This window comes from Botryllus schlosseri, chromosome 5 (assembly GCF_051294905.1).
Source record: "Botryllus schlosseri isolate E-star chromosome 5, Bs_hap1, whole genome shotgun sequence".
In the NCBI taxonomy this organism is placed as follows: Eukaryota; Metazoa; Chordata; class Ascidiacea; order Stolidobranchia; family Styelidae; genus Botryllus; species Botryllus schlosseri.
Window position 1 is genome coordinate 22,647,530 of NC_137240.1, and position 144,179 is coordinate 22,791,708.

Here is a 144,179-nt window from a genome sequence, read left to right on the forward strand (position 1 = left end):
GTCTTTGTAGCTTCATAATTTTTCTTGGATCGTTTTTATCCAATTGCTTCTTGTAACTTTTGAGTTCGAGCGGATCTTTTCCGAAATCAAGGGCATTTAGATCAGCATGGGCCTCTTTGATTTCCATTTTGAATATTAAGTTTGAAATATCGCTATAGCGGAGGCATATTTCTGTTAACTGACTAGTCAACTTTGGATCGTTGACTGAATTTTTCACGCTTAGCCTATCGGCATAATATTGAGCAGCATTCAATCAGCTACCCCAACGAGTAACTATGGGCTGTGGAGGTAGTACCTTTTATTTGAAGTATACCACGATGTATAACTTTATGAGTCAAAGATATTACTATATAACTTTAAAATCTTATTTATGACCTAACCAGCAAAATATGACTTTATATGACTTCATAAGTTTCTTAATATACCTCGTGGGATGCGGTTTTTGCGTTAAAATCGATTTCACTTACTGATGCATAGAACAAGTATGTCTTTAAAGACTTTAAATGGCCCCAGTTATCACACCATTCAGATCAATTCGTGGACTAATGCCGCGTGACGTCCATGGTGGCGGTGTTTCGCCGAGAGTACCACCAGTCATACCAGAGTCTCCATTGCTATACACAAAGGGACGATTTATATTGGTTAAGGAACCAGGCCTTCCAGGTGAGAAGACGTGTTATTATATCTGGAAACAGATTAATAATTTTAGTACCTTTATTTGGATTATATAGACCACTAATCTAATATTTCTGTTCAGATATCCCTGATCCCAATACTAACACTACGCACCATCTGTATTGGGTACTTATAGCAATTGGCTTGGCGATTCTTCTACTTGTTATGATAGGTGTATATCGACTTTTCCGACTAAGAAGAGTCAAAGCTGTTGACAATCATCTTGGAGATGACAATGTTTGTTTTGGGGTATTCATGGTGTTTTGTCGACGACTATGGTCATTTACACCAGGCCGATATTCTTCTTATTTTCCGTAGCTGCCGACTTATAGCACGGCCCACCTCTAGGCTTTTTTGTAAGACACCGCTGACGCGGATGAGGTGGCGAGGAGGAGCCTAGGTAAACCTCCAACACTTAGATATCGGAATTCGGAAGTCGACCTCGGTCGGTCGGTGGAGATGACAATGAACTGACTAATAGAGGTGCATATGTCAGAGATTAGGCTGATGGACATATACCAGGATGTGTTCTGCAATTCCAGTACTAAAAATATCTTTGGAATGGAAAACGTGAACAGTGAACATTGATGATAACCCGGCGCGGCTGATAAGCATTGATACCTATCAATGCTTAACTATTGTTGGTGTTGCAGATCTTGTGAATAGGCTTGTAATTGAATTGACATTTCGTCAGAAATAATCAATGTTATATTTGATTAAAAAAAAAGTTTCATCCATTTGACCTTACTCATTTGGTACAAATATATGATGGTCTGGGGCGCCACCGCTACGGGGACTGAGTGAGGAGGAAGAAGAATCTTTAAAAACATTCATAAACCCCGTTAGATAGTGATCCGGATAGAAGTGTTGGATTTCATGCACAAGAAATTAGAAGTTTTTTTTATCTTCAGGATGAAAAGCTCTCATATTCCAGATGCGTAAGGTTCTGCATCGTGCCAGGCATTATAAAAATGTTCTGCCTATTTAGAAAGGAAAATATTATGATCTACACCAGTGGTTCTCAACCTTTTTGTCTTCGCGGACCCCTTTTGGACCGTCACGGACCCCCTGACCTTTTAGTCCAAATTTAGCTCAATTATCGTGCAATCGTCATCTGTCTTGTGCAAATATCAACTGTAGGCTAGCGATAAACACAATCAAAATAATTTTTCTCGGTAATAACATCATACTATTTATGTAGGAATTGGGTACACTCCTACTATTTCAAAATGAATCCCGAAACGTGGTGGTGAAACACGTAACGCTTCCAACGATGCGACGACCAACAACAAATATGCCACCAAAATTGAGAAACTGATTTTTTAATGAACATTATATCGTCCAGCCTGGTCATTATTTTTATCTAGCAGCTCATCTTGAATTTATTATGGAATAGTGGTTATGTGTATCACAGGAGAAAATTGATTTCTGAAAACATTTAAAAGCCATCGTGATTGATCTTACTACTCCAACTTTTTATTTTGTCACAATGCCCAACAAAAAATCTCTAAACAGCAATATGTTTGTATCAGTATAGGCTAATGGAAATTTACCAATTAAAATGAGTTTGCACAGTAAGATATTGCATCTCAGGCGGCCAGTTCGTTGATGTGAGTCCTGTGGAGTTTTACCAGTATTGAAGCGAAACTGCATCGAGATTTTTCTAATTAAATAAATACAAATTCAGAGGTCTCGCGGACCCCCTGAAAATGCTTCGCGGACCCCCGGTTGAAAACCACTGATCTACACGGTCAAACGCTTTTTTTAGTTCAAGAAAAATACTACACCCCACATCTCGTGTCTCCATGATATCGTAGTACTGCTAGGCCACTGTTAGGATGGCATGCGAAGTTTGGTGTTTATTGCGGAATCCATATTGGTGAGGGGAAATTATAGACATTTTCGTGAGGTATGAGGATACGCGGGACAGGTGCAGCTTTTCGAAGAAAATCCCGATACACGGAGAACAGATATCGGTCTGCAGTTAGTTCTAACCCCAGCTTTGTGTATCGGGACCACTCTGGCTATAGTGATCAACAGTCGATTCCAACCGGTGTTCAATACTACTACACTAGACATTTTATTGCTTCAACGTAAATAATAACAATTTGGAATGGAGGTGACAATATGACCAATCGAAGTATTATTACTCGTCGATGAAAATTTCTGCAATACCAGATATATATCCGAATCTCACGGTTTTTTTCTACTTTTGATAATTATGACTATAATCCCAATTTTCGAAATACCTTCGGAAGAATATGTAATACAGGCGTTTGGTAGACTTGCAGGGAAACCCACTTCTCCAGTCGGTGGGTTTGATAGTGATAATAATTAGTAGGGCAGGATATTTCATTTCCGACGGCCATTCTGTTGATTTGAGCTCTGGAGTTTTACTAGTATTAAAGCGAAACTTCCTTGCGATTTTCCGAATTAAAAAAATACAAATTAGGTAATCAACTATTTTAAGGCTTCGCGGACCCCCTGAAAATGCTTCGCGGACCCCCGGTTGAGAACCGCTGTCGTAGTGGATAATGGTGTCGCATGAACAGCAGTTGAACATGGTTCAGTCGACGCCAGAGAACATGCGAACGCAGTTTTCGGTCGAGGCGCTGCTCGTTTACGTCCTGTTGGAGGCTTAACGGATATTTAGTTACGATTCCCGGATCTTGATGCACAGATTGCCCACTTAGGCGCGTAACGCGGCAACGAAACTGAGCTCGTAGGTGCAGGTGTCAGTCCTGAAGAGAGTTATCTGTTCCTGATAGGGAGCTGAAACCCTGTCCAGTGCTCTGAATGTGTAAGTCAGTGGTTCTCAACCTTTTTGCCTTCGCGGACCCCTTTTGAACCGTCACGGACCCCCGCCGACCCCCAAAGTTTCAGAGCAAATCCAGCTCAATTATCGTGAAACCGTCTTATCTGTTGTAGTGCGGAGCATGGACCGGCTCCGGATTGGATATCCGGCCGGATTTTCTGCAATTTTGGCCGGAGCCGGATCAGTACTTTTTCTGATACGACGGAGCCGGTAAACCGCCAAACCAGAGCGAAAATGAACTCGCCATATTTACGGAACCACCGTACCGTGTAGGGGGAGCATTAGACCGGAGCCGGATTGGATATACGACCGTACTTTTTCATTTCTACCCGAGCCGGACCAGAGAATTGAAAAACAGGGTTGGAGTCGGACCAGAAAATTTGTCGATCCACTCCGCACTACTGTCCTGTGCAAATAGTAACTGTAGGCTAGTGATAAACAGCAGCAAAATGTTTTTTCTTCAAAATAACATCATACTATTTATGTAGAAATTTGATAGACTTATATTTGAAAGCGATTTCTGTAGCAGTGTAGCTGCATTTCTTGAAATACCTAATTGTGTCTCGAAAATCCGCGTCTTCGATTTGATATGAACGAGTGGCGAAAATCCATTCCCGCCAATATATGTGCTGGTGAATATCATAATAACGCGCAACGCTTCCGACGAGACATTTGGGTATGATCGCAACATATATGTCACCAAAATAGAGAAACTTATTTATTAATGAACATACAACGTCCAGCCTAGTCGTTTCTATCAAGCAGCTCATCTTTATAAGTTATTCCGTAATATTGGTTATGTATATCACAGGTACAAATGGGTTATGCAAACATTTCGAAGTCACCCTGATTGACCTGCAAGACTGCGACTTTAATATTTTACCACAAACCCCAAAAAAACGTCCATTCTGTTGATATGAGTCCTGAAGTTTTAGTAGGGATGAAGTGAAACTGCCTTGTGATTTCCCCAATTTAAAGAAATACAAATTAGGTAATTACCCATTTTGGTAATTTAAAGGCGTCGCGGACCCCCTGAAAATGCTTCGCGGACCCCCGGTTGAGAACCGCTGGTCCAAATGGATGAAATCGACGGGACAAGGCGGGAGTAACTGGTAGCCCTTCGCAGTACCCATGAAGTAGGTCTTGGTTTCAAAAAGGTTGGTGAACCCTTGGCTATAAACATCGCTTCTGATTAGGCTAAGTATTGCAAGTAGACAAATGCGATTTGCGTATTCTTAGAAACTATAGAAATGGAATTGAATATACATTTTACTCTAGAGGCCACGACTGGCCAAGGTATTTCGCCAAGATGAAAATTCTGTCCGTCCCGAAAAGCAATTGAGCGTTATTAGAATCTCTGTAGATGTAACTCGGCATTCCGAAAAGTCCATTCTCAACCGCCTCGCTCGCTTGTTCCGTAACCACTGCATCCAAATCTTCGGCTTCTATACTTTCAAACAGCTCTGGGATGTCTTTGATTGGAAAATTCGAAGCTAAAACCGACTGGCGCAAGCTTTCAGAGGTCGCAATATCTTCATCATTAACCCAGACCCTCTTGAACAAGTCCCGGGAAACGGTTTCTACGAAATGAGGATGATACAGCTGGAGTGCGCACATCAACTTTAGAGCCAACATTGAGCCTTTTGTGTAAATCACGTGCCTGGCGTCTTGCGGCATTGCAAAAGGGATCCCGTAATATTCGCTCAATCTTGTTAAATCTTCATAGATGTATGTCCTCTTCGCGGGAACTAATCCGGGCGTAGAATTTCCGCTCATGGAAATCACGTCTCTGACTCTGGTCGGCTTTAGCCGCAAGTCCATGTTGTTCCAACGCTGCTTGCATCTCATGAGCAGTTCGAAGGCTATGTACGAATAAGGCGATACGAAGTCGTAGTAAAATTCGACGACAGATTTATCACCCATGATCTCCTGTATAAAACAATGGAACTGTCTGAGGTAGGCTATGGGAAACCGTAAACCTACACTAAAATATAGTTTTAGGATGCAGTGTTAAAACACTGATAAACTGGCTGCTGTCATAATACAACGTTTAAGCATAATCGGCTATCAGACTTTGACTGATATTCTGTTACTATAACCATTAACCAAACATCATTCGTCATTTATTGCGATTTGGTATAATTTGCGGTATAGGTCGGGAATGATAACCTGCGATACTGAATGTATAAACTCGAATTCCTGAAATATAGTGTTGTTCGGGAGCATTGTGTTTCTGCATTTTCGATTCAACAGTCTTATATGACTACTACATCACCTTTGGGGGTGAGTCAGATCCCCTTTCACGCAAAGCTTTTGCGAACTACTCTTGCAATAGCTACACTGTGGCGATGAGAAGCGGATGTGAGTCTCAGAAGCATGGATGCAAGACTGAATCGAACGCTTGTGTAATACACTGCCACCGCGATTTATAACTATACACGTATACAGCCTATATTTGTTACGCACGACTTGAGGAGTTAGAACTAGCTTAGAGTAGCTAGAACTAAATTTTGTGGAAGGCAGATTTTTCGTAATGAGACAAACGTCTCAGAAACACCGTACGCCATTGCCTAAAATATCGTTAAACTCTCCTAATACAAAAATTGAGGACGATTAAGCGTTTCTCTGGTGACACGCAACCCATTTGTTGTGGGGCTCTCATGTTTGTTTGTTTGTTTGTTTGTTTGTTTGTTTTTCTCGCCGAATGTAACGAGAATCAGTTTCGAATATTACTACGGTAATAGTGCGATAAGTTCTATCTCAACTATGCTACCGGCCACCTTACGATACAAGAATAATACACAAAGGAATCAAATATATCTATTCAATAATATCACTCATGTAGGCTAACACGGCCGTATGAGTAGGCTATATACCCCCTGCGCTTACACTAACGCTACTCTATACCAATCTAATAATCTTTATGCCAGAACATACATGGCATTAGGAAATCGGTCTCGAGCAGTCTACGTGGTCATAGTTCGTTATTGACAAGAGATAAGTAACAACGTTTTCATTTCCGATATCACATTTTACATGCTATTCGTGAACCACGATGCCTGCGGTAATAGCAAGATTATACATCCTCGACTGATTCGTGCGTCTTAATCTCATAAAGTCGAATCCTGAATAGAACGCCGGTTTCACATCCCGATAGTTCTGTCGAAAACAACGCAATTCAATAATTATGTTGACGGCATTGGTCAAGCAAATTATACCTAGCGTAATGTTGGCAGATCTTTACTTCGCATTATTCATCTAAGCATGTTTTTAATATCGGCTATATACTTACCTACATGAACATTGTATTATTGTATTTGAAGGATTTACCAACTACAACAATTCCCTAGAGCCGTGATTCCCAACCGCGGCTCTCAGAGCAGCATGCGGCTCCAAGCTAGACTTCTTACAGCCCTGATTGACCTCTGAATATGACACAAAATATAATAGGCAGTTGTTGTTTGTTTTACGAATAGTAATGATCAATTTCTGTGCACGAATGCTAAATTCAGGGATATTAGTTATGTCTAAAGCCGCCCAAGGCCGCTTCTGAAAACCGGGAGTGAGCATTCTTGCAGACTATAGCGTCAAACGCATGGATGAATAACCGTCAGATAGAATATATCTTGAGTTCTGCTGGTCGTATACTTTTGTACATCATCTCTGTGAAGAGTAACTTTAAGACTCAATTTTACTAACATCAAAGTAACGACTCAAGTATAAATTACATCAAAATAACGGTTCATAGTCAAGTATAAATTGAAATAAGTCCGATATTACTATTAGTCAGCGTATATTCTCCATCAAACTTGTGCATTAAGTGCAGGGATGTAGGAAGAGCTACTACATAACGGTGTATGTAGTATGCTGCAATAATGATATGCTTTTTCAGTCTATTTCAATGTATAGCACTCGCCAATCTGCGTCTATATCAATGCTAGGCTAACCGATATAGAATCTTAGAAGTCTATGCACATGTGCATTGTGCAATGTGCATGCAATGTCGTAGCCAGGGAGGGGCGAAAGGGGCGATCGCCCCCCCCCCCCCAAATTTTTGGAAAATTTTCGTAAAATCAATAAAAATTACAGTATTGTGGGGCAGATGAACGCAACCTAAAAATTTTCTTCGCGCTTCGCGCGATTTAGAGTCCATCGATGTCTTGATTTTATCGGCATACCGAAAAAAAATTCCGAAAATAATCATAATTCAGTTTATCTGCATTTTCAATTATGAGAATACAACAGTACCAGTAGATACACTTGAATAGCCCGAGGTCGTTTGGTTGATTGAGTCTAGGGGTTTCAGTTCAGTATGGGGGGACTATTAGTTCCGGCAATTTCCGTTCCGGGACAGACGAAGACATAAATACGACTGGCACAGGAAAATATCGCTACCTCCCGTTGTTAAAAAGTGCCAATTTGAAATCGCACGAGTTTGATCCAAGGATTTTTTTAAATTTGGTCTGATATGTATCAGCGATTCCAATCTTTAAAGTAGCGTCAATCTTTACCAGAGGTTACTAAACAACCCTGCTTCAACTAAGTAATTATTCAGAATGGACACCACTTGCTCATATACATGCACCGATATTATTGATCAAATTCATTCATTTATTCAAAACAATTTTGCGCTCCGCGCGACTAGGCTTGAAATTCACACTGATTTTTCATCACCTAATGTCAGCGATTTGGGCTCGTCCGTCAATCGGTCTCCTAATACAAGCTATAGCCTACTTGGAACTGGTAGCTTCCATAGGATGTGTCTGTGCGTCCAAGAATCGCATGTATAATGGGTAGTGATGAAATTGCCCATGGAAGGATGTACGATCCCATGAGGTGTCCCCCCTCCCCCACAAAAAAAATGTTTTTCTGGCTACGACCTTGAGTGTGGGCGATCTTTTGAGTGGTGACAGCTTTCTCCGCAAGTCATAAAGTAACTACAGCAATAAATGAAAACTGTCCCGCCCGGCACATACCTTCTAGCAACTCATAAATGGTCATGCCGTGTGCAGGACCGCAACTGCCGCACCCCCAATCCCCCAATTGGGGGGCGAGCTTGAGCCCAAGGGGAAAATTTTTTCGTAAATTAACATATATTATAGAGTATTTTTTGAAAATTTATACGACTTTTTCAAAAAATTTTCGCGCTATACGCGATTTCAAGTTGCCAAATATCTTGATTTTTGGGTACTTTTTCCCCTAAGAAAAAATACGCAACATTTATAGAAATGGGCATGTCGGCGTTGGCCATAACAGCGCCACGATTTAGCAAGACATATAAAGTTTTAGGCCATGTAACATGCGACTCCAAGAAGTGTACCAGAACGATCAGCAGCGAGAAAACCTTGGCCGAAAAGTACTGCCCTTATGCTGATCGAAGACTTCGTTATATATAGCCTACAAAATACATATAGGTTTAATTGTTCACAGGCGCCTAAATGACTGGCGCCGAATGTTCCTGTCTTGGCAATCTCAACCTCACAAGACAAATACCATCGCGCAGGGAAAAATTATATGCAGTGAAGAAATACCAATTTGAAATCGTGTGCGTCCTTTCGTTTAGAAGCCTACGTTTGGGCGATTCTATATTTTCTGATATAGCTGACAGGAGGTCACGAAATAACATCATGTTACGGAGTCATACCAATGGGCCCTACAGTTCCAAGACACCTCACTCAGTTCTACCTGTCAATCTGATTACGTGAGCAGAGAGAGGATAAAAATTGACAGCAATATATATGCAATTCCCGATCATATTGACCGATTCAATCAAGAATTATAGAAATTTTTCGCGCTTCGCGACTAGGCGAGATAAGCTGCCTCAGTGAACGGCCCCCAATCTAGATGACAAGTTTCGGTAAACAGCGGATAGCCTGAGGGGGGCGAAGCCCCCCAGAAGTTCGGCTTATCGTCATATGGGGGTCCAAGACCAACGTTGGGGGGTGGCTGACGAAGTGCTGACGGCCCTGTATGAGCATGAACAATTAACATGCAGTTCCAGTTGCATAATTGAGTGCCCCTGAATATTCAATGACACCATTTCTATCAGCCTTACCGGTAAATCTGATAATGAAAACGTATTTGCAATATTCAAGTAACAATATACTGAAACAATTTCATTCAGTAACCTTGAAAAATCTGCGCACTTCGCGCGAAAGTGTTGGCGCCCGAGTTTTCCATAATCATATTATTATAACATCACTTTATATCTGTGAGTGGAATATATGTGTAACGATCGCCCCGGATGTTGTGGCAATCATCCAATAATGGCCCAAGACCATCGTTTTTCCACCTATTTTTTTCTTATCTTCAAGGGGGGGGGGGGTCTTTTACGTTATCGAATTTTTCGCCCCCCCCCTCCCCCCCAAATATTTTTTCTGGCTACGCCCTTGTGTGCATGCTTCTGAATTAGCTGGTTGGGGGATTCAGAGGTAGGCTAGCTGCCTTTAAATTACTCGAATGTTTTCATACGGCTCCATACGTACTTTGAAGTTTAAAATGCGACTCTGACATCCGAAAAGGTCGAGAACCACTGCCCTAGAGGATTCTATCATTATAGCAGTTTTGACCCCTGCTGGGATACACGTTACTAAAAGCAACCCAAGCAATTGTATGAATTCAGGCTGTGTATTGCTTCGTTATATTCATCTGCAACGCGCAGAATACAGGAGCATTCAGTAGAAATTATTAGTAGCGTTATAACTATTAAATTACTTTATAAGTTTCCGCGTCTTTTCTGAACATTCTTTACCATTTGCATTGGTGACATATGACTACCACATAGATGACTCGCTTCCGCCGTAAGCTTGAATGTGATCCCTATACGAAAATATCTCATTGCAATGTTAAATTTCTCTACTGACACATGAACATAGAATGCATCCAATTATATATGAACGAGACATAACTGCAGAATATTCGCCACAGGCGCTTTACCAATCGATTCGCACGCACTAATTAGGGCCACAATGCTTGAATAACATGTTTGCTGCGCCTAAATAGATTTGGTTTCAAAACCTCTTCCGGATAAGGTTAAAATGAACATTCAATCCAAATGAAGCCATTCGCGTTAAACCTGTTTAGTAGTATTCAACTTTACAGCAAATTTCAACAAATGTTGTCGTAGCCTAAATGTTATAGAAAAATACGGCATACAATAATAATATCGACCGTTTGCATTATTTGGATTTTCAGCCCAAGTCCGGAACCGGATAAGGATTGGGAAATTTCAAATGCAATTACTATGTCTATGATATTAGTTGTCTGGGAAACTTGAGAATATTTTGCAACATGAAAACACTACCAATCTTTTATCTGATTCTGTAAATCACTGTAGGTAGAGAACGGAGGTCAGCATGACTATTCAAACTGACACAGTCGTGGCTTTTCCTGCGGAAATATAGGAAACTTGCCGAAATATATAGAAATATGCAAAATTAAATGATCTCGAGTCGTTCAAGCGATAATTCCAGCCACATGTATACACTAAATTCGTCAGTGCCGTCACCAATACTGTAGTGCGGCTAGATGCGAGAAAATTGCCAACATTCACATATTTCCAAAATGAGCTTCTCGGCCGCTGGAGATTAAATTCAAAGCTCTGGCGAGCTTAACGGCTGTCCTTAAATTCGAAGTTTCTTTAACAGATTGAATGCAGAGCAAAATTCAGGATAATTTTCTCGATTCCATTTCGCACGCTACACCCCTGTTTGTGTAATTGTCGCTCTTGTTGCGATTTTATGTTTATTAGGAATCCCATTTCGAGAAACGCGGCAGTCAATTAGCTTAATACTAATATCTACTCGCGGTTGAATCAGCGCAAACCACAGCCTACATCGTGTATATAGCCCATTACGCTTATCAAAAAGAGGCGGAAAACATACGGCCCTCGACGGGATTTTGAGCGGCCCTCAGACAGTTGCCGGTCTTACCTGATAATGTGGCCAGCGGGTCTACATACAGTGCGAGCAAATATTTTCGATCATGAACATTAACAAGACAAAGCTGCTTTCCAATCTAACTGATGTTCACGTGCAGTCTTTACCGAAAGTTTCTGCATCCGAGAAGCAGCCATATTTCAAAGAACCTGATAACAACTTGATCCGACAACAGATGTCTCATTGACTACGATAGCTGTTGAAGTAAATTACATTCATTAAATATTGCTTTGGTCTCTATGCTTTAAACTGAAAGTTTACATTCAATATAAGATTTATTCATTTTATAGGTAGATAAATACGGGATTTATGTATCGATTCAGGAATCAGACCCGCCGACTGGAGATGTTGCCCGCCCATGATTTACACCATAAAGGTGGTACACGCAATCGCAAAAAGAACCTATACTTCAGAACCCAGAATCCATTGATGTCGACCGAATGTGTCACCGGGCTTGTTGGTGACTGAACAACATTTTCTTGTTTGTATGTCCACATTTGTTGCATATTTGAACCAGCCACCATTTTAAATCATCGTTTATCTTTCTCTCTCTATATATATATACTATCGCTATAGTTTATTAGTTGTTTCGTTACTTCGTGGAAAAGGTGGCTGGGATTGATTTATGGATTGGATTTTTAAAGCGTTATTGTTATAAATCTTAAGTGCGTATGTGCAACATGCTTACCTACGAACGGACCTAGCTACGTTCCTCGGTACTCCATTTGTACTTATAGTTTAGTTTGTCAGGCATCATTCAGATTATAATGTTGTGTTGATGTATACCACGGCATCATTCTTAGTTACGTTCTGTTCTGTACCAGTGAAGGTTCGAACCCCGGCCTGCTTCACGACGGATATCCACAGTTTCCATGACAGGCACTCTGCAGTCTGCGCACTGGAACTGTGTGGTTTCTTTGCATCTCAGCTATCAAATCAGAATAATATTGACTGCGTTCCTTCCTTTAACCTCTCCAGTAACGTGCATTCTAAAATGCTTATTTAATTTTTTTCTACTTTAGTGAAATATTCAGTTATATACAACGTAAAACAAAGATCACTAAAATATTTTATTTAGGAGCCTGATTTTGGTTTTATATTCTCTATTGCCCGTTGTTCTTCTTACATCATTTTCACAAGATGGAATTGGGCGGTGGTCACGTATCAGCAAAACTAAATATGCCACACACTAACATCAAACTTGGTTTGAGACATCATTTAGACTGGAAAATCAGGGTTTGATTGATGATTGTTATTGGGGATGCAGATTTCCTTGGATTAAGATTCGCAAATATATATATATATATATATATCCTGCAAGGTTAGCTGATCCAGTTAGCGATCTGTTTCTTATCACATTAGCCATCTTCACACGCAGGCTATCTAGGCTACTATAGTCACCATCTGTCCCAAGCGATGTCTTACAGAAGCCTAGAAGTGGGCCGTGCTACAAGTCGGCAAATACAAATATCGAATCATAACAGAATATCGACCTGATGTAAATGACTATTGCAGTCGAGAACACTATAACAACCACAAACAACGACAACGCATGATATATAAGTATAGCTATCACACATCACAATATAAGGTTATAGGTACGGGTGGTAAATACATATAAGCTACATCATTAAGATAATTTATTTGCTCCGCATTACGTATTGGCCGTCGCTACAAGACTGATGGTTTCCGAGATCGATAATGCATTTCCCTGCACTGCGATTGTCCGATTGTTAGCGAATAGTCCATGAGGCGGATTCGTTTGTGCCTCACCTGGCTATTATTGTTTCTCTGCGATGGCATTTTCTGTAATAAAGCCACATGTCACATTCCTTGGCGATTTTGAGGGTGTTCTGGTGCTCTGACACTGTTAATAATAGGATTTCCAGAATCAGTGCGACGATATCATCCGATTGTTACCAGTTATTATGAATTCCGAGATGTTTATGATGAATTGCGTTGTCGCAGATGAGGTACGACACGCCCGTGCCTCACCTGTGCCTCACCTTTCATTTCGCGCTGTTTTGTTGAAGAATAACTATGCAAATTGATGATGTTGGGTGAAAAAAATGATCAAATTTAGTTATTTATGAATATCGATGGAAAATATCAATAATCACAATTTTCTCTTACTTATTCGGGCGTCAGGTGAGGCACTGCCTCACTTGCCTCATTTGACCGAGCGTCACTGAACCTCTCCAACCCACTACCATTTGATTCGCGAAGGCGAAGAGTGAAATAAAGTCATGCGAAGCACAATCGAAGGTACAGTGATTACGAACGAAGAAAAGAGAGCCATTCTCGACAATTTCAAGATTGTTTCGAACAAAGTTCGTCAATCGACCTATCGCGCCTAATCAAAAGATCTTGTATCGCTATTGGTCCGACCATTACCGGTTTGAATGAAATTCGTTGAGCTGATTCTCCTTCGGGCGGTTATTGTTTCGTGAAAAACATCATTATCATTTTTAATTGTCATGGTGGTGTTGCGCTCACCACAGATATGTGCTAAAACATTCCTCCTGCAGTGTAAATACTACGTTCAACACGTATAACAGCCTACCTCCATTGTAGCATTCGTGATTAGCTGTAAATTACTTCTTTGATAGCTAACTTGACACTTTCACCTGCATGACTTTTATAAGTGAGGAATTCACCAGCAATTTGCACGTGGTGCGCTGTGACCGCTACTATGTTATCACAAATAGTAATATAAATATCAATATTCACGTGATACATATTTAGGTTACTTTTTCGTTGTTTGTTTATTGTGCAATCGGCTGAGTTTTTAGAATTAGATCTTTCTTAATCCAGTATTTCGTTATCGATAGGCATTTAATTAGGCTTACCATATTTTGGAAATCTAAAAAGAGGACGCTTTTTCAGAAATTTGAGACTTGCAAAACCGAAGAAGAATTCTCAAAAATCGGTGAACTTTTCCCACTTTGTAGTCGGTTGACTAAAAAAAAAAGAAAAAAGATCAACTTTCCCGCTCAGAGCCCAAAATACCGTTTCTTCCTCCCCATTGCCGGGTGGTTGACTAAAAAAAAAGGTCGTCTTTTCGCTCAGGGCTCCAAATACCGTTTGAGCGTCACTGCTGTGCTAATTTACGGCATATCACTCGCATTTTGCTCTAAATATGACCTAAATTTTCAAAAAAGAGGACGAAATCTCAAAAAAGAGGACAAAAGGGCGTCCTCCGAGGACGCTTTCAAAAAAGTCAAAAAAGAGGACAAATCCTCTTAAAAGAGGACGTATGGTAACCCTATTTTAATCCTTCTCAGAAAATTAGAGTACAAATTCCAAAAAACTGAACATTTTGGCGTCCTCCGAGGACACTTTCAATTTATTGAAATAAGGGGACAAATCCTCTAAAAAGAGGATGTATAGAATAACCCTACGCAACCGTATTCTAGCAAACATTTTAAAATTAAGCGTAACGCAAACGTTCTGTAGTAGGACAGAGCAAAAAAACTCAGGATGCTAGTTTTGACTAAAGTTTTTATGTCACCTGTTTTTTTATATCCGCTTCCTTTACTTTTCATTCAATGTGCATTTCTCTTTTTTTACGTCGCCTTGGCCAGGTGAGTGTCTGGTAATGAAGATTATGCCAAGTCGTTTCGACACCTTCCTGTCTTTCATTGTATGCAGTCTTGTCGTGTATTGAAATGATGAACTCATCATTAAAACACTCACTGCACTCTAACGGTTGCACACATGTGACGGGCTGAAGAAAATCAGGGTATAAAAACGCATCTGTTTTCTGGAAATATAAAGGCAACGGGCATTCTCCAGTCTCCCTTGCATAGCGTTTCAACTTTGTTTATAATCATGCTCGTCTCGACCCCACTTGGGTGCAAATCCACTCAACGTTCCTGACTATTATATCAAGTCTTGTTATTCCAAGACGTATCTCGTTTTAACCACAAGACTGTGTGAAGCCGGAATTAGCGCAATGACTAGGCTAACCTATATTAAAATTGAAACATTGGAATTGATCGGAATTTGAACGCGACATGTGGTGGGCTTATGCAAAGTCACACCGCGTCTTTAAAAATTGTTAGCACAGGCAAGCAGACGCCACTATCGTATCAACAGTGCAATGAAACGTTGGAATAAATTGAAAATATCACGTTCCTGAAATCAAGTTTATGTGCGAATGAAACTTATATTGACACTTTTTTTTAAAGACTATCCTTTTGGGATACCTTTATGTATCAACATTTCCATGCAATTGTGCATGCTAACTCTTATTATTTAGCTACGGTTTTACGTGAAATATTTTCTCCGACGCATGTAAATGCTGATTTCATTTGCATGGGGTCGCATCCTGACCACTGTGTTAGAGTACTGCCGGTATAGTGAGGAGCACGCGATTCCGAGTGGATATTTCTATGTGGTGCGCAGCATTTCCTTTGCTGTTTGAATCTGCACTGAGGGGATCTGGTTGCAAATGGTGCAAATTATAATCGAAAAACGATGTCAAATTGAACAGCGCGCGGCGCGAAAAAATTTCAAGCTGAATTACAATCTTTCAAGAAATCGGTAGTCAATTCGTAAATTCAAATTGCATGTCGACGGCCGCCAACACATATTAATTGAACAACGTGTCCACGGCCGCGCAAATTTCCTTCGACTGCCGCAGGTTGGTCACCCCTGATATAGGGCATTGATTACATGGCGATATCGCCTACTATACGATTGCGACTGAAATCAATCAAGTCATATTGAACCAACTTATTAATGACACCTTTGACAGAGACGATATTAATCGTAACGTGTCTATAGCAGGGGTGACCAATTTTTTTGCTGTTCACGGCCGCATTACGTAGCCTATACGGCCGCATTCCAGGACGTAGCAGTAATGAACTGATTGGACGCCAAACACCCACGTTAAACTGTATATGTCTATTTCTGGTCAACTCCGGACTAAATCTACTTTTTCATATCGGCGCAGAAATCGCGAGTGATCACTGCGGGTAAACTCAAGGTATTGTCATGAACATTTAGTGGCTTACGTTATGGTCGCGCCAAGCGCCAAAATTCTTTCAGATTAACGAGTGAATTTCGTCATTATCACTCGTAGGCTCAAGTAATACTATCAAATATATATCCTTTCTAAGCCCATGTGACCGGATTCACCGGTAGAGTTGATGGAGACAATGTTTTCGAAAATTTAGGGCAAGTTATAAATGATGATGCATCTTCGGGTGAGCCAATTGTTATTTGTCACTCTGTTCCATGCTGATTATTTCTTGGCCTTCCATCAGGATTGTTTGAATTTCGATTTCATGGAAGTATATCTGAATTGCCCAAAAGTACCAGAAACAAATTTCTTTCATGAGAAGCACACAATTCCAAGTTGGTAGTTCTAAATGGGGCGCATCATTTTCCTCTGCTGTTCGCACCTGTGCTGTGGGGATCTGATTTCATAGGACGCTACTATATATTAAAATCGAATTTGAAGCTGGCCTGTTGCATTGAATCGTGCGTAGTGCGAAGAAAATTCCAAGATTATGATTGCAATATCTGAAAAATTCGGGAGTCAATCCGTAAATTCAATTTGCCTGTAGACACAGACTAATTAAATTACGAGTCAGGACCGCACAGATGCCCTTCTACAGCCGCAGGTTGCCCCCCCTCCAGGGTCAATAGCAGAGGTCTCAAACACGCGTTCCGTGATTGCACTTTGTGCGACCCGCGACGGCATTTGGGAATTTCAAGTATTCAACAATATATTCAAGTGCCATATATCTTTTTTAGATAAGAGAAATTAAAATTCACCATTAAACTACTATAAAATTCACTTAAATCTCAACGAACTTCACTATATCACATCACTTTTTAAAGAAACCATGTGGTAGAAGATTATAGCTATTACGTCATATTTCTAGTTCATGATGATAAAACATGACCCGTTGATGATTCATGACTGAAAATTGTGATTTGATTTGGTGCGACCTTCTCGCAAAATTACTCGATTTTGGATTTACTGTGTGATTAAATAATATAATGAGTTGAGTCGGGTCAAACGTTAAAATCAGAGACGGAATTGCGACTCGGAACGGTGACTTGGTAATGCTACGGAGGCAACAATCTATGAAAATGTCATGGGGAATAGTGATATATCGAAAGGTCGTAACTTGCGTTGCGTCTGGTCTGTAGCTATCTAATCAGGTCAGTATGGCAACCATCGGCATTATGTGACCCCCGTGAGGTATAGTTGGTTACATGCTGGGTGTTGTTTGTTCTCTTGATCCATGCTATTATCGTTGGCGAGTAGGCCTAATCCAGTAGTACGCTCTACAGCTGTAACACCAATGAATTCTTCGTAGATTGGACATTTCTATTCCAGTGGTTATTAGGGTCTGTAGGCTACACCCCGTCGCGGTGCGAAGCACCATATCAAGGTGTACGAGATGCTTTGTGGAATCGGGCCTATAATGTTGTGGAATAATTTCCTGGCCAATTTATTACACTAGAAAATAGTCTTCGAGCTACGTGCGATTTTATGTGAATGGGCTTACTCATTTTAATAGGTATACCATCATAAATTGTGTTGAAAATGGACAGGGGCTACGAGAAATCTTTTTCGAAATGGTTATGAAGCAATGCTATTACAATGACTCAATAATGAATTTATTCAAGTTGTTATTGATATGTTCCAATAATAAACGAAGGCAAAATCGAACGCTGATTTGATTTGACTTTGGCAATGACTGTAACAATAGCATATAGGCATTAGGCAATCACGACCATAGCAAAACCGGGATTAGGCTACACCGTTCAAATCATCATTGCTCATCAATGCTCTGATATCAGATCAATCTTCAGTAGGTTTAAAAATATTCTACATAAAACTGTAGCACGTCAAAGGTCCACGAGCTGCAATATTATAACCCGACAGATTTACGATGTCATGATGCATTCTCTCGCTTGATGTCTATGACTTATTAATTAAAAAAAATTATGCCTGGTACAAAAACAATTTTATTAGAATATGTGAAAATGTTATTTTTTCCGTGTTTAGCGTGAATAGTACGTACAATAGTAAATTGCATTTCCATGATGTTGTGGAATGTCTGTCTGCATTGAATATCCCTATTATTGATGCTTCGGCCCGCGGCGTCATCAAAAATTAGAAAATTGACCCGCGAGCACATTAGAGTTTGAGACCTCTGGTCTATATAGTGTCATTACATCGACCAGCGTCTACATGCACCGTCAAGCATTTTCTCTCATATTTCCTGCCGCAAACAAACATTTTGCCTCGAGCGTATAGCTTTACCTTTAATCCGCCTTATTGCTTCACGGACTTGACCTCAGCAATGTATTCGGATCATCGACGACTGCCAGCAGTGCCAGGTAAATAAGCCTACTATCAGAGCACACTGCTATGTAGCGTCATCGAGATCATCTATTCATCACTCATCAGATGATGTGCATGTTTAAAAGTAGGCTTTCTCAGACTAGTTGCCCTAAAAAGGTCGTATCGATCATGTGCTCTATTCCAGTGCTTTCCAACCTTTTTTGTGCACAATCCGAACTTTTTTTAAAAAAATGTTTCATTTGCACAAACCTACCAAAATTTCTTAATCAAAAAGAAAGTGAAGCCCCGCTTAAAAGTGTATCGACTATCCACATCCTACATTTATGACTTGGTTGAGTCTTGCGCTATAGGACTCACAAAAAAATCGGTTAGTGGACAACTAGACATATGAGCAATGAGCATGTGACTAAAATTTGGCGTTGGGGTCGGTTATGATTTAGATCAGGGGTAGATAACTCAAGGGGGCCGCGGGCCGCAAGAATGCAACACAGAGACAAAATGGGTCACAAAGTTTAGCAGCCACATTCTAAAAACTTAACGTCAGTTTCAGTACAACGCTGTGCTCTCCAACATGGGCTACGGGCATATTTACCACAACAGAAGTAATATCTCATTCAAGAACAACGATAAATACTGTCTAAAATATCTTGATCATTAATTTCAATTCATTTTGAATTATGAGTGGCGAACGATACCCGACAATGGACATTCAATCAGTAGGCGATTTGTGGCAATAGCGAGACACGCGCACTGTCGCACAGCACTAGCTGACAATGATCTCCTCGTGAAGCGTGATGTTGTGTGGAAGCCCTAACCCGTTTTCTAAGCGCCTCGGTCTTGGTAGTGTTTGGGCCGTTGAACGCCAAGGCAATATGCGCAATTGCAGTTGAAACTTTTACATTTACAAATATTGCCGGAGGGAAATCTCAGAATTATTATTGGAAAACTCAAACTTAACTTAGCTTCTACTGATCGGAATTGCGTCAAATTTGTTTTGCATCTTTTTGTGGACAACTCAACAATATCATGGAGTTGAAAGTAAAATTTAAATTGAAAAAAAAATTATAATAAATTCAAAAATTTCAAATGACTCTGCGGCGGCTTCTACTGGTTGGAATTGAGCCAAATTTTACGTGCATCGATCAGCAATCTGTGAATTCCCGGAATCCGGAAAAACGGCCCTAAATTGTTCATTGATATCAGCTGATTGCCCCTCGATGGAATGCTGCTGCCCCCGCCCAGCCGTTTCAGCTAGTGAGGAATGGTGGTGTTGGGCACAGTAAAATACTTTGGAACAACAAATTTTGACAACGAAATCAATTTTAGCATTTCAAAATGCTTCACTTAGCGTTCTTCCGAAACCTCAAATCAGTTTGTGGGCAGAAAAATATGACCTCGCGGGTCGCGTGTTAGTGACTCCTGGGTTAGATTGAGGATTTCGAGGTTGTGAAACCACAGGCCTAAGTGACGCATGATAAACTGTTGTTTTTAATTGTGTCGCGAACCAAGAAAATCACCACCCCAAAACCATTAGATCATACGCTGACCTGATCAACTAGATATGCAAATGCAAACACCTGCGTGTGCCAACTACTAACAACTGAAACAGCTAATTCACACCACATGCCCATTCCCTGTCATGCTGGCTGACCCTTCGTATAGTCCCACAATTACGTCACATTCTGTCAGAGACGCACATAGTTCTGCCGAATTCTGAGATTCTTGATTCAGCAATGCCACTGAAAATATCAGATTAATTTATTCTAACAATTTGTAGCAAGAAGATAGAAAACGAATACAGTATGATTACATAAACCGATATATAGGAATTAGGATCATATACATACTAGAAAACGAAAGAATTCCAAAGGAGGGACAAACAAGTTGAAACTCAATCGCGAATTGACGAAATGTTATCAAGACAATGTTCAAATATTAGAGTTCAAGTACTATCAGGCCTATCAACTAGTGCGACACGTTATTACAATCTTTAGCGGACAGCGGGAGGGGGGGGGTAATAATAATCAAGGAGTGATAATGCCGCATGAATGTTTATCCAAATTACACCCACGGTATAAGAGCAACAAACAGTGGAAGAATAATTATACTTCACCGTAACATAAACCATTGACATCTACAGATATGTTACTACAGCTTGACGAAACACATTTAAATCAATACTTCAACAACTGCAAAGCGATTCCTATGACATTTTCACAGTTCATATTCTTAGCACAACCCCAAAATGCAAAAAAAAAACGAGGGATGACACTTAGTGATGATGCAATACGACTTTCTAAATCTCATGTATTTTCGTAACACATTATCATGAAGCGGTAGGCTACTGTCTCTGGGGGCAGTGTGTGGTTTTCAACTTCCAAGCCAACGTGTAGACTTATTAGCTTATCATCGATGCAATCTACGTCGAGTTGGTTCTTTTAAACCTTAGTGAAGTATCGAGAGGTCACCGCAAGTTTAGGTAGCTTACAACATGTTGACGCGTCGCAGGTCGCAACGCAATATGCAGCAACACATTATTTTTCTTGACATATATTCAACGCTGTGCTTTTGAATTCATTTCAATTACTACAAACTCAAAACAAGAACGGAATAAAATTATATGCTAATACTAAGCAAGGATATGGTTAGATTTAAATTTACGCATCAACCAAGAGCTATACAATCACAAATAAATATGCATATGTTCATTGATTTGACACGATAACGCAGAGCGCGTTCAAGTGTTTTTCAACTATCGCGACATTAAAGTTGTAATGTGACATGCAATAAAGGTTAATCAACCCATCAGAGCAATGTTGGAAATCTTTCGAAGCACATCGATGACTTCCGACATAGCACTAGAACCCGATATGATACAAGCATCGCTAAAACGACTTAGACAGTGTCAGGCTCGACGCTTTGGCAAAGAATAGTTTTCAACCAAAAGCGAAAGATAACAGAATTGAAGATACTTGGAACATAAAAAGCATAGCAACAAAAGGTTAAGGGACGCTAATGATGTCGCGAGATACGAGAACTGCCCCGCAACACCGCAGAACTCATCCAGAAAACCCGTCATTGCTCCATAAAGTGTTAAGATAAACGGGAATTTGAATAGCGTTCGCGAAACCGGATTTGAACTTGACACGCAACAATATCCAAGTGAGAATGCCAAAAACGCCAAACAGACGGAAGATCATTTTCTAAACGAAGCAGCCCTCACCAATCTGCAGACAGGCAACGAGAGACCCACAGATGTAGGCCTACATCTATTCTACAGTCATTGGTCGCATACAAAAGGAGGAAACAGGAAATGTTTCTTCATCATCACGCTTTGATACTGAGCAATGCAGATAAATCCCAATACGACGCGGCAGACTCAAGAGGGTGGAAATATGTCGACCGTTATATTGGTGTAGGTGGAATGGAATTCTGTTGAAAGCACCTGAAAAATAATTAAAAATTGGTGTACGGAAACAAGTATATTCAACACGGAAACAAGATATTCTTATTGCTACATTTATTTCATTTTCAGCTCTTTGACTGACTCTCAATGGGAATGAACGTCGGTAAATGCAGATGCAGTTAACCATATTTTAAATATGGAAAGAACCTACACAGATTCACAGGGACAAATTAGACTGTAAAGTAACTGAATAACAACACAACAGCCACAACACTAAATGAAATATTATTCCCAGGGTAGGCCTATGGGGCCGGGGTCTATGGGGCCCGTGAGAACATTTTGTGCGGCTCTCGACGGCATTTCGGATATTCAAGTATTCGACGATATATTCAACTGTCACATATCTTTTTTTCGATTTAGGAACTTAGAGTTCACTCTGACATGCTCCAAAAACCTGAAAACTCATCAAACTTCACCATCACATGACTTTCAAAAACTACCATCCGGTGAAAGATCAGCTAGTACGTCACATTTATTGTTCATGATGATAAAACATGATCCGCTGACGATTCGTGACAGAAGATTGTGATTTTGACTTGGACAAAGACATGAACAATAGCCCACTTATCAGGACTATACCCAAAAACCTGGCGTAGGCTACACTGCTCAAATGCTTTGAAATCAGATCAGTCTGTTAAATTCAAAAATATTCTACCTATATAATTGTGGCACGTCAAATGCCCGCCAGCTGCAATATTAAAACGTGGCAGATATTACAATGTCACGATGCATTTCTCCTCTCGCATGGTGTCTGTAACTCATTATTATGACAAATTATGCCTAGCACAAAAAAAATAGCAAAATATTTGAAAATGTAATCTTTTTGTGCCAAGTGTGAATAGCAGGCTACAATAGCAAATTACATTGTCACGCTGTTAGTGGATTGTCAGTCTACAAGGACCCGTCATATAAGGCTTACTTCAAAATTATACATCGAATACCCCCATCGATGCCGAGGCCCGAAGCGTCATCAAAAACTAGTTGAGGAATCTACCAGCTAACAACGCTTGGTTCCTGTTGTAAACTGCAATGACGCCACAACAAATCAAGACAAGCTTGATGCTCATCTCTACACATACCTTATACTTGATGGAGTTGATGCCGTCCGTTTTGTAGTTGGCTCCCGTTTTACGAATCATCTCGAATCGTTTCGGATTCGCTTCATTGCCTTTCTCTTTCTTGTGACGTATCATTTTATACCTGAATGAGCAGATTGAAAAGGGACCTTTAATCATACTCTATCCTCTCTATAGTTCATGGCTAATTATACCCTTATTCAATAACGTGTGTTAGGGATGGTCTGCGTCGAGCATATCATCGCAACATATATTTTGACCATGCTTAGCTGTATTGCATTGTAACATAAAGGCAGGGTGAGTCAACCTTTGGGGTGGGTGAATCTAAAGCCTGAATGTTATGCTTTAATCAAATTCATTATCTGCACAGAAGAGGTACCTGTGTCATCTGTGTAGTTACCAAAAATGCCAGTTTTGTCACCAAGTAGCAATGAATACAGTCAAATGATACCGTTATGGGGTGTAGGCTATAGCCTACATGAATAACATACATAGTCATTAGGGTTGTCCAAAATTTGGAAAATCTCAAAATATATGCGTATCCATGTCTCATTCTGTAGATTATTGATAAAAAACGTCAATGAACCTGCAATATGCTTACAGGAAAGACGTTAATATTTGTCTAAATGCGTTTGAAAGTAGCTGACATAGAGTGGGCGGATCAGCGACCATAGAACGGCGAGAAGACTAGTAATCACGAAATCACGTCTCTTGATTGGTTAATCAGCTATGCTTCAATGATAACGACCACGGCGGCTTGCTGATTATGTGTTTCTACTAGTTCAAGAAGTACGCTAACGGCAATGATGATTCTGTAAGCGCATTGCACGTTGGTGATTAAATACTAAAATGAGACACTTGGTCATTGAATTTTTAGTGTTAAAACGAGATAACGATAGGTTCAGAACAACAATACCCTCTTGCAGGCATGACAGAGGTGAAAGAGCGAATGCTTATGAACTTATAGATCCCAGAAATACTATCTGATATGATTGAGATTACGAAGTGGTCCTGCTTTTCTGGATGCAGTGCAGGTAAAGTATATTAGTTATCGCCTAACTGGTGCAGCACACCATGCGAGATGGACTCTGGACACAATCCTGTATGCTCAGAAGATATGTGGGCCGACCAGGTAGCTTGCATTGGGACTCTAAAGAAATGTAACTACCGCACCGCTTCAATACATTCTTTTTTATGTCCATGTCTGGTTTGATTCAAGCATTAGTCGTGATGCAGCCGGTAATGATCTAAGATTCATTATGGACAGGACATGCTAAACAATGCAAGCGAACAGCCTTTTTACTGGTCCTACCAGCATACATAGTCTATGCTTGCCTTAGACCTTCTTCCGGGGCATCATTGAGGACTTCGACAGCACTCGCGGGTGTGATTCATTATGCTGCAAGAATGTGCCAAGTGCCAAGCACAAATGGCTGATTCATCCAGCCCGTACAGCTTTTAATACTTCAATTGTATAGGCTACCACGACAAGATAAGATCAGACACAGTAGTGTCAATGTCAAGTTTTATATTTGTATTCAATCATGGAACATCCCCTCTGAAACTAGAAGGTCGTTCGCCACTTGCATAAGCGCCTTTGCAATATTTCTTCTCGTGTTTTCGTGCTTTCCCTCAATGAAAACAAGGCATACAGGCTACAACGGTTGCCTTCACAATAAGCAGGCCGTGTTATTTTTGGCATATGCCAAAACTGCCAAAAATAACTTATTTTTATTTTTGGCAGTTTTGACATCGTCCTCTAAATAGCTAGTTTCAGCCTCGAATTAGTCACAAAAACGCTTTATTTGGGCTAGTTTGTTAAAGGACACCACATAATGAGCAGCATCCACGTATAATCAGTGCCAACAAACAATAAGAAAAAACCTAACGATTTCATAGGTTAATAATGTCAAACGAAACCACAAAATGTGCAGTATCCATCGGAATCGGTGCCAAGAAGCAAAAAAAAAGAAAGAAAAGCCTAACAAACACGCTCAACAGCTGATTGCTACAGCTGTTGAATAGACTTAAATCGTTTGCACTGTAACAGTGCTTCCAAACTCAGGTCAGCTAAGTTTCTCCTAAATTCATTTCTCGCCAAGCGAATCTGGGAAATATCGGCTTCAACAGTAGCCGTTGAGGGAAAGAATGTCCCGTCATCCACAAAAGGTTTTCAGAGCTTCAAAATCTTTGGAGGGCCGAATCGGCTTCCATGCATCATGAAAAGAGATCACTTCGCCAGTGCCATCGATCTCATCGCGGGATGAATTTTCTTCCCGATCCTTTTCCAGCAGTTTCCTATGTTGTCTCTCAACACATTCTATTTAGTAGCCCGACTATCATTTCTCCTTCAGTCTACCGATATATTTTCGGAGGACTTTTGTCACTTAGGTGGCTTTAATATTACCAACTCGCGTGGAAGAGTCCTGGGAAGGTTAGATTGTTTAAGAACATTGACGCAACTAGACTGTCTGGCAAAACGAGGCTATGCATCTCAGAAATAGCCAGACAGTTTGTTGCGTCACAATGTTCAACTCAATCACAATGCAAAAATCGTGGTTGATTTTGGGGGTTCCAGTTCCACGAGCAGAATATCATTTATATTTTAATAATCAGTACTGCGGCAGCTTCTCATTGATACCCGTTTTATCAAATTTAGCGCTCGACAAGCTGGTCAAAAATGGTCGTAAAATTGCCTTTGGACAAAAGGAAAGTATGACGTAAACCAAACGCAGTCAGCCGTTCAATCTCGCTGTGCCCACACCATTTAGGACACCATGCTTTCACCCCTAATGGGTGGGCTGGACCCAGATTAAGAAACCTGCCTTTCACAAACGCTCTTCTCGCTTGTAGAGCGGTCCTGTTAACACAACACCATGAACGAAATACACTATTTGTCAGGCCGCGTTATTTTTGGCATATGCCAAAAATTCCTTATTTTTGGCATTTTCAAAATGTTATTTTTGGCAGTTTTGGCATCTGGCTCCTGAAATGCCAAAAATAACACGGCCTGACAATAAGCCATCAAGTCATGCATTTGAAGTTTTTGTGTAGCAGCTGTTCTTTGTTCATCATGTATTTCGTCACTCAACATGTTTTAAATTATCTTGAATTATTATCTGCGGACCAACCTACAATGCGCTTACAGAATCACCGCCGTTAGCCGACTGCTTGACCAGCTGATCAGCAAGCCGCCACCGTCGTGATCATTGAAGCATAGCAGATTAGCCAATCAAGCGCCGTGATTTCGTGATTACTAGTCTGCTTGCCCTTCTATGGTCGCTGACACGCCCACTCTATGTCAGCTACTTTCAAACGCATTTAGACAAATGTTAACGACTTTCCTGTGAGCTTATTGCAGGTTCATTGACGTTTTTTATCTATAATCTATAAAATGAGATATGGATACGCATAAATTTTGAGATTTTCCAAATTATGGACAACCCTAATAGTCATACATATATAGGGCAGTAGTATACGTTCCTGGACAGGTCTGCCCTTATTCTAAGATGAGTGTGCAGAGCGTGAAGCTTTGACAAGCCCAGTAAATTAAGATAGCCCCTCCAACATTATTATCATAGTGCAGTGTCTTTGGAAAAAACTGTGACATGATCGATACTGCGCATGAGAAAATCTAAACAACAATAGAACTCATAGTGGTGCTCCTATCTATAGCACGGTCTATTGTGCTTTGACAAAACAAAGACTTGATAGGGTACTGTGAATGGGAAAACCTTTTCAATAGTAGAAATCATAGTGATGTTCCTATATCAGAGCGTATTGAGTTTTGATGCAATCGCTACAGTGACTTGGCAAGCCTCTACAACAGCAGAAATCATAGCGGCGCTTCTACTTAAGACTGTCTTACAAACAAAACAAACGCATTCATGCAAGCTTCCAAATCGAGTATCTCTATATATATTGAGCTCAACCTTTCTTTGGTGATAAACATTTCGAAAACCGACACAATATAATCAAAACAATTTCAAGATCTGGAAAAAAACACCCGTTTCGAAGGTCACTTCGTTTCTGAACATAGCTAGCTGGGTTACGAAGGCTGGGCGCGCACTGCTTTAACGAGGGATTTACAATATTTCCGTGTACCTTGCTATTTCCATCGGATATCTGACAATTTTATATTTCTCTAGTCGCAGACGATTGAAGACGTCGTCGTCTTCACCTCCCCAGCCCCAGAACTCGTTCGAAAAGCCATTGATTTTGTCCATTTGCTCCTTCGAAATTAGCGTTACGCCGCCTGTAAAGTTACCGATATATTGAGTAAAAATGGATGAACATTAAATAGTAAAAAGTCGTGTGATGCTCGAAATGTTAAGAAATCGATAGCCAATCTATTGTGAGTACGACTTGCCTAAGGGATATGTGATTTGCTGCCGGAACAGTGAAGCCAATGCCAAATATCATCTCTAGATTAACCCAGAGTTATACAGCATTGCAACCACAGATACGCTATCTTAATTATATTCTTCCTGTACTGGTGAATATTATATTCTTCATCAAACCTGATACAACGGTTTCGCATTGGCTTTTCACTTACCGTAGTGTGAAAAACTACTGAAAACTCTGAACTGAATGAGATGTGCTGCATAGTACAAGCATTTTTCAATCTACCCAGAATTGGTTCGTGGGCGGGATGAAATCGTCTGGCGATACGGATATGACCCGTACGTTAGACACCCCTGGTTTACAGAGTAGAAAATCGTCGAAGTCCCCATTGCACCGACCTTGAGCCACCTACCGAAAATAGAGGCATACGGCAAAACATAATTGAATTTATCCACCCCGGCAGACATGTGACGCGGCCGGTCAGAGCACCAATACAAGCTCCTGTCGTCTTCCAGAATCAAATCCACGTCGTGAAATGCAAAACAGTTGAACGGATAAATCTTTTGAGATTCTACGTAACCAACGTTCATGAGCTTGGCTCGGTTGAACTTTCCGGTGCCAGCCTGGAAATAGGAAAATCGGCGATAAACACACTGCTCAGGATTGTAGGGCAGCAGTTCCCAAAGTTTTTACACTCATCGCCCTGTTAGCGGCTCAGCATGTCTCTATCACACCTTATCAAGCTAGAGATCATTAGTAACAAAGTAAATCTACTTTTCAGGGCAAACCAAGCAGCTTTTATGTACTTGTGAGCATCAAGTAGATTTTGACTACACTTCAAACCTTTTATGATTGAATGATTCAGCAGACAGGCTAGGACACAAGCAAACAAGGCCAAGTTAGGCTTGAAAGCTTACAATATAAATCTCTTGCTGATGAAGCCAAAATTTGGCAATGTTAAAATGTGCTGGAGCATCAAAACTTTAGCATGAAAGTCTACCGATCACAAACTCAATTTCACAAGAAATTGAAAATAAAATACAACCCCCCGAATCACCATGTTCGCTTTTTTGCCCGGCCGTGTCTCTAGAAATCAGCCTCAAACGGGTGAAGTTGCCCCTTTGAGAATCACCGCTCTAGACTTTAAGATTTTCACAGTAGGCTACCGGTACTCATGTCCCAAGAGATATCCTTGTGTCCGGGCCCCCACCACCGCTTTTAACAGCATCGTTACTAAACAGATACCCGAGCCATATTCGAATCTTTGGAGCGCTAGAAACACCAGAGCCATACTAACTATGAAGAATACATTTCACATCTAAAGTCTGAACTTTTCCCTTAAGACCCGCCACTACCACACGCATACCTGGTTTATGATAAAGATCTGATAATCCACTTGCTGTCGCAACAGCACTGGGTGCATGTATTCCAAGAAATACATGAGATGTTCCATTCTATCGCGGTACGGGATGATAATAGCAACCTGTGGCAAAGAAACATGAAAATGTTATCTAAATTCACAGCTACTACGAGAACGAAAGCAAAACGACCCGGAGTTCAAACTAAGCGGGATCAACTGTACGAACTTGTTTCTTAAATGAAGATAGAGCATGACTTAGAGCAGCGATTCTCAACAGTTGGTCCGAAAAATTTATTACAATCGTATATCTTGATTGCATAATGCAATAAGTTGTACTCTTGAGTCTTGACCATTAATGGAAGAAATGAAGCATCAAATTTTCAACTGATTGCATCTTGTCGTAATATTGAGCTCATGGCCTGCTTTAGACTTGGCGTACCTCACAACACTGATGTTTTTCTAAACTATTTAAAAGTAACCTACATTTTAAACAAAATTCGTTCAATTTTGACAGCACAATTTAGCTGCAACTGCCAGTATAATAGAGACTAGCGAACAGCCAGGGCACATTTCTTCCAAAAGAATCCCAACAATCGGATTAATAATTCATTGTCATGATGCTCAATTGCAAATATTATGATAACTGATTGTCATAATCCTCAGTAGGCTACTATGATTCAGTGAGACTGCTTATCACCAGATTCTTAATTCGACAGGAGATCTCAGGCGATAAGTTTCTGAAATCTATGCACTTTAATCACAAAATGTTTCCAATAACAAGTCAATTTAGATTTAAATTGTCTCTAAAGGAGTCAAGAGAATACCTCGAATGTTCCAGGCAGCATTCCCAAAATAGATTACCAAAACTTGTAAACTGTCTTAGTGACACAACATCTCATTCCGCAAACCGGCCAGCGAAATGTGAATAAATTCTCATCAGAAGCTCATATTGTCTAGCGCTGATAAGAATAGCAGAAATACCACATGTATGATATGGATACATCCTCACTAAAAATGCAGCACACACATTCACCAAATATTGAAATTTTAAGGGCGGAGATAATAAAGTTAGCTGATCCGGGAGAATGCTAATCATGAAATTAAAAGTAACTTTATGAGCTGCGATCAACTGGTTTCCTTAATCCAGGGTTGATAAATCCTGACAAACATGATCATCGACTTTATTGCTAATCCAACTTTATTATCTCCGTCCTAAGTCTTCCCTTGGGATGGATGATGACATGGAGACAGATAATCAGGTTGTTGAACAGCAAATTATACATATTGTGGCTGGTAACGAACATGATTAAGGCAAGCAAGCAATACTACATTTGATTCAAAAGAAAGATAGCAGTGGCATTGAATGCAATGAGCCTTAGTGATTCCAGCAATATTATCAGTTACAAGGAAGTGGTTGTAGGCACAATGAGTCAAGCATCTCATCAATAATTGGAGTAGATAACGATATCTGCAAACAATTCTTCTCTGAGAAGCCTTACAGATCAAGTAGGCTGGCCAGTGGCCATCGATACCTACCACTTACCATTCCAAAACATATCGTGGATGCAATTCTTCAGTTATTGAAGTTTATTGTTATTAGGCATTGGGCTTACCTTATGTCGCGCTGTGCATTCGGCCGGCTTTCCATGACCGCCATTTGTGATACCCGGATTATCCGAGAGAGTCTTTTCGAAAGATTGCGCAGGATGATTGAAGGATATCGCAAGACGGCCCTGTTATAACAAAATGGATTGGAACCAATTCATCCGCACGAGTGATACGACCCATCAATTCTCGTATAGTAGGCTAACCAGTCATGGGCAGGTTCATGATATATTGGCATGAAAGATCATGCTATCAAGTCATGAGTGAGCATTCAAAATTGTGCCAGAAAAACTGTCATTTTTACAACTTACTTCGATTTCAAATGCGACAAATTGCTTGAAGACACAAAAAATCAAATGTTCATCATCGCTCTTATGGAAATAAGTATGTGAAAATACATTAAATGATCCAAGCTTGCCAAACTTTACAAAGCAGGATCTGCGATGTTACATGAAAAGACCAGTGCCACTGTAATAGCCACAATGCATCACAATATTCCTAAGATGGTGTGAGATTATTGAATATTGCAAAAGATTGTGTGAGATTATTAAATATTGCAAAACCAATTCCATCTAAAACAGTGGTACTGCAATTACTGTTAATTAGCAATGTTAGTTCACTAAATTCATCATCGATATGGTTTCTTCTCGGGTTGGGATCCTGGGAAATCCTGGTGCCAGGATCCAGGGATTTTTCGTTGCTTTTCTAATAATCTCGATCCCCAGATTATTAATATCAAATTCAAGCATTACTAGAAAGCCATCGAAAATAGATGATTTAGCGCCATATTGCTTATCAGATTTACAACATCAGCTGATTGTCTGGAACACAACGCATCAATGTAGCAATAATACCAAATGACATACAGTAACATTGAATTACTCAGGCTGGGGTATCTGGATTGATAGCTTCATTTGTTTTCACTCCATGAGTTTAATTGAACAGTATATTCATATTGAACTGAACCCGAATATTTTCAGCTGCCACTCGTCAGGGGTAATCATCAGCAACCAGTAGAGAATTCAAAAGAACATCCTATATCAACAATCGTAGAACAAAATATGACATCACCAGCATGAAATGTAGAATACGAGAGGTTCAATGTACTATTTTGGCTCTCGTATTCGACATTTCATGCTGGTGAGGTAATATTTTGTGCTATGATTGTTGATATATGATGTTGAATTCTCTAATAGTTTCTGACGATATTTGGGTTCATTACAATATGAATATACTATTCAATTGTATTGTAGTTCAGTACCTACAAAAAGCTGTCCATGAGTTTAGCGTTACAAAGCTATATGGTCTGCTTTGGACTATAAGTATGCATCTAAAAAGTAGCCTGTGTCAGTAAAGGCAAAAATAATTTCTTGACAGATAAAACCCTCATCAGCAATGTTCCCTCTAAGCTGCGCACGTGCGCAAATGCGCAGTGGTGACACGGTCTCTGCGCACAGAAAATCTAAGTTGCGCACAAAGAATCCGAAGTGACGACCTTTTTTTCAATCGTTACGCACTGTTGTCTAAGGGTCTGCACAGTGAGTTGGTGAGTGTGCGCAGACTCGTCAAAAATTAGAGGGAACATTGCTCATAAGTGCGGTGACTTCGTTGACTGCAGCGTTTCTTGATCATTTTGTTGCAGCAGCCTAAAGTCCTAAGAGTATAGGATAGGGTTAAGGTGGTCCAAAATCCAAAATTATGTTCAATCACAGATCACAGCTAGCTATACCAGTAGTAGGCTATTCCTGAACGCACAAACTCAGGACAACAACCTTAATCCACATTAAACAGAAAGACTGCGAAAATTTGCGAACATGATTATAATATATAACGCCAAATATTGTATGAATTAGTGTTCGTTTTGTGTCATTCAATTGTTGGACTCTTTGCTTACAGGAGAGTTAGAGCATGCCCATTAGGGCTCTTCAAAAATGACTTTTTTTCTCAAATCGTACTGGCTACTTGATAAAATTGTTAGGTTACCTAATTTAAGCCTACACACAAAATTTGGTTCAATTCCAGCCAGTAACCGCTTTGCTACAGGAGAAGAAAGTTTCTATTTATTATATAAAAATAAATAATAAAAAATTTGAAAATTTTCTGTTCACCCCATGAAAGTGTTAGGCCGTCTATAGAAACGATGCTCACCAAATTTGGTTCAATTCCAACCAGTGGAAGCGGAGTTATTGCCGTCGAAAAATTTGGATTTGAATAAAATATATAGTATTTACGGTGGGCACAACTACAATAAATAAACAAAGAATCGGTCACCGTAAATCAGTGGTTCCCAACCTTTTTCTGCCCACGTACCATTTCGAGGTTTACGCAGTGCTCGCGTACCACCTACATAAGTTACGCGCGCCGGAAGCGGTCAAAACATGTTTCCGCCGTGTTGAGCTGCCGAAGGCAGCAAAACAGAAGATAAACTGCCCCTTTTAAGGCGCACTATATGATTTCTGTAGTGGATCCATTTGGGATTCTTGTGGTCAAATATATTAAAACGGTGTTCGGTTAGGTAAGAATCGGAATGCTTTTACATCTAGATCTCTTCCTCGTAGGCCAGTGGCTCTTAAACTTTTTTAAACAAGCCCCCCTTTTTTATAGTGAAATATTTCACGCCCCCTTATCGTGATATCACAAAATAGTAAAGAGATAAATCATGCCATCCCAACGGATAGTTTGATGGCAATAAAGGTTAAAGCTATGGACGAGAGAATTCTCAAATATGAAATTCGAACAATATACAGAATAAAACTATGAGCCGTATCTAATTTGCGCGGAGCGCGAAAAATTTTTGGTTAACTGGGACTTCGCGAACCTATTCAGTAGCTTTCACCCCCCTCCCCCAGATTGAGAACCACTGCCGTAGGCCGTCGTTGGTGGGATAGACACTATACCAACGATGACGACCACCTTACCACGACGACGACGGCTTCAAAAAACTCAAAATCAACCCCACCTGAACTACTACCTCCCTTCGGTCGAAAAAAAAGAATCTACTCGCGTACCACCTGGAAGACCTTCGCGTACCACTAGCATAGGCGCTGAACTCAGGTATGCTAGGTATGCCGCGCATACCTAGGAATTTTTTTGGGTATGCGGCATACCCAGAATTCGGTTTGGTCTGTTACTGACTGGGTGGTGAATTGATCGATTAAGAAATAAGCGTTTCGTAGTGCTGCTGAACACGTAAGTAAACCGACAGCAATACGTTCAGGCGCTTAACGAAACTCCGTCCTTCAGTTACAATTCAGTTGTACGTATTTTATCAGTGTTGCGCGGGGCCACGGCCAATTAGCCGGAAGCGCGTTTCCAATTTGCGAGAATCGTTTGTGCACAATGTAACGCAACGCGATCTCGACGCTGAGATGATTGCGAAATTAGGTCATTGATTACCGCGCGCAATCGTCGCAGGCCTGATTTATCCCGTCTCCGTCAGGTCTAGTTGCGCTGGCTTGATGAATCGCATCGGCAATAGGCCCGGTGCGCACTATACCATCACTGGCCTGCGCACGATAACATCGTTGGCCTACACAATTGCGTCTGCGTGGTTCGAAATATATCATTGCCGGCCCAACTATCATGCTTTGGCTCCTATCTATCGGTTGTGATTAAAGATTGATATCACGAAACTTACTGACATCGAATGTCCGCAAAAATGTGTGACTTATATGCGTACTTGATTTCCGCTAATACTTGAAGATAACCAATAACCATCAGAAGATGCGAGTCAAGGCTTGAGTTATAAAAGTTGAGAAAGGTTTGAACCACCTGAAATCGATGCGGATTCAAATCAAAGTCACTAATGAATAGAGTCCAGAACAGACTTTCTATTTGGGAAAATATTTCCCGCAACCTTATTAGCCGTCGCCGAAGATGCGTATTCATTTGTTCTCGAGGCGGAGTGATAGAAATCTCCCGATTGTCGGCGCGTGTGTTGGCGAATATGTTGCGGAGATTGCGAGCTCGCTAATTGACTACACAGTCGCACGCGTTGGTAATCTTATGGTAACGTGATGTGCCGAGTATATTACACAAGGATGCCGATCCGATCGATGTATTATCGGCATTGGTGCATGTTCTTAACCATAATAAACTGATGCTACCTTGGTAAATTTGAAATGGATTCAATCAATTCAGCAAGCGGCCGGCTGGCTGCGCTGCCTGCCTAATCATATCGTAATTTTGTCACCATATACAAGTGCCAGGTGATATTGAACGCTTGCGAGTCGGCTAATTTGCCAATTCTGGCGCACTATGACGTCATCCCTTTGTGACGTCATCGATCTCGCATACCTAGGGAAAATCAGAGTTCAGCGCCTATGACCACTAGTGGTACGCGTACCACAGGTTGGGAACCACTGCCGTAAATACTATTTTATTCAAATCCAAATTTTTCGACGGCAATAACTTCGCTTCCACTGGTTGGGTAACCAAACAATTTTATCAAGTAGCCAGTACGATTTGAGAAAAAAAGTCATTTTTGAAGAGCCCTAATGCCCATATCAGCCTCGTCTACATGACGAGAGCCAATACCAACGAAACCCCACTGATGCTATCACATGAACACTGGGCCTACCTTTACAACGTATTTCAAACTAACTGTTAGGGAGGTATATATTCTCATAGTATTTACATGAATTTTAGTATCACAAGGATATTGTCAGCAATTTGAGGCTACAGGTACGTCTTGTCAATTGAATTTAAAAGACCAATCGCTTGATTTGCGTCAATTTCATTTGCGAATAGGAGTGTCAATAAAATTAAGCCCATAGCTTTGCTCTATAATATAGGCCTAGTATGTAAGCTTGAAGACAGCGTATAAGTATGCATATCGCTGATAAACCAAGGTAAATATTTGGTGTGGCCCGAGTACAATCACAAGCCATGAGCCCGGCATGAGACCTAAATTCAGTTAGTAGTTACTAGTTAGGCTATATATTAGTTACATAATCATAGATTCCATTCCAAGTACTATCCAAGATGTACAAAACTTACCACGAGTTTTGGTGGCTCTGCCGGACACTGAGGCAAACCGTCAATCATTTCGACAGTCGATGTCGTTGTAGTTGACTGCGTAGTTGTGCTGGTAGGTTTGAAAGTTGAAGAACCAACGTTTTTTGACGAGGTGTCGTCTGGTCTTACAGAATTGTCGGTCTTCTGATTAGGTAAATCTTTTGAATTTTTATCGTCATTCGACGGTGTCACGGCAATCGACTTTGTCGTTGCCACGTTTTTCGAGTTTAAATTACTCTCATCGTTTTTCGTTTTAGAATTGTTTTCAATAACGTTTCCCGGCTGGGCTTGGGTGGAGTTACTCAAAACCGCAGCCACAGTCGGGCTCACGTTGCTGTCCCGAAACTCCGCTATTAAACTGTTCAGCATGCCACGAGGATTAATCTGTGCCGGCAGTCCAAAGTCAAGATTGTACGACGCCCGATAATAATAGGCAAAAACTGGCACTTGAATGAGTAGAAGAATGATAACCGCGGTGACACGGATGCGGAATGTGCAACATCCTTTTTTAGCCAGTTTTTCACCCAAACTTGATCTGGTCGATTCTTCGGTAACATTGTCTGCGACTTGTTCTGATTCCTTTTGCACCAATGGCTCAGACTCAGGGTCTTTACCACCGCCGCTAGCCATCATAGGTATGATACAGGCCCTTTCACTAAAACATGGTTTGTCAAGTAGGCCTGAGTCTTTGAAATAATCAAATCTAAAAATAAGAAAAATACCTGGTTTGCAATAAAGGATGATGACACTTCACGAATTCAAGAATGGATTTGTATGGACTACGTTGGGCTTGATAACGGACATGTTTGGATAAATAGCAATGAATTTATAGCATGCTTCGAAGCATTACCACTTTTGAAATCATCAATTTAGGATAGGAAATTAGTCAACCATAATTTCCGAAATGCAGCATGGCATACCAAGGTATAAATTCTGTTCAGGTGTGAATATGGTGTAACCAACAGTCCATCACCTAACCCGCCCTTAGCCAGAGGAAACGTGACTGATAATGTTATGTCTAACAAGGAATGGCAATTGAAAAGGACACCCCTCTTATACTTGAGATACAAAACTACAATGGTCCAAGTCTGGTAAAGCCTAATCCAAGGAGATTCGAAACGAAAAGCAACATACAATAGCCAACAGAGTGTTTTTGTCTTGTAACAGCTGCATGAAAAATGAGAGTCTTTAGTGATCAAACTTATAAACAAGTACCATCCCAAACATATAGGCATGCTTCAAATCCAAGTTCACATCCGAGTTACCCATTCTTTTCACGTTTATAAGCAAAAAAACTGCCTTTCCTTCCAATTTATCATATCAGAGTATCCATGTGTCATCATTCAGCTAATGTCAATATTGGCAGCACAAACTCTGCCCCGCACCAGGACTGGGGTCTCAAAGAATACGGAGGAGTGACTTAGCCTTTTGCGGATTACAATCGAAATCGCGCTTTCGCTCCAGTCACCCCAATTCCTCCCTGGTTTTTCCCAGTTTTTTCGGCATTTTCTTTTTGCTCGAGTCTTCGATTTCTTTCGCTTGATAGTAATGTGGAGCCACTTCCAAAAGCCACTGACTGTCGATTTCGACGACTTGTCTCATAAATTCCTTACTAGTATAAACAAGTTCGAAATATAACACCCAACGCGGCTGCTCTTCGAACATGCTACTGTTTGGGTGAATGTGGACAGTCTGCTGATGCTTTGCTGTTTTGTAGCCACCCTTCGATAGCTTGGCGACATGATAGAAAAAACCTGCCGTGAAAGCTTTTCGGATTGCGATAATGTCGTTAGGATTTGAAGTCGGTTCAATTTCGACTCGTTCCATCAAACCCTCCAGTTGATCGCGAACGTCTCTGGCTCGCTTCATGGAACGGTGCTGAATGAAATTCTCATAACACCACTGCGTCGAATAGCCTGTAGAAGCCCACTGGTTGTACACATTTAAAAGCGCGATATGATCACCACCTGGTAGGAAGAAATTTTGTCTCGCGTTATCCGCATGGACGATTTTGTCTTTCGGACGGTAAAACACAGAGTTATTGACCGACAACATTGCTACGATCGTGACAACTTCTTCGGAGCATTTATATTTTTCAGACGCGAGGAGAGTCTTCGACAACATCGGATCGACAGGAAATTCAGCCATCCTACGGCCCATCTTAGTTAGCTCCCCCAAATGATTCAAAGCGCCGAGCGCGTATAGCTGTTCCAACGCCATTACAAGCGTTTCATGAGGCGGTGGGTCCATGAAGTCAAAATGTATCAAATCATTAATGCCGAGACTTTTTAACATTAACACAACGTTGCCTAGATTGGTGCGTTGTATTTCAGGTATGCTGGCGTCTTCCAGTTCGTGCTTGTAAGCCCACGCTGTGTACAGGCGGAAGCACTTGCCGGGGCCTACACGACCAGCCCTGCCAGCACGTTGATTAGCGGACTGTTTTGAACACGGAACCACAATAAGTGATTCCATACCCGTTCTTGCATTGAAGTTTTTCTGCTTACAAAATCCCGGATCGATAACATAAACGATACCATCAATCGTTAACGATGTTTCGGCAATGTTAGTCGCGATCACGACTTTTCGTGCCCCCGGAGGGGTAGGCTCGAAAATCTTAGCTTGCATGTCTGACGGGAGGTTCGCATAAATCGGCAGTATCAATAGTTCTTTGATGCGCGACCCTAGCTGCCGGGATCTCTCTTGAATTATCTCACAACACGCTTCTATCTCTTCCTGACCAGTCAAAAAGATGAGTATATCTCCAAGCGGCTGGGTGAGATGAATTTGGAACACTGAGACGACACAAGCGTCGAGGTAATCAGCTTCGGGAGCTTTCGTGTAGTATATATCCACAGGATAACGTCGGCCTGGTATTCTGAATATGGGAGCGTCGTCAAAAAACTTGGAGAATTTCTCAGCGTCCAATGTGGCGCTGCTGATTAACAGTTTGAGTTCAGGTCGGAACCGCGCGATATCTTTGACGAGCCCGAATAAAATATCAGTATGCAATGTCCGTTCGTGAGCTTCGTCGATCATAATCACGCTGTATCCTTTCAAGTCTGGTTCTGTCAAGAATTCTCGTAGCAGCATGCCGTCTGTCATGTATTTTAACCGGGTTCTTTCGCTAGTGCAGTCCTCGAATCTGATGGCGTATCCGACTTCTGCACCTAGCTTAACACCGACTTCAGTAGCAACACGAGCTGCTACAGACATGGCCGCGACACGTCTCGGCTGCGTGCATCCAACTTTCACTCCGTTTTTGCAGAATCCGCTTTCGTACAAATACTGCGGGATTTGAGTCGTTTTTCCGCTGCCTGTTTCACCTTCGATGATGAGAACTTGGTGCTCTTCGATAGCGTCTAAAAGATCTTCGCGAAAATTGTATATTGGTAAACTTTCACGGGTTTCTTTGATTGATAACTTTTTACGTTCGGCGGCCGTTAATTCCGGTAACTTATCTTCCACATTGCCTTTATGTGTGGCGGCTTGCACGAACTCAATAATGTCATCTTCGGTTAGCAATTCATATTTTTTCTCTTTTACTTGGTCTTTGGCATCTTTGGCACCATAGTGAGAGATAGCTGCGTTCATGCGCGCCTTTTCCCACCGGTCGTGTTCCGAAATCACCTGCCCTGTTTCCGTATCGTTGTTTATAGTTTCATCATATTCATCGGGTATGTCTTTTCGTTTCGACTCTCCTGGGATATAATATCTCCCGCTTTTTTGGTTGTCTCGGATGTTTTTATAGTTTTTCGCGATGTCACGGACTTGCTTCTTGAATTCTAAATCGATGCGTTCTTTTTCCGTTAAATCTTCGCCCGCGAAGAAATGTTCTTCATCGTAAATATCTCCGTCCAGCTCCTCTAACTTATCTTCCTCTCTCTTTTTCAAGTAGTCTCTACGCGATTTTTTTCTTAGCTCGGGCATCACTTGGGACATAGTCTCGTCTTCTATTTCGAGACGCTTTTTCGCTTCTTTGTACGCCTTGTCGTCATTTCTCTCCATGACATTTCTGGTCTTGTCTTTGTCTTTTTTGCGCATTCTCTCCGAGAATTTGTCTCTCTCTTGCAAGTCCTTTTTTCTCTCTTCCTCTTCTCTGTCCCATTCGTCTGAGGAGGAATCTGTAGATTCTGTCTTGATTTTAGAAGTGGACGGGTCATTGTCGCTATCAGATGAAGATGATTGTTGACGTTTCCTGATCGCGCGTTGTTTTATTGTGACACTTTTGGTGCTTCTAGTTTTTTTAGAGGGTAATGGTTCTGGCTCATCGTCAGAAGAAGACACAAGTTTATAGCTAGCGAATTTCTTTTGCTGCGACACGATCTGTTGCTCTCGAACACGGTTTGTGTTAACCACAACTTGAGGATGTGGCAGCTTCCCATAAAGCTCCTGCGCGAAACTTGTAAACTTATCTGTGAGGTCAAACACATGAGTTTTTTCAAGAGATTCGAAAAATCCGTCCAACGAGCTGCTTTTTTTGCATATATCCATCAGGAAGAGTGCAACATGCTTGTCGCTCATTCCTAGTATGTCGTGAAGCTTGTCTTCAACCCATTCCTTCACAGCCATTATTTATGCTAGTACTTATAGTGTCCAAAAATTGCTACAACATATAAGTAGGCAACTGTATACAACTGCTACCGTATATATCAAAAAAGACCTGTTAGTAGGCCATATATAATTTATTTCATGTGATTCTATGGGTCTTTTACATTGGTTTTGTGAGCATAATAACTTGAATGCCAGACTGGAAACAGACAAACAGTGGTAGTTTTTGTTTGGCAATAATTTACGCATGACAGAAGGGGTTCTTGTTCTTCCTTAGAATAATTACAGTAATAATATGGAATGTTGTGTACGATTTCGCCACTAATTCCACTCTGACTTCTTTGAGTAGTAATACAAGTCAAGTAACAAAACAAATGATAATACGCCATATACATATCGTAGATATTATGACAGAATGGCATTACGCAATAACAATGGTTTATTTGATTGTTGCCTACTGGGTTATATTGCGAAACGTGAATAGAAATATATAAAGTATATTTTAGCTTTGACAGTAAGTCAGAAATCATGCACCCGCTCCGCACCGCACAATATAGGCTACATGAAAAGCAAATTTAATAATAATGAAAGGTGAAAGGAAAGGACATTGTTTATTTTTGTCCTTGATGTGTAATGGTACTGTACCGTACGGTAATATTACGATATGACAAGCTAGCTTCCCAATCTAATTTAAATTAGACTGTGAAAGGGCTACGGTGCGACAGCAATGAAGCATTACTTGCATAATTCGCAGGCGAAAAGTCAAAATCGGAACTGGCATCATACAACGCCGACACAGCAACACTACGTATCGCCATCGCGGTTACGGAGTTCAGTTTCCAATCCAAATCCGAATCTGAAGTTTATTCACAATCGTTTCCAAAAGTAAGTTGAAATTCTGAAATGACTGAAATTTTTGCGCACAACTTAAGAATAATTAGGAATAATTTGTCAAATTCAAAATCCGGGTTGAAAATAATCGCAAGTAAATATAATAATATTCACATCCTATTTCTAAATCCAAATCCGCTGACAGCACCAACTAACAACTATAACGGGTTGCGGTTGAGGGTTGATAGCAGAGATGAGCAGATTTGGAATTTCCATGTCCTAATCCAATCCAAATCCGAAACCTCCAATCCTAATCCAAATAATAATGCAAAACTTTTGTATATTCAAATCCATATCCAATCCTAATCCGATTCTAACTTGGAAATTCAGTAAAATGCTAAGTTAGGCAAGGGAGAAATAGAGGAAGAGGAAGAGCCTTTAAATTTCGCACAGAGTTGGAACGCATAATCGGAATAATAGATACGAAATCTCGTCATCCTTTCCGCTATGCAAATACCTTCAAAATCTATAAAGCAACACAGGTTTTTGCATCATCATCATCATCATCATCATTGGTTTATTAGCAATTTTATCAGTTCAATACACCACAAAAATGCAATACAATGAAAATAAAGGAAGATGTCGAAGCGACTAGGAGTTGTCTGTTCCGCAGGTAGGCCTATAGGCTGGATGCAGGACCGTAACAGCACTTTGTCAGGCACCCCAAAACGCTGGTCTTGGGCCCCCCATAGGGTGATAAATAATGGCCGACGCCGAAATGCCCATCTGAAGTTGCGTGCATTTGTATATTGCATAGGTTTGCGCAAAATGCGCTATCGCATAGTAGATTTTACGCGAGTATATAGGTGCGCGCAGCCTAGCCAATAACGGATTTTTCGCAAAAGCCGGTGTCGGTCTGTATGTGGATTTTAATTGTGCTGCATACCCAAATGAGCGACTAGCTTTCGAAATGTATATATTGATGATGTCATCTAACACCGTAGCAAATTTGAAGATTACCACTAACTGATTAGGGTGGTAATTTCGTAAAGACGTGCTTCCTACACTTCAACAAAGTAATGTAGTGTACGAATATAGGTGCCATTGTGATTGTGGCTACGTGGGAAGAACGTCAAGACGTCTGCAGGACCGCATAAACCAACATGTCCCCAGATTTATCACAACACGTGCGTCACGCGATGTGAAAAGCTCACCCTTAACTCATCCACTTAAGATTGATGCTGATCGATCAAAGGCCATTAATTCTGCCATCGGCAAACATCTGTTGGATAATCCGATTTGTGCGAATAATTATCGAGACGACCGATTTCGAATCGTAGGTCGAGGTCGTTCACAATTCCATTTGTGTGCCTTGGAATCAACTTTTATCAAAATACACCAACCAAAACTCTGTCAACAAAAGGAGTTCGTGTATCACCTAAAAATAGTACATTGAACGTTCTCTCATTCGAAATTTCATGCTGGTGACGTCATATTTTGTGATACGATTGTTGATATACAATGTTCTTTCCAATTCTCTACTAGTTGCTGACGATTACCCCTGACGAGTGTCAGCCGAAAATATTCGGGTTCATTTCAATATGAATATACTATTTAATTGTATATTGAAGTTCTGTACCTCCAAGAAGCTCTTCAAATGTTTTGTATTGAGCTATTTTGTTATGGTCCGCTCGGTCCGCTGTTTAGTATCACATGTTCCGATGTTCTGTGGCCCGCCGTTTAGTATTGAGCTATTTTGTCATGGTCCGCTCGGTCCATACTCCACAGTTCCGCTTGGTCCGCTGCTTAGTATCGCAAGTTCACTGAAAAGGTATAGATGCAAAGATATTTGAGTTTTTCGTTGTTAAGTCTGGGATCAACGATCAAGTTACCCGCCATCAATGCCATTTTTCCAAATACAAAATTTCCAACTGCAATCAATATCTTCGCTTCTGCACCGACGACTGTACTATTTTTCACCTATCTTTCCATTTTATCGCAGTCTTTTATGTGTGGTGTTTTCAAATGATATATTCTTAAACAAAACTGATACTGATATAGCCCTATATACGCTAATACGCAGATACATCTCGATTTCTAACCTATGACACAACCTGTGTTGTTGCTATATTGAAATAAACTTATATACGTTTGTGACTTCAGTAGGCCTAAGCATATATTTTCCATACCGGTATTATGTTTAAGTTTGAAAAATTGTAGCAAAATTGAAAAAAAAAACTATTATCGCTCTGGTAAACCTATGAATTCATGATCAGCAACCTATGTTTTATCTCTTTTGAAGCTGCTGCGAACTGTGATTTAATGACAATTCCGACGTCTTAAAACTTGCTAAGTCCATCTCTTACTTTGGATCTCATGAACTGAGAATTAGCAACAGGAATCCGGCATGTCGGATTGTAACATCTTAAAGGATGCGCAACGACATCATAACAATGGAAATGAAGATTCTCGAGAGAATTATGAAATCGAATCTATTGCCACTGACGATAAGAGTATCGATGTATTTTCATGCAGAATATGTGACAAAACTTTTATTAGTGAGCAATACTTGTTGGACCATGTAAAAATCCATACTGATGTCAAAGATTATGAATGTGACATTTGCGGTATGACCTTTACTAGAGAGACCTATTTGACAAAGCATGCGGTAATTCACGATGATACCAAACGACATCCATGCGAAATATGCGGAAAGGAGTTCATTAATCAGGGCTATTTGAAAACCCATATGTTAATCCACAGTGACACCAAATATCAGTGTGAAATATGCGGGAAGTCTTCAGCACGCATTCACGATGTAAAGAACCACATGAAAATGCATGTCGGTATCAAAGAATACAAATGCGATGTATGCGGAAAAGATTTTCGTACGACAACTCACTTGAAGACGCATATGGCCACCCACATTGGCATCAGAGATCATTATCGATGCAATATATGCAACAAGGGATTTAATCTCAAAGGAAATTTGAAATTGCACAGACGAACTCATTTTGGTATAAAGGATTTTGTATGCGAAATATGCGGAAAAGCTTTCGCTGGCAATTGGCACGCGAACGAACACATGAAAATTCATCTCGGTCTCAGAGAATATAAATGCAATGTCTGTGGAAAAGACTTCACCTCGATGAAGCATTTGAAATCTCACATGGCCATCCATAATGCTGTCAAGGATTATCGATGTGACATATGCAACAAGCAATTTCGACACAAAGATTCCTTGAAAGTGCACGTGTTGTTTCATACCAGTGCAAAAAAAATTTCGTGTGAAATTTGTGCGAAAGCATTCTCACATATCAATAATGTGAGAAGACACATGGCAATGCATTTGAACATCAAAAAGTATAGATGCGATGTATGCGGGGAGGGGTTTGTTAGAAGTGAACCTTTGAAATCCCACATGTCTCTACATGGCGTTCTCGGACAATATAAATGCAACGTTTGCGACAAGGATTTCCATGATCTGCATCGTTTAAAAAAACATCTAACGATTCATTCGAAAATAGCAATGGTATGTGAGATTTGCGGAAAAGAATTAGCAGGAAGTGGCCTCCTGAGAAGACACATGAAAATTCACTCCATTGTGTGTGAGATTTGCGGTAGAGAATTTGCTACCGGCGGTTTGAAGAATCACATGGACATTCATACCGGCCTCAACACGTGTGCATGCGTAATATGTGGGAAGAAAATGGCAAGGAAGCGTTTGAAAGCGCACATGGAAATCCACAGCGACGTCAGAGAACATCGTTGCGAGATATGCGACATTGGATTCCGTCGCAAAAAAAATTTGAAAAGCCACATGCTAACTCATTTTTCTTCGAATCGATTTGTTTGTGAAATTTGCGGACTAGCGTTCAATGAGAATTGGAGGATGAGGAAACATATGACAATGCATACTTCCGTCAGAGGACACGAATGTTACATATGTGAACGGAAGTTTCGTGAAAAAGGATCCTTAACAATGCATCTGCGATATCACTCTGGGATCAAACCGTATCGATGTACCATCTGCGAGCACGAATTCAGTCAAAGCTCAAATTTAAATACTCACATACGGCGCTTTCACAGTGGTAACAAAAGTTTTGATTGTGCTATTTGCGGTAAAGAGTACAGCGCAAACGATTACTTGACACGACACATGGAAATGCATGCTGGCGTCAAAGTACACGAATGTGCCATATGTGGAAAGAAGTTTCGTGAAAAAGGCACCTTAAAAACGCATTTGAGATCGCACTCTGGGATCAAACCGTTCCAGTGTACTATCTGCAAGTACAAATTCACTCAAGTCGCAAATTTAAATAAGCACATGCAACGGCTCCACAATGGTAACGAATATAGGTAGGGTTGCAGTGTCTGCGGAAAAGTCTATCGGCAGGTAGATTACCTGAAACAACACATGAAAACTCATTTTAGCTCTGGAGAACAGTAAAGCTGATTATGCTGAAATGCGGTTTCTTTAGGGCTTGGAAAAATAATTCGAGTAGTGGGGTATGAATATTTCGACTACTGCTACTGAAAGTATACACTCATTGCTACTAAGAGTTAATTTGTCATTGAAAATTATAGTTTTAACTTGCCATAGTATTTCCCAGTTGCCCAAGTTTTATTTGTGAATTCGCACACTGCCGCATAATGATCATAGAATATTGTCCGAAAGTGAGCTGTTCGTATTCTGGGTTTGGCGCTATGATGCGGTATGTTCTTCGCTGAGGCTACTTGACCCTTAGGTGTCTGTGTCACAATCTAGGTTTTCGTAACTATTTTTTACATGTATGCCAACTATACCGTAATGTCCTTGCCATGTCTACTTTGTTGTAAAGATAGTTTTCTCTTGCCTTGTAATCGTGTACATATCCTTCAGTATTTTCTGCAAGTTAAGTATCATGACTAATAAATTACTTCATTCTGTTTCTTGATGCAATATTAGTTTGAACACTTGCACCCAGCTTGTGGAGAAGAAACAATTGTAACCATCACATCAAATTTTGTCTTTGTCAGTCCAGTTCAACAGACCATGACCTGACAAATCGATCTTGACTTCCGCCTCATTTTGTAGCTTGTCCTTGGTACCTTCTTTTACTTTTCATTGAGTGTGCATGCCTCCTTTTTTTACATTGCCTAGGTCAGGTGGATGTCTGATTTCTTTGACACCTTCCTTCCTATCCTCCATTGTATCGCAGTGTAGAGGTGTATTGAAATGATGAAATTGTTAGCAATAAATTGAATTGATTGTAAAATCGTTTTGCAAAGCGCTAAATCCAGGAACAGCAGCAGAGTGAAGTGACTAAGGAAGCTTTATTAAACTCAAAAGGATATAATCTTACTACAGCTACATTCTACCGAAGGTTTGGTATTAGAATAGATTAAGATTTCAAGCTTCAGGATCATCAGTCGATTGCTTTAGCAGTAGTCGTCGTCGGCTGTTGTTGATTGTTGGCAAATTGTATTGCATTCTGCCACACTGGATGTAATCTGGGCTTCTTAATTCTGTGTTAACCTATTTTTTCTATTGTAACATATGTCTTCAACGAATGCATAGTTAAATAGTCCATGTGTCATCCGAGTCAGTTGCACCTCGCCTTGTGGAGAACAATCAGTGGCAGACTTACGGTCCTTGTTCGTTTTCAAATTTTTGAGCCCGCTGGTTTGGCAATCTCTCCATGTTTATAATCCTACATACAAGTCAAGTTAAGTTTTTCATTAATTTGTTGTTGTTGGTATTCGCTAAGAGGTTTTGAGAACCACTCCTCTAGGGTAAGTAAGTGTTTGATTGAGAGTCCCTCCAACACCCGTCTATCTGTCCATTCGATCGCAAAGTTGTGTTTTGAATGGGTGAAAATACCTATGACTGACTACCCTTAGAACCACTGCTCTGGATTGGTTTGTTTGCAGCGACAGTAGAAATTGCCAAGGATATGAACTTAGTGTCAGGCTTACCTTTCTGAACGACATTGGCCCTCGTCACCAAGGACCCCAAACTAAAATCGTACTTCGTTCTAAATTCATTTGGCTGATACCAACACGTTTGCAGAGATTCCATACCTCCGCGGACAGTCTAAAATAATACCTAAACACTATATACTGCATTTTCAGTTTTTTATTTTAGAACACTGCGGCTGGACAAATGCTAGTAAGGGCTACAACAACTAAGAAGCAACGAATATCACTACAATGATCAGATCATACAAGAAGAAGAACATAAAATTCAAAGACAATATCGACAGCAAATTGAATCACTACCCAAACAGCACAAAGTCACCACATCACATATTCACATCATATATAAATATATATATGCAGAGTTATTATAGGAAATGCCACTATCAATGAAACAATTTGTAAGCAAATTGCAAAATTCACAGCTAGACCACTATTACATTCAAATCAAGAAAACTGGCCTAGCAACTGTACAATTGTAACAGCATAGCTTTCACCAGTGGAGAGTTGTGAAGCTATCTATGTCTTTGTACGTCGGTGTCAAAAATTGCTATTAACAGCACCATAATGACATGTCAGGTTACACGAAGGAATACCAACACCTCATCTAAACCATGTGCCCCTTTGAAAATTTGAAACAATATCAATGACCATTTACCATCATTTTTCAACCCATGGAACCCCGGTTTAAGTGCCACATGCGAAACTGTCTTCCATGGTCAAATGCCGTTCATCAGGTACGGCAATGGGCCAGTTGCTTCTTTTCTCTGAAAGCGTCCGCCACTCTAGCGGTCAGTACTGGTTCGCTGTCCAGATTTTCCGGTTTCCCGCTTCTGGGATAGTCTGCAAATGCGGAAGGTTATGCAACGCACAGACGTAAAATTACACGCAATTAAGACTGGACAAAACCAGGAACCTGACTGCTTCGACTCTGAAGCGGTTATTAGGCTTCCAGTCGAGTATCAATCAATATGACGTAACAACAGTATGAGTGATGTGGAAAGTTCCATTAGAATGTACCTTTTGTGTGACCATTTTATATCACATTAAAGATTATTTAGTATTTTTACGACCATACCTATTTAATTGCACTTAGTTACAATGCTGTGGGTTGATCACGACCCCACAGTTATGTAATTTCCACTAACCTATGTAGCTTTGCACTATATATTTCGTGTGCTACTAATGAAGGCTTACAGTAGGGCCGGGCAACATACGGTCCGCAAGGGATTTTGACCGACCCTGAAAGTGAAATTCTATTCTGAAAGTATAAACAAATTTTATGTGTCACAGAATGAATCAAAGTTTGCCAACCTGAGAAATATGGACATGAAACTACTTGCTTTGTTTAGGCATACATACATTTTCGACCACAAACACTAAACGAGACAAGGCTGCGTTTCAGTGCAACTGATGTTCACGTGCAGTCTTTACTCAGGGTTTCTGGATCCGACATGCAGCCAAATCCACACACTAGGGCTGTTCCAAATAACGTTTTTATAAATTGACAGAAAAATGAAAAAAAAAATCAAATTCAACTCGTGTGCGTTTACATCTACGATTTGGAACCGAGCCGAATTTGATGCGCGGCGTTTTCTTCGGCAGCACAACAATTAAATCAGTGAATCTCCGGAATCCGAAAAAAAATGTTACTTTTTACCAACCCCACTCATGTGGATATGCCTTTAGACTTGACTTCTACGTAACAGTTTTAAAAGCGTAACCACTTGCATTTGTGAACTTAAAATTCTGTTAAGCAGAAACTAGTTCCTGGATAGGCTTACATCGCTTTTAGTATTGGCATTTCTAGTTCAAGAGTAGTTTACCAAAACTAGCTTAACACCTGAGTATTTGGGCGAAGAAAACCGTCTGTCGCGACGTCTTCCTGAAACATTGTCGATATCACCTTCCGATTGCTCTCTGAAGCGGTTCCTTGGCCAGCTTTCGGCTAATGATTCTTTTTCCTGTTGGAAATTTGAATATAATTCACTAAACCATTATGCTGAACGACTTACTCTCGGAGGTTGTCAGTAGAGCTGCTCAAAAAAAGTTATTTTTGGACAACTATACTGTAGCGGACTGACAAAGTGACATCTGACAATTTTCAAAGTGGCCATTGGCGAAATTGCACCCTGCAGTTTTGAAATAAACGAAGTCCGATAAACTGTAAAAAGTATGCAAAGCCACAACCAAATCTACTTTTAATAATTATCTTGCTCATTGTTGAACTTCAAATAGGGATTTACAACATCCATCAACCTTGGTAAATCATTAATCCACTCGAGTATATTATACTTAAAAATGTAAATTAAAACGGGTTGAAAAAACGACATACTTTATGCTCCGAGAATTGATCCGACGTTCTCTGAGAACTTTGAGGTGTTTTGTGGGTTGCTGCAATGTCCGCTTTTGAGTTTCTTGCCAGCTTTTTGTACTCGGCTACCGCTTGCAATATTTCGGGCGATAATATCTGTAAATTTTTACATAGATCGCCATCAATTGATCGCATTTTCATATCCAGGAGTTATGAATGGAAAATTGACAATAGCAGAACACAGGAAAAGGTCAAGGTATCCATCCTTTGGTGCTAATAACGTGGGGATGTGGAATATTAGTTTCTAAAGCACATAAATGAGTAGGTATCTCATAATCTAAATGCGGGAGAGACCGCCTTAATTAAACATGGCTGTAACGGTGACTGGTTTTCCTTGACAATACTAGCAATAATAGTAGTAGTAGAAATGCAGTCTAGAGAAAGCTTTGACCTGAAAAACAATTTTACCATAATAATCAAGTCTACACACCACACAGTTATGTTTCAGCAGAAGCGGCCTCTCATATACTACAGGTGATGTTAATTGACCGATTGTTGAGTGAAGGCATTACCTATGAGACAGTCATTATGGGAAATACATCTGCGTAGGGATTTGACGCAGTGTTCATTTTGTCCAGGTTTACTAAATCAGGAGATAAAAATGTAACTTTAGCGTTTAACCGGGTCCTTAATCCTGGGTTGTGAAATCCTGATGAATGCGATAATCGACACTTTAATCAACCCAACATCAAGATCTCCGCCCTGATGTAGCTAAGGGTAAATAGACTTCGTTTTCGCAAGATTCATCTGAAAGTGTCTAAGACTGTTCCTGCATAATGTTCATTCCAGGTTTTCCACAAGCTACCTGCGAAAGCTCGTTTTCTTTTGCCTTCTCGATTCGACGGAATGCTTTAGTCTCTCCACTTTTGACCTTTGCGTTCTTCGACGGTGCGATGTTTCTGCCAATAAAAACAAAGTAGCGTGATGTATTTTTCTTTACAAATATTAAAAATAACTACCAATGCTTATAACCACCGCACTTATTAACATAGTGCATTAACATTCGCACACTTACCAAAACCCAAAGTACCATGCCCAAAGTTGTCCAAAACAGTAACTTGTGCTACAATTTTAGGTAGGAACTAATAGGCTTTGAAAGGTATTTAGCAGACAGAAGAAATAGTCCTGGTCAATAAGGTCGCAAACATTTGTAAGCTGACAAAAAGCAACAAAAAGCAGATTTTTAAAACAACATTATCGGTTGATTATGACGTAGGGGTCGAATCACAATTTGATTATAACAATATAGCCGATAAAAATAATGCGAACTATCCAGAAATCAACACAATTTTGAGAAGTAACGTTAAGTGTATTCATCTTCAGAACCTAATGACGTAGCAGTGAGAAGCAATCAGAAACTCCTATTACATTATATCAGGGGTCGCCAACTCAAAACGGGTCGCGGGCCACTTTTCAAATTTTGTAGCGGCTGCGTGCCGCATGAATTCTATATCGATATCAAGTAGTCAACCACGTTTTAAAACTCTACGTCAGTACCAAGCTGTGCTACCTAACATAGGCGATGGGTACAGTGTAAAAAGAAGTGATATTTCAAGGAATGAAAATACAACAAAGGATCACTGTGATCAATTTCATTTTATTTTGAACTCTGAGCTGTGAAAGATACCTGGAAACTCTTTCGGGGGCTAGCGAGATACGTTACTAGCTAAGAGACCATCTCCACGCAAAGCTTGATCGTGTGTGGAAGCCCTAAGCCAGTGGTTCTCAATCCTTTCTAGACATGCCCCCCTTTATGATACTGAAAAATTATGCGCCCCCCTTATTGTCATATCACAAAATACATCCATCATGCTTGCTAGTAATACCAACGGATAGTTTGATGGCATGGAAGGCTACGAATGTTGATGAGAGAATTCTACAATATGAATTGTGGATTATACACAGAGCAAAGAGCAATAACTATAACTATAAATACGAGATAAATCCCGCAAAGAGCGAAAAATTTTTCAGTTGACCGCAGCTTCGCGCCACTTTCAGCTGCTTTCAAGCCACCAGTTTCAGTACTACTGCCCTAAGCCGTTTTCTAAGCGTCTCGGTCTTGGCAGTGTTTGCACCATTGCACATCAATTTCAAAATGCTTTCTTAGCTTTCTTCCGAAACCTCAAATCAAGTCGCGGGCCGCGAGTTGGTGACCCCTGCATTATATCAAATGAGTAGAAATGCCTCTCAATTGGCCTGGGTTCGTTATTTTATATTATAATTCCCCAAAATCATACCCATTTTCACTAGTGAGTGGACTTCCGGTGTTGCTGGACCGGGTCAGTTGCTTGTGGTCATGGTTGGCATCGGAAGACGGCGTTTGTTGTCTGTGATTGTCCAAATCGTCCAGAAAAGGCAGAATCATGTCCAGCGTGTCGCCGAGATGAACTTTCAGCTGCGAGAACCCATTCTCCGATTTCGCCTCGTTATCTTCGGTCGCCTACAAACCAGTATACAAAGTGACGTTTTTATTATGTAAAGTGCAAAAATATCTTCAGACTTTGACAATTAATTTCAGTTTGCAAAAACACTGGCATTTCATGCATTTTTCACATAGTACAAGCTGATTTTGTCTGGACATACACAATATATTCGGTGGGTCAACAGGTGATTATCCAGATGATATTAAAAGAGGACTTTCGCTTTGGATATACTTCTTTAACCCTTTGTAACCGGCCGGCCTACTGACCAAAATTTTACTGTATCCACAAAAAATAACGATAAAATGTCATCCATATGGCTTAAATCGACGCCCAATATATTGCCGTAAACCTGAAGTAGCCGCCTAGCGGTCTGAGATACTCTCACGGCTCAGACGCTAGAGGGAATAACGTTATGCGAGAAAATGTTTGTGATTTTATTGAAAATAAAATATAATTTTGTTCTTCTATATCTCCTGACGTCATACCTAGGCCCTCTTTTGGTATATGGCCACCTGATTGCCTTCCGCATGAATCTCTACGTTCCAATGATACATTACACGCTACTATAGCGCTTCATAGCCCAGCGCTACGATCTTGGAAAGGTAGGGATGATAAGCACAATCACGCGGCCGCCGCCGATGAGTAATCGATTACGTAATCTCGTATTCTCGCTGAAGGCAACGCGCGTGCAGCTCTACATAACATAGTAACTGCCTGCGCAATTTTCCCTTAGATCGTATATATCTCCATGCTATTGAAGTGTTATCCAACCCCAGTTGCTTGTTATATGTAACTTGCAACTGCATAAGGGATCCGTAAGTATACACATATTGCCTTATTCGGCACTGCCCAGCGCCCATATACGCTCGAAAAGTCATTTCACGTAATACATTATTGCTTTATTTCACATCAATTTGAACTGTATTCTACACGGCTAGTGTTCCATGTATGATCAACAGTATTCATAGAAGCCAACAGTAACTTCGTGTGTCATCTAAGACTGATATATAACTGCCTCTATATGATGTTGTTATTGCAGGCTCGGGTACCAAAATAGCCTAACTCGCACGCTTATTTGTGTAGTGTTAGGGTTGGTGTTGGCTTTCTTATACAAAACTAAGCTTCATGATAGGGATATTGATGAATATGTCAGGATAATGGCTAACCATACGTACAATTTGCTATTGCATGAAGCAATTGTACATCTGTTTGAAACTGCAGCGAGTCGGGTGATCTTACGCAGCCATGATTTTCACGTAATAAGCTATGCTTCTTTCACGTCAATTTGAAACAACTTCTACGTGCTAATCTTCGATATAAGGACTTTCATATAATAGTATGACCAACAACAAGTCATAGAAGATAATTGTAATTGGTTATATCACGTCTAGAACGGAAGATACAATGGTTTATATTTCAGGCGGTCATTCACGCGAACATCATTATAAATTCAATTTTGCGGGAAACGTTTTTGCGTGTTTTATCTGCATTTCAAGCAGGATATACATTGCAATAATAGGTTATACATAGTCTGATGTATGCGTATTTATAAGAGCTATCCATACAAACCGATTGCAATAGTTTATGACCAATACAGGTCTAGCTATCTTCGATTAAATACCGACTCTTCTGTGTTAAACAGTCGCGGTCTAGTATACTAGACCGCCGGTCGCAAAGGGTTAATCTTTATGAAATCACTGAGAATTTGCGATGCACGTTAGAACCATTTACTGAACCAGCCAATATTCGACATAAACTGTTGGAAATTGAAAAGGGGATTTCCTGCTCCCTAAATACCCCTTGATACGGCTCAGGATTCATAATCCTTATTAATAGCGCAATGGTAAGTGGGACCAAACTGGAACGGGCATGTGATCAAGGCAGTGCCAAGTCATTTCAGCTCTTCACTGCATTTTTCTAACGTTGAAATTCTGTGATGTTTCAAAATGATTATTTCATCGATCTGACAAAACACTCGAAATGAACCGGAATATTTTCGGCTGACAGTAAACCAGGGGTAGGCTGAATCGTCATAAACTAGTAGACCTTTCAAATGAACTGTGCCTATCAACAGTCGCATCACCAAACAGAACGGTCAGCACCATAAAAAAATTAGTATAATGTCAGTGATATATGAAGTTCTCTTGAAACAAGTATTGGCCAAAAATATTCCTATCTTCCCCAATATGAATTCAATTCAATGATATATTGATTTCCTGTATTCCAAGAGCCTCTTCACAAAACACCGCGATGGCCAGCATCGTTTCCAGAACTAAACTGGGAAATTAGGTGAAAAGCAAAGCCGGCAATGATTTCTCAAAAATTAAATACATTCGACATAAATATAGCCAGTGCGTATAAATACAAATGAAATAATTACTTGGAACGGCAGAGGTTCTTCAGAGCTCGCCCTCCTGCAAATACAATAGAGATTTATTGCTGCAAAGCCACCGATTACAACGTCGTAATTACCGCATATCTTCCGAAAACCTCCTGTTACTTTCGCCGCATTCTTTGTGGCGCTCTGTTGGCAAGAAAAAAAAAATGTGGTCAAATTAGTCATCGTCGCTACTCACGTAGAAGTAGAAAAAACACTGCAAATTAATACTCAATAACAAGGGCTGTAACTAAGTCACAAGGTCCCGAGTCACAAGTCAATCTCACTTTTATAGTTTTGAGTAGAAGTAGAAGTAATACAGTGACTTCCCACTCAATTACAAGTATAGGTAGCGATTTCAAAGATATTTAAAAACTAGTCCACGTGGAGTCAGAAGACTCCAAAGACTATGAAGGCTCACAAATTAAGAGTTTGCAAGGTTGTAATGATTTAAAACCGCTGCTCTAGACGTATTTGAAATGCCTGTAGAAGCAATGTCGCACCGAAATCTTGTGCTCTTCCGTTGCTAATCACATCTTGTTTCGCAGAGTCTTCTTCCGTGTCTTCATCACTGCCCGATTCCGACGCGTCAATCAATCCGTACTTCTGCATGTAACGCCTTCCAAGACAAGGTATCGTTAACGTAAAAGCCAGAAAACATTGCCAGGCAGACTCACTTTGTGGCCAACGACATGTTGCATGGTGACACCAGACTCATGCCCGGAAGATCGCCGTCGGTTTCCGATTTGGAATCGATGTCAAACTGACCAGGGGATTCTTTCACGGGTGTGCCGTTCTGAACAAAGCGAACATGCGATCAAAACTTTCCTTACTGGATAAGAAACGTTACAGCTCTCAACATGTCCAAAGGGCTGTTCATAAAAAGCATTTTTTCCCAATCTTCCTTGTTAGGCGTTTAAATCGTAAAGCTGTCTAGAAACCGATGCACACCATATTCGAATCCATTCCAGCCGGTAATCGCGAAGCTATTAGTTTGAAAATGTTATTATATATTATTGAAAAAGAATGTCTCAAAGTCGAAATCAACGACGCATAAGAATTTCGGCTAAATTCCAACCAGTAGAAGCGAAGTTGTTTGTGTTTTTAGTTAATCATTCTGAGATTACCCACCGTCAATATTATTTTTTCGAATCCATAACTTCCAACTGCCATTACTTCGCCTCTACCCGTAGGAATTTAGCCAAAATTGTTGTGCAACGTTAATTCAGACAACTTAACGATTTCATAGGGTTGCCAGTAAAATTTCATACAATTTTTAAAAAATATTTTACAATTAATTCAATATCTTCAAATTCTAATAGAATCACGATTACTAGTTGGAATGGATTAAAATTTGGTGCAAATCTTTTTTTTTTAGGCAGCCTGACGATTTAATCACCTAGCACGCAAGGTTTGGAGATGATAGTTTTTTTAACAGTCCTACTTCACACTCATTCGAGTGACAGATTATTCTAGATTGTTTGAGTGGTAGATTTCACGAGTGAGAATGCTGATACTGGGTTGAGGCGAGTATTGCGTTCAACTGGTGTTATATTCGATTGATTTGAACATAATGTAGATCTGTCGTGGTTGGTATACACCCAGTTTCGTGATAAGAAGCAGGGAAAATTCATGAAACTCTCAAGGTCAATTCGGCGATTGCAATCATACCGGAGTCCCCGTCATCAGATGAGGAATGCTGGTTGATTGCTTCGATAAACATGCGATCTCTTCCAATTGCTCGTTCGACAAATATTTCAGTGCGATAGCATTGGCGTGCATACTCAGATCTGTAGCGGACGGAGCTTAAAAACAAGGTAGGCTACATATTAAAGTAACGACAAGTATCATATCATTCTTCAGTTTATTACATGAAGAGACTTCCGGCATGATATATTAAGCTAGGTGCTTGCTCATTATTTCATGTTGGTACACAAACCAAAGCAATTTGGATGTAGGCACCTGGGTATGAGACGCCAGTGAATTAAAACATCAAATTTGGAATAAGGACACTGATGATCTGCCACTGTTGCAGCAGCAGGCTACACTTTTTTAGTATCAAGAAGCTCATATTGACCAACTATAGGAATTCATCTATGTCACATACACACCACATGCCAGTACAAAAGGGTTGCTCAAAATTTCTGTTTTTCTCCCGGATTTCGGGGATCCACTCATTATATTGTTAGGTTGCCTAAAAAATGACGCTGCACATCAAATTTGGCTCAATTCCAACCAGCCAAATTTGGTGTGCATAGTTTTTTTAGGCAACCTAAAGATTTAATTAGTGAATCGCCGGAATCTGGATAAAATTAATTTTTGAGCAACCCTGCTGCACAGATTTGCGATATAACCCGGCCCCCAACCTAACCCTAATCATTCGAGCCTTTTCCCATTATTGCAAAATTGTATTTATCAGAGAAATACCGCAATCAGCGAAGCGCATGTTTAAACAATGATTATGATGCCATGAAGTGCCAAAGTCAAACCAACTAGCAATCCCAACCCAAAACCTAACTCAGCTGACAATTTACGCCAGTATTTACTGTGTAGGCCTACTATCTCGTACATACAAGCGATTATTTTATACTTGTTGCTGGTGGGCTTAATGAAACTACAGAGAATATGATGCTTCACTATTTCCACGAATCAGAAACAGTGCTTTCGAGTGATTTTAACCTGCTATTCGATTTCAAAAACAATGCAATATGTCGATATCCAGGTACGTTCTGATGGTGACGTTGAATTTCCGAGTGCCCGAGAAACAAAACACAGTTAATCTTTACCAAGTCATCTCCTGTGATGTTATATCGGTATTGTTAAGCATACGCTTCTCAAATTCCTTCTATTCACTTTGAAACAACTTTTGCTTGTCTAGTTCAGACAGAAAGCATACACAAAACACACTTACTGGGACATATGTTTCCAGACGAAGAGTTTTTCAGCAGTAATGACAGACTCGCGAGATGAGGGATCACAGAGTCAGCAATTGCACTGCAACACGGAAAATCAAATGATTCGGAGACAAAATGGATTTAAGAATAGCGTCCACACCATTTTTGAGCCCCCGAAGTTGCTTCAAAGCCGTTACCGGCCCACGCAAAGTTATCGTCTTCCACTTTGACACCCATCTTTCGAAGCTGCTTCTTGGTAGCTTTGGACACACGGTTTTCACTCGCAGTCCTACGGGAAATTTGTTGTTTGAATATTTCACGTCACAACTATACAGATCTATGGATTATTTCATCTTGCCCAAAAACAAAACAATAGATTTCCTGTTTGGATGAAAAAAGGGGTGAGGGTTGAGAAATACCCAAATTTACCTACCATTAATTTATTAGGGTCAAGTACATGTGTTGAAAAACTCACACCTAGCTTATGATAAATGTTAGCTAGTATAGGCTAAGCTCCACGTTTGCATGCGAAGATAAGAAATCCAAGAGAAATAAATATGTTAAAGGGGCACTGCACTCGAAAAATGATGTGGTCTCGAATTGAAGGGCAAAATGAAAAACAAATTTTTGCCGCAGTCGTTTTCTTCAGATCGCCACCCTAATGGAGCTTTAATTTATTAAAATTTCCACAAGAACTTAACGCTCCAGCAGTCACGCAGAGATCGAACTTTATATAGTTGTCAGCCGATGTTATGAAGGAAATATGTCGTACACGCAGCACCGTAACTGCCGCACCCCAAACCCCCCAATTGGGGGGGGGGGGGGCCGAGCTCGAAGAGGGCCCAAAATTATTTCGTGAATTAGCATAAATCATAGAGTATTTTTTGAAAATTTATAAAAAAATTCAAAAATTTTTCGCGCCGCGCGCGAATTCAAGTAGCCGTGTTTCTTTATTATTGGGTATTGGGCCATTACGGCGCCACGACCCACCAATACATACAATCAAGTTTCAGGCCATATAACATGCGACTCCAAGAAGTGTGCCAGAACGATCGGCAGCGAGAAAACCTTGGCCGAAAAGGACTGCCCTTACACTGACCGGAAACTTCGTTATGCATATACAAAATACATATAGGTATAATTGACCATAGGCGCCTAAATGACTGGCGCCGAATATTCCTGTCTTGGCAATCTGAACCTCACGAGACAAATAGGCTACCATCCCGCAGGGAAGAATTATATGCCAGTAAAGAACTACCAATTTGAAATCGTGTGCATCTTTTAGTTTAGTACGTTTGGGCGATTCTATATTTTTTGATATAGCAGACTGGAGGTTACGTCATCATGTAACGAAGTCGTACCAACGGGTCCGCCCGTCCGAATATGTTTAATTATTATTTACGGGCCCTACAGTTTCCTAGACACCTCACTCAGCTCTACCGGTAAATCTAATACGTGAGCAGAGAGGACAAGTAATTGATAGCAATATATATGCAATTCCCGATCTTATTGACCTATTTTATTTTGAATTATCGAAAATTTTCGAGCTCCACGCTGGCTCACTAAACGGTGATCTTGATTTCGTGGCAGATGCGAACAACGGGGCGGGGGGTCGGTTTATCACCCTATAGGAGTTCAAGACCTAAGTGTTTTGAGGGGCCTGACGAAGTGCTGTTTCGTTCCTGTCAACGGATATACGCCCGAAGATGTTTAATTATTATTGAGTGGTCCTACCTTTTCAAACACAACTCAATCGGCTCAACCGGTCAATCTGATTACGTGAGGAGAGAGAGGATAAAAATTGATACCAATATGTTTTCAATTCCCGATTATATTGACCGATTCAATCATGAATTATAGAAATTTTTCGCACTTCGCGCGATTAGTCGAGAGAGGCTGCCTAAAACGGACACTCGATTTAGATTATAAATAGCGGTGAACAGCCATCATCTAGCCTGAGGGGGCCAATAGCAACGTTTGGGGGTGGCTGACGAGGTGCTGTTACGGCCCTGGGTATTGATAACTAATTTACGGATAGATGTGCAACAAGTGACTCACGATTAATTACGCCGAGATGCGTACTGCTTAGCCGGCAAAAAAATAGCATAATTGGTAGTCCTATAGCTCGCGACCCAAGCGTCTGAATAATTTGATATGATGGCGTTTATCGAAAGGAGTTGTCGCACTGATTCCAAAAATACGAATTGAAATCTCGCCAGGGCAATAAAACTACTCCGAAATAGCCAGCAAAGGTTGATTGTTCTGAACAACGGGAGCGCGGCAACACAATGGCTAATGGCGTCAAGCGAATGGTCGAAACAATGCGAATTTTCATATTATGGTGACTATTTTGGGTTCCTTTCATTGCCCTGGTATTCGTGCGGCCGCGACCGTACTCTGAAATTCTAAATTTGGCCCTGCCACCGAAAAAGGTTCGGAACCACTGGTCTATGCCCTTATGCTGACCAAAGACTTCGTTATATCTACAAAATACATATAGGTTTAATTGTCCATAGGCGCCTAAATGACTGGCGCCGAATGTTCCTGTCTTTGCAATCTGAACCTCACAAGACAAATACCATCCCGCTGGGAAAAATTTTATGCCAATGAAGAAATACCAATTGGAAATCGTGTGCGTCTCTTAGTTTAGAAGCCTACGTTTGGGCGATTCTATATTTTTTGATATAGCAGACTGGAAGTCACGAAATAACATCATGTAACGAAGTCATATAAACGAGTCCGCCCGCCCGAAGATGTTTAATTATTATTTACGGGCCCTCCCGTTTTCAAGACACTTCTCTCCGCTCTACCGGCAAATCTGATTACGTGAGCAGAGAGAAGATAAAAATTGATAACAATATATATGCAATTCCCGATCATACTGACCGATTCAGTCATGAATTCTTTAAATTTCCCGCGCTTTGGCGACAAAAGCTGATTCACTAAACAAACTCCCAACGCATAATAGAAATAGCGGTAAACAGGGTATCGCTGGAGGGGGGGTCTGGGGGGCGCAGCCCCCCAGAAGTTAGGTCTATAACCCCATGGGGGGCCCACGACCAAAGTTTTGGGGGGGGGCCTGGCGAAGTGCTGTTACGGCCCTGCGTACACGCCAAGGTGGTTTAGATACCGCGTTCAACGGAAGATGTTCAGTCAGGAGATTTATGTCAAAATTGGGCCTAGGGTATTCTATTTCTGTCGTGTGCAACATATTTCCTTCATAACATCGGCTGACAACTATATAAAGTTCGATCTCTGCGTGACTGCTGGAGCTTGAAGTTCTTGTGGAAATTTCAATAAATTGTAGCTCCATTAACGGTGCCGTTCTGAAGAAAATGGCTGTGGCCAAATTTTTTTTTCTCGTTTTGCTCTTCAATTTGAGACGACATCATTTTAGAGTGTAGTGCCCCTTTAAGTCTTTCGCCCGTCAGACTTCCAGTTAGTCCAGCATCTTAATTCAATACAGCTGGAGATGTCACTCACTCCATTTCGCGTACAAATGTTTGCACACAAGATAGAAAAACGGGAGAAACGCGCTATCGCAAAGCTACAAATTGTAGACAAGTCAAGAAATATTTGCGACAGAATAGGCATTTCAGAAGGAGGATGTTTTGAACTCACCTCCGTATGCTACCGACTAACAATTACCCTCAAACCGGTTTCACACACCGGAATTTCTGCCGAGTGTAGAAGCAAATTACTAATGCTTGTTCTACTCTTACCTCGCCAATTTCGACTTTTTGCTTCTCTTTCCCTCAATTCTTGGCGTCGAGCCATTGGATTTCGCAGGTTGCGCTTCCCTATTACTTTCTGCATTTTGTAGCATCCCGCACACCTAAATATCGAAAAAAATCAATAACATCACATGATAGCATAACCATGCCTATTTTATTGCACTTTGGAACAATGCTGTGGATTTATCTTGATCACAACTTCAGGATTCCACAGCGGAAAATACTATCAAAACTATAATTTCCGTTGATAAATTAACTATTTCAGGTCAGGGCGAATGATCTCAGTACCGGTACTCGAAAAAATCTTTTCTTACTACTCGAATCCAACCATTAGAATTACCATACAATTCAGATTACAGTACTTCAATCATAGTGCCCTGGTCCTGCTTATAAGCTACATTCAACCGAGAGCGAAATTTACAATTGAGTAGTTTATTCATTATTCATATCGAAATGAACCAGAATATATTCGGCTGACACTCGTCAGGCGTAATCGTCAGCAACAAGTAGAGAATTGGAAAAAACATTGTGTATCAGCATTCAGCATCGTGTCACAAAATGTGAAGTCACCGCCATGAAATTTCGAATAATCAGGGCAGAGAGAGAGAAATTGTCAAGAAGAATTATAGACTTAATGCTATTCTCATGCCATGGAAGACTTCACACCTTCATTGTCAGTATCGCAGAATACCAAATAGGTAGTACAAATGGAGTAGTGATTGTAACAGTTCAAGTAGAGTATGGAGCTGATATATTGGTAAAGTTACAATCGCTATGGCCCACCTGGTCCAAAAGATTCTTCACAAAGCGTTCGTCTTTCAGGTCCTCGGAAAGTTCGCTTTTATCTTCTGCAGCCTGCAGCGACTTGTCCAAATTAATTGGCGGCACAACGCACATGCTCGCGCTCTCGCCCAGCACGGGGCTGTCGTGGACGTCCCACATTTCACACCGGGCCGGCTTACCGCCAGGCGTGCCAAACGGAGACTGTTCCGTGCTGGTGTCTAACACGGGCAGGTCCACTTTCATGGACGACGCCGGGCTACGAGTGTCCAAGTCATCATTGTTGGCGGTCGCTATTTCGCGTAGATTCGTTTCGTCAAGGTGTATGCTGGCGTAATCCGAGCCTGCGTATTTATCTGCAGACTGCCCGCTATCGCACCTGAATGGATAAATTGTTTATCGCTTCAGGGGTTCTTAACCCGCCATCACTAAGGCGCAGTACCGTTACAAGAATAGCGTGGTGGGTATAACGCAGAGTGAATGTGAATGTAATGTTATTGCTTCGAAATATACCTGGTCTTAAAAGCACAGTTTGGGCCAACAATTGCAGCATAGTGGCTAAGGCCAAAGTAGATTGTGAACTCTTTATTACGAGAAGACGTAGGAAAACAAGTTGAAATTTCAGAATCAAGTTAAAATTTGTGCTTCATCTCTCCAATTAATGGACAAGCATCCAACTTCTTGAAGTTTGCAGTTCGATTACAAATGGTCACATCTTTGGAATTTAGCCCTGCATTTACTATGGATTTTTAGACATTCATAATAAAACTTACCGCAAAGGGGTTTGCGGAGCTGAGTTTGATAAATGCACATTCGAATCCACCTCCTTAAAAGACATCTGTAGTGGAAGAGTCGTTGACAGCACCTCGCTCTCAATATTCTCCTTCGTGCCGTCGTTGGAAACATCTTCTGCTGAAGCAGGTTGCATTTTTATTACTGAGAATTAACATTACATGAATGCTAGCCATCTGTAGCTTGACCAAAACACCACAATCGATGTATTTTAAGTAAACGAACAAAAATCCACAGAGGACCATTAAATTAGGTTTGATGCCTGGATATGATGCGAGCAGATCCCAACAAAGAATTACCTTCTTCACTATCTACTTCATGGCAGGTCTTCATGGAGGTATCCATGGTGGTTCCTTGATCTACTTTTAAGCATTCTTCCAAATCAGGTGATGGTTCTGAAAAGTGTAAAACAGCGTGATATGTCGTTTCTAGAAACAAACGTACAGCATCTCTCAAACTGCTAATGCTACACCACACAATTACCTCGATTTTGATAATCATGCATGGTTCTGGCACAAAAGATTGCACGGTTTCACGGCCCAGAAAATATTACAGATTAGACCTGCGAATTCAACCGGCCGGCACAGGTGGGATTTTCCGGAAAAATTCGCTCCACTTTTCAAAACTGTGAAATCCGACCTCAATGGGATGCAAAACCAATAAGTAACATAGCGTTGGATTCAGAATTTCAATGCCTAACCACCCACGCCACGAAGCTAGACGAGAGCAAGGTAACAGCTGGTGTATATAATCCTAAGGACAAGACAATACCAGGTTTATGGTGAAACACTCTACTATGCTTTGATAGTATCGATTGAATTAGTAGAGCAAAAGCAGTCACTCATGGCTTGTTCGAAAGAAGACAGCTCTGTCGCAGTGAATAGCACGTCCATATTCGCACTAGGTATACGTTGTGGACTCTATAAGGAAGTATCCAACATGTACATTTTTACAAGCTTATCATGTATTCTTGATTATATACACGCTTCGTTGCCCCGCTCTCGTCTAGCTTCGTGGTGTAGTTGGTTAGGCATTGAAATTCTGTTTCCAACGATATATTGTTGGTTTCGCATCCCATTGGGGTCGCGTTTGAAAAGTAACGAAGTACTTATACTTGCTTGAAGTATTGAAGTGGTTCATGTCAACTTCCGCTACCAATTGCAGTAGCTATGTCCTATGACTATTGTCGTTAGACGGATTAATCGAGGTTTCAAGACTCCCGGATTGGAAAAAAATGCATCAAAACTATAATTCTCGATAAACTCATCATGAAGAGGGGCGTGTAATTTCAATAATCGAATAAATCACCTCTCACTTCTTGACATCAATCATTGTAATTAATACTAGATTGAGATTTAACTCTCCCCAAGCTATCCGATCATACCCGGCCTTACCTACAATGACTCCATTACCTGTCATCACGCTTTGATCAGACGTAGCCACAGTCGAACGCTGCTTCTTCAACAAACTTTGCACCCGCGCGCGCAGCTGTTTCAGCTGCATGTCCTGTTCCAAAAGCAACTGGTATGCCTGAGGCGGAAGGTCCTTCATCCAGTTGGGTAACATTGAACGCGATGCTTGCCCGCCCAGAGGAAAATGCGCCGCTGGCTGGCGTACTGGGTAAGATTGAGTAACAACAGGCAATGGCATGGGTGCTCTATTGTGGACAAGCTGTTGTGTTGGCACGTTTGATTGAAAGACAGGTGCTTGATTTGGATGAGGGTTTACAAACTGATTTTGCGCGTTAGGAACATATTGACGCTGCTGTGAGAATCTAGGATTCTTAGTGCGCTCAACAGTACGAGCGTAAGAGCTGGGCACCGAAGATCTTGACATAGGAAATCCGTGACGATTTGGAGCAAAGTGTCTCGCGTGGGGTGCAGAGTTTTGTGCGTAAGAAGCTGACGGCAGTGTAGGCGCGTTGTGAAGATTTGACAGTCTATGATTGTGCAACTGCGTTGGCTGCGGGTAACCCAGAAAATACTGCGGATTCAGAGGCTTCCTGGGCCGTTCAACGTGATCGGACTGATAATAAAATCGATTCGGGACGGTGAATGCCTTGGCGTCATTCGAAAGTCCTCCGGATATGGTCGGCCTGGGCCCGTTTGCCTGAAAAATGATCTACTTCATCGAACTGCAGACGCTACAATTCGTTTGGGGTATGGAACTCTACAATTCCACAAAACAATATTATCATATTTGGGTCAGCAGAGGTCAAATATTTGGTATACTCAAACCGTTTGTTAAAAGATATCGGGGAAGTCAATCTTACACGAGTATGGTGTATATGAAAACCTAAAAACGCAGAGGACTTTGTTTGACATCAATTACACAAGAAACTTTGTAGGCCTATTGTTAACTTATCACAAAAACCTTTTCGACTGACTCGTGTCTTCAGTAGCAACCGTCAGTAATACAGTGAATTAGCTTATCTCTGTGACATGATATATGATAATAACAAACAACTGGTAGACAGCGTGGTACGGCAGTACGCAAAAATACAATATTTGAGCGAGACGCATACGGTACCTTTATTTGTGTGTCTTGACCGAAAGCTGGTTGATTATCATCGAAAACGATTGATAGCTCGGGCACTGACGGTCTGACAGCATTAGGGGCTTGAAATATCATGTGCGGTGCAGGTAGGGGCATTGGCGTCGTGTCCGAGTCTATGCCTTTCGTGTCGGAGTGTAAGACGAAGCTAACGCCGTTGGACGAACACCTGTCCTTTGAAGCTTTTTCTTTGCAGCCAGGCGCGTTCTTTCTCAGTATAGACTGAGGCGTACTGGATGTCTAAATGTCGAGACAAACGTGTGGTAAGTATCTGAGTACTTCTACTTATGCAACTATTCTAATAGGTTGCCATGACTTTGCTCAGGTTACGATGACTTTCTTTCGAGACCGACAGAGAGAGATGCAAATAGATGCAATACATGAGTTGTAAAAAAATGGGTTGGGAGTACGCTTTAGGGCATTGCAAGGGAGAAACTGGTTGGGAACTATGATAGTTAAAAAAAAATTATCAGCTAACGGCTATGGATGGTTTGCTTATTTTTTCTCGAAAAAAAAAACTGGTGGTTTAGATTCTAGGCTGCTACCCCTAGTTATGAGTACCTACTACCTACTATGTATGCATAGACTATGCATAGCATATTATGTACTGTACACTGTGTCCACTCTCAAGTCACGCATAATCGTACGATCACAAACCTTTTTATCAGATTGCATGTCTCCATCCATTTCGGGCTTACTCTGCAAGCTGCCTCTTCGTACTTCAGGCACAAAAAATGGAGTTACTCTGTTCACAGCCTCATCAAATATCTCCCTTTCCATGAGCCCGCCGGGCGGTACAGATTTAGAAGTTACATCAAAACGAAACTCGAAAGGGTGCTCCATGTCTGCAGTGCATTCGTTGGGAACCTTCACCGATTGCTGAATTAAAGAGGGAAGAAAATATTTAGATTTGCTCCGACTGAAAATTGTGTGCATGGGTGAAGTTACTTCGGCGTAGATGAGATCAAAATTCAACTTTTTGTTGTCGTCGAATTTGGCTTGGAAAAAGAGAGGTTGTTTCGTCATCAGAGAATACAGCACCACAAGGAAATGACCGTTCATCATTAACCTGCAATAAAAATTCAGGCGTAGAGCTCAAACTCAATCCAAGATATATAAAGAAGTAACGCCTGGTGTCTGTAAACAGCACAGGTGGTGAGTACGAAGTAATCAATATTTTATTTAGAGATACGATTGTTGATATACAATGTTCTTTCAAATGCTCTACTGGTTGTTGACGATTACCCCTGACGAGTGTCAGCCGAAAATATTCGGGTTCATTTCAATATGAATATACTATGCAATTGTATATAGAAGTAATCAAGGTAATTCTACATTTTTGGAGTAATCAGGTGGGGGTTGCCTACGTCACTAGCTACTCGACGGCTTATATTTCAGATTGCCTCCACTTCTACTCGAACAGTTGTTTTAGAACGCACTAGCACTTACTTTTATACTGTGTATATGTAAAGCAGACAGTCAATTTGGGATGTCTTAGCAGGATTGTCGTCACTCGAGGCACAATTTTTTGTGACTCGACTTGACTCGGGTCATTATTATTTCCAATGCCAAAAATGACTCGACTCAACACTAGTTAAATTTCATATTGACTCGACTTGTACTCGACTTATTGTGCAATGTGCATGACTCGAACCAAGTCAAATGACTCCAAGACTAGAACAGCCAGGACAGGCATTTCATTGTAAATTCGAAGAATAGTAAATTTTACCGCATTATTGGTATTTCGTCTATCAGTCCCAATACTTGGAAAATAGGCCCAGAAACTTTTAAGACTGAGGAAAATTACGATATTATGAATGAATGTGAGCCATTCTATAACACTCACGCAGAGTTGAAAGAAGTGGGTTGAACCGGATTGAACTGAAAATTGAACAGTGAACAAAATGACTTGGACTCGAGTCGAACAAAGCGACTCGAACTCGACGTTCTGCGAATTGTCATTCACTCTGATTGGAAGGGGTGGTGAATTGAAAATGACTCGACTTGACTCTAGTCAAAACTATGAAAGTGAGATCAACTTGTGACTCGGAACCTTAGCATCACTTTTATGAGCGAAGATGTTATTGAATTGTTGTCATTGAAACAAGAACTAACTTGAAACATATTTTGACTAGGCCGACGTAACAGTGCCTATTGCCGTTGAAAATAGCCACATTCGGCTATGGGCTACAGAATTGTTCCCATTGAAAATTTGAGATTATTGCCAGAATTAATGAACGAGGATAACATGTAAACGTGGGTCTGGATTATATTTCATGTAAATTCTTCATCATTTATTAGATCATTTATCAGTCATAAGTTGACACTCGGCAATTTGGCAGTATGCATTGTGATTGCGTACAGAACAGATATGGAAAAGCGCGTTTGCAAACTCAGAACGCAATGTTTCAATAAGCATCCGTATTTGCAGGCCAACTACAACAAATTGTACCTTAGAAAGTTATGCCAAATCTGGCTAATAGGCCCATCGAACGGTACATGAAAAGTTGTTAATTTGTAGTAACTTGCAGGATACCTTTCTCGGATGTCTTTGCAATGCAGGTATCTCATGCAAGATAGCCAAACCACAGGGCTTTGTACGGACAGAACGCCGCTAATCCATATCCCGACAGTTGGCCCCGGATGAGGTTTTGTGTCCGAATGCACCAGCAGGACAAGCTGTTTAGATTTGTTCAGGCCAATCAACCTGTAATACCAAATGGATTAAAATTCCATTCATGTCTCAAGAAAGAATGGTAACACTTGAGGCAGGGCAAGAGTAGCTGAGTGATTCATTTCGAATACCGCTGATTATGAAGTCACCACAGTATGAATGATGTGGAAAGCTCAAATAGGCTATGTAACTTTTCTTTGACATAAGAAAATAATCTAGGTTCAACACTGCATCAAAATAATTTTGGTATATTTTCAAGGTCCAACCATATCTATGTCGCTTGGCTTTGTGACAACAGCATCAAAACGCCTGGTGGGAATGAGAGTATAATTTCAGTTCCTTTTAAAATCATTTCAATTATAACTGGATTCTATTCGATTACTGTGCCTGACCTTAGCAAAAGTACCATTCATTCATCGTTGGTTCGAGTCTTCACAAGCTGCTTTACATTAAAACATTTTTAGTATATCATTTACTTGGTAATGGAGCTTTTTCGGATTGGAAGTTATCTTTGGATATATTTGTGTCATACAAATACAAGTGGTAAATACGGGAAACTTTGACCGGAGATAATTTGTCTTGTCATAACTCAATACAAACATACTCATTATCCAAAACAATACTCCAAATGGGGTAGGCGATAAAACAAACATCAAGTAGTGAAACTGGTAGCATTTCACACATTCGTACCAGATCAAGATCATAAATTGGTCAATCTTATTGGAGCATTTCGTTTCAATTTGAACTTAAAATGTTCTAATGTTCTAGTAGCAGCTCACCCAGTTTTAGAGCCTGCATTCAACGTAGAAATGTTCAACGGTCCGACGAGATTCTTCGATAGAGCGTTTGGTACAATCGGAACAGGATTAATAGGCACTACGGAAAGGGAATTGGAGATGCACGGCGCGACCCAGCGAAGATCCATTTCGATTTCACTCGAGTGGAGAGCATCTGAATATTTCAAAAAAGCATGCAAGTCATAGTAAATGAAGATTAAAAAGTAGAGAAGTTAATTACCAGACCCCAGCCGATATTCAAAATTTAACAAAACATCTGATAACACAGGTGAAACTGATTAATTTGGGGGGAAAACCATTTTTTTCGATCAAAATGCTCGCGAACGAGACAAAAGTAAAAACTCCTGATAATTCAGACAATTATCCGCTCAATTCAGACAAAGGTTTGGCATTTCCAGGGAGCATGTAGACCAGGGGTGGCCGACCTAACATTTCAAAAAGATAAGTCCCAACCCGAGAAGACCGACAGGACTTCTAACTCTTACCCATTAGGGGGTGCCAGATCTGGGCGATTTCTGAAAAGGGGCGCTGGAGGAAAAAGGTTAAGAATCATTGATCTAAATACTTTACAATGCAACTAACATGAGGTATATCTCTCTTATATTTTATGCGATCATTGATTACAGCAGTACATCGCAGTTGCAATTCAACTATAGATAACACAGCAGTATGGCATTTTATTGAGTCATTGGTCTTTACACGTGACCATGAAACAAAACATTGACTTTCTGCTGAATTTGGACAAAGCCATTTCTTTGGGCCGAAAGTGAATGGAGCCAAAGTTTCCAAACAAGGCGGGGTCTACTGTATAGCGAGCTGTCTCGAAGATAAGGCTACACAGGCTACACTTCACATTAACCTCGGTAAGCATAAAATGCAGGCCACCTACCATTCTTGATGAAAGCAAGCAGACGAAATGGGAAAAAGCTGACATTCTCTGGCGGAGTGTAGCGGGACACTTGGTGATGCAATGTCTGCACGGAAAAAATTCAGAATAAGAATCTAAATCAGTCAATGTGCGAATGAACGGCAACCTATTTGAAATACCATACCTCAAAAAGGTGTTGATATTGTTCAGAGTGGATCGCGCTGCAGTAATCTGAATGAACCAAACATTTCTTAAGAACAAATGGTATAATTATGTCGCCGGGCAATGGAGTGGATGGTACTTTGTCCCCGTCACTCTTGCTTATCCCCGGATCAAATCGGTCGATGTTTACTATGAATCCTTGCTCATCTGCAAGCAAATCATTAACATTGCAAACCTCAACAAATATAAAAAAATATATTTATTGCTTCGGTAGAAAAAATTATCATGACTCGGGATGACAATGACAATGTCCAGGCTACCTTGTAACTGTGGATAGTCTGCAAACAATATATAGAATGTCAGATATGAAGAAACAGATAAATAAAACAATAACAGTTGTGGGCGTGGTAACGTCTTTATGATAAAAATTTGAAGTCATCTCCATATTCAGAGATAAAATAAATGGAATATCGGACAATATTAATATTCATTCACTGCACACCAATTTTGGCTCAATTCTAACCAGTGGAAGCGAAGTGATTATATTAGAAAATTTTGGATATATTTATTAAAAAAATATTTTTTATACATTTTACTGGCTACCCCATGAATTGTTAGTTGTCTGAAAAACGATGCACAACAAATTTCGCTCAATTCAAACCTGTAGAAGCGAAGTTATTGATGTTCAAAATTTAGGATTTCATATCAGAGTATCTAAGGCAGGGCTGGCCAACCTTTTCAGCCAAATGGCCACATTTATTTGACGTACTGTTGCGCGGGTCACTAGCCGCGCCAAGCGCGAAAATTTTTTGAAGTTTACAGGTCAATAATATTGTCACCTGACTATATTGTGGGCCTGCTGTATATCGCTGGGCTCAGTTTGCAAGGACTGGGCTATTGGCGTCTCGACATATCGATATCGAAAGTTTCGACCAAAATGCGCCAATCATTTTGTGCCTAGGTTTCATAGTCGACGGTCTTTCTGCGAGTGCAAACGCAAAGTCGCATATGTTGAACGACACTCTGTCTCGCAATCGCGAATATAGTTAGATTCAATCCGATACATTAGGCGTTCTTTCATTTTCACGAAGGGGCAACAATATTAAAAGCAAGAAATCGAGTGACAACATGTTGCGCGAAGCGCGTAGAAAATTTTTACTTTTGATAAATCTATTGCAAATTATTCTGCTTTATTTTAGTGTACGAAGATCTACCAATATGTGACTGGCTCATGGATCTGCCAATGCGTCGGAACTGATATTTTAGTCAATTCATCTCAAGTGTCGCGGTCAGACTAATCAAATTTTTGGTTGGCCTCACAAGCTCACAATATGTGCAATCCATTTTTGATAACATTAGAAATTTCGGAAATTACCTCGCGGGCCACTCAAAACCTTCTCGCGGGCCACGGGTTGGCCGGCCCTGATCTAAGGTGAGTAGATCTATAATAAATAATGAAAGAATGTGCCTCCGTAAATATACCTACTATTTCTCCAAATCCAAAATTTTGTACTCGAATAAATACGCTTCCACTGGTTGGAATTGAGCCAAAATTGGTGTGCAGCGTTTTTTCAAGTAACCAAATAATTTTATTATATAGCCTAGCCAGCAAAATTTGAAAAAAAAGTTATTTTTGAACAGTCCTATTGTCCACGTACCTTCCCGTAGAGAAGATGTCCCAAGAACAAAACCGTGAAAATAGGAATCCCCCTCGTTCTCATCATTCTTGAGACCTTGCTGACTCGCGTGCCGGTGCGCCAACCGCAAGCATCTCTTCAAGCACAGCAATGAAACTTGGTAACAAGGACGGATCCCTGAATATATTGCTTCTCCGCGTGGCATGCTGTTCCTAGAATTTGAACATATTTTAAAAGGTTTTACAAACACCTGATCTGATCCCAAATTGAATTGTGATTTATATTTTCTGCTGTCATAGGACATAGGACACACTGTGTCGTAAAATGTCTCTGAAGTGTCAATGCTTGACAAAACAAAGGTGTTCTTGACATCAAAGCGATCAGAAAATATGCCTTGGAAAGAACCTCAGGCCTAAAAAATTGTCGGCATGCAACTAATTGGATGATGGTATTTTTCACAGTTCTCGAATCCTGAGCCGCAAGCAATACCAAAACGCTTTCACTTCTGTCCTCGAACAGCCAGTTTAAAGAACTTGCTGCCAAACCAAAGTAGGCCTATCCTGGCCATTTCTTCTACAATCGTGCCATGAGTCCCTGCAGAATGTTACCATGGTGATTGCTGGTCATCTTAATTCATGCCAGGGCCACCAAATTCATTTATTCAACCTCATCTTGATGTAATTTGTGCTTGTACTGGGTAATAATGTTGCAAGGTAACGCATATCTTAAACATATGTTTAAAAGCAATACGGTAAGTTAATGTAATAACATAGTAAATTCAATATGGAGAGCAGCACTGCATTAAATCTCTCTCCTGCGGTACACTAGGCCTATATAAAAGTACAGTTAGATTAGTAAGATAAATATTTATAGAATGCCTAACCAACAGTGAAAAAAGCTAAAATTCTCTTTGAGTATGGAATAATTATCAAACAATTTAATAGTAATAAATTAGTCATTATACTAATGTATATATCATTTTAGTTATACGTGCAGTTCCAGCATTCAGTTGTCCAACAAGTAACAACACTCAAGCATCTCTGAACGAAAAGGATTAATGAAATGGTAATCTAATTCATCAACTCACCACAATAATGTGTCAGCATCTTTGTGAGCTCTGATGTGACTCGGATTGTCAAAGACCGAATTATCTCCTTGGTTGAAATAATTTGGCTCGGTAGATGCCTCCGTCATTCCCTTGGTTCACTTCAAGTTCTTTTGATTAATATAATCTGGGCATAACATGAATTACACAGAACCAAGTACATTACTGTATTTATTCAGATACGTTGACAATTAGAAAACAATTCGTTACGATTCGGTACCAGATATCAAATATATTTTATAATTTACAACAAGGGTTTTGTTGAAAAATTACAATATCAAAGCTCTAAATTACCAATAATAAGGTGTCGAAAATGAAGTACCAAGTAGTTAAATTTTCACCCTCCTGTCTATAGTTCAAGTTCTGGTCGTAATCTGAACAAATTTTGATAGATCCATTACGTAAATGAGAGGCATATCGACGAATAGTCGACAAACAATAGCTGGCCTACCGTACGTCCCTGAAAAGTGAAATAACCACAAAACAAGTTCAAAATATCACCAAAATTGTACGTCTGCTTTGGAAGAGCACCCTCTTCACCCGAAAAACAAAATCTAACCTACACATTTATATAGCCTTTGGTAGGCCTACCTGCACACAGCAAGTCGTGCAGGCGGTGCAGCACAATCAAAGTCAGGTTTATACTAAGAAAACAAGCCTATTCTGTGTCTAATTCTGGATGGAACCGTTTGGTTGTTCGCATTGTGGTTGGAGTGAATTGGTGATGATCGTAGCATTTTTGCCATATTCTACACAGGGGATTTCGCGTGGTAGTGACATCCTGCGACCAGCGCTAGCTACGCAGAAACGCTGGCGAACTGGGTTCAATTTTTATTCTTTATCAAGTGAGCAAACGACACTCTGCTAAACGACTAAAAATCCTGTGACTTCAGTTCCATGTCAGGTACGCTGTACGCTGAAAACAATATACGGAAAGTATCATTTATAACAGTCATCTGGTCAGGTCAGGGTCAGGTAAGCAAAGCAGGTCAGGATCAGGATAGTATGATACACGACTGCATTACAGTGCTCAGTACATACCAGGGTGGGTACAGTAACCTCGGCCTGTACCAGTACATCGCTACGGTACCTAGTAGTATAGGTAGCTATAGGTAGCTTCGCTCTGGCTACGGCACTATGGTAGCTTCGCATAACGGTTTCGAAAGTACCACCAAATATATTTGCTGAAGCGTATCAAAACAAATGAAATTTAACGGCTTTGCACTTTATAGCAGGGATGAGCGAGTATTTATTTCTGAGAATCCAAATCAGGGTTGTAATGACTCGAGTCAGACTCGAGTCACGATTTTCGGATGACTCGACTCGACTCGAGTCATTTTCTCAAAATACGGAAATGACTCGACTCGACTCGAGTCAATCTGTGTATTGACTCGACTTGGACTCGAGTCATTGTGCATGACTCGAAGCAAGTCATTGACTCGAGATTCAGACGGCCAAGACCGACATTTCATTGTAATTTCGAAGGCAACACATTATTGGGATTTCGTATGTTGGTACTGGTGCTTGAAAATGCGACCAGAAACTGCTAAAAGTGAGGAAATAGGCCTTTTGCAGGACTTCGATCACGTGACTAGATACGCATAGCAACAACAAATTGGTTAGCAAGCTACTTTCTCGCGCACCTGCTTCAGTGCTAAATATCGCATAGTGTACTGTTGATTTCTGGTTGTAAACGTTTCGGAAATTTGTTGTAGAAGTCATCAGAGATTTACCTATGCTAGATGTCAATCCTGTACAAAGCACATCGAATGATATCGTCAGAATTACGCAGAAATCCGTCGTTAACGTAGCCGTATTTCGGATACAGTATATTATCGTTTTCGGGCTGTAAACGTTCGCAAGTGTCATGGAGATGCGCAAGGATTCAAATATGTTGGATGTCTTTGATTCATGAACTATGTAAACTCCCTGCGTCAAAATGATCAACACTGTAGCCGTTATTTGGTAGTCAACTATGATTTTATGACACAAAATTCGACATTGCAGGACATTGACTGCGTGATATTTATGAGAAGGGTTGGTGCTCTCGCTTTACAAATGGGAAAAAAAGTTTGCAAATGGGCAAGGATTTACTTTCCAAATGGGCAAGAAAGTTTGCGAATGGGAAAGTATTTACTTTGCAAATGGCCAAGAAGTTTGCAAATGGGCAAGGATTGATTTCACTTTGCAAATGGCCAAGAACGGTCAAAAATCACGACTTTTCATTGTATCGCATTTTTTGTGGTGTATTGAACTGATAAAATTGCTAATAAACCAATGATGATGGGTGGGGTCATCAGCACCCTCAGTTGAGCAAGAGCCAGATGGGTCCTCTCCCGCAAATTCGGCGAAATCCAATTCCAAATTAAAAAATCTAGATCTTCATCCAAAACTGACGTCAGTTAGTTCGTGCTACCATGTGACCCCCATCGCCAGATTCACCACCGCTAATTCGGATAAATCCAGATTTAGTTGGTGCTGTCAAAACTCACGACATGGTGGGGTCGTCAGCCCCCCAGTTGAGCAAGACCCAGATGAGGCCTCCCTCCACACATTCCGAGAAATCCAAATTCGAAAATCCAGATCTTCATCCAAAACTGGCGTCAGTTAGATCGTGCTGCCATGTGACCCCCGCATCCCCCATCACCACCACCAATTTTGATAAATCCAAATCCAGAATTAGTTGGTGCGGTCAGCCCTCCAGTCGAGCAAGACCCAGATGAGTCCGCCTCCCACATATTCGGCGAAATCCGATCGTGGTCAAAACTCACGACAATGTGGGGTCAGCGCCCCCCCCCATACTTGGACACTACCCAAAAGGACCCTCATCCCCCAGAAATACGGCGACAAGGACACTCATCCCCCAGAAATACGGCGACCCATCGTCTATTTGACCAAATCCCGAACCCGAAAATCCATACTTTCATCAGAGTACACCCCTCCCGCACTTATTTTCTCTTAAGTTGCAAATGGGCAGGAAATTTTTCAAATGCGAAGGATTTACTTTGCAAATGGGCAAGCATTTACTTTTCAAATGGGTAAGCGTTTACTCTTCAAATAGGCAAGGATTTACTTTCCAAATGGGCAGGAAAATTTGCAAATGGGCAAGGATTTACTTTGCAAATGGGCAAGAAAGTTTACAAATGGGCAAGGATTTACTTTGCAAATGGGCAAGAAAGTTTACAAATGGGCAAGGATTTACTTTGCAAATGGGCAAGAAAGTTTACAAATGGGCAAGGATTTACTTTGCAAATGGGCAAGAAAGTTTACAAATGGGCAAGGATTTACTTTGCAAATGGGCAAGAAAGTTTACAAATGGGCAAGGATTTACTTTGCAAATGGGCAAGAAAGTTTGCAAATGGGTAAGGATTTACTTTGCAAATGGCCAAGAAGTTTTCAAATGGGCAAGGATTGATTTCACATTGCAAATGGCCAAGAACGTTCAAAAATCACGACAGGGTTAGTTCGCCCTCTCCCCCATCACCACCACCACCAATTTGGATAAATCCAAATCCAGAAGTAGTTGGTGCGGTCAGCCCCCCCCCCCCCCCCCCAGTCGAGCAAGACCCAGATGAGTCTTCCTCCCCCAAATTCGGCGAAATCCAATCGTGGTCAAAACTCACGACAATGTGGGGTCAGCCCCCCGCATACTTGGGCGCTACCCAGAAGGATCCTCCCCCATGAATACGGCACCTCCCCCCCGTGCTTTGTGTGACTAGTAAATCAACTGGGAATGTCATGGAGATATCTGCCCACATTGAATTTGGTACTGCACCCAGTTATTAATTTTAACACGAATGTATTCCTGTTCCGCTCCGCGACGAGGTTGGCTGCATATGATTAATAAATGTAGTAGCCTTAACAACCCTTAAAGCGCGGTAACTGAATATATTTTCAAATATTCTACCAATGGGTATTGTGTCATTATAAACATTTTGCGTTACCCGAGAAGATACATGTTGCGATTTCGTATGTAGCCACCTCCGACGAAATGTCGAAAGTATATGCGACCACCCTTCCCCCGACCACATATACTTAGATTTTTCTGCTACTTGAAGTAGTTTTCACGTTTCACAAAAATTGCTAATTATACTGTTGATTTAGTAGAAAACATAGGGAGTTACTTGTGCTACTTGAGTAGCACTTCTACAAACTCTAGTTCAGTAGTTCTCAACTGGGGGTCCGCGGACCCCTGGGGGTCCGTGAAGCATTTTCAGGGGTCCACGAAGCGAGGCGAATTTACAAAATAATTGATAGCCTAATTTATATTTTTTAAATTACGAAAATCACGAGGCAGTTTTACTTCATTACAGTAGATCTCACATAAACAGAATGGCCGTCTGAGATTATTATTATTATTATTATTATTATGGAAACAAGTGGCGCTTTCAACCGATGATGGTTATTTGCGCCACGCTCAGTATACATTCAATGAGGCAATCGGAGAAAAACAAAGAGATCAGAGAAATAATTCGCTGGAGAGAATAAATTCTATAACTGGTATAGTTAGGCAATGGAGGGTCAATAGATTTTGTACAGAGAAAGCAACGTTTTCGTTGGCACAATGAGCAATCAAAAATCGGCGATGAAATTCAAATTTACGACATTCCATTAGCAAATGTGAAACAGTGTCCGGGACGCAGCATAAGGAACACAAGGGGGAGTCGGCACACCCAATCTTGAATAAATGGGAATTAAGGCGGCAATGACCTGACCGTAAACGAAATAATATTCGATCATAATGACGATTTTTCGTGTCGGGGAGGCGGTTGAAAATTGTATTTTGAAGCTGTTTATAGCAGGCTCCTTTTTGGTCACGGATGTAATTATTGTTCCAGCGTTGCCGGCAATGCTCGAGTATTAAAACTCTTGCGTCTTTTCTTGGTGTGTCTATATTGAATTCAGAAGCTGGCGATTCATCGCTTGCCGCCGCTTTTGCGTGTGCGTCTGCAATTTCATTTCCCGGGATACCAACATGCCCTGGTATCCATACGTAATGGATACTTGCACCGAGGTTGGTCGCTTGATGGTTCAACGAGGTTATCTCGCGCTGGATTCCGGGTTGACACGAAAGCGATCTTTCACATATATGCTGGAGGCCACTCAGGCAGTCTGAAAGAATAACGTAATTAGATGGCTGCCCGCGCTCCACTATCCACCTCAAGGCGGACAATATCGCCAGCAGTTCTAATGTAAAGCTAGATAGCAGTTTTGAGCAACGCCGTTTGATGACAGTTTGATGATCAGGGATATACGCTGCAAAGCCCGCGCAGTCGGCGAACTTGGAGCCGTCAGTGTAGATTTCTGTGGCGCTATTGTATATGTCGGAAACATAATCAAGACAAATATGTCGTTGGCTATGATCTCGAACTCCTTGCCGGTCAAGGATGGAGACAAGGTTCCTGTCCACTCTGAGGCGAGGGACTGTCCACGGTGGCAACGCCGACCATTGGTATCTATTTACGTTGAGATCTGTGAAAAAGCATTTGGTGAGAGTATTGAAAGAGCGCAGTCTTGGGTTTAGCAGATAGTCTATTTCTTGCCATGAGTCCGACATTAGGCCTTCGGCTGGGTGGGTACCAAGTGGTCTACTCATTACATGACATCGGTAATTAAGGGAAAGGTGTTCATGTCGAACTTGCACTGGCATTTCATTGCAGCTAGCTTGAAGAATGCAGATGGGGGTGCTACGCATCGCGCCGCAGCATATCCGTAGTGCCCGATTTTGTAGGACTTGAATTCGATCTACTTGCGACTTTACACCGAAACCATAGGCAGGGAGGCCGTAATCAATAACCGGGCGTATCAGTGATCTGTAAAGCACAAGCAATGATTGTTTAGACGCGCCCCAATGCGTCCCGGAAAGAAGTCTAATCAAGTTTAATCGTTTGGTGCATTTCTCTATAACGTGATCAATGTGATGCCTGTAAGACAAGGTCTTATCGAAAACTACTCCGAGGTATTTACATTTTTCCACAAAGGAAACCTCTCTACCGCCGATTGTAAGCGATAAACAGCCCACCTTACGTTTACGAGTGAAAAGCATTGCTACCGACTTTGACATGGATATCGAGAACCCCCAGTTACAGCACCACTCGAAAACGCTGTTAAGCGACGTTTGTATCGATGATAGTAGGTTGGGAATAGAGAGACCGCTTTCCCACACTGCGCAATCGTCCGCATAGAGACCGTGATCACATTGGATAACAGATGGCAGGTCATTCAGCATTATCGAAAAAAGCAATGGGCTAATAACACTTCCCTGGGGTGTACCATTCTCTAAAATGTACGTGTCTGATAATGTAGAGCCTATTCGAACTTGGAACGTTCGGTTGGTTAGAAAAGAACTAATCCACGAATAAATGCGACCGGTTATTCCAAGCTGCGCAAGTTTATATAACATTCCTTCGCGCCACATCATGTCGTACGCGCGCTCGATGTCTAGAAACACGGCAATGACCGAACGCTGACTATTCAAGGCTTTGTAAACTGTGTCGTGGAGTGTGAGAATGTGATCTAATGTGGTTCTACCATGTCTGAATCCGGATTGCGAGGTGTGAAGGAGCCCTCTCTCCTCGAGGTACCACCTTAGCCTGTTTGTGACCATAGCCTCCATGATTTTGCATAAATGACTTGTCAATGATATCGGTCGGAAAGACTCCGGAGCGCCAGGGTCTTTGCCATGCTTGAGAAGAGGGATCACTATGGCTTTCTTCCAGGCTTCCGGAACCAGTCCGTCGTGCCATATAGAGTTGAAATGCTCTAAGATATGGTTGAGAGCAGTCGCAGATAGGTTCTGCAGCATGGCATAGCAGATGTCGTCATCGCCAGGAGATGAGTTTCGACGAGATCGAATTGCATCCAGCAGTTCTTCCAGATTGAACGGGACATTGATGGGGTCGACGGGCTGAAGTGGTCGAGTATCGGGAACCGGTCCCACCATGAGGTCTCGATGCCGGAGAAAACTTTCGGAGTAGTTATCACTGCTGCTGACTCTGGCAAAATGTAGTCCTAGTCGATCAGCAATTGATTTGTCGTCCAACAAAGACAGATTGTTCGGGGTGAAGACTCTAGTTGCTTCCGAAGCCGAGCCACCCGACATGGATCGCACTACGCCCCATACTTTTGATAAATTTGTATTCCGATTTAGCGAGGTACAGAAGCTTTCCCATCCCTCTCGTTTTGCCGATAGTATGGTGCGTCTACAGTCAGCGCGTAGTTTCTTGAAGGCTATGACATGATTCAAGCAGAAAGTCCTCTTCATTTTGAGGAATGCCGCTCTTTTGCGCCGTACCGCTCGGTCGCATTCCGAATTCCACCAAGGAACAGGGTTTTTTGACGTGTGTTTTGAACGCGGAATACTGTTGGTGGATGCTGATATTATTGCCTTTGTGATGAACTCGTTGGTGTCATCAATATTAGAATTCTGATATTCTGCCAGATTACTATCAACATGACTGGAGAAAGCGGCCCAATTTGCTCTTCTCAAAGACCAGAGTTGTCTATTTATAGACTTTCTTGTGATCCGCTTCCTATATTCTGTGTGTACTATACAGTGATCACTTCCGAGGAGCTGATCACTCACAGATGTGTGACATTTCGAAGCAATATCAGATGAAGCAAGACTTAAATCCAGCAGGGACCAGCGATTAACGGCGTTTGACGAGATATTAACGCGAGTCGGGATGGACGAATTTAACAAAACCAGTCCGTATTTATCGATAGCATCAGAGAGGATATCACCTCGTCTGTTTGTGAAGGTACTCCAGGACAGATGGTGGGAATTAAAATCTCCCAAGATAAGTGCTTTCGATGACAGATTCCGCAGAAAAGAAAAATCTTGTTCTCGCGGTTGATAATGCGGTGGGATATAAATATTGCATATCTGGAGACCGCCCGCGTTGATAGCCAAGGCATCGATTTGAGAGGCGGTGACTATTTTTTGGTTCGTGGAAGAATTTATTCGATTGCTGACGAAAAAGGCAATCCCCCCAGAATGCGCCGACCTATCATTCCTATAGAGAGTGTATCCTGGCAACCTAGGCGAGTATTTTTCAATGAGATGAGTTTCCTGAAGAGCAATTACGTCCGGGGGAGTCGCGAGATTATTGATGTAATGCTTGAATTCGAAAAGTTTCCTGTAAATTCCACGGCAGTTCCACTGCAAAATAAGTAGTGCTGAAGTATACATTTAATTCGAGTTTCGTACCAAGGAAGTCTTCCCAGGCGCGGGTGACGGCACATTCTTCAGAACCTCAGGGTTTATACTAATTCCAAGGTATTTCGACGAGACTTGACAGACAATGCTAAATACGTCTTGGTCGCCCGACTTAGTCAAATGAACAATCTCGGCGACGAGCGCCAACAGGCGTACGGCGTCTAAACCTGGGAGTAACTGCGAATCATGTTGGCTTCCTTGAAGCAGAGGGTTGTGGGATACTGAATCCCGCACAAACTGTTGTCCGTTCCCAGGTGATGATTGGTCATTGCGCGATTTTAGGTTGCGTAGATCACAGTCATTAGGAAAAGGGTATGCAGCCCTGTAATCATGACGAGGTCGAGTTTTCCTTCGTAGTGCTGCACTAAATGATGTGTTAGAGGTACTTGTTGTTGTGTCCGTATTAGATATGTTCGTGTTCGATAACTGTGGCCACTCTTGGTCTAAGACTATAGTTTTGGCTTCACTGTAAGATATGTTCGAGCGCTCTCTTACGGCAAGAATTTTGGCCTCTTCTTTGAATATACGGCACCCACCATAAGCGGCGCTATGATGCTCCCCGCAATTGACGCATTTCTTATCCTTATCACAGGATTCATATTCATGATCTCTACTTCCACATTTAGTACAACACTTCCTCCCTCGACAGTGCGCGCTGGTATGCCCAAAGCGATTGCATTTGTAACATCTGAGAGGTGTAGGTTTGTACGGTCGAGTTTTCAATTTAAGGTACCCTATTGCGACGTATTCGGGAACCTCTTGCTTTCAAAGAATAACAACACCGATAGACTATCTACCTTATCCCCTTCCTTCGTCGTACGTTGAAGTCTCTTAGCAGATTTAACTTTGAATAGCGCAAGATATTTCGGGATTTCCTCATTCGTTATTTCTATCGGAACGCCCGAGACCACAGCGCGACTGCCGTACGGCTTTGATTGATAGTGTGAAGTGCTAATTTCAATAGTCGTTTTCTCTACCGTAATCAGATCACTTTCGAGTAAGAGGTTAACTTGCTTCTCATTCAAACAAGGAACTAGCAAATCTCCCGAAGGCAACGCCTTAATACTTCCATACTGTCCTATACGATTTATAAGCCATTTGTGAATGGTATCTGGACGGTAATGTTTCATTTTCCGGCCGGGACCTCTGGATGATACAATCACCCGTAACTCCGGAGTAGCACTACTTGGATCTGCCAATGCTGGTACAGTGGATGAAGGGACGCTGTTATTTTCCCTACGAGTATTATTCCCGTCTACAGGCGTGTTTGGCCCTGATAATGCATAAGACTTTGCTGGAATCTTAGCGGCTGTTTTACCGTCTCCTTCACTGTCCGACGACGTAAATGCCACAGATGATCTGCGCTTCTCGGAAAGATTTGCGTCTGTAGTGTCCATGACCACTATGAAACCGCAGAATAATAGGGCTAAGCCTATTAGCCTACCTATATAGATAACTATGCTACCCCGTATGTACAATATAGAACAGTCTTACCGTAACCGTAGGATTCCGACAAGATACGCGCGACCTCAAATCTCTCCGCTACTGAAGACGTCCGCACGCGGTGACGACTAATCACGACTCGCCACCGTCTGAGATTGAATATCCTCATGCTGTGTGGACTCATTTTAGTTGCGAAATTGCCAATAGCCCACTGATACAAATATTTGGCTGCGTATAGAGGTGTTTTGCTGGGCATTGTGTAAAAAATAAATGGTTGGATACGTAAAGTCAATCACGGAGACTTCGAAATGTTCGCAAAAATCCGTTTTCTCCTGTGATATAGGCCTACATAACCATTTCTCTAATAACTTCAAGATGAGCTGCTTGAACAGGCTTGATGTTATATGTTCAATAAAAAAATTTGTTAGTCAATTTTGGTGTCATCATTTTTGCGATCATACCCAAATGTGTCGTCGAAAGCGTTATGCCTTGTTATTACATTCGCCACCACCTTTCCTTGTCTAAATGGATTTTCAGCACTTATTGATATGAAATCGAAGGCGCAGATTATAAAGACACGACCACGTATTTCGAAAAATGCAGTTGAATAATTAGCTTTGAAATAATAAAAGTCAACCCAATTTCTACATAAATAGAATGCTGTTATTTTAAAGAAAAGTCATTTTGTTGCTGTTTACCACTAGCCTACAGTTATCATTTGCACAAGACAGATGACGATTGTACGATAATTGAGCTATATTTGAACAAAAACTTCGAGGGGGGGTCCATGGGGTTGACGCTCATTTTGACGCTCATTTTTTTCGAAATTAGTATACCAGTGTTATCTCCGTCTCGGTCAACTTTTGACCCCTTAACGTATCATAAATACCTCTTAATAAAGTTATTTTTCATTTTTTTTTTGCTGTTCGATTGTTAGTTTGCTTTACTGAGAGTGATATTCCAATTTATGGTGTTGTATTATGTTACGAAGATATCGCGTTTTAGCTTGTAATTGTATTTTAATGTTAGGCAAAATAGTGCTTTACCCCCTGGCACGTTTTTGGTCATAACTTTTCTTCCCCAAGGTAAAAAAGTGACAAAACCCAACATTGAAAAGCTGATAAAATTATCTTTCCAACCGTATATAATACGTCTTTATAAGAATTTTTTCTAGGTTGACCGAAAATTCTACAAGACTATAAAGGCTGTCACTTCATTCAAATATAGGGCTGGGATTAGCAATATGACGTCACGTGACGTCGTGAGGTTCACGTTCGCGTTCACACAGAACCTTTCGGTTCGCGTTCAAACGAACCTGAACCTTTCAGAGGTTCACACCATCCCTAGATCTTTACTTTCATTCAGTGTGCATTCTGTGCAACTGTGCATGCCTCCTCTTTACACCTCCTAGGCTAAGGCGGGTTTCTGATTCCATAGACTAGCCTACTCCAAGTCGCTTGGACTTCTTCCTGTCTTTTCATTGTATCGCATATTGTGTGGTGTATTGAACTGATAAAATTGCTAATAAACCATTAGATGATGATGATGATGATGTGAGGTTTGGTGTTTAATGCGGAATCGAAATTGATGCGGGGAAATTATAGACATTTTGGCGAGGTATTGAAGAAAGATAGGCGAGACAGGAGCAGCTTTTCGAAGACAATCCCAATACACGGAAGAACAGATATCGGTCTGTACTCTGTATAGTTAGTGACATTAGTTCCAACCCCAGCTTTGTGTATTGGTACCACTCTGACTGTTTTCAGAGCTGGGATAGACACCGCTTTCTATCAGGAAGTTTAAAAAATGGGACTTGATCATTGCCGACGGCCTTGTTGGATTTCAGTTTGTGGATGGCTACTTCTACTTCGGCGTGATTGGCAGGATCGAGCATAACAGACTGAGATGTCGATCTTACCTCCGGCCTGGCTGACGCAGGTTTCGCAAGAGAAGAGACAATATTAGGACCTACGTTACAAAAATATTCATTGAAGTGATTCGCGACGATCGCAGGGTCTGAAAATTTTTCACCGGTATTTGAATTCACAATTTGCAGAACAGACTTCATCATTGGTTTATTAGCAATTTTATCAGTTCAATACACTACACTACAAAAAATGCGATACAATGAAAAGAAAGGAAGATGTCGAAGCGACTAGGAGTTGTCTATGGAATCGGACACCGACCTTGGCCTAGGCGATGTAAAGAGAAGGCATGCACACTGAATGAAAGTAAAGAAGATAGTATAGAAAAAAGGAAGTGACAAGAAATAGGGCGGCATGTCATGGGAAGCGAGATCGATAGGTCAGTCGTGGTCCGGTAATCTTGACGATGGACTGTATTTATTTAGTAGTAATTGCTTGTATTCCGACTTGAATGTGGACATGCTCGTCGACTGGCGGATGGCCGGCGGGATACTGTTCCACACATCAGGACCGGCATATTTGATAGATTGATAATCTTTTCAGTCGATCATATGATATTTGGACGACGTGGACGCGCGTGTGTTGTACTTGTGCGCTTTTGATTCGGAGGTAAAGAAGTCATTGAAGTATTCGGGGCAACGACCGCAGTGAAACTGATACATAAACTTGGCGATTTCTAGTTTCCGCATATCTTCTATGTTTAGGACGCCGAATCTCTTCAGCAGCGACTTATTGGATGGGCTTCGGTGCCGGAGTATACTCGAAGTTGTAGCCCGATATATCAACGTTTTGCGTGGGTTTGGTTGAAAAGTTTATTTCTGAAATTGCTACGAGGGTCGGTATAACTTCAGGTCAACGATAAGGTCTTTTAACTCATCATGGTGGGAATTAGATTGCAATCCTTGTGGCTTTTGTATGATACAAAAGTCACAAGGGCAGGCCTTTATCAAGATGCAAATCATCACTTTCCCTTCCGAAATGGCTGGAACTGGAACACGATGTTTGGTCAATGGTCATACCGAAGTGTCGAAATTTGCCATCGTAAATATTCCTAATGAGCGGCGAACTCATTTTGAAATCAACCGAATCAATGAAACAAATACATCTAGTCTCGACTTTTTATGGGACACGCATAGGGCCAAGATTAATGGTTTGTTTTGAAATCGAGACGAATAAAATAAATAGGCTACACACGCTATTCACACACAGCAGCAAGGCGTGAAAAGATCCGAGGGCAAGATTTATATATCAAAGCAGCGAGGATATATATGCATTCGGATCAGTACAATTACATGCTTTTGCTCTTTGCTCCCTAAGATTTTATCATAGGAACAATTCAGTTGGAACGATCGCACTGACCGATATATCCGCGTGACCATTCTCGTTTTCCGTTGTGTGCTATATACTCACCAGCGGAGTTAATCCAATCACACAGTTCGGAAGATCGTTATCAATTCCAGTAAAGAACAATAACTGAATTCTTTTGCTCTAAGCAAGTTTCAGTCCGAATCCGATTCTCCGGATGAGAAGTCAGATTGTCTGTAGACTCGTTTATAGTGTGAATGTCGCTAGCGATATATATATACGTTCTGCGCTAATATTCAGTATCAGTATAGGCATATCAGAGTATTTAATATTTTCATTTCAAAACACCAGAAAACTGCAATACAATAATAAGATAGGAAGGTGTTGAAATAACTTGGAGTAGTTTTTGATCATCGATGTAAAGGGGTTTTGGAATGGTAGTTTTTACAGTAGTTTTATTTATTTTGGTAGTAGTGTTATGCTATATTTTTGCTTTTAATAATGTTCTGCAAAGATGTTCAATAGAGAACAGAAACAAGAAACAACAGACAGCATAATTTCAGTACTCGATAGAATCATCGTGACTCAGATTCAAGTATTCTCGAATCATTTTCCACACAGCGATTTATTATCTCCACGATGACAAATCAAATTCGAACTTCTCGTACGCAAGTGTTTACAAAATATGAGTGATTTGTAATTGTGTTAGGGATTAGTATCATTGTCATATCATAACGAGAGAAAACTTCTATATTATTTAGTGGGTGGTCGTCAGTTCTAGTTCGTGTTCTAATTGCGGATTTTGAAAAGTGAGTCGTTCGAGTTTTAGTTCTATAGTTGCTAGTATTAAAACGTGAGTAGTTTTAGTTCTAATTGCGTATATTGAAAAGTGAGTAGTCCGAGTTTTAGTTCTATAGTTGCCAGTATTAAAATGTGAGTAGTTTTAGTTCTAGTTGTGGATTTTGAAAAGTTTGTAGTTCTTGCTTTAATTACACTTTTTGAAAATCCAGTAGTTTGTACAAGTCTGCTGATGCCACTACGGAAGGTATTTTAATGTACTATTTTATTTATTCGTTATCATAAATCCCAGTTTTCGCAGATATAATTAAACTATAAATGTTATTTGAGCGTCATGGTAGATGCTTCAGATGTACTCCACAAGAATTGTCTCAAAGATGTTGTCAACAGTCCAGGGTACTACAGAAGCACTTTCATGGAGTGCCCCGGTAATTGCCACTATAAAAAGGGGCATTGGCATTGCCGTTTGTGTCGAGTGGTGGTTAAATACGACTCAAATCAGAAAAATCATTATCTAAAGGGCCATCGTCGCAGAACAATTGCATTTGAAGATTATATGTGTCTACCATGTAAAATTGATCATGATGGCCTCGGCAGGGATCTGAAAAGACCTCATTACCACTGCCCCATATGCAGCCGAACAATATGCTCTAATTACTTCGCAAAACATTTAACCAACCAACATTCAAAATCAGCTGCAGAGTCCGGCGAGTTTATTACGAGCCAAAATTTACCCGAATCCAATGGCATGAATGACACGTTGTTGGCAGAATTTCGAGTCGTCAGCACTACTGAAAAGTCCAAGAAAGGAAATGAAAAATTGGATGAATGTTCGATTTGTTTCAAAACAATGAATAGTCGCTCTATTGCACAGCATTGCCGACGAGTTCACAGTGTGGAAACAGAGAACATTGCATATAATGTAGATGAAATGCGGGGCATATACCTTGTTCGAATGAGCGCTCATGGAGGAATTCCCTATCCTGTTCACGTTCGTAAAAACGTTGCACCGTGCAGACTTTCCACCGCAGTAGAGTGCGACAACGGTGATTGTATGAATTATATGCGGGTTCACTGGAAAAGCGATCGTCCGTCGACAGAATGTAAGCACTTGAAAATTGCTTCAAATAATCCCGCTTATCTCCCTAATATTTACCTTCAAGACAACGATTTAATGAAACTGTCGCACACGGGTCCGTATAGGAGGCTTACGCAGAAAAAAATAGATAATTGTCGGGAATTACATAAAAAAGCGAACGACGAATCTGCTCAACTTCTGCATGCTATACATCACGGCCGATATATAATGTTTTCCATATTTTCTGGTGAAACACACTATTTTTGTCGTCTTGGGAGAGTAGTGGTATCTGCAGATATGGAACTCGGTCGCATGTCATGTAGCTGTTGCAATGCAAAAGTATTGTGTGTTCACAAATGTGTTTGCATGTGGTATTTGGCGGGAAAAGATATGTTCGACAAATTTCGATCAATACAGGATAGCGAAGGGGAAGGCACCGAACAATACGAACAGCGTCCTGATATTAGTAAAAAAGGGACATCTGTATACCCACCACAGGATGTCGTACTCATCAAAAAAATGTGCGAATACATAAAGGCAAATAAACGAATTCCGTTACATTTTCCACCCAAATTACGTAGTACGAACGATTGTTCAAGTGCACTGTATCCATCGGAGACCACATGTCACGGGTGTAAAATCCCTCTCTTGGGACCTCGGCTGATAACAAGTGAAGCGAAGATTCTGAGTTTTAATAAACTTATCGAAAATGTAAAAGCTTATTATCGCCAGTGCCCACAATGCAATATGTGTTACAGGTATCAAGACTACTGCCATGGCATCCACAATTTCGATGATAATTTGTTTTTAACCATCGATCTTTGCTTAACATTGAGAGCGGCAGTGAAACAGTTCCTCCCAGTCGGTTGTTTGTCAAAAGTGCTCTCGGAGCGCATTGAGCGAAAAGTAGACCCGCATCAATTACGAAACGCGTATTTGCATTTCGAAGCTGTTTCTGATCACAAATACTCCTTCAGCTGTGATTTATGTGGTAATCAGCCGACGATTTTGATCATGGATCTCTGCAAAAAAATAAATTTTGAATGCTCAGCATCGCATCTAAGTCCGTCTAATCTTGATCAAGAGATTGATGAGGTCAATTGTGATGAATTTTGGGACAAAGTCGAACTCAATATGGTACTGCGGGGATTCCCGAAAAGGCAAGTCTCGGAGTGGTGCATTACTCCCAACTTGTCCAAGTGGTCACCATTCATCGGGGAACAAAGCAGACGGGGGCCATTTTTGCTGAATACGGAATATCGTAAAGTGTTAAAAACTGATGGATCTTTGGAGGCCGACTGTCGAGAGATGACTGAAGACCGACTCGTAGAGGCATTGCAGAACATGTCTGCAGCGGACTTCAATAAAGTCGCAAAATCGATCATCGGTAAAACAGAAAAAGCGTGCAAGCTTGACAAATTGATGATGATTAAAAAAACCATTTCAAAAGACACAGAAAAATTCAACAAAGCGTTCGCCAGGCTCTGGGGTAGCTCTGGTGGCTGTTTGTATTGTCTTTGTCCGCACGGAAGTGTGTACGGGATAAAATTTGTGCTTCGAGCTGAAAGCCCCAGAGACTACGTTGACATCATTCGATCTTTTAAACTACAACCCAATGTTATCATTGTCGACATGGCAAACATGGTCGTGGCACATGGTAATAAAAGATTCCCTGAAATGTTCTCGCCCCATGCAGGAATGGTATGCGAGCCAACGGACGATAACGTCGATAAGGCATTGAAGCGAAAGCTCAGTATATCAATGCCATGGATTCATGGCAGTACCATTAGCGATAGAGATGAGTCGACCACTATTATTGAACAAAATGCTCATCTTTGTCTCTTCGATCGATTCCACGAAAAGAATGTGACCCGGAAAGAAGAAGTTTTACGTCGTGTCTACCTCATTAAAGAACTGAAAAATCAAGTCAACACCCAAGTTGTTGAACAGTTTAACGCACTAACGAAAAGGGGGAGCAGATTCCTTAACCAAATGACACCAATAAATCACATATTTATGTTTCGATCGATCATTGATTTCCACAATGCAAATATCAACAACGCACTGCGGGCACGATTTATCGAAAGTGGCGATGTGGGACTTCGACATGACGAATACGGCCGAGTAAGGGTAGTAACGAATCGGCCCAATATTCCCGGTCAAGAGTATGGCAGCGGAGAGACGAAAGACGCCTTCACTGACTCAAGTGATATTGGAACCAGTTCAGACGAAGCCAGGAACATGCTTGTCGAAAGTGGTGAGCTGCAGCAGCGCCATGACGACTACGACCGAGAAAAGCTGGTGACCACTCAACATCATGAATACGGCGAGACGATGAAAGACAGCCTTACCGACTCGGGTGATATTGGTACCAGTTCAGACGAAGCCTGGAACATACTTGTCGTTAATGGTGATCAGGACAATCACGAGATTGGTGATCTGGACGATCACGGCCGAGAAAAGCTGGTGACGACTCATCCCAATATTCCAGCTCAGCAGCATAACCACGGAGATACAAAAAACACCCTTACTGACATTGGAGTCACTTCAGACAAAACCAGGAGCCTCCTCCCATTCAAATTCATAGGTATATACTATATATTGACATTATCTCCAGTACTCATAGCACGCAATAAATTAGCGATTTCTAAATGATGTCATTATATTCTCTCATTTTAGACATTGCTTCCCTGTGGACCTCGAGGCAGGAAAAAGACCGGATCGAAGCTGTTGTGAACCACACACCACTGTTCAAGTCTGATCTAATGACTCTCAAAGGCAGTGACTGGCTTAATGATGCGGTATGTTTTGGTGTTGTGTATGATATAGCAATTTAGAACTGCATGGTTTGTCTACTTCTTTCAGGTGATGAATGGCGTTCTCTTTACAATTTGCAAGAAGGTAAGATATAGCAACAGTAGTGTAAGATCTGTCCTAGCAGGGTGCCAGTAATCTTCCCGTGCAACCCCGCACCTAACCTCATTTCCCACGACCTTAATCTTATATCGATAAAGTAGTCTGTGAAGCACGTGCTTTGAGAGATCGCCATTGCAGCGCCGTAGCGGGCGTGCTCGCGCTTAAGTCACAGAGTCGTGTACAACTGTACATACAATTAGATACATCTAACTTTGTTCTTTCTATATCCGTTAATATGTGCATTGTGCATCGACCGCTAGAAGAAGGATGGATGTGTGGCATCACTTTTACCTACTAAACATATATTTTATCATTTCAGTGGACATCTCATGTGACGGTGATTTCGTCACAAGATGCCACTAAATGGTTTGTAGCCGGGATCTACGACAAAAGCATGAAGACTAGAACTGTGGTATGTTACAAACAACATAGCAATGATTCGTTAAATTACTTTCCGGAGGCTGTGACTGCGATGATGCTCAAGTAGAAGGAGGCTATATAGTGCCGTAATTTTCTACCTCGCAGTTGCAAGCTATGAGTGGGGATAGCCCACTTGAATAACAAGCGGATGACGGACGCAATCCACTTCAATATAAGAATTACTTCTTCGTCGTGTGTGAAATATCTGTAACATCCTGTGTATGCTAATCATCACGTACATGCTGCTAATCGATCACAAACGCCACTATACAACTAATAATAATAAGTGGAAGGAAAGAATTATACTTTTGCAGTTCCATTATAAAATATTATTTTTCCTTTAAGATTAAAAAGGCAAGAACCAAATCATTTCTTTCGCCGCTTCATGTGTGTTCAGGAACATCTGGGGTTAGAAATCATTGGATTTTGTTGGTAAGTGTAAACGATCGTGAAATAAATTGACATGACGACTCAAAGTAGATTTAACAATCACAGATATCGGATGCAAAGTCAAACAGATTCTGTTTGTATGATCCCATGGGCCACGAGGGCCGTTACACGAGTATCCTTGACGAGTTTCGGTGAGTTAGAGAAATATTTTGTCGACTGGTTTGGTATATACTGTATATTCATTCTGTTGTCATTCAGAAAATTCCAACGAACATTTTCTTCAAGAAGATATGTGAAATCGACAAGACAAATAACAAGACCGGAAGTTCAACAAGATGGTTTTAATTGTGGCGTACTTGTGTTAAAGGTTTGTGATGTCTATATATGTCTTCGCGTGGCAAGTTTGCCGCCACGATAAAGTTGGTGAATTATTGAAATCGGTGTAACTTAGGCTGCTGAAGTGTATTGTAAAGATGGCGGAGCATCGATTCCTGCGGCAGGTATGGAGTTCGGCTTAAACCATTCGACGCATGCTTGTGTCGGCTACAGGAATGAATTCGGACAAACTCTGCTCGACGAAACAAGTAAAGATATATCTACAAGCTTTCTTGGCTGCTACGGTATAATCAGTAAACCACTATCTCTACAGATGAGGAAGAGTTTTCCAATTATTGTGTGAAATGCTACTCTAAGACATCACCAGGAGACAGCACACAATGGGTATTAAGTGATTGACTCCATTTTGTTACGCAAAGTAATTCCAGTCGTTTTTCTAGGTCGAATGTAACAATTGCAAAAGATGGACCCACACGGATTGTTCTCCTGGGCAATTTGCACCAGAAGGATTTTTTTATTGCGAATATTGCCACGATGTGTGCTAGGCATATTCGTTCCTCCTACAATGAATATATTCGATGATTGGTGTAAGTTTAGTAATGGAAATTTCATTGAATAAAATTGAACGCTGAAGACATGTTCACCAACTAAATGTGGATTTGTATTCATCCGGAATGTTGGTGGTGATGGGGGGTCAATGGTAGCAACAACTAACCGATGTCAGGTTTGGATGTAGATCTGCATTTTTAAAATTTGGATTTGGATTTCGCTGAATTTGAGGGGAGAGGCCACCCCACCCTGTCGTGTTTTTTGACCGTTCTTGGCCATTTGCGATGTGAAATCAATCCTTGCCCATTTGCAAAGTAAATCCTTCCCAATTTGCATAAATACTTGCCCATTTGAAAACTTTCTTGCCCATTTGCAAAGTAATTCCTTGCCCATTTGAAAACTTTCTTGCCCATTTGCAAAGTAAATCCTTGCCCATTTGTAAACTTTCTTGCCCATTTGCAAAGTAAATCCTTGCCCATTTGCAAAGTAAATCCTTGCCCATTTGTAAACTTTCTTGCCCATTTGCAAAGTAAATCCTTACCCATTTGAAAACTTTCTTGCCCATTTGCAAAGTGAATACGTGCCCATTTGCAACGTAAATCCTTGCCCATTTGCAAAGTAAATCCTTGCCCATTTGAAAACTTTCTTGCCCGCATTTGCAAAGTAAATCCTTGCCCATTTGCAAATTTTCTTGCCCATTTGGAAAGTAAATCCTTGCCTATTTGAAGAGTAAACGCTAACCCATTTGAAAAGTAAATGCTTGCCCATTTGCAAAGTAAATCCTTCGCATTTGAAAAATTTCCTGCCCATTTGCAACTTAAGAGAAAATAAGTGCGGGAGGGGTGTACTCTGATGAAAGTATGGATTTTCGGGTTCGGGATTTGGTCAAATAGACGATGGGTCGCCGTATTTCTGGGGGATGAGGGTTCTTTTGGGTAGTGTCCAAGTATGGGGGGGGGGGGCGCTGACCCCACATTGTCGTGAGTTTTGACCACGATCGGATTTCGCCGAATATGTGGGAGGCGGACTCATCTGGGTCTTGCTCGACTGGGGGACTGACCGCGCCAACTAATTCTGGATTTGGATTTATCAAAATTGGTGGTGGTGATGGGGGATGCGGGGGTCACATGGCAGCACGATCTAACTGACGCCAGTTTTGGATGAAGATCTGGATTTTCGAATTTGGATTTCTCCGAATGTGTTGAGGGAGGCCTCATCTGGGTCTTGCTCAACTGGGGGGCTGACGACCCGACCATGTCGTGAGTTTTGACAGCACCAACTAAATCTGGATTTATCCGAATTAGTGGTGGTGAATCTGGCGAATCGCCGAATTTGCGGGAGAGGACCCATCTGGCTCTTGCTCAACTGAGGGTGCTGATGGCCCCACCCATCATCATTGGTTTATTAGCAATTTTATCAGTTCAATACACCACAAAAAATGCGATACAATGAAAAGCCGTGATTTTTGACCGTTCTTGGCCGTTTGCAAAGTGAAATCAGTCCTTGTCCATTTGCAAAGTTCTTGGCCATTTGCAAAGTAAATACTTTCCCATTTGCAAACTTTTTTTCCTATTTGTAAAGTGAGAGCACCAACCCTATCGATATTTATTGCAGCATTAAGTTACGTGTGGATAGTATACTATAGTTGTATTGTAGCGGTAGTTGGTAATCATTGCAGTATTTTGATGATTGATATCGATTGCAATATATATAGGATACTGCTATTTTTAAGCCTAAGAGACAATGACTGCCAGTGCCAGTACGTTGATGTGTTATGAATTCATGCAATGTGCTACATACCATATATATATTAAATATCCTAAGCTATTGTATGACTTCTCAGTTGAACAATTCAAAATATTTAGACCTCTACACCTATATTACAAGTTATTGATCATTCTGTCATGCTGCCAAGTGCCACTACCCGAAGGAAAATGATCATCAGCTCCAATTGAGGGTGAAACAAACTGTCCCGGGGCCTGGATTACTTGATTGATTGCCTGGATTGGATTACTTCACTCTATGGCACAGTGCAAATATCTTGAGTTTCAAGACATATGGCTATACCACATGCATACGGATTAATAATCTGATGGATTATCCCAAGAGAGCCGAACATAGGCAACTAAGAAATTGATGATGCCCTCGTCAAGAATTCAGCCTGGAGCCAATTATTATCACCACATAAAATTTGGTCATGCGGTGGAGGGCAGCGTGGTTTCATGCCAACAGAAAATGTCAGCAGATGATCTGACCAATGACTAACTGTCCTGAACTTCTTTCCCGATGTTGATGTCTGCTTTGAAAATGATATTTCATTTGTGTACAGCAAGACAAGCGCTCTTCCGTGGATGCTATGAATATGTCTAGACAAGTGGTTATGGAGGTAGAAGAAAATACATAGGCATAACAGTCTCAGCAGTTATTGAGGTTAACATCCATTTTTCTTCAACTATTTCTTATGCTCTGGGTATCGAATGCACAAAAATTAATAAATCGATCTTCTTTGCAAGTTTATTTGTAAATTCAATGAATCAAAGAATATCATAAGTTCAGAATATTACGGGGTCAACGCGAAAGAAACAATGTTAGTCGTCTTTAGAGGATGTTTCTGAGTTGGTTGAGCCAATACACAGAGGGGGTCAGCAACGAAGTACTATTTTATCTGAGTACTAGCGTCATTATGAGTTTATGCTACTTCCACTTCTACTTGACACTTTTTAGGTAGTACTTTTTTGTCAGGTTTGGGATTTTGTCAACTAGAATGTAGCTTTGGCGCATGATTGCATCCCCTTCAAGCGTGAGGTTGAACTGGGCAAAATAGCCCCAGTACCACGGTAACTAAATTAATTTTTGAAAATTGCACTTATTTGTGGTGTCATCACCCTTTTGCGTTGATCAAGAAGATGCAACATGCAATGTTTACAGTTGTCACATGGCATCAATTTCTAAAACTAAGTGACCCTCAACCAAATCTACTTCATGTAACGAATTTCTTGACCGCTTTTCAGAAATTCATTTCTACTTCCACTTGAAGTACTTTGGACATGTTCTGGAAGTAATTAGTGCTACTTGTACTGGAGTATAAATTAAGGCATTACTTCTACTCGGTTCCCAACAATGACCACGTTGACCACGTCTGGGTATAGGATGACCGATCTTGTCACTGCGTTTGAGCTGCTCTAAGAGTTATATGATAGTTACTTCCCTTAGTTCGCTAAATATCGCACATATGTGACATCAACTATTTATCAAAATCGAGTGTGATTTGCCAAATCCACTTCATTCGCAGTTGCGAAGTAGTGGTAATAAAATTGGCATTGTATAAGGCAACAATAAAGTGCACTGATTTGCTTAGTCTTGACGGCAGGTTCTCCCAAAAGATACTTCCGATGTGTTCAGCGACATTTGTTTTATAGCAGGCCGCCCGCACCCAAACCAGCAGACAGTATATCCTGATCCTTGCGGGTCCCGGCTGCTTCAGCCATATCTTCCATCCAAAATCAGGCTCCACAACAGACAAATAGTACTGCTTGAACTAACAAATACTCTTACCAGAATATAAGCGAATCGCTTTACTTCAAATGCAGAAATTTAAGTACATATGATCAGAGTTGAGTACAGTAATACGACTAGGTTACCGATGGATTTCTGCGTAATTCTGACGATATCATTCTAAATGCTTTGTACAGGATTGACATCTAGCATAGGTGAATCTCTGATGACTTCTACAACAAATTTCCGAAACGTTTACAACCAGAAATCAACAGTACACTATGCGATATTTAGCACTGAAGCAGGTGCGCGAGAAAGTAGCTTGCTAACCAATTTGTTGTTGCTATGCGTATCTAGTCACGTGATCGAAGTCCTGCAAAAGGCCTATTGATATATTATAAATGCAAACCATTCAATATCACCAAACAGAGTTAAAAAAGTGGGTTTAGGAAGACTTTAACTGGAAACTGAGCAGTCAACACAGTGACTTGGACTCGCACTCGAGTCATAATACCATGACTCGGACTCGATCCTCTGTTCGCTGACTTGGACTCGGACTTGACTCGGTGGGAATTGAAAATGACTCGACTTGACTCGAGTCAAAAATATTAATGTGAGATTGACTTGTGACTCGGAGCCTTGTGACTTGGTTACAACCCTGATCCAAATCCACCCCACAGCTCGAGTTTGTGAGGAATTATCCGGCGAATCCGAACAATATCATCCAAAAATCTATTCGAACCAAAAATTGTCGCCCAGAATCCGCAAAATCCGAATTGATTAACTTTTCCGAAGAATCAGCTGAGCTAGACGCAGAGGGTCGTAGCCTTTAGGCCAGGGGTGGCAAATTATTTTTCCTAGCGGGCCAAATGTGAAGCAGAAATTTCATGGGTGGGTCGAGACGAAAAGGTTTAGACCAGTGGTTCCCAAAGTTGGCGCCAGGTTGAAGTTGCCAGATCAAGGACTAACGCAGGAACGTGCGTCTACCACCGCAAGCTAAGTATTATCTACCAATTAAGCCAAACATTACGTGGGACTCGATCAGGTTACAACTCTAGCATGTTATCAGAGGACACACACTTTGCAATCTCGTGAGATGATTTCAGCTTCAACGAAAGACGAATCGCCTCCTCAACAATTGGACTATTAAAACTGATTTGGAGCCATCAAGCACTTATTCAGACTTTCACGGTAAATAGCCTACATTTAATTTGACTTCGAATTTCGAGAATGCATTTTGCCGTGAGAATGATTTATCTCCCTTTGCTTTATCGGATAGCAGCGAATTCCCCATTATTGTTCGAATCGTGGTTTTCATAATTCTATTCGTTGTTTGTGTTCCGATGTTTGTCGCCATGACATTCAGCGAACCAGATTTGAGTGATACTCTGACACTGACAAAACGTTGTTCATTGGTTTCGTCTTTATATTACGGCCTTAAAAACTATTATTTGAATCTTGGCGTTTTGTTTAATGACGAAAGTAGCACAGGCTACATTCCGCGCCGGGAATTACATTCTCGTCCGCCTGATTAATGTTGTCATACGTCCGGAATTTCCCGGACATGTCCGGAATTTCCCCGTTCAAACTAGCGTCCGGGAGGAATTTTTAAAATATGACAAATGTCCGGAATTTTTATGACTTGACGTAGGCTCATTTATGCTGATGCATGATATTTTTCTTCGCGCTGCGCGCGATTTACTATCACATTTATTGATTTTGATATGGAGACTACGACCATCTCAAAATCTGCAATAAAATATTAAGATAAACAACCTTCATTTACTGAAATAAGCCTAATTGTAATCGCAATTATAGGAGAACGGTATATTCCTTGAGGTCGTTAATGCGGTTTAAATGCTTCATTCAAAGAGAGTGGTTCCAAACGAAAGAGGGGTGGTTTGCCTTTATTCGGGGGTTTGCGAATATGTTGAACGTAATCATAGCTTCCAAATTAGCCCGTGAGTAAGTCTGAGCAAAGGTGCTGACTTCTTTTAGTAATCAAGTTAGTCAAATTTTGATCTGGGCCACGGAATATTTTCAAATTGGAGATGGAGTCGCGACCATAAAAGGTTGGATACCACTGGATGTGGGGTGTTTATAAAGCTCCGTGGTGCGCACCGGCATATAAGGCTGATAAACAATCTTATCGGTAGGACATGAACATGGCTTAACAATGTGCAATTGCGCTCCCTGTAATTTTCGAACTCATTATCCTCCACCAGCTCTACCGCTAACTCTGATCATGTGGGCGGAGAGTAGTATCTATATAGTAATATATGGAACGACCAATATTATTGACAGAATTCAATCAAATAATTCAACTACCAGGTGCATATAAAAACCAAATTCATATAACAAGCACCCCCCCCCCACCCAGAAGTTGCATCGATTACTCTATAGTGTGGGCTCAAAATCATTGCTTATTTGGGCGGCAGGAAGCTGAAAACATGTGCTTTCGGTCCCGATTATAAAACACACACAGCCACATACTCCTGAATCGGATCGTGACCACCTCTGGGCTATGAGCAAAGGTTTGCTAGTGTGATGTCATAACTCATTTTGAAATCCACTAGTGGGCGCTAAAGAGTGTCCGGAATTCGTGTTGCTGAAATATGGTAACCCTTGATTAATCGCTTCCGTCGCCCTAGAAATCGAATAATAACTACCGATGCACTATTCACTATCTCCAATTACAACTTCACTTCGCACGAATAGCCTACCGGAGTCGTGTGACAATCCATTTGCTTACAGTTATCTAGCTTTCTTGACTACTTTCACCACCTCAGATTACCACTGTTCGGTCATCGAGTGATGTTAAGTAAACTGATTTATCAGCTACTTTGACAACGGACTTGCTTATGGCTTGAAGGCAAGTAACTCAAGAATATTGCATACGGACTATATTTATTTTTTTCGCAGAAATATCACTTTCGCTGCCAATTACGACATTAATGAACAACTGTGGGGATACCCAAATATATTTGCTACCTTCTATTCGTCGTCTAGAGGATTACCACCTCCAATACAGTGTCCGATTATATTATCTTCTACCAGGAAATCAAACTGAAGTAATTACGGAGGTATGATCAATTCTAACTTTATAAACATTTACATGAGGGTGCTTCGTTCATGAAAACCAAAAGGTCCAGCATCACCAATCTTGGTGCTGGTGAGATAACGTAGTGGAACTAGCCACAGCTACAACACCAATGAGTTGTGGGTTCGAGTCCGACCGATGTCAACTCCAGAAATGCTTTTAATTGTTGGAAGTTTCTCTGGGCTTCTCCTCGCCATCCGATCTGCGTGTGCGGTCATGCGGTGTCTTAAGAAGCCTATAGATGTGGACCATGCTACAAGTTGACAGATACGGAATGATAATAACGAATATCGGCCTGCTCTAAATGACCATGTGATCGAAAGACACCAGGAATACCACAAACAACAACAATCTTGATGTCGCCTGTCCAGTGTCCAATTTTATTATCAACTCCAGCATGAATTCCTAATCAATCTACCACCATTGAATTAACATACCGATGTCCAAAATACCGCCTCGTGTTCAGTTTCTCCACGTCACAAGCAGTTAGATAGCAAGGCTCGGCTATCCATTACAACTTTGCGTCCTTGGTCGATTTTATTGCGTTTTTCATACTGAATGTCAGCAAATTTCTAAGTATGCCATCAGTGCGCTGCGCACGGCTACGCTGTTCGTTCGGCATTTCTACATTTCATTTGTGCAATCATTTGTGTAACAGGGGGTCAAACATACGGCCCGCGATGCAATGCCGAGTAAATGTACAGTCCGAAATATAACCGTGCGACTGCAATGCTCCGTTTTCACTCTACTCACCATTACTTTAGGTCTGTGACACACTTAGTTCAGAAATGGAGCAAAATGTAGTTATTCACAGAGACGGAAACAGTTATGCAAAACCGATGCACGTAAATTACACAGTGATTACAGAACATAGTAAATAATAATAATAGTAATAATAAAGTTGTTGCTAAAATATAGCTTCCGTACTCCGTAGATAATAAAGTATTCCACTGAAACCAGAGATATGAATTTAAAGGTAACATTTTGTATCATTTGACTGATCCCGACTGCAGACAATCAAAATAGTTGAATCCGACCCGCGACCCAAATTGAGTTTGACACCCGTGGCTTATATTGTATATCAGAGCTAAGTAGTGTTGGGATGACTCGAGTCAACTTTTTCGTATGAGTTGACTTGACTCGAGTCACTTTGAAAAAATGACTTGACTTGACTTGACTCGGCGCTTCAGAAATTTGGATTGACTCGTGACTCGGGGAAAAATTTACGAGTCAATTTCAAGTCATCAAGTAGACGGTGTCGATTAAATCACAGTATCTTTTTATGTTCGGATTATTCGCGCTACGCATGTGTCACATTGTGAGAGCAACCAGTCATTGACTGACTGTACCTTTCAGTGGCTTCCCTTGTTACTAGTGATGAACATCGGAGCGGAGTCGGAGTGGATTCGGAGAGGAGCTTTGCCGATTTTGTGACAGTCGGAACGGAATTGGAGTTTACTACAGATATTTTTTCGGAGAATTTCGGAGTATCGTAACTTTTGTCTCCGATATCTTTGGATATAGCTCTGACCAGAATACACTCTTGATTATGATTACAAACCAAAACACAGACAGTTGACAACTTGTAAAGTTGTAATATGACGGGTAACATGCAAAAATGATTGCCATAAAAATCCGCCATCTGCACTGCAATTGTGGGACCGGAGAGTAGACAATACTATGAGGCCAACCCTACTATCACATTAATTTAGAAAAACACATTACCAAGTGTACCATGCTTGCCACTGTTTCGGATACTTGACGAGAATAGTCGGAGTATCTCGGAGTCTGGGATTGAACTCTTCGGAGTCGGAGGGAGTTTTCCTCAGACACTAAATTTGTCGGAGGGATTCGGAGTCTCGAAAAGCACTATCCGCTCATCACTGCTTGTTACATCACGAATCAATTGACCGAAAACGAACTGATGACAGCTTACGTTTATGTGCAATTAGTAGTATAATCTAACAGCAAACGTATCTCTGTTTCTTAGACGGGTTACATCGCGCAGTGCCCACCTTATCCGACCCGCTTGTATGATTGAATGGAACGAAAATAGCTTATGCGTATATTCTCACGGATGTGTAGATGGGTAGTGTATTATGCCATATCAATAATGTTTCAACTTCTCGACGCTTCGTATTCGATCCTCTATTTTGCCTCACGTATTTTATTAGCTGCTCTACGTCTGCGTGAGCGATACAACGCCCTTTGGCATGTATAGTAGACTTTATACTCGTTACTGATGCAAGATATATGACCAATACATCTGTCTTTCACGCATCTAGCAAAATGTAATGATTTCGAATCATCACTCATACTTCGTAAAACCAATTTGACTTGAATTGTGACTTGACTCGTGACTTGACTTGACTTGACTTGACTTGACTCGACTTGACTCGAGTCACCTCCAAAAAACGAGTGACTTGACTTGACTCGAGTCACCTTCGAAAATCGATTGACTTGACTTGACTCGAGTCAAAATGAGCAATGACTCGAAATGACTCGTGACTCGAAGGTAGTGACTTGATCCCAACACTGCTGCCAACCACCGCCGTTATTTACCAATCTCTTTTTGTTCGTTTGTTTTCATATTCAGGGCATCTTCGTGCAACATAACCTACCTATTCTATGATTTCAATTTCGGAATATTTCTTTAAACCTAATTCATACATTATTTTTTTACGGTTCTACCTTCCACCTAGTCATTCGTATTGTGGTTTAATATGATAGTCATGCGACATTGACTTCTGCGCGTATTTAAGAGCCCCAGGATGGAACAGAACGCAAAAAAATTAATGAGCAGTGAACTATGGTAACCGTACACGCAATGTTGCCTCTCCGTAAAATGGATATGTGAGGTAAGCCGACAGAAAAATAGCAAGGGTTTGAAATTTCTCCAAATGTAACAAGGTAGCATTAATATACATGTTTAAATGCCAAATATATTGCATGGGTCAGATAAACTTCGTGGTGTTTACGAACTTATCATGCGTATAGTGGGGTTACCATATTTTTGGAATCCAAATTCCGGACGCTCTGTAGCGCCATCTAGCAGATTTCAAAATGAGTTGTGAGCACATTGAGGTTCGATAGGACGTCACACCAGCAAAGCTTTGTATATCGACTAGAGGTGGCCACGATCCGGTTCAGGAGTATGTGGTTGTGTGTTGTAGGTTTTAACCAGGGCCGAAGCCACATTTTTCAGCCTCCTCCCGCCCAAATAAACACTGATCTTGAGCCCGTCGTAATCGATGCAACTTCTGGGAATTACTATATGCATCTGATTTCTATATGCATCTGGTCAATAAATGATTTAAATGAAGTATGTCAATAATATTGGTTCTTCCATATATTAATATATAATTTGATCCTCTCTTCGCCCACATGATCAGAATTAGAGGTATAGAGCTGGCGGAGGATGATGACTTCGAAAATGCAAAGAGCGTAATTGTACATCGTAAAGTCGTGTCCAAACAGCATGAACCTACTCTATGATGCGATAACAATTAGACCAGGGGTGGGCAAACTACGGCCCGCAGCACTGTTTTGTGCGGCCCGCGAGAGTCTCAAGGAACTTATTAAAATGGTTGATAAAATGCGTACTAAAAATTTACAGGGATCTACCTAAACTTTTTCCTAATATATTTTACCTTGTTAATTCTAAGGTAAATACTTCCTTGATTATTTTTTATGTATACTTTCTGCCGTGACAGCCCGACTTCAAGGCCCACGCATTTTGAAAGGTTTAAACTGCTAAACATCACAAAAACCCTTAACGGGATTGATATAATTCGGATCACGAGTGTGATTTCAGATTGGCCACTCCAGCAACGTCTATTAATTTTAGTGCTGTGCTAGGAGAAAACGATATGCGGGTGTATTAGGTAGATTCGTTCTCTGTATGCGTGAAACGGGTGGCCAACCTGCGACCGTAGAAGGGAATTTGTGCGGTCGTGGATACGCAATTCAATTAGTATATGTGTTGGCTGCCGTCGACATGCAATTTGAATTTACGAATTCACTCCCGATTTCTTGAAATATTTTAATTAGTCTTGAAATTTTCTTCGCGCTGCGCGCGATTCAATGTCACTTCCTTTTTCGATTTTAATATAGTAGCGCTCTTTGCTATCAGAGCCCCACAAAGATATGAAAAGCAGAGGTAAATGATGCGCCTCCTATAAAAATGCCAACTCGGAATCGTGTGCTCCTCACTATCCCGACAATTCTGATGGCAGGTCAAGAAATAACAACATGCAACGAAGTGACAGCAATTGGCCCACCCGGAGATGTATCATGATTTATAACTTGCCATAAATTCTCGAAAACACCCCCTTCATCAACTCTACCTGTGAATCTGATCACATGGGCTGAGAAATTTTAAAGTTTGATAGTAATATGTAAAACTACTAATATTAATGATGAAATTCATTGGTGAATATGAGAAAATTTTCGCGCCTGGCGCGAATAAGAACAGTGCCATGCCATTTCCAGTGCCCACTCGCGATTTAGGTTCGTATATAGTAAGCTTATATAATTAAATAGACTAATCCGGAGTTCACCGGAAATAGACATAGACACTGTAACATGGGTATTTGGCACCCAGCTCGTTCTTTACGAATATGCCCAGGAATGCGGCCTTAGGTTGCATGAGTAGTCGAAATGCGGCCGTGAATGACGAAAAGGTTGACCGGACCTGCCGTAACAGTAGGCTATTTATATTTTATCTACACATAGTAGAAGCGTGTTTGAAGCTAACATGGTTTTGATGGTGTCAGCATTGTGTGTCCTGGAACTGACCCAAAATTGGAATTAGCAAATCTGTGAACAGATAGCTGCTCACCGATTTAAATTTCAACTCCTTTTATAAGAATCGGGACAACCGACTTTTATCCCTATAGTTTTGAAATTGGTTTTCGAGGTCGACCAGCCTATAAAGTCTTGCCACGGTTCTTGACGCGTGTACAATTTCGTCAAAACAATGTTAGGTTGGTTTTAAATAAGCAGGGTTACCATATTTTGGAATCGGCATTAGAGGACACTTTTTCAAAATTTTTACACCCAGAATTCCGGAGAAAATTTCCGAGGAAATGGTAAATTTTACTCACTTCGTGGTCAGTTGACTAAAAAAAAAGGACAACTTCACGTTTACAGGTGGTTAACTAAAAAAAAGGTCATCTCCCGAAATACCCGCCGGAGCTTTACTTCGGTGCTGATTTACAGTGAATTTGACCAAAATGCGCATATAAGAGGACAAAATCTCAAATAAGACGACATTTGGGCGTCCTCGGAGGACATATTCAAAAACCTGAAAAAGGAGGACAAATCCTCCTAAAGGAGGACGAATGGTAACCCTAAAATAAGCAAATAGATTATATCCATGTCCTCGCTATATAATCAAATACCAATATTGTGTTTTGGTTTATAATCCCAATTTTATATAGTGCGGCCCGCGAATGGACTCAGATGTTGAATGCGGCCCGCGAGCTCAAAATGTTGCCCACCCCTGAATTAGACTCATTTCTGTAACTGAATGTTATTTTATTTATTTTTGATCGCAGTATTGCGATGGTGGTAGTCCCCATATAAAAACCCATACACATGATACTAAATTACATGTAGCATTAATCTGCCCAAAATAATATTGTTCATGAGCTTAACTATGAGCTTACTTCCAAATTCCGGACATTTAGGCATATTTTAGAAATTCCTCCCGGATGCGGTTTTAATAGTGAAATTGCGGACATGTCCGGGAAATTCGGGACGTATGGCAACCCTAGCGTATGGTAGATATAAAAGTCACCATAACATACACTGTCGTATACGCTACTATAACTCGAGCAGTAATATATGTCATTTCATCAGCAACGAGTCCGGCTAAGCTATCAATTAGCGATTCCACGATCTCCCGTGAATACATATTCATATAATATGAACTTTTATTTTAACGAATCAGATGATTTCAATCACACCATTTCGCATACGAATGAATAGCAACCTATATGAGGGAGATCGCGTGCCGCTGTGCAATCGATTCTCGCTATTGGAGGCACTGATAATACGAATTGCTGAATGGCAAATGAGCGAAGAAATATTGGAGATATATACGATGGGCATTTCATACAGACGTTTAATAAACGAAGTTAATAATGTAAAGAATTTGTTTTCCAAGTGAGTCCATTCCCAACCAGAAGCCCCTAAATTCCCCACAATTGGGGTATTCCCCACCGGTTAGAAACACCTGCATTAGAATATATCTGTAAATATCATTTTACATCACTACAATCATTTTGCGACAGCTGATCGAATGTCTATTTTCCCCGCCAATCTGTGGGTCACACTCATATTAGCTTTAATAGCCAACATCTGGGTGTCCGCTGTCCAATTGTCCATTATATCAGAAATAACCTGGTTTCCTGAAGTTACAATGCGTGGTGTAGGCCGGCATATCGTAAGGTCGCTCCAAGGCAAGCTACATATTTTTGAATTACAATGATGGTTCAGTCAAATAAATATTACGTGATGATCATCCTTTACAAAGCGCTGAAAATTATTTCCAAGCTCAACAAATTGATAAAAATATTCATGTAACTTCTACATTCTCAGAGTCTACGATTTTAAAACTACATTGGTTCTTTACGTCGTGGAAGTTACGATAAGCGAAATGCAATTGTATCGCGACAGCGGTCGAATATCATTCATTTTTATGATATTTAAATTGGAATAATTATTATCAATAATATTTTTCTCATTCATATGTGCGCCGCGAAACTTCGTTGTCTTCAAATAGATGTCGACCGGAATTGGTGAATCACAATTTGAGTTATAAACAGGGTTGCCATACCGTCCTTGTTTCTAAGATTTGTCCTTATTTTGAAGCGCCACGTCTTAGAAAACTCGACTGTCCTTATTTCTAAGAAATGTCCTTATTTTCGACTTGCGTCCTTATGTTGTCTTATTTTCAACTACTACTGAACTTCGATCGTTTTCCTCTGCATAATATATTCTAAAATTATGCTTTTGCGTCGAGATTTTATGACATCATTCACAGCTGAAAGGAACTCTCGTGACGTACACAGCACAAGATTTGATTTCCAAGTGATGAGATAGCTAGGTCAGTGAGTGGTGATATAGCAGTTTCGTCTGTACCAATAAGCTACTGCAGCTGACGTCATTTTAGCAGTATATAGCAGTGTCAGATTCCTGCTGTTTGGTATACAGCAGAATAAGCTCAAGCTGTGGGCAAGGCAGTATTTATTGCGTAGTGAAAAAAGGCGCATTGCAGTCAACACATTGGTTAAAAAGTAATAAATCATTGATAAGTTTATCTAAATTATATAGCATTTGCGCATATAGATTTAGCTACTAGTAAGGCTAAATTCTGAATCTGATTAGTTTAAATGAGCAGGCGTAAAAAGTTTTTCGTTACGATTATGAGAGAGAATTCCAAGGTATCTATCTAATGAAGCTGGAAGGGCGAGTGTTTCGCACATTGCAATAACTGCAATTGTGACATTAACCTGGAGGCCGTAGGAAAGACCGCTATTTCAACTCACATTCATACCCCAAGACACAGGAAGTGTGTCATATTGATTAATTTGAGCCTGTCGCTGATTAATTTTCCACAAGTGGATCAGCACCAACGACCATAGACTACTAGGCAGCAGCTGCAGAGGGTACCTGGGCATTCCATACTGTCAAAACCAGCGATCATTCCTTACCAACGATTGCACATCGCAAATGTTCAAAGCAGTATTCACCGATTCCAACATCGCAAATAAGTTTTGCTCGGCCAGGACCAAGACTACAAGCATTGTTACGGGAGTTCTTGCTCCATACGCTCAAAACGTGATTTTGTCTAGACTTAGTGTACGGTCTTATTCCATCTTGGTTTACGCCTCTAATCACAACGAAGTGAAGAAGTTTGGTTTATCACCCTATAGGGGGAGGATTTCAAGACCAACGTTCTTTTGACGGGGGGGGGGGCTGACGAAGTGTTGTTTTGGCCTTGAGTAAAGGTCAACCTAGACCAGAGGTCTCAAACACGCGGCCCGCGGGCCGCATGCGGCCCGCCAGAGCATTATGTGCGGCCCGCGACGACATTTTGGAATTTCAAGTATTCAACAATATATTCAAGTGCGATATATCTTTTGTAATCGGAGAACTCACATTTCACCCTAAAACTACTATGAAAATCACTGACATCTCACAAACTTCACTATATCACATCACTTTTAAATGCTACCATGTGGTAGAAGATCAGCTATTACGTCACATATCTAGTTCATGACGATAAAACATGACCGGTTGATGATTCGTGACTAAAAATTTTGATTTGGTTTGGTGCGACCTTCTCGTAAAATTACTCGATTTTGGATTGATTGGGTAATTGACTCTATAGTTGAGTCGGGTCAAACGTTAAAATCAGAGAAAGACTTTCGACTCGGAACGGTGACTTGTTAATCCTACGGACGCAACAATCTATGAAACTGCCATGAGAATATTAATATATCAAAAGGTCGTAGCTTGCGTTGCGTAGGGTATATAGCTATCTAATCAGGTCAGTATGGCAACCAACCATTGGTATTCTATGACCCCCGTGACGTATAGTTGATTACATGCTGGGTGTTGTTTTTTCTGTTTATCGATGTTATTATCGGTGGCGAGTAGGGTAGGTCTAGTAAAACGCTCTACAGCTGTAACACCAATGAAGTATTCGCCGATTGGACATCTCTATTCCAGGGGTTCTTAACCAGAGTTCGTAGACGCCATCAGGATAACCACATCAGGGTGTGCGAGATGAATTGTGGAATTAGGCCTATATGCTGCGGAATATGTTCTTGGTAAATTAATTCAACTGGAAAATAGTCTTCGCGCTACGCGCGATTTTATGTCAATGCGCTTTCTGATTTTAATATAGGTACCATCAGAAATTGTGTTGAAAATGGACAGGGGCTACGAGAAATTTCATTGTAAGTACAAGTGGTACGATCGCTAATAAGTAGGACAAGTTTTTGCAACTCTTGGAACTTTTTTTACAGCTTCTGGAAGTTTCGTAAATACTCATAATGTATGTAGTATGGTGTTTTAATCTGTTTGGAGGAGTTTTATGTTGCAACTTTTTGCAACTTTTGTCTATATTTTTCGTGCAACTTTTTTCTGCAACTTTTATCAAGTATTGCGCAAAATATGCTATAAAACTATAATAAAGATTAAATTAATGGATTTCAAGTGACAGTGCGGCCCACCATAGGCGCCGGACGCAGGTATACTGGGTATGCCGTGTTTACCTAGCAATTTTTTCGGGTATGCGGCATACCCACTATTCCGTTAGTCATGAAACTCCCTGAACTAACTGGCAAATTGTGCGAACCCTGTAAATAAAGATGTAACCATGATCGATTGAATAGCGAAGGAAGAAACGGAACAAGCAGACACCATGCAAATTTTGAAATGCTGGAACCTTTCGAGTATCTCATACCCTCATGATTTCAAATTTTTTTATAAATGCAACGTCTGCAACTTTTGTTAAAATTAAAAAAATAAATGCAACTTTCTCCGGTTTTTAGTGCAACAAAAACTTGCCTCACTAATAAGATTAAGAAACAATGCTATTACTATGGCTCAATAATGATTATATTTAAGTTGTTATTGATATGTTCCAATAATAATCGAAGGCAAAATCTAACGCTGATTTAATTTGAAGTTGGCAATGACAATACCAATAGCCTATACTTTAGGCTTACCATACGTCCTCTTTGAAGAGGATTTGTCCTCTTTTTTGACTTTTTTGAAAGTATCCTCGGAGGACGCCCTTTTGTCCTCTTTTTTGAGATTTTGTCCTCTTTTTTGAAAATTTAGGTCAGATTTAGAGCAAATTGCGAGTGATATGCCGCAAATTAGCACAGAAGTGAAATTCACCGGTTTTTGAGAATTCTACTCCGGTTTTGCAAGTTGCAAATTTCTGAAACAGTGTCCTCTTTTTAGATTTCCAAATAATGGTAAGCCTACTATACTTATCACGACTTTATCAAAACCAGGATTAGGCTACACCGCTCAAATGTCTGATACCAGATCATTCTTCAGTAGATTTTAAAATATTCTACATAAAATTGTGGCACGTCAAAGGTTCACTAGTTACAATATTATAACCCGACAGTTTTACGATGTCATGATGCGAACTCTCGTATGATGTCTATATAACTCATTAATTAAAAAATTATGTCCGGCACAGAAGCAATTTTATTCAAATATTTGAAACTGCGATTTTTTCCGTGTCAAGCGTGAATAATGCAATCGTAAATTAAATTTCCACGATTTTTGTGGAATGCCTGTCTGCAAGGTCCCGTCAAATAAGACCTACTTGAAAATTATACATTGAATATCCCTATTATTGATGCTGCGGCCCGCGGCGTCATCAAAAACCAGAAAATGGCCCGCGAGCACATTTGAGTTTGAGACCTCTGACCTAGACCTTATCTGTCGTGAGATCCATGAAGAACTTTCTAACAACAAAGTTGCTGCAGCAGAGTGTTTCTGGCGAAAAGTATGGAATGTGATATGCCACGGTTCCTTTAAATGAAAAGTATGTATAAAAACGCATTTCCGTGCTAATCTAAAATTTTCGACTGTCCTTATTTTTGGGTCCATGTCGATGGCAACCCTGGAAACATAGACAGTGAGCAGTTTTCTGTGGTATGCAATCAATTTGACAAATCGAGAGTAGGATTATTGCCATGGTTCTGGCAAAATTGTCAAAGTATGGAAAAAGTATGGAAGTATGGAGAACACGTTCCATACCATGCTCGGGAAATTTCCATACCATACCATACTTGCACTATTCCATATTCCATACCGAAATTTCGTTCCATACCATACCACACTTCCGTACCATACCATACCATGCCCGGCCGCTAACTATGATCATGTAGGGCGGAGACGATCGAAATTTTATAGTTATATATGGAAGAACCAATATTATAAATAAATTTCATTCACAAAATTCAACGACAGGATTCATATAGAAAATTAGAAACCATATGTATATAGTAAGCCCCCCAGAAGTTGAATCGATACCCTATGGTGGACTCAAGACCAGTGTTTATTTGGACGGGAGGGGGCTGAGATTTTTTTGTTTTGGTCCCGGTTGCATTATAGCGGCTCCTGATCCGGATCGTGACCACCTCTGGTCGATAAGCAAATATTTGCGAGTGTGACGTCATATTGACAGACAATATGTTATAGCTCGTTTTAAAATCCGCTAGTGGGCGCTAAAGAGTGTCCGGAATTTGCTCCACAAAAATATGGCAATCCTAATTTAGCTGATATAATCAAGATATACCATGCGAAGTCTTGTCCCCCAACTCCGTTTGGAACGCCGTCAAACCAATACATATCAATAGCGACTTTTACGTAAAACTGCTATGCGGTAGTGTCAGGTTAGCTCACACCTCGATAAAGTCGATTTGGATAAGTAAATGCTACCCTAATAATCAAGTGACAAAATTGAAACTTGACATAGTGTTTGATGACATCGACAAGATATACCATAGTAAATATCGTGACCCATCACGGTACATAACACTGTCCAAATCACCAGATACCGATTTCGAAATTCGCGCTAAATCATTGCTTCATATAGATCGACAATAAAATAAAATACTCGACTGTGATAACGAAATTACTACCCTAATCATGGAGTCACGACCTTGAAACTTGGCACAATATTAGTTGACATCATTAAGATATACCATACTAAATCTTGTCACCCAAATCGATATGAAACATCGTCAAAATCGACACATATCCATAGCGACTTTTGCATTGAAGCAGTGCTGCGAACAGATCGACAATAACAAAGTTAAAGGGGCACTGCACTCTGAAAATGATGTGGTCTCAAATAGAAGGGCAAAACAAAAAAAATTTGGGCCGCAGCCGTTTGCTTCAGAACGCCACAGTATTGAAGCTGCAATTTATTGAAATTTCCACAAAAAATTCACGCTTCAGCAGTCACGCAGAGACCGAATTTTATATAGTTGTCAGCCGTTGTTATGAAGGAAATATGTCGTACACGGAAAAGTGGTTTAGATACCGCGTTCAACGGAAGATGTTCAGTCAGGAGATTTATGTCAAAATCGAGCCTAGTTTTTTACTATTTCTTTAGGACAGAAATAGATCATGTTTAACAATGTTTTATGCATAAACAATGTTTTATACATAAGAATAGGACTACATAGAATACACTATAAGGCTCGATTTTGACATAAATCTCCTGACTGGACAAGTGGACATCTTCCGTTCAACAAGGTATAAACCACCTTGGCGTGTACGACATCGGCTGACAACTGTATAAAGTTTGGTCTCTTCATAACTGCTGGAGCGTGAAGTTTTTAGGGAAATTTCGATAAATTGCATCTCCGTTACGGTGGCGTTCTGAAGAAACATCTGCGGCCAAATTTTTTTTTCGTTTTGCTCTTCAAATTGAGACCCCATCATTTTTAGAGTGCAGTGCCCCTTTGAACTACACAATGAGAGCGTGACGAAGGGGACTTTCCCCTCAGTATCCACACCACCTTTGATTGAGTACACGTTGGTTTTACTTACGTAGTTTAGCAATTCTACGCATGCGTGAGCTAAACAAACCTGTTTATATGTCTATTTAATTGTACATTGGAATAAATAGCGAATACGTTGACTCAATCATACGTTGTACTATGAAAAGACAACTTGAATTGAATTGCGACTTGACTAGATTCGACTGTGCTGATACCAACACTGGCATTTTAAAGAATAGTCATTTTTTGCTGCAACCTACATTAATATGTGAACAAGAAAGATGGCAGTTGCACGATATTTGAGCTAAATTGTAACTAAACTTATGAGGATAAGCAGTGAAAGCTGTAAGCACTGCAGTACAAGCATTGCAGTAAGCAGTAAGCAAATATTTAGTGCTCCAAATCTTGTTGAAATGTCGGCCCTCAGTCGCATCTCTCATTGCTTGACATAATTCAATTCAATTCAATTTATTGCTAAAAATTTCATGATTTCAATACACCACAAGACTGCGATACAATGAACGATAGGAAGGTGTCGAAACGACTCGGAGTAGTCTTCGAAATCAGACACCCGCCTGGCCTAGGCGATGTAGAAAGGAGCCATGCCTACTGAATGAAAAGTAAAAGAAGATAATGTAAAAGGTTAAGTGACAAGAAAAGGTCGCATGTGTCCGAAGGCGAGATCGATATGTCATGGTATTGATTCAGTATAAATATCGTTTGTGAGTGAGGGATGGCCAATCACGAGTACTGATTGCACTATTTTATGAATTAGGATTTGGAAAGGTATGACGCAACAGTTTTTCAAGCGGTGGTGCTCAATTGGCGGCCGTGGAAGCATCTGAAGGACGGCGCGGAGTCGTCCGAGAGAAATGAAGTTTCTTGAACTCGGAAAGAGTTTAATTTGTGCAGACCTAAAAGTTTCGACAACGGTAATACTCCAAATTATATTGCTATTTGAAATGTTATAGCTGCGCCGTACCATCCATACACCGATGCTAGATTGTGACTGATACCGGACCTTATTACAGGTACGAGCGAGATAGTGTAATGGTTATGCGTCTGGCTTCTCGATCGGTAGGTCGTGGGTTCGCCGGTCGGGTCATACCAAAGACTCAAAATTGGTATCCGCAGCTATCCTGCTAGGCGCTCAGCAATCACGGATAGCGTGGAGGAGAAAAAAACGGGGGCGCAGACTAGATGACCTCACAGCTGTAGCGCAACTCCGTCGTCAAAGCATCTCGATGGTGTAGGCGAAAAAGAATATCATCTCTCTCTCTCTCTATTAAACCAAATCCAGAGATGTTTGTGAATTAGGAGGAACTGATGAATGCGTGTAGGGTAGGTGTTATAACTATTTTTGGTCGGTCTGTCAAGCATCTGCGCAGAGTATAGAAGCATTTAACAAATTAGATTAGAATGAGATCATGGAAACATTTCACAAATTAGATAAGAATTAGATTACTGGCATTTCGCTCGAATTTAGTGAAATTAGACAATTAGAATTATCTAGTTGTCAAAGTCTAAATTATTGCTCTGTGTATAGTCCTAGTTTCCTATTCGAGAGGTCGGTCAACAGCCATAACCTTCCGTTGAATTGCAAACATTCAGGTTGGTCATTTTATTATTTTTGACGATAAGGGGCGCGCGAAAATATCCACTATCATCAAAGGGGGCGTGTCTAAAAAAATTTGAGAACCACTATAGTTTTTTAAGCACAGACCTGACAAAAAACAATATTTGAACTTGAATATAGAAACGATGACTTGTAACTTTATTGTTAAGGCATAATTTGCTATAATGGTTTTATTTGGAACTTGAATTACTCACACGATGTACGTAGGTAGGGTTGCATTTGAAACAAATGGTTGTTTAAAACACTTTGTTTAAAACATGTTTTGAACAGTGTAATAAACAGAGGCCTTAAAAAATCCGTTCGCCGAATCCTATTCGAAGAGGCCTACGTGCGATGCTCATCACATGGATCCCGTCTCCACTTCGACCGCTCTCTCATTTGAATGCTTGCTACTGCCACCAAGGGCGACTCATCTGGTCCTTATGGGCGGCCGGGCGCCTGCGGGCACCTCGTTGGTGACTCCTGGCCTAAATCAATCACTCAATTTTTTGTGAAAATTTCGTGTAGACCAGCGGTTCTCAACCTTTTTTGACACGCGCCCCCTGACCCCCTTACATTTATCGTCATGTCAAAAAGAGCACATCATCTAATACCGAGGTGGGCAACCTTCCTGCTAATCATGGTCGCATTTCGATTACTTATGTAGCCCAAGGCCGCATTTCAGGGCATAGCCGCAATGAACGATCTGGACGCAAAATTCTTATGGTAAACTGTCCATATCCATTCCCGGTGAACTCCGGACTATTCTAATTTTCACAACGGCCTATTGTACGCACCGAAATCGCGAGTGGCAATGTTATGAATAGTTGCTGGGAGTGTATATTGTCGCGAGGAGCGCTAAAATCTTTCAGAGCAGTGAATGAATTGTTATTTCTTGAGGATTCCCATTCCTGCTCCAATTAAGAAGGGCGCTACTGCATTAAAATCGAAAAATGAAGTCTTGTTGAATTGCGCGGAGCGCGGAGAAATTTTAAGATTAAATAAAATCTCTCGAAAATTCGGGAGTGAATTCGTAATTGCAATTTGCATGTCTACGGCTGCCAACACATACTACTTGAATTAGGCGTAGACGGCCGCACAAATTCCCTTCTACGTCCGCATGCGGCCGTACGGGCTGCCCACCCCTAATATAATAGTATACATAAGGTATATTTTACGCCAATTTTGAATCCGCATTACAGTTGTTTAGTCTTTTACATTGCTGACAAACTTCCCCTAATTTGTTTGAAAATACCGAAAAAAAACATTGAAAATAACATCAATTAATTTCAAGGTAGGTTGCACTGAGACTAATCCTGATGCTGGTAGTGTCAACAGAGAGCACGGCGTCATTCTGTCCTGCTATGCTAAATTTTATCAGTTTTGGAAATGAATTAAATTATGTTGATTTATAGCCAAATTGAGGGCGAAACCGGGCAACCGGGGCCTACGATATTTATATATCGTAGGCCCCGGGGCAACCTATATGGCATCTAAGTCTGTCTTAGGCAGTGCAGTTCGCCAGCTATCAACAACAGCTACCTAGCGCACAGAGATTTAGGCTACTGCCAAAGCTATAAAGTAATGAATGACTTGCTCGTAAGAATTTCTCTAAATCTTCATAGAATATCAAAAATTTGCTCAAATGAAGTTGAAGTCAGCCTATACTCCGTTGAGCGCGACTGCTGGAGTCAAGCGTTCTAGAATACGAATTAAGTTTAATCTTCAGTAATCGTATCTTCGGAGAGAGAGAGAGAGAGAGAGATATGATCTTCTTTTTCGCCTGCACCATCGAGATGCTTTGACGACGGAGTTGCGATACGGCCCCATGAGGTCATCTAGTCTGCGCCCCCGTTTTTTTTCTCCTCCATGCTATCCGTAATTGCTGAGCGCCTAACAGGATAGCTGCGGATACCAATTTTCGAGTCTTTGGTATGATCCGGCAGTGGATCGAACCCACGACCTACCGCTCGAGAAGCCAGACGCATAACCATTACACTATCTCGCTCGGAATGGTTGTGAAACACATGTTTAGTCACAATTTATACAGACATTGACAAAATCGACAAAAATTTCTCACGCCCCCCAAGGGGGGCGCGCTTCCCAGTTCGAGAACCCCTGGTGTAGACCAATGTTATTTCTTTTGTGTTCAATAAAGTGTACCAAAGGTAGAGTGCAGATCCCCACACAGATATAGAAAATTGAAACTATAGACCTAATCAGCATTTTCAACCAAAATGTTTGGATAAAACTCAAATCTTTTCTTTCGGAAGCAAACAACTTCTGAAGAAATTTTAAAGTGTGATCGTAATTTTTATGCTCTCATCCTCCCAAGAAACAAAATGTGCAAGACACAATGCGATATAATGGTGATATAGCTTATGGGAAAATGTGGATAGGACCAAGTACGGCCTTTCAATCCAACTTACGTAGATTATATTTTCGCATAAACAAGGACATACATCGCAATAACACGAGAATACAAAACATATATATTACAATAATATAAATTATTATATATAATACGTATATTACACCTTTTCTTCTCTTATAAGTAGGGGAGATGTGGTACCGATGGATCAAAAATTGGAAAATGATCGCTGGCCCCAAAATGTTCAGCCGAAAACAGCAGATCTTTTGCTGGCTCAGCACTTTGATACAAGCTCTACCTATCGCGCACATATACATGAATATCTGTCATTTCAAAAAATATTTATGGACGTTTAAAATTTGTTGCTCGAACGTGTCATCGGTCCCCACCCGGTGGGTCCAATGGCACACGACCCGGGGACCTATGACACATATACCCTAAAAAACTCAGATGTGACAACTTTTCCTGCTCAGTATTATAATCTAAGCTACAGCAAGCCAAAGAAGAATTTTCGGTCGCAACCGTCAAAAAATAGATTAAATATTGACTCAAATGTTGTCATAAATTCACGTTTCGATTTAGGCTCGGACTTATAAATTTGAGGGTACATACATATTGCCCGAAAATCGACAGTGTGACTTCCTAATACCTCGTTATAGCGATAAAACATCATATGCAATTATTAGATAAAGATTTTCTGTACGTAGTCATGTTTCATTTGTTTCATGATTAGTATGCTTGATTATTTTGCTTGATTTGGCTGTTGTATCATCGGTCCCCACCCTACTAATTTTGTACATGAATCGAAAAAAATTCCACACAAGGAGAGTACTGAAAAAAATAATAGGTTCCATAATATAGCCTGATACAAGCCCTAGACTTCACAATAAAAATGATTGCTTGTTTGTTCGTGTTGAAGGTTACAAAGAAAAACGTATATGTCGATCTAAATTTAGTTTACACCCCCCAAAACAAAAAACATCTGTGAGAGACCCCATAGTTCGCGCACGTCGAATTTTTTTGTATGTGAGGAAAGAAGTTGCCAGCATGCAATTGTAGACAAGTTCACGGAGTGTAATCATGGAATTATCATAGAGAATTTTCAAAGTATTTTCGGTCCCAGTGATCCATCGGTACCACATCTCCCCTACACCGCTAGCGTTTCATACTTTTGCTAGTACCACAAAAGTTATTGCCGAATTGTAATCTAGTCATTGATCACAGAATGGATGGTGCCGTTGGTAAGATGTCACTCGCAACAACGTAGCCTTAACAGGATTTCACAACTCGCTAGTAATATTATTAAAATCGATGTGATGTCACTATATGCACGAAAGGGCGCCAAGTAACTACCAGTGTTTTAGGGATTGTAAGATAATGTCTTCAGGTTAAGGCCCAGGAAACTATTTTCCAACACGACCGAAACGCATAATTTCCGGCCCTCTCAGACGGAATATAAGCCCGAAATAGTGAATGAAGCCGGTATTTATGACGTCAGCGATTCGTTCTAGGTTTGTTTAGAATATCCTCTTTCCTGTTGCCACCGTGATGCAGCGAGTGATAGCAAGTTGAAATCCGTGGAATTGAGATCTGAGATGTTAATATTACTAAAAAATTATGTTTGCTTCACAACATGGCTACAGGATAGAACATACTGAGCTAGTTTGCGAACCGCTGAATTATAGCAGTTCGTACACCGAACACTAACACGAATAACTTAACGTTGCACCATACATACTATAGTTACTATCCATCCCAGCCGAAGGCGTATCTATAGGTTTGATATTTTAATACGAACTATAATAAGAATCATTTTACGCTTGTTTCTGATCACGAGAAAGTACAATGCATAGGTATAGTGTGGCCCACCTCTTATCTTGGAGTAATAATCCTGTTCAATGCGTGGTAATTGACGGCGCCGGTATGCCCAGTTCTCCGAATTTATTGATGATATTTAAATGTAGACCTCTAGGCCCATGAAATCGCGCTATACGCGACGAAAATTTTCATGTCTAATAAATATCCTCCAACAAACGACCAACTAAATAATATTGGGATCCTTCGAGCTCCCGCAATTGAGGGTTTGGGTGCAGCAGTTACGGCACTGGTATATCATAGGCTAAAACTCTGTGTATATTATGATCGTCCGCTGCTTCATTCGCGTCGTGAAACACAATAATCAAATCCACGCATCCGCTGTGGGATTGAGATTTTAGTTCCACTATTGTGGGGAATAATATAATCATTCTCGGTCAGCTTCAAACAATTCATTGGTGAATGGGGTGTTACAGAGAAGTGGAGAAAGATTTATATAATATGCATGCTGTACAATGCACATTGTATGTCTTGAATCAAACCAACTGCAGTTGCGATGTCCGAATATTCAATACAATGATACAACCAATTTATGTGACTCTTGCATTATGTACAATGATTTCCTGGGCAGACATTTTAAACGTACTCCAAAGATTATTGCGCTCCGCTAAATCCTCAATCCATTACGATTCGTTGCAGTGGTGCAGCATACCTCCATCAAAAGTTGCTAATAATTTGCAATTATAGCTATTTTTATCTTACAATAATACGATGACTTGCCTAAGTACAGTAAATGTATACCTCAATTACACTTCATTCCGAGTTTATTGCACACCCCTTTCAACGGCTTACGACATATGACCCTGCCGGAATACTTGATTACTTCAGCATTATCTTCCAGTTATTATATACTAATAATTTGCAATTATAGCTATTTTTATCTTACAATAATACGATGACTTGCCTAAGTACAGTAAATGTATACCTCAATTACACTTCATTCCGAGTTTATTGCACACCCCTTTCAACGGCTTACGACATATGACCCTGCCGGAATACTTGATTACTTCAGCATTATCTTCCAGTTATTATATACTCGAAATTATTTTAGTTGCTGTTAGCCGTAGGTTGTCAAAGCCAGTGGAAAAAGCCGCTGTTTCTCCCTCCCGTTTTCGACTTGAACATGCTGACTCCATACATGCCACTACGTCTCATCAGAGTCGGATGAAAAGCTTTACGTAGCCTAATTATATTTAGATAATATGAATATATTTTTAGCGATTAACATAACAAATATAACGAAACTTATATTAATTCTAAAATGTTCTAAATAGCTTTGTGGCCCAACTCAAATACTCCTGTTGCCCACCCTTTGAGAACCCTGCTAGCATGATCTAATTCATTTATTATATATCGTCACCCAATGTAGAGGCCATATTGCGACTTCTGAGTTGGTACATATACTAGAGCCATGCCTATGACACGTAATTAGTTACAAAATATTCTGACCAGTATATAGCTACAGCTAGGGTTGCATTTGAAACAAACGGTGTTTAAAATCACGTTGTTTAACACATGTTTTAAACAGTGTTGTAAACAAATTCCTTTTTAAATAAAACAACACTGTGTTTTTTTGAACTGTAAAATTATGCCATAATTATGTAAATACTTTCTAAAACATGTTGTATGAGCCTACGGACTATTATCACCCGATGTAGCTGACGTATATTGATATGGGATTGTTGGAACCCTCAAAATAGTCGGTTCAACGGCAATAGTGCAGATATTTCGTCAAAGGAGCTATATATTTGCCCTATGTTTTCAATTGTCAATGTCAATCCACGATGACGTCATAATTGAATATTCGTGACGTCATGGCTTTAAAAGAAACATAAAAAACAATAAAAAACATGTTTTAAACAATGGCCTTGTTTTACACATGTTTGTTTTAAATTGATATTTGTTTTAAATGCAACCCTAAAATCAACGCCTACATAGAAAGTGAGAAACGAAAGATGCGAATGGCACAATATATACAATCTTCAAACATAATACGTAAAACGGGTGCTATTACACGATTTTCTCATGTGAATTCTACTCATAAGAGTGATGCGAACTCATCGCAAAACTGTTTTGTACTTTTTAAAATTGAAAGTGCAAAAATTGGAAATATCTAAAACAACGAACTGAGTGAGTAGTGCACGTCGACTAAGCCAACTATAGCACCCAAAAAGTACAAGAATTTCATTACTGACTCGCCCTAGATTTATAGAAGAGTGAAAGTTGTTTACAAATACCCTCTCGGGTTGAGAGAGTTATTATTCAAATGTTTTACTTATAGCAGTGAACGGCAAATTCGGCTTCTTGCTTTCATCACTCGCCAATGATATCGCAGGAAAATTATTACGATCGCAAGCCAAAAGTCAACTGCTGTCTCTAATATGGCTGCCCGGTCGCCATGATCGCATCGAAGGAAGTATACGGACGTGAATTCTCTTAATCACCGCATGTAGATTCTTCACAGACCTGTCAATAGCATTAAATACAATGAGTCGAAATTATAAAGTCACATGTCGCCAGACCAATCGATCTCGCCTTCCATGACATGCCAACCCATTTTGTCGCTTGCATTTTTCTACTATCTTCTTTTACTTTTCATTCAGTGTGCATGTCTTCTCTTTACATCGCCTAGGCCAAGGTGGGTGTCAGATTCCTAAGACTACTCCAAGTCGTTTCGACACCTTCCTATCTTTTTCATTGTATCGCATTTTTTGTGCTGTGTTGAACTGATGAAAATTGCTAATAAACTGAACTGAACTCCTCCGAACTGAACATCACGTTGTCATTGTAACCAATTTTTGCAACCAAGAGCTACTTCTTGGGTACTGATTGAAGCGACGGGCTACCATTTACTCCCGCCATTTACCCATACCAGACTGAATTCCCGTTTTGATATTCATAGCACTGGGCAGGAATCACATTGCGGTAAGACTTCTAAGAGAGTCTTTTAAATCAAAACATCTCATTTCAACTAGCCAGCCACTAAGATTTTTTAAGAAATCATGAATTACTTTGCACCATTTCTATATATATTTACAGTTTTACACTGGTCTACACGATTTTTGCGTCAGGTTTCCTTTGGTTCATTTTTGCCTAATTTGGGGGCGCTCAATACGAATCTGGCGTTATTTTTGTTCTACCACGTCACGTTTGGGAAATAGTATCTACGTCGATTTTTACTACTTTTTCGGGGTAGTCAAGTAGATTTATCCTACTTGCAGTACTTAGTGTGAAGTTGATATGTTTACAGACTATTTCCACTTCTACCTGAACAGTATTTGGCATACACTTTTTCAATTTGGATTTTGAAAAGTATGAAGTAGTTTAAGGAAAACACTGCACCACTGTCATGAAATATTTAAATGATCATTAGAAGCACGGTAACTGAATATATTTTTCGAAGATTCTACCATCGTGTAGTGCATAGGCGCCGACTTTTATTTTTACATGGGGTGGCGAGATGAAAAAAGGGAGGGGTTTGAATAAAAAGGCAGGGGTTTGAAATTGTTTCAAATTTACCAAGTTAGCATCAATTTATTACGGTTAAGCACATACGTAAATGCTCATAATACATGGATAGGACAAGCTTCATCGTGTTGACGAATTTACGCGTATAAGTGCGCGTAAGCTTGCCAGCGAGTCCAGCTGGTAATTAGCGATTCCTCGATCTCGTTCCAGTATCAACAATTCACTATTCATCAATACGCGCGCGCGAACAATTGAATACGCAACCTCGGTGACGACGAACAATTTCACAAATTAATACAACTGAAGTCTGCCGTGGAGTCTGTTCTGTAATGGCACGGATTTCAGGTGATTCAGGCCTGTCGTATCTTTTGATAACTCGGCCTTAACACACACCTTCTGATGTTTTAGCATTACCGCTAAGCAATTACGTCCGTCCTAATCTGTTCGTGATCAATTGCGCAGATTCAAAGTTATTTAATTTCACGCAGTCAGTCTTAAGCCAGTATGACATAATAATCGCATAGGTCGAGATAGCAGGCAAATCATGCGAGGCCTGAAGCAGTCGCCAATCGCCATAGTTTAGGCCAGCGTAGTTATGACCAGAGTTGGATCAATTGTAATTTGTAATTGTAATTGAATGTAATTAATTATATTTTTCAATGTAATGGTAATGTAATTGTAATTGAAGCATTTTTATTTTGTGTAATTGTAATTGTAATTGTAATTTGACAAAAATTTTGCTCAATTACAATTTCAATTACATTAAATTGCTATTGAGACCTGACAAGCACATATAAAATAATTGACTTATAATGCATTCTCTTTAAATGTCGACAAGGAATTTGGTGGATCCATTCGCGGAAGCCCTTGACTGCGCCCTTGCGGGTGAAGTTTTTTTCTATTTTTACCGCTATGCTGGCCTAGGCTGCCATTGTATACAATTTTTAGATTACTAACCAACGGATGGATTTGCAACACGTGACTCACGATTGAATACGCCGAGAAGCGAACTGCTGAGCCGGCTAGAAGCAGCAGAATTGATATTCCCATAGCTGGCGATCCAAACGTCGAAATTTGATATGTATGGTCCTAATCGAAAGCTAGTGTCGCACTGATTCCGCAATAAAAGTATATTTCCAGGAAATGGTACCATCCCAAAATAGTCGTGAAAGTCTGGGAATCGGCATTGTTCTGAACAATCGCTAGGCGTAATTGGTAATTGTTGTGGTCATGCTGCTGCAGCGCTCTCACTTTTCAGAACAGTCGGCCTTAAACGGCTATTTTGGAGCAGTTACATTGCCCTGACGAGATTTTATTTTGTATTTTCGGAATTAGTACATCAATAGCTTACGATAAAGAACAGATGCATCAAATTTGGACGCATGGATCGCCAGCTCTAGGACCACAAAGTTTGCTGCTTTTAGCCGGCTCTGCAGTACGTTTGTCGGCGCATTCATCCGTGACTCACATCTTGGGCATCTATCCGTGGGTTGGCAATCTACAATACGATTTCAGATCACGATGCTGCATCGTTATTTCGTCTGGCTAACTAACCAGACCACTGGATATTATATAACGTCTTATCTGACAAAGCACGGTTTTGTTTTCACTCCTCATCCTAATTCCTACGTCCCTCGATAAAAATAATATTATTTCTTTAAGTATATACTATATACGCAAATCCAACACGTGCATATGTAATAATACTTTTTCAACGACATACTGCACCCTATCCTTAATCCTAACCCATAGGAAATTAGGTAAATAACATTTTACATTTCCAATTACGTGAGCCATAATTACCAAGCATACAAAACACGCTTATATTACGTCACAATGACATCTCACATAGCATACTATGTACGCACATAAACGCATTTATTACCACACAATCTGAACTAGACCTGAATTGTTGTTAAATACGACGCTACGGTTGTCAAGGAGCACGGTTGAATTTATGATTATTCAATTACATGTTCAACAGCAGCAATTGTAATTGTAATTGTAATGTAATTGAAGCATGCAAGGAGTAATTGTAATTGTAATTGTAATTTGATATTTTTAGCATGAAGTAATTGTAATTGTAATGTAATTGAAACATTCATGAAAGTAATTGTAATTGTAATTGTAATTGAACTGAAATAATGTAATTGATCCAACTCTGGTTATGACATGCGCCAGTCCTGCTGTAGACTCGATAGTTCAGGCTGGTAACGATATCAGGCCTAGCCCGGTGCGCCTGATAGTACATGCCAGCGATTATGGCGTGCAGGCCTGCATGCGGACGCACTAAATCAGATAAGAGATCATAAGGCACATCAGATGTCAATGACCCATTTCGCATACAACTGATTCTCGCCAATTTGCAGTACGCAGCACCGATAATACGAATTAGTTAATTGGCATTTCAAAAGGACGGGATTTCTAGTTTTAAGTGAGAAACTCGCTACGCACCTAGGGTTTTAATACCGACTACGCGCTGGTTACTTTCAGCGCCGGGCCTACGGCCTACGTAGTACTCGATCAGTCAGTCGAATTTGATCGTGAAATGGTGCGATTTTAATTATCCAGGTGTTATTGTAGCAAGAGCGATATGTGCGCATGCCGCAACCTTGTCATAAGAAATATAAATCCCGATGGTTTGAAATTCGATCCGCGATATGGCTGCGCCCAATAGAGTCCGCCCAGCAATGAAGTTTATTGGTTGCCGCTCAAACTAATCGAATAAATTCAGAATTTGCGCCACGAGAATCTCTTGTTGCATCAATACTCGACAACGTAATTCAACGTCGTGCACTGCACAATGCGCAGTATTAATAACAAATCAAACACTGACAATTGATATCGAGGGAATGCGAGTGTATAAAGAAGACAAGAATTAATAGCCTACAGATGATAGCAAACGAGAAAGCCCGCATCTAATCAGTAATTCCTCAACGTGCGTACAGCACAATGGGGTCCGAGTCTGACATCGCGACAATTGTTTGGTCATAATAACGACGTTTGAGCTGCATTGTTGCATTTCCCGATAAAACTTAGCAAAGCCTTGTTAGGGTAATGAATATGCGCACTTTGCACAGGAATGACTTTCTATTCGCAGGCATACACAAACACACTGTCGTATTTCGCGCTCCAATTATAAAAACTCACGAAACTAACTCAAGAATTATTTTGTAAACGAACATGCGCGCAAATACATTTTAATTGAGTGAAGTAAAACGTGGGAGGCCGAGAGAGGAGACAGTGTTTCTCAATGCGCGCGCTGTCGAAATCGACGTCGTCGACGAGGTCGCTTCGATCGTATGATTACTAAGTTCGGATTACGATTTATTGGGGCGTTTTCAGCACTAGTTCGTCGTCGCCGACGAAGCTGCGTATTCAATTATTCACGCGCGTATAGTTATCATTTGCGCGATATCACGGACTAGCTAATTGACAGCGCAGACGGAGGGTGTTCAAGCATTCTGTATGGGGTGGCCGCCACCCCATAATTGTGTCATGGGGTGGCTGCGCCACCCTGCTACCCCGTAACTCGGCGGCTATGGTGTAGTGTCATTATAGACATTGTACGTTGGCCGAGAAGGTACACCTTGTGATTTCGTATGTAGCCACCTCCGAGTACCTGTTGAAAGTACGCGACCACCTTCCTCCCGACCAAGTATACTTAGATATCTACTGGTTTTGAGTAATTTCCAGACCTTCATTTCATCTTCCAATTGAAGCAGTTTTGACATGTCTTAGAAATGACTACTTCTACTTGTAAGTGAGTATGAATATAAGGCGTTACTTCTGCTACTTGAGTAGCAACGCCGATCACTTCCACCAGCTCTGGTTCATAGTAAAATGTTACGGCAAATTAGAAACTACCAAAAATGTAAAGCTTTTTTTTATCTAGAATTGGCGTTTAATCACGAAAAACGCAAACACAAAGCCTCGAAACCATTTAAAAACATCACTAGAAATTACACAATGCTTATCTCTGGCTCTGTTCTAGCATAGAAAACATGTCATTTACAGGCGGAGATTAATGATGATAAATTCTTTCAAGTCAGCACGGTAAGCACTTCTTTTTCCGTGGAAAAGCAGGCAACTATGTCTTTTAGGTTTGAAAACAAGCTTGAAGGGTCGCATATTTGGGTCATGTGCCGGAGTGAGCAATTCTCTTCCACATAATATACGAACAATTTAATGGTTAACTTTATCGTTTTACGAAAGAGCAGTGTGCTGTCACAAAATGCATTGAGCGATGAAGTCTGCAGAACAGATGTATAAAGATAACGTAGGGAACTAAATTAAGCATGGAGCTAGTAATCACAATCTTTAAACGAAGAGTGATATATAAAGATGATAACTGCTAGCGACTAATAATGGTTACGTCCTCATATATACTTTGAGGGGTCGAAAAGAGGTCCTGATTAAAGATAAAGAACAACTGGATTCAAGTTTACCGAAAACTCACTCATTCTGTTCTACAACAACCCAGGTTTCATCATTATAGATGATTTCAATAACTATATCTGATCTCTTGCTGTTGTACGCAAACCGTAATGTCACCAACGAAAGCCGAAATTTGAATACTTTATGATAATAAGAAAAATGCATACTGAAATAAAAAAAAACGCACGTGATAGAGAAATTCTGAGCACAGAATCGGATTCAGCATCCTAAAATTCGCCTAATTCAATCATTAAATTTTTTGGGACAAATTATTTTGAAATTTGTAGACCAGTGTAATTTTATAGGTCGAAGAGAGCTCCTCATTGAAAGAAGATAGAGAATCACTGGATTCAAGTTCACCGAAAACTCACTCATTCTGTACTGAAACAACCCAGGTTTCGTGATGGATGATTTCAATAACAATATTTAATCTGTTGCCGTAGTACGCTAACCGTAATGTCACTACCGAACGCCTAAATTTTGCTAACTTATGAAAATGAGAAAAATTCATATCGAAAAAAACTGACGTGATAGAGAAATTCTAAGCACAGAATAATCGGTTTCAGCAACCTAAAATTAGCCTTAATCAATCATCAAAATCTTTGACGTGATTTTTTTAAAATTTGTAGCCTATTGTAGCCGATATTCGTGCTTATTACTTCTTTTTGCTCGTGTGATTGTACGTCGAATAACGAATTATGCGGATTATTACAGGGAAGTTGAAGGTAAAACGAGAAATCAGAAAAAGTGACATTTCTCGAAGACTGCTGGGGACACTTCAGCATTTTTTCTATTGTAGTGATTAGTTTATAATAGCAAAATACAATACATAATTTTTTTTACATTTACATGGTGTAATTCATACACAAATATTTTTGTTGAATGTGAAGTGGCGGCTCGTTACATGCAGCTTGCAAGGCCAGGACAAAATAGACTAGGCCTACTTGACTAATTCGATTGCCAGTCGAGTGTTGGTGTATCACTTAATATGACGTCATGACGGGTTAGAATGGTTTATGAACAGGGTTAACTCTATAGTTCTAGATATCCATGCTTATGAAGTTCAACTGTATAAGATGTACGTCTTTTAGTGTATCCAGCGAAAACAATGCCTGTTGCACGTCATAAACAATAATTTTTACTTCCTGATCATGACTACTTCTTGGCGTTCTGTGACCACGGTGCAGTTCGGTCATAGAAATGTCCTATCCAGAAAAGTCGTGGACTTGTTTTGTAAATACGTGTCATCAGTGGTGGCCCTACGATTGGGGGGGGGGGGCTATAAGTATGCATGTAATCGCATGTTCTAGCACCTGAGCCTGATTTTCTCATATCATCAAATTATAAAAGAAGTGAACAAGTTAACTATAGCTCATGCCTTAATGTTGAAGATGTGTGGCATGTAGCGTGAATTAATAGAATAGCGATACAACTTCTGCAGGCTAGATAGACCAACAATAATCTGGAAAGCTATTGGCTTACATTAGTATTGAGCCAGCACACCACGTCAAGGTTTGAGTCAGGCGCTGGATTAGGTCACATCTACTATTGCATGGTTGCAAATATAGACTACATCAAAACTACGCACCTGTACCCCATGCAGAGACTTGATGATTATCGGGATATGGAACTTTTCTCACAAATGCAGAGATTTGATGATTGACCAAATAGGGGGGATCTTTGAAAAGGGGGGCCCGGGCGACCTCCCACCTCGCCCACCCCAAAAGCCACCACTGCCTGTCATACGAGCATGGTTTCAAGGGTCCAACAACTAAAGGTATCGAAAGTATATTTCTCATTCACAAGACCGAGCACTGAGCAGAACGTGGATAGGTAGACCAAGGGATATTTAAAGCCGCAATTTGGGCCACGGCTGAACAAAGGTTTAAAGACACTGGTGAAACTTACGATACCAGCCTGAATTATAGACGCCCATTTCGTGACCCATATACAGATTAACATGGGCACGTCTCTGCATAGCGGACATGTTTTCTCTAAGTGTGATTCTGGGGTACAATGTATTCACATATACCGTTGCTTGGTTGCTTTCGATCGTAAATAGTGATTAAGAAGGTATGGATTTGGCGTTGTACGGGCAGTTTGAATCCGTCTACAAAACCCCTCTATCTACCAAACTTGGCACGGTAGCGACTGTTGGTTTCAATCTGTTGTGAAGCACAGTCCACCTGGCTACATCAGTATCACGATGTTTGAGTCGGGTTGGTATATTCTACGGATTCGGGGGCACAAGATATTCACAAACCGTTGTTGGGCTGCTTTTCCGCTTCCCGTCAAAAGTTATCTGCAAACTCGCTTCGACGCAAATCGTTGAACTGACACTGCTAACCGATTTTTCAATGATAATTGATTCGTCCCCCATCTGCAAGATATTGTGTAGTAGAAATAATCGCCGAAAAAGCCTAGTTAGTTAAACATAACAAACAGCAACATATTAGAACACTTGATGCAGCCTACCACATGCTCCGCTTCGAAAGTTCAGTGTATGTTAGGACCATTTCTTTCATCCATGTAACCGTAAGATCTATAGCTAGGTCGGACAAAATCATTGGAGTGAAATATCACCATGACGGGGCATCCCTGCAGCAATACACGATAGCTACCGGATGATGAAACCGTGTCGATTCGACATCTCATATGCAAACAACAGTATAGAGGACATTGTAATCCGCGCACGCTCGACGCTTATCTTCATTTACTGCGCGCGTTTGTTGTATATAGATATTGAATACTGACGTGTAGTGTCTCTATGCTATGTCCTGAAAATTACAATATACCTTTTAGCTTGGATATCCAATATATAGGCCTATGTATGATCATGAAAAAGTTACTGCAGGCATCTCATGTACAAAGATATTAAATACTCACTTTGTGCTTCTTTACTACCTGAAAATTATAAAATATGTCTTAGCTATGATATATAACATAAGCCACGGATGTCAAACTCAATTTGTGTCGCGGGTCTGATTCAAATATTTTGATAGTCTGCGGTCCGGATCAGTCAAATGATACAAAATGTTACCTTTAAATTCATATCTTTGGTTTTCAGTGGAATACTTTATTATCAAGTCTATGGATTATGGAAGCTATATTTTAGCAACAACTTTATTATTACTATTAATATTATTTACTATGTTTTGTAATTGCTGTGTAAATTACGTGCACCGGTTTTGCATGGCTATTTCCGTCTCTGTGAATAACTAATTTTTGGTCCATATCTGAACTAAGTGTGGCACAGACAAGGGCGTAGCCAGAAAAAATATTGGGGGGGGGGGGGGTGTCGAAAAATTCGATGACGTAAAAGAACCCCCCCTCCTTGAAGATAAGAAAAAATAGGTGAAAAAACGATGGTCTTGGGCCCTTAATGGATGATTACCACAACATCCGGGGTGATCGTTATACATATATTCCACTCACAGATATAAAGTGATGTTATAATAATATGATTGTGAAAAACTCAGGCGCTAACACTTTCGCGCGAAGCGCGCAGATTTTTCAAGGTTAAATGAATGAAATTGGTTCATTATATTGTTACTTGCATATTGCAAATACGTTTTCATTATCAGATTTACCGGTAAGGCTGATAGAAGTGGTGTCATCGAATATTCAGGGGCACTCAATTATGCAACTGGAACTGTACGTTAATGTTCATACAGGGCCGTAACAGCACTTCGTCAGCCCCTCCCAAACGTTGGTCTTAGGCCCCCATATGACGATAATCCGAACTTCTGGGGGCTTCGCCCCCCTCAGGCTATCCGCTGTTTACCGCAACTTGTCATCTAGATTGGGGGCCGTTCACTGAGGCAGCATATCTCGCCTAGTCGCGCGAAGCGCGAACAATTTCTATAATTCTTGATTGAATCGGTCAATATGATAGGGAATTGCATATATATTGCTCTCAATTTTTATTCTCTCTCTGCTCACGTAATCAGATTTACAGATAGAACTGAGTGTGGTGTCTTGGAAACTGTAGGCTCCGTTGGTATGACTCCGTAACATGATGTTATTTCGTGACCTCCTGTCTGGTATATAAGAAAATATAGAATCGCCCAAACGTAGGCTACTAAACTAAAAGACGCACACGATTTCAAATTGGTACTTCTTCACTGCATGTAATTTTTCCCTGCGCGATGGTATTTGTCTTGTGAGGTTCAGATTGCCAAGACAGGAACATTCGGCGCCAGTCATTTAGGCGCCTGTGAACAATTAAACCTATATGTATTTTGTACATATAACGAAGTTTCTTGTCTGCATAAGAGCAGTACTTTTCGGCCAAGGTTTTCTCGCTGCCGATCGTTCTGGTACACTTCTTGGAGTCGCATGTTACATGGTCTAAAACTTTATATGTCTTGCTAAATCGTGGCGCTGTTGTGGCCAACGCCGACATGCCCATTTCTATAAATGTTGCGTATTTTTTCTTGGGGGAAAAGTACCCAAAAATCAAGATATTTTGCAACTTGAAATCGCGTATAGCGCGAAAATTTTTTGAAAAACTTGCATAAATTTTCAAAAAATACTTTATAATATATAATTAATTTATAGTTAATTTACGAAAAAATTTTCCCGTTGGGTTCAAGCTCGCCCCCCAATGGGGAATTTAGGGTGCGGCAGTTGCGGTCCTGCAGACGGCATGGCCATTTATGAGTTGTTAGAAGGTATGCGCCGGGCGGGACAGTTTTCATTTATTGCTGTAGTTACTTCATGACTTGCGGAGAAAGCTGTCACCACTCAAAAGATCGCCCACACTCAAGGTCGTAGACAGAAAAACATTTTTTGTAGGGGAGAGGGGACACCTCATGGGACCGTACATCCTTCCATGGGCAATTTCATCACTACCCATTATACATGCGATTCTTAGACGCACACACACACCCTATGGAAGCTTCCAGTTCCAAGTATAGCTTGTATTTGGAGATCGATTGACGGACGAGCCCAAATCGCTGACATTAAGTGATGAAAAATCAGTGTGAATTTCGAGCCTAGTGGCGCGGAGCGCAAAACTGTTTTGAATAAATGAATGACTTTGATCAATAATATCGGTGCATGTATATAAGGGTTGTCCAAAATTTGGAAAATCTCAAGAATGATGGGTATCAATGTCTCATTCTATAGATTATTGATAAAAAACAACAATGAGCCTGGAATAAGCTCACAGGAACGTCGTTAAGATTTGTCGCAAAGCGTTTGAAAGTAGCTACCGACGAGTGGGCGTGCTAGCGACCATAGAACGGCAACAAGACTAGTAATCACGAAATCACGGCTCTCGATTGGCTAATCGGCTATGCTTCAGTGATCACGACGGTAGTGGCTTGCTGATCAGTTGTTAAAGGAGTCTACTAACGGCGGTGTTCTGTAAGCGCATTGTAGGTTGGTTGGCAGATAATGATTTAAGATTGATTCAGGACATGTTGAGTGACTAGATACTTGATGATGAACAAACAACAGCTACTTCACACAAACTTAAAGCATGACTGGCTTACTGTGAAGGAAACCGCCGTAGCCTACACATGTCTGTTTTGACCGATGGATAGCACAGAACATGCGGAGAAATATTGCAAAGGCGCTTATGCAAGAGGCGATCGAATTTCTTGTCTCAGAAGAGATGCATCATAGTTGAATACAAATATAAAGCTTAACAATGACACTACTTGGTCTGATCTTATTAGGCTTCAGTCGTGCTGTATAACTCAAGTCTTGAATGCTCTAAGGATTGGCTGAATCAGTTTTATGCTGGGGACTTATTAAACTCTTACAGCAAAATGAATTCACTCGTAAGTGTTGACAAAGTCGTCAATGAGGCCGTAGAAAGAGGTGTAGAGGTAAGCACAGACTATGCTGGATTGCTGGTATGACCAGCAAAAATACAGTACATCTTAGCATGTCCTGAAGAAATCTTGAATCATTACCGGCTGTAACACTACAAATGCTGGAATGTAAAACGAGCTTAAAATGCAATGAGGCAGTGCGATAGTTACATTTCTTCGTGGTTCCACTAAGCTATATGGTCGGCCAATATAACATCTTCTGAGCAGATAAGATTTTGTGCGGCATCCATCTCACGTATGGTGTGCTGTACCAGTTTGCGATGACTAATATACTTTACTTACGCCCAGTCTGGCGTATTTGCAACCATAACTAGGTATTTCTTGGATTTATATCTAGTTCTCAAAGAGCACAATCATTCGCCGTTTCACCTCTGTCATGCCTGCAATTCTCTAAGGCTAAGTTAAGCTATACAATGAAACTGTCTTTTTAATGGGCATAATAGCAATGCTATAGCTATAGCATATTCTGTGCTTATACCTTTTAACTCTTTGTGCGGCATCACTGACGACTTTGACAGTCCCCAGCATATACGGCTGATTCAGCCAATCCTTAGGGCATTCAAGACTTCAAATATACCACGACTGGAACCTAATAAGATCAGACAAAGTATATATAGTGTCATTGCTAAGTTTTATATTTGTATTCAATGATGATGCATCCCTTCTGAAACAAGAAATTCGTTCACTACTTGCATAAGCGCCTTTGCAATATTTCTTCGCAGGTTATGTGCTATCCATCGGTCAAAACAGATATGTAGGCTACGGCGGTTTCCTTCACTGTAAGTAAGCCAGTCATGCTTCAAGTTTGTGGGAAGTAGCCGCTGTTTGTTCATCATCATGTATCTAGTCACTGAACATGTCCTGCATCAATCTTAAATCATTATCTGCCAACCAACCTATAATGCGCTTACAGAATCACCGCCGTTAGTAGACTCCTTTAACAACTGATCAGCAAGCCACTGCCGTCGTGATCACTGAAGCATAGCTGATGCATAGCATAGCGAGAGCCGTGATTTCGTGATTACTAGTCTTGATTCCGTTCTATGGTCGCTAGCACGCCCACTCGTCGGTAGCTACTTTCAAACGCTTTGCGACAAATCTTAACGACGTTCCTGTGAGCTTATTCCAGGCTCATTGTTGTTTTTTATCAATAATCTATAGAATGAGACATTGATACCCATCATTCTTGAGATTTTCCAAATTTTGGACAACCCTAATGTATATGAGCAATGTGGTGTCCATTCTGAATAATTACTTCGTTGAAGCAGGGTTGTTTAGTAACCTCTGGTAAAGATTGACGCTACTTTAAAGATTGGAATCGCTGATACATATCAGACCAAATTAAAAAAAACCTTGGATCAAACTCGTGCGATTTCAAATTGGCACTTTTTAACAACGGGAGGTGGCGATATTTTCCTGTGCCAGTCGTATTTATGTCTTCGTCTGTCCCGGAACGGAAATTGCCGTAACTAATAGTCCCCACCATACTGAACTGAAACCCCTAGACTCAATCAACCCAACGACTTCGGGCTATTCAAGTGTATCTACTAGTACTGTTGTATTCTCATAATTGAAAATGCAGCTAAACTGAATTATGATTATTTTCGGAATTTTTTTTTCGGTAAACCGATTAAAGCAAGTCATCTATGGACTCTATATCGCCCCACTTCATCTGCCCCACAATACTGTAATATTTATTGATTTTTCGAAAATTTTCCAAAAATTTGGGGGGGATCGCCCCTTTCGCCCCTCCCTGGCTACGCCAATGGGCACAGACCTATAGTAATGGTGATTAGAGTGAAAACGGAGCATTGCAGTCGGACGGTTATATTTCGAACTGTACATTTACTCGGCATTGCATCGCGGACCCCCTGTTACACAAATGATTGCACAAATGAAATGTGAAAATGCTGAACGAGCAGCGTAGCCGTGCGCAGCGCACTGATGGCATATTTACAAATTTGCTGACATTCGGTATGAAAAACGCAATAAAATCGACAAAGGACGCAAAGCTGTAATGGATAGCTGAGCCTTGCTATCTCACTGCTTGTGACGTGGAGAAACTGAACAGGAGGCGGTATTTTGAATATCGATATGTTAATTCAATGGTGTTAGATTGATAAGGAATCCATGCCGGAGTTGATAATAAAATTGGACACTGGACAGGCGACACCAAGATTTCTTTTGTTTGTGGTATTCATGGTGTTTTTCGACTGCATGGTCATTTCGAGCAGGCCGATATTCGTTATTATCATTCCGTATCTGCGAACTTGTAGCATGGTCCACATCTATAGGCTTCTTAAGACACCGCATACGCAGATCGGATGGCGAGGAGAAGCCCAGAGAAACCTCCAACAATTAAAAGCATTTCTGGAGTTGACATCGGTCGGACTCGAACCCGCAACTCATTGGTGTTGTAGCTGTGGCTCGTTCCACTACGTTATCTCACCAGCACCAAGATTGGTGACGCTGGACCTTTTGGTTTTCGTGAACGACGCACCCTCATGTAAATGTTTATAAAGTTAGAATTGATCATACCTCCGCAATTACTTCCGTTTGATTTCCAGGTTGAAGATAATATAATCGGACACTGTATTCAAGGTAGTATTCCTCTAGACGACAAATAGAAGGTCGCAAATATATTTGGGTATCCCCACAGTTGTTCATTATTTTCGTAATTGGCGGCGAAAGTGATATTTCTGAAAAAAAAAAGTCCGTATGCAATATTCTTGGGTGTCTTGCTTTCAAGCCATAAGCAAGTCCGTTGTCAAAGTAGCTGACTAATAAGTTTATTTAACACCACTCAATGACCGCACAGTGGTAATCAGAGGTGGTCAAAGTAGTCAAGAAAGCTACTCAAGTAGAAGTAGAAGTAGCGACGAAAAAATCTACTCAAGTACAAGTAGAAGTACTTCATACGTAAGCAACCTAAACTACTTGAAGTAAAAGTAGAATTTACTGACTTTCAATCTACTCAAGTAAGTAAGTAGTTGTGAAAACGATCGTAATTCGTTCGCATGGGTGGTCAAAAGCTGCAAAACAAGCTATGCGAAAGGTGCAGAGCTTGATTCGTTTTGAAACATATCAGGAGGTATCCAATTTTCGACAGCATAAGCATTCGTCCACATCATGGGATGAAAATGATAGTATTGATATGGAAATGCGATACCAATCCTCTGTTTATTCGAACAGCCCGTTTTAAAAAATATGGTATGGCACCCTCCCCCATAGTAGAAGGCCCGTAGTTTAGTCGAAGAGCAATACGGAGAAATTGTATTTGATACTGTGCAAACATTTTGCGCGATTAGTAAACGTCAATAAAAAGTATGGTGGATCGTAAAAATGCCGTATTATGTAGCTTTATTTCCGGAAATTAAAGGCATTTCTACACTTGCTTTTATTCTTCAACAGGTATGTTCTCCAGACATAAGAAGTGAAACTAATTAGAACTCAAAGTATGATACTGGGAATTGAAAGAGAAATTTAAATGTCACTTCTAAAATCGAGAAATGTATTTCATGTCTTTGGTACAGAAAGTTTCAAAGGTAGTATGCTAAAACAGGTCTAAAGCTTAAAGAAAGTCAGAGTCTACTTTTCCAGATTACGACACGCCATGGACTGCTAGATTTCGATACGATAGGTAAATGCTAGATCGCGAAACATCAGTTTCAAACGTTATGATGGGCCATATATCAGTGTTGGGATGACTCGAGTCATGGCTTGACTCGAGTCAGACTCGAGTCAACTTTTTCGTATGACTTGACTTGACTCGAGTCACTTTGGAAAAATGACTTGACTTGACTTGACTCGGAGCTTCAAAAATGTGCATTGACTCGTGACTCGGAGCAAAATTTCCGAGTCAATTTCAAGTCATTAAGTAAGCAGTGTCGAATAAATCACTGTATCTTGTGGATGTTCGGATTGTTCGAGATACGTTGGTGTCACTTGTGAGAACAACCAGTCATTCACCAATTGTACGTTACAAGGTTCCTCCATTGTTCGATCACAAATAAATTGACCGCAACGTAGAAAATTAATCTAAATATCAATGTGTCTCTATTTCTTAGACGGCTCAATGCTTACGTTGCCCAGTGCTCACATTTACCAATCCTCTTGTGTGATATAAGTCGAACGAATATATTGGGTGCGTTTATATTCTCATGGAAGTGTAGATAAGTAGTGTAGGCTATTGTACCATATCAATTTGTTTCAACTTCTCGAAGCTTCGTAATAGGTCCTATATTTTGGCTGATAAGAACTGGCTGTAGTATGGAGCTGTACAGTTACTCACGTACATTATTAGCAGTTCTACGTGTGCGTGAGCGATATACCGTCTTTTTGCATGCATATTTAACGAGATATTCGTTATTTGATTAAGATAAATGATTAATTAATCTGTCTTTCACACAGCTAGTAAAATGTAATGACTTTGAATCATCACTCATACTTCGAAAATTCAATTTGACTTGAATTGTGACTTGACTCGTGACTTGACTTGACTTGACTCGACTTGACTCGAGTCACCTCCAAAAAACGAGTGACTTGACTTGACTCGAGTCACCTTTGAAAATCGATTGACTTGACTTGACTCGAGTCAAAATCTGCAATGACTCGAGATGACTCGTGACTCGAAGGTAGTGACTTGATCCCAACACTGCCATATATACTGTGATGAAATATTTCATATGGGCGACAATGCGGTGTGAACGGAACCACGCAACCCGCTATCTAAATTATGTTCACCGATACTTTATTGAAATCATATTCGTCACACCATATCCACTGTGCGCGACGAAAATTCTGGGCTTTACTCAACTTCTATGAAAATTAAATGTTGATACTCCAGGAAAACAGCCCCAAATTACTCAGTCTATCTTCCTGGTTGGAGGAATAAACTACTTCTACTCGACAAACTGAAAATAGCCAAAAGTAAGTAAGGAGATCACAAAATATTACGAAGTAGAAGTAGCGGGGAGTTAGTTCTACTTGAGTAAGTACCAAAGTAGCGGAAAACTACTTGAGTACTTAAAAAAAGTAGAAGTACTTTGTTACCGACCACCTCTGGTGGTAATTTATAGATTATGATACTTCCAATGTAATTCGAAAAGCGGAACGTCCGTCTGTGTTGTTTTTTGTCAGTCCCATACCTAAGGAATTTTACTGAAAAATATAGGAACCACACAAGGATCTACAGTGACGGCTCTGAAAACGACCACGGATGTGGCGCAGGATTCTTTGTCGAGAGGGAAAAGTACTCTAATAATATCGCCCTGCCACAACAAGTGTCCGTATTTACCGCGGAGCTTGTCGGGATATTAAAGGGTCTTTTATGGGCTGAAAGCAATCTTCGCTTACAGTGTGAAATAGCAATTTTTTCAGACAGTCCAAGTGCCATTTGGGCTTTAGCCTATTGTCCGTATGATAATTCCTTAATCACTCAAATTATTTTGTCTTGCAGAAATCTGTCGCGGCGCATCATAACTACGCATCTACTATGGATTCCAGGACACAGAGGAGTGGGTCAAAACGAGCAGGCTGATCAGCTAGCCAGAAGTGCAGCGTGCCCTACCCCAGCTTGTGAGGTCGAACAAATCTCGCGGTCAATCAAGGAAGTAAGATCGCAAATCGCCAAACACTGCGAGGAAAGATGGAATGACGAATTTAAGGAATCAGATGATTATTTGCGATATCGAGAGATATTCGCTTCGCAAACAATCATGCCAAGCTGCAGCATATCCTCCCGAACAATCTCATCAATTCTGATAAGATTGCAAACGGGCCACTGAAGACGCCACTGGCACCTTCGCAGAATCTGATGTCACGACACGGGTTTATGCGATACGTGCGATATCGACGAGACGGTCGACCACTTTTTAATTGATTGAGTACGCTATTCGAGCCGCCGCCATCCCTTAAAGGCGACAGCAGCGAATCTAGGCATACCGTTTCAGCTCACAAAACAGATCAGATCCACGGACTTTACTACCAGTGGCTGAATTCGTTATCCTCACCGACAGACAGTTGTGACGCTAATGGATTTATCAGACTCTTAAGACCTGGTGTAAAAGGCCATAGTAGCCGAACACCATATGTTACACTACTACTAACAACAACAACAACAACAACAACAACAACAACAACAACAACAACAACCTAAGGAATTGCATCCTGACGCAACAAACTAGACGGCTGGCCTATAAGCCATCTTCTAATATTTTGTCCTGCGAACGAGATGTTATTGCCTCGCGACCCAAATATGGGCCGCGAAAGGTATAAATTTGGGTCGCGACCGCACCTGAGCGACCTTTTATTATGTATATAATATTAGCTGTATTTCCTGCGCGCAACAACCATAATTATCTTCGCGCAATCTTCCGCTGTACGCTTATTCTTTATTCTTATAAGCGAGAGACGCAGAAACGTGGTTCGATCTTGAATATCTGACGTTTGTATCACACAAATTGGTTCGATGTCATGATGAGATTTGTGTGACATTGGTTTCTCTGAAAAGGTATAACTTGCGCGGTAAATAAGAATCGGGTAGATTGGAGGGGAAAGAATGGGGTCGTAACTGCCAAAAAAACTAGGCAAATTGCGGTGCCAAAAGATCGGCGGCGATAAAATCTTGGCCCAAAATCACCGTCGCTGGTTGGCCAAAACCGTCTACATTGATATGTCCGGACTTCGGAAAGTCGGCATCGAATAATCTCGTCCTTTCAATGTGAGCCCCGCAGTACATATGCGGTCTGCCGAGAAAAATGATGCACTCTTATTTGAAATCACGTGCGACGCGTATATTTCATAGTACTGTACCACGTAACTGGTTGTCTGCACCTTGTCATTCATACATGACCGTAAATACGTGACATACTGACACTAAAATGCATTCATGTGGATGTGTGAGTGTGAGGATTGGGTCGCGAGATGTTAATAAAATTCAGATTTGGGTCGCGGTATGAAAAGTTCAAGAACCACTGCTATGGTGTACCACATTGATGGGGTGTACTGCGGTGTGTATAAGATACCGCATCACGATATCTACGATATTCACGGTCTTATCTGGCAGAAAACACATGCAAGAGCTAACAGGCTTGTTTTGTGGCGTCACACATGATATCCGCCTTGACGAATTTGACATTCTTCGATAAAAGCTCTATCAAGAAAGCCACCACTTAAGAACTGGTCGACAAGTTAATATACCGCTACAAATTTTTCAATTTTCGTATCTCGATTTGTGTGTCGTAGTTCCCCAGGTTAGTAACGCTTAATATGATCACTGCTCTATACCTTACAGTCTTACACATGTTTTTTTCCGATAAGGATTAATACGGATTCTCTGTAATATGTGAACTATGGGGTGTACAAGGTTTAAGAAAACGAAAAGGGTGTGACGTCACGGAAAAGGTTGAAGATAATTTTTCTGATGATAACCGGGTGGCGGGTGTATGACAGCGTTGGGATGACTCGAGTCACCTTTTTCGTATGACTTTACTTGACTCGAGTCGCTTCGCACAAATTACTTGACTCGACGTTTCAGAAATGCGGATTGACTCGTATCTCAAAGCAATACTTACGAGTCAATTTCAAGTCACCAAGTAATCGATGTCGATTAAATCACTGTATCTTGTATAAGTTCGAATTGATAACGATACGCTGGCGTGGCCTATATGAGAGCAACCAATTACTCAACGATGGTGCGGTTTACCGATCCTCCATTGTTATACCACAAATCATTGATTGCCAACGCAGTGATCGGAGCTTAACGCTTACATTGTCGTAAACTAGTCGTAAAGTAATAAATTAACAATATATGTCTGTTCTATAAACTGCTCACAGTGCCTAGCGCTCTCCTTAACCAACCCTGAACCCTAAATTGAACGACTATCGTTGATACATTCACAATTGCATATCATGGATATGTAAGTGGGTAGGGTATTGCACCATATCATTTTCTCATCTTTCTGAGGTTTCGTATTTTATTCAGTATTTTTTCTGATAGTTCTAGACTGGGGCTATACCGCTTCTCGCGTAGTTTAGCAGTGCTACGTATGCGTGAGCGATAGAACGCCTTTTTGCGTGTGTAATCAACTCTTTATTCGTTCCTCGATTCAGAATAAATGGGAGCACCATCTGTATTTAAAACAGTTGGCTGAATGCAATGACTTTGAATACTGTCTCGTACTTCTACTTGAGCACCAACGTTGAGCACCTCTAAAGTCTGAATAGGAGCGAGTCTTATTTTTGTCGAATAGAATTGGTTTGCGTATAAGGGTGGAGACCAAAAGTTTTATCTTAAGTCAGACGCTGAACGCCGAATACACGCTTATGTAAATCAATCTGAAATACTTAGCTAAACGGCGTCCAGTGTTGTTTACTGTGACCGGTTAAGCGGAGCTTGAAAATTACACAAATATGCTGACTCATGAATCCAAGCGCCTGCGCACTGCTTGAAATGCGTCATCTTGCAACGCCGTTGCCATGATGGCCGCATTAATGTTCGCCGAGACTGATCAGTAGAAACAGTAGAACTTGACTCGACTAGTGACTTGACTCGTGACTTGATGTAACTTGACGTGACTTGTCGTGACTTGACTTGACTCGACTTGACTCGAGACACCTGCAAAATCGAGTGACTTACTTGAATCGAGTCATCACCTTTGAAAGTTGAGTGACTTGATTCGAGTCAAAATGTGAAATGACTCGAGATGGCTCGTGACTCAAAAGGTAGCGACTTGATCCTAACACTGGTTTATGAATCTGCATCGACCATTGAATGGCAATGATCATTTTAGTAATAAAACAGGGTTCGTTTCAAATTGTTGGCCTGTTGGAGGCGGGATCAAATATTACCAGTTGCTCGAAACTTTTCAACAGCTGCATGCCTATGATTCAATGTTACACAAGGCAAATTTCATATCGATGGCAATTCAGAAATCAACCCACTGTCTGCACGAGTAAGTCCGTAGTATTTGCGTGTATCGCTGGTGATTTTACGTCCATTGATACTGGCTGCAATTGTAAACTTCCAGCTCTTTCTGTGGCAGAAGCCATCATCAAACTCGACCCAAGTATCGAAAGTTCCGTTAAAAGATGGCGGATGAGGGCAATGGTATACTCTAAACACGAAGCAAGGTTAGTCACTACGGAGCTGCTATTGACAACATAACATATGTCGAAGTTTGTCAAATTTCGACGGTTATAGGAAATAATTCACGATAAAATAGTTTTGTTATATCGAGAATGTGTTCTGAGTCTATTTGGTCACATATGGGCAACTGTCTTTAACCTCATTCTAATACAGGGGTGGCCATTACTGGCCAACCATTTTCGGCAAGCGGGCCAAATGCAATTGACGAAATATTGCGCGGGTCACTAGCCGCGCGAGGCGCGAATTTTTTTAAAGTTCATAGGTCAATCATATTGTTACTTGAGTATATTGAGGGCATGCTGTTAATCGCTGGGCTTAGTTTGCAAGGACAGGACTATTCGAAGCTTGGACATATGGATATCGAAAGCTTAGGCCAACGTGCGTCAATCATTATGCGCCTAGGTCGACGATCTTTCTGCGAGCGCAAACGCAAGGTCGCATGTTAGAAGACACTTTCTCTCGTAATTGCGAATATAGTCGGACCCAATCTGGTACATTAGACTTTTTTTCATTTTCTGGAGGGGGTAGGCTAAGTAGCAACGTTTAAAGCAAAAAAGCGAGTGACAACATATTGCACGGAGCGTGAAAAAGATTTCTATTATGTATAAATCTACCGCAAAGTATTTTAATTTATGGTAATGTACGAAGATCTACCAAAAATGTGACTGGCCCATGGATCTGCCAATGCGTCGTAACTCATAATTTTAGCCATCATCATCCCAAGTCTTGCGGACAGACTAATCAAATTTTTGGTAGGCCTTGCAAGTTCACAATCAGGGCAATCCATTTATGTTCATGTAACTAGTTTCGGAAATTACCTCGCGGACCACTCAAAACCTTCTCGCGGGCCACGGGGAGGCCGGCTCTGTTCTAATATGTCCATTCAAATCAGACATTCAAAAATAATTTAATCACAGCGCCAGGCACTGACAGGGTATATCCTGTTGAGCTCAAGCACAGTTCACTACACAATTCTAGTTGTGCCGATGGACAAAATATAATTTCTCCAAACAAATATTAACAATTTATCAATCAAAATATTATCTACTTCACACTGTTACAAAAAGTCACAAAATTATATAGCATTTTGCTGAAAATAATTAGAGAATTGAATGCTCTGATTCTCTGATCAAAACTAGATTTTAATTGACTCTTTAATAATATATATCTTGATTCGCAGTAAAACTGGTAAGCCGCGTGTAAACTTTTGAGAATCTAGTAATAAGTTAAATCGTTTGTTTGACGCAATACACAAAGAAGTTAGATTACGAACTCGCGGTAAATGAAGAATTGGCAAGAGTGAAGGATTGAAGTTACAGAAGTTTTACTGTGGTTTTAGAGTTCAGTTAAAATAACCCCAGTGGTGCGTCCAAGATCTTGTGTAGGATACGCCTATGCGCACTGCGCAGTTCCTAATGAAGTGATCTTTTGGGCCTTTGTCTAATCCAGTTGTTCTTAACCTTTTTTCCTCCAGCGGCACCTTTCAAATATTATCGTGCTTTAGCGTTCCTCACCCCATATTGTAAGGACTGTTATAAAGACAATGGGTAAGAGGGAGGACCGTAACAGCACTTCGCCAGTCCCCTTAAAAAAACGATTGTCTTGGGCACCCATGGCGTGATAAACCAAACGTCTTGGGGCTTCACCCCCAAGAACCCAGTCGTGTGATTTCGATAGTCAGCAAAGTTTGTGTTGCATATATATGTCGCTATAAACTTTTTATCCTCTCAGCCCACGTAATCAGATTTACCAGTAGCGCTGAGTGAGCTGTTGTCTTTGAAAATGAAGGCCAGGTAATTAATAAATAAACATATTCGGGCGTAACCGTTGGTACAAACTACTTCATTACACGTTGTTATTTGGTTACCTCTTTTCCGCTATATAGTCAAAAGATATTGAAACGCAAACTAAAGTAAGCACACGGTTCAAAATTGGTATTTCTTCACTGGCAAATAATTTTTCTCTGATGGATGTTATTTGTCTGTTGGGTGCAGGTTGCGACGACATGATAATTCGGCACGAGCGATGTAAGCACCTACAATTAGACTTATATACATCGAAATTTACGGTCAACATAAGGGCAATCTTCTTCGGCCAAGGTTTTCTCGCTGACGATCTTTTTGGCACACTTCCCGGAGTCCCATATTGGCCGGAACTTCATATTTCTTCGTGCATCGTGGCGTGGTAATGGCCGACGCCGAATTGCCTATTTCTATTTTCAATAATTATGCGTATTTTTCGTCGTCAAAACATGATGTGCAATTTATGTTCATTCACCGAAATAATTTAGGGCACCCTTCGAGCTCACCCACCCCCCTCGATTTGGGGTTTGGGTTGCAGCAGTTTCGGTACTGGTAAGAGGTCAAAGTCCAGTTGGTCTTTTCGGTACTTTAGTATTGGAAATATTTCGCGATTTAATCGCGCTCGAGGACCACTCGACTATAATAAACCATATAATAATTGTATCAAGGTTGTTATAACAACAATCGGGTACGGTCTCATACCCTGTGGTTCAAACCAGATGCACACATCCCAAATTCACATCTGAGATTGGCAATACGGGGAAATTAATGGTATTGGAATTTGTTTTAGTGCTTTGCGCGATCAAGTAAGTCAACTGCGAATGCGATGCATATATCTGCTCACATTGAATTTAGTACTGAACCCAGTTATTAATTTTAACATGAATGTATTGAAACGAAGCAACTCATATTATATAACGTTCATGTGAGGTTGTTGGACCACAACACTAGATAGTATCATTCTTTATGTTACGATGAATATACTCTGACGATTTAATTTTGTAGCTCTCAAATACAAGTATATTTAGTTATTCCCTTCGTGCAGAAAGCATATTTTATGTACAAGGGGCTCTCACTCTCAAAATTGATATACAATGCCTCATTCTTCGATTTCCACAAGCTGTGCGCTGCGTTCGAAAAATTTTGTTGAAAATACCCCTAGCAAGCGTGACGGTGTTTTTTTAACGGGAAATTGACGATCTAAAAGTACGCGCAATTCATTTTACATGAATTATAATAACCTACTACATTTATAAAAACATATGCAGCAAACGTCGTCGCGTAGCGAGACCAAAAATTTCGAGATTTGACATATTTTGTGGAATGTTAATTTGCTCTGAATACTTATTAAGGATATGTCCTAGCCTAGTACTACATCATCTATTGCGAAGCCATTTTTTTTCAGCGCCCCCATATCGCCCCCCTGAGCCCAGCGCCCCCTATCGCCTCCTGAGCGTTATCGCCCTTGGGGGGGGGGGGGGCGCTGGAGGCAAGGTTGAGAACCACTGGTCTAATCGAATGTATATGACTTCATTTTTTGGATATTCTACATTAGGTATTTGCTGCAGATCCCATCAGCGCCAAAGACCAGCGTCAGAATGGAAATATTGCATCGCATTCCATTTGGAGATCTGAGTTTTTCGATTATTACTCCGCTTGTTGCTTGGATCTTGGATCAAATGCGATGGCAACGTCAATGAAGAGGCATTCATTTCTGTTCTTTTTTTAGATTTTGAGGATAATATCTATCTGGGCCGTTGCTCTTTATTTAGAGATCAGTTATGACTGGAATAGCCCATTAGATCTTTACTTGGTAACTTCCTGTCACTGGTATTGGTCTGTGGTCATACCATGTGTCCGCTGAAGTCGTGATGTTGAATTGTTTGCATAGTTCGAGGGCGCATATATTGTAGGCTTACCATATATCGGAAATGAAAAAAGAGGACACTTTTTCAGAAATTTCAGACAAGCAAAACTGGAGAAGAATTCTCAAAAACAGGTAAATTTTACCCACTTCATGATCGGATGACTAAAAAAAAAAAAAAAAAAAAAAAAAAAAAAGGTCTTTTTTTCGCTCAGAGCTGAATTCACCCCTTTTCCCTCCGAAATACCCGCCGGAGCTTCACTTCTGCGCTAATTTGCGGCATATCACTCGCGATTTCCTCTAAATATGACCTAAATTTTCAACGTAAGACCTTAGTAGCTTTCACACTCTATTTAACGTCCACTTGCGAATGAATATAACTTTATTAGTTACACGAGCTTTCGGAGCGCTGCTCCTTCATCAGGTGTCAAAGCGAAAGTAACGCAAAAAGAGCAACGCAAAAATAATTTCAATTTGAACATATGCATATTATGACATCATAGGGAATGAGAAATTCTAGATACTGAAGTCGCGTAGTCTATGACGTCATAGACACAAATATCAAGTTTTGATTTGAAATGCAAAAAGTGAGTTGTGTGCCTAAAATCGGATTGGATAAGGTGTTTATATGCTAATTTGAAAAGAACAAAAAGTGCTAAGTCAAGCATTCATGGTGTAGTGAGACATACATCCTCTATCTATATTCAGCCCTTGTCGGAAAGTATCAAATTTGTCGATATATTTTTGTTCTGTAGCCTTGCGGAGAGTAGCGTCTTCCATGTTCCCGACCAATACATTGATAGTCATGTCGCTCTCCGAGTGCCCAGCGGAAGAAAAATGATCACCGACAGGCTTCGATTTGTTACCTTTCGAGATATCATATCGGTGACCATTTACTCTCTTGTGGAGAGGTTGACTGGTTTCTCCTACGTACCATGCATTCGTACATCCTTTTCGACAGCGAATCAAATATACGACATTACTTGATTTACAAGTAAAATGGCCTTTGATGTTGTGCCGGGCGGGTCCTTTTGTAATCACGGTGCTGTGATTGAGAATAGCACACGTCTTGCATGATGGCTGTCCGCAATTTTCCAC

General features: G+C 40.7%; 6 protein-coding genes across 10 annotated transcripts; 2 read left to right on the plus strand and 4 right to left on the minus strand.

Annotated features, from left to right (window-relative positions):
• Positions 1-4,709: 4,709 nt before the first annotated feature.
• Positions 4,710-10,488, minus strand: LOC145439418 (glutathione S-transferase kappa 1-like). The gene is made up of 2 exons (XM_080316898.1): positions 10,354-10,488; positions 4,710-5,419 (listed from the first exon to the last, which is right to left on the minus strand). Exons 1-2 carry the CDS (start codon positions 10,393-10,395, stop codon positions 4,760-4,762), a joined length of 702 nt encoding a protein of 233 aa, XP_080173024.1. The 5' UTR covers positions 10,396-10,488; the 3' UTR covers positions 4,710-4,759.
• Positions 10,489-21,872: 11,384 nt separating this feature from the next.
• Positions 21,873-36,257, minus strand: LOC145439420 (beta-1,4-galactosyltransferase 2-like). Its single transcript, XM_080316900.1, has 7 exons — positions 35,607-36,257; positions 30,617-30,736; positions 29,010-29,126; positions 28,056-28,266; positions 27,404-27,554; positions 23,303-23,423; positions 21,873-22,202 (listed from the first exon to the last, which is right to left on the minus strand). Exons 1-7 carry the CDS (start codon positions 36,255-36,257, stop codon positions 22,137-22,139), a joined length of 1,437 nt encoding a protein of 478 aa, XP_080173026.1. The 3' UTR covers positions 21,873-22,136.
• Positions 36,258-36,326: 69 nt separating this feature from the next.
• Positions 36,327-40,971, minus strand: LOC145439419 (pre-mRNA-splicing factor ATP-dependent RNA helicase DHX16-like). Its single transcript, XM_080316899.1, has one exon. The coding sequence runs from the start codon at positions 40,194-40,196 to the stop codon at positions 37,089-37,091; it is 3,108 nt and encodes a 1,035-aa protein (XP_080173025.1). The 5' UTR covers positions 40,197-40,971; the 3' UTR covers positions 36,327-37,088.
• Positions 40,972-42,777: 1,806 nt separating this feature from the next.
• Positions 42,778-46,264, plus strand: LOC145439435 (uncharacterized). Its single transcript, XM_080316918.1, has one exon. The coding sequence runs from the start codon at positions 43,414-43,416 to the stop codon at positions 45,367-45,369; it is 1,956 nt and encodes a 651-aa protein (XP_080173044.1). The 5' UTR covers positions 42,778-43,413; the 3' UTR covers positions 45,370-46,264.
• Positions 46,265-47,106: 842 nt separating this feature from the next.
• LOC145439431 (SCL-interrupting locus protein homolog) lies at positions 47,107-73,310 on the minus strand. 5 transcript variants are annotated; one of them, XM_080316909.1, is made up of 27 exons: positions 72,429-73,310; positions 72,117-72,244; positions 71,051-71,241; positions 69,415-69,599; positions 69,252-69,336; positions 68,345-68,516; positions 67,428-67,598; positions 65,840-65,960; positions 65,549-65,770; positions 64,868-65,131; positions 63,751-64,447; positions 62,638-62,733; positions 62,320-62,458; positions 61,550-61,925; positions 60,755-60,867; positions 57,193-57,321; positions 57,050-57,132; positions 55,810-55,943; positions 54,816-54,934; positions 54,642-54,757; positions 54,234-54,285; positions 54,142-54,175; positions 51,576-51,778; positions 50,144-50,237; positions 49,300-49,434; positions 48,808-48,931; positions 47,107-47,807 (listed from the first exon to the last, which is right to left on the minus strand). In XM_080316909.1, exons 2-27 carry the CDS (start codon positions 72,221-72,223, stop codon positions 47,698-47,700), a joined length of 4,272 nt encoding a protein of 1,423 aa, XP_080173035.1. In that variant the 5' UTR covers positions 72,224-72,244; positions 72,429-73,310; the 3' UTR covers positions 47,107-47,697. The 5 variants fall into 5 exon arrangements, with proteins under 5 accessions (XP_080173035.1, XP_080173039.1, XP_080173037.1 ...); XM_080316913.1 differs by lacking the exon at positions 72,429-73,310 and having other exon boundaries at positions 69,415-69,461; positions 72,117-72,390; XM_080316911.1 differs by lacking the exon at positions 72,429-73,310 and having other exon boundaries at positions 48,808-48,928; positions 72,117-72,390.
• Positions 73,311-86,105: 12,795 nt separating this feature from the next.
• On the plus strand, positions 86,106-91,615 carry LOC145439433 (uncharacterized). Its single transcript, XM_080316914.1, has 10 exons — positions 86,106-89,488; positions 89,581-89,702; positions 89,767-89,802; positions 90,137-90,229; positions 90,583-90,669; positions 90,733-90,818; positions 90,886-90,994; positions 91,079-91,211; positions 91,277-91,347; positions 91,404-91,615. Exons 1-10 carry the CDS (start codon positions 86,158-86,160, stop codon positions 91,506-91,508), a joined length of 4,173 nt encoding a protein of 1,390 aa, XP_080173040.1. The 5' UTR covers positions 86,106-86,157; the 3' UTR covers positions 91,509-91,615.
• Positions 91,616-144,179: the final 52,564 nt, after the last annotated feature.

Excerpts from the sequence above, each read along its gene's own strand:
- LOC145439418 (XM_080316898.1), bottom strand. The coding sequence starts at position 10,395 with ATGTCTCGTTCATATATAATTGGATGCATTCTATGTTCATGT. Across the intron at positions 5,420-10,353 it reads GATGCATTCTATGTTCATGT|GAGATCATGGGTGATAAATC; the intron begins GTCAGTAGAGAA and ends TGTTTTATACAG.
- LOC145439420 (XM_080316900.1), bottom strand. The coding sequence starts at position 36,257 with ATGATGGCTAGCGGCGGTGGTAAAGACCCTGAGTCTGAGCCATTGGTG. Across the intron at positions 27,555-28,055 it reads GCCGTATGCCTCTATTTTCG|GCGGCGTAACGCTAATTTCG; the intron begins GTAGGTGGCTCA and ends GTAACTTTACAG. Across the intron at positions 23,424-27,403 it reads TATCCGATGGAAATAGCAAG|GTATAAAATGATACGTCACA; the intron begins GTACACGGAAAT and ends CTGCTCATTCAG.
- LOC145439419 (XM_080316899.1), bottom strand. The coding sequence starts at position 40,196 with ATGGCTGTGAAGGAATGGGTTGAAGACAAGCTTCACGACATACTAGGA.
- LOC145439435 (XM_080316918.1), top strand. The coding sequence starts at position 43,414 with ATGTCGGATTGTAACATCTTAAAGGATGCGCAACGACATCATAACAAT.
- LOC145439431 (XM_080316909.1), bottom strand. The coding sequence starts at position 72,223 with ATGACGGAGGCATCTACCGAGCCAAATTATTTCAACCAAGGAGATAAT. Across the intron at positions 68,517-69,251 it reads GCTTGCTTTCATCAAGAATG|ATGCTCTCCACTCGAGTGAA; the intron begins GTAGGTGGCCTG and ends TGAAATATTCAG. Across the intron at positions 67,599-68,344 it reads AATGCAGGCTCTAAAACTGG|GTTGATTGGCCTGAACAAAT; the intron begins GTGAGCTGCTAC and ends TTGGTATTACAG.
- LOC145439433 (XM_080316914.1), top strand. The coding sequence starts at position 86,158 with ATGGTAGATGCTTCAGATGTACTCCACAAGAATTGTCTCAAAGATGTT. Across the intron at positions 89,803-90,136 it reads TCTTTACAATTTGCAAGAAG|TGGACATCTCATGTGACGGT; the intron begins GTAAGATATAGC and ends TTATCATTTCAG. Across the intron at positions 91,212-91,276 it reads AACTCTGCTCGACGAAACAA|ATGAGGAAGAGTTTTCCAAT; the intron begins GTAAAGATATAT and ends CTATCTCTACAG.